The 141,106-nt window shown below is 43.2% G+C and overlaps 1 protein-coding gene across 1 annotated transcript; it reads left to right on the forward strand.

The window, feature by feature from the left end:
* The first annotated feature begins 25,519 nt into the window (after positions 1 to 25,519).
* Positions 25,520 to 113,968, forward strand: LOC140202072 (scavenger receptor cysteine-rich type 1 protein M130-like). Its single transcript, XM_072266932.1, has 15 exons — positions 25,520 to 25,631; positions 42,392 to 42,424; positions 43,047 to 43,346; positions 81,486 to 81,800; positions 83,097 to 83,411; positions 98,383 to 98,700; positions 100,303 to 100,620; positions 100,708 to 100,773; positions 100,870 to 101,181; positions 101,310 to 101,345; positions 105,081 to 105,170; positions 105,590 to 105,697; positions 112,369 to 112,476; positions 112,909 to 113,040; positions 113,621 to 113,968. Exons 1-14 carry the CDS (start codon positions 25,520 to 25,522, stop codon positions 113,037 to 113,039), a joined length of 2,562 nt encoding a protein of 853 aa, XP_072123033.1. The 3' UTR covers position 113,040; positions 113,621 to 113,968.
* Positions 113,969 to 141,106: the final 27,138 nt, after the last annotated feature.

Consider the following 141,106-nt stretch of genomic DNA (forward strand, 5'->3'; position numbering starts at 1 on the left):
ATCCCATTCCCATTCTTACATGTCTATCCACGGCCTCCTCTAGTGTAAAGATGAAGCCACACTCAGGTTGGAGGAACAACACCTTATATTCCGTCTGGGTAGCCTCCAACCCGATGGCATGAACATCGACTTCTCTAACTTCCGCTAATGCCCCACCTCCCCCTCGTACCCCATCTGTTACTTACTTTTATACACACATTCTTTCTCTCACTCTCCTTTTTCTCCCTCTGTCTCTCTGAATATACTCCTTGCCCATCCTCTGGGTCCCCCCCACCCCGTCTTTCTTCCCGGACCTCCTGTCCCATTATCCTCTCTTATCCCTTTTGCCTATCACCCGTCCAGCTCTTGGCTCCATCCCTCCTCCTCCTGTCTTCTCCTGTCATTTTGGATCTCCCCCTCCCCCTCCAACTTTCAAATCCCTTACTTACTCTTCCTTCAGTTAGTCCTGACGAAGGGTCTCGGCCTGAAACGTCGACTGCACCTCTTCCTAGAGATGCTACCTGGCCTTCTGCGTTCACCAGCAACTTTTATGCGTGCAGCTCTCACTCAAGGTAGCGGCAAACGGTCGGACCTACCCAGAGGAGGCGAGGGCACAAAGAGACTGTTCCCAACACAAGGTAGCAGCAAACAGCCAGGCCTACCTAGCGAAGGCGTGGACACAGTGACAGTTCCCAACTCAAGGTAGCTGCGAACGGTAGAACACGCAGGCGTGGACACAAGCGAGGGAGCAGGCGAGGCTTCAGGCGAAGGTAGCAGGCGACGGCCACAGAAGGAAGAGGAACGGAAGGGAACAGTCCAGCAAGCGAAGCTGAACCTAGGAACGGTTTATGTAGCCAGCTCAAAATGGGAATCATGTGCCTCAATTAAGGCACACAACAGGACAAGGGAAAACTGGAAAACCTGGAATAAGGAACAGTGGACCGGACCATGAACCGGAATGTGGACTTCACGGACCGGACCATGACACACGGTTACCAGTGCTTATTTGTGAAATAACTGAAACGAGGAGCTTAGCACACAACTTTCCATCCTGCAAGTATTTGTTGCTACATTAAAACCAGGATGTCTATTTCCGAAGGTGCAGAGGAAGCTATGTTCAAAGCAGGATCTCTATTTCCAAAGGTACCTTATCATGGATTTGAGGTCATGTAACCTTCATTGTTTTTCACATCCTGTATCTCTGATGCATATTGATCTTCAGCATATGCACAACATATTTTCTTTCTGTTACATTCTCGTATTCTCCTTCTTAGCTTCCTCTTAACACTTGCCTTACAATCTACAGTTCATGTAAAATATTTATGGATCGGCATTCTTGCCACATATCCATTGAAACATAGAGTGAAATTCATTGTTTTACGCCAATTGGCCCACTCCGTTCACAGATCGCACTGGGTGCAGTCTGCAAATCTCACCACTCTTCTGGTGCCAACATAACACGCTCACACACTAGCTGTAGAGTACATGTTGGGAATGTGGGAGGAAACTGGATCTCCTGAAGTACATCAGCATAGACCCGTGGAGATTGTGCGAACTCCTTACAGACAGTGATGAAAAACAGACCCCAATTAGTAATCTGTGGCCCTGTAAAGAGAACGCACGAACCAATACGCGATCGTGCAGTGTGAGATTTGAATAGTGTATTGTGCAATTTGGTTAAACTTCCTGTAGTCCTAACTTCCAGATCAGAATATGACAATAGTTGTGAAGTAAGTCAAAACTGGAGCCAAGATATAGCATTTATCAACTTATTGCACTGGAACAATTCATACTTTTAACAATTCAGTTGTTATACGTGCGTGGCGGTGAACTAACCCAAGTGCAGAACACCGGAGTCGGGGCAGAGTCGGGAGGAGTTTTGCCGTAGCGAGCGTGGAATCGGCTTCCAGGAGAGTTTTTATCCGAAGTCTTGTGTTTGGAGAGAATCCAGCAGCGATGTTAGACTCAGAACTGACAGTCCTAAGAACCATGAAACGAGGTTACTAACACCGGAGTCGATCAACGAACTGGCAGCACGTTGTTGTGATTACAGGGTCTTTATCCCGCATTTTCTGATGGAAAACAGGTGTGCGTACTTAGTGAAACCTGGGAATGATTAGAAATTAAACGAGGGGATTGAGACCCGATTCCTGAGGTAAATAATAAGGTGGGCGATTGCCAGAAGGGACCTTGACAGGATCGCATCCTTAACGGAATCCTCTAGGCGATCCTCCAGGCCTGTCTGGATGGACCCGATGAAAAACTGGGATGAGGAAAGGGTCTAGAATGAAGGAATGGGGCACCCAGGAACGCTTTTCTGGACCGTACCTTTCCCAGTCCATCAGGTATTGGAAACCTCTGCCCCGACAGAGCACATACAGTAGTCGTCGGATAGTGTATGCATGATGGTTGTTGATGATACGGGCAGGTCGGAGAGTCTCAGACGGGGGACACAAGGGGCTGATGGAAACTGGCTTTAAATGGGAAATAGGAAAAGTCAGGTGGATGCGCAAATACCTTGGCAGTTTTAGGGAGACCGCTGCGGGATTGATAACACTTTCGACCTTAAGCGGTCTCAGGAAACAAGGGGCGAGTTTCCTCTGCTCGTTCTTGAGCGGGATGTCCTTGGATGAAAGCCACACCATCTGCCCAGGCACCGGAGCTCGGTGTTGGTCGGCCGTCTTTTTACTGCAATTTGCTGATCTTAGTAGGGCCGTGCGTGTCTCCTCCCAAACCTTAAGGCACCGATCGATATGGTTCTGAAGCGATGGTACCGCAGTCTTCTCTTATTGCGCGTGGAACAGCGGAGGTTGGTATCCGAGGGAGCACTCGAATGGAGACTTTCCAATGGCAGAGCTCACCAGAGAGTTGTGGGCGTACTCAGCCCACGGGAGGTGGTCGCTGCAGGTCGATGGGTTGTTTGCCGTTACACAACGTAGCGTCGCCTTCAGGTCTTGGTTGACCCATTCCGTCTGTCCGTTCGTCTGGGGGTGGCTGACCGATGCACCTAAGTCTTGATAGAATGCATTCCATACCTGCGAGAGGAACTGGGGACCTCTATCGGAGACGATACCAGCGGGGATTCCGTGGAGGCGGAAGACGTGGCGGACGAGAAGTTCTGCGGTTTCTTGAGAGGAAGGGAGTTTTGGGAGGGCTACGAAATGCCCCGCCTTGGAGAACCGGTCTACCACGGTGAGTACGGTGGTGTTTCCATGTGAAGGGGGTAAACCGGTGACGAAGTCCAGGGCGATGTGCGACCATGGACAACCAGAGACAGGTAGAGGGCGAAGTAAACCTGCAGGTGGCCGATGAGAGACTTTTCCCCGGCGCTCAGATGGAACTGCGAGACATAGGAACGGGTATCCGCCTCCATGGATGGCCACCACAAGTGTATTTTAGGAGCGCTAGGGTCCGATCACGCCCGGGGTGGCAGGTGAACCAAGATGTGTGTCTCCATTGGAGAACCTGAGACCTGACGAAAACGGGCATATACAGGCGATCTCCGGGTCCATTGCCCGGGTCGGAGTCGTCCCGTCAGGCTTCCATTACTTTGGACTCGATCTCCCAAGTGAGAGTGGTAACCACGCAGGATGGTAGGAGGATAGTCTCTGGGCTGGAGGTGTCCTCCTTGGAGTCGTACTGGCGGGAAAGCGCGTCCGGCTTCCCCTTCTAGGACCACGGATGTTATGTGAGGGAAAACTTGAACCGTCCAAAAAATAATGCCCAACAGGCCTGACGGGAGTTCCAGCGTTTGGAGGTCTGAATATACACCAGGTTTTTATGATCAGTCCACACCACAAACGGCTGTTATGCCCCCTCTAGCCAGTGACTCCATTCTTCCAATGTTTGTTTGACCGCCAGGAGTTCCCGAATCCCTACATCGTAAATCCGCTCGGCGGGGGACAGTCGGGGAGAATAGAAGGCGCAGGGGTGAAACTTTTCGTCCGAACTTGATCGTTCGGACAGGATTACTCCTATCTCGGAGTCAGAGGCGTCCACCTCAACAATGAATTAACGGGATGAGTCCGGATGGACCAAGATGGGAGGAGCGGTGGTGAAACGCCTCTTCATGTCTGTGAACGCTGAGTCAGGTTCGGAGTCCCAATAGAAGAGGGTAGTAGGCGAGGTAAGCCGGGTAAGGTGGGCCGCTACACGACTGTAGTCTCCGATGAATCGGCGGTAGATGTTTGCACAGCCCAGGAATCGTTGAATTTGTTTGCAGGTCGTGGGCCTTGGCCATTCTTCCACCGTCCAGATATTTTCGGGATTTGCTCTCACCTGCCCGCTCTCAATAATATAACCCAAGAAGCTGACCGAAGGAACGTGGAACTCACATTTCTCCACCATCACAAATAACTAGTTTTCCCACAGTCCCTGGAGGACTTGACGGACTTGGTGAACGTGTTCTTGGGGGGTGCTAGAAAATATCAAGATAAACGAATACGTACCGATTAATAAAATCCCTCAGTACGTCATTGAGTAGGGCTTGAAAAACGGAGGGAGCATTGGTGAGGCCAAACGGCATGACCGAATATTCCAAGTGGCCCAAAGGTGTATCAAAGCCCGTCTTCCACTCGTCCCCCTCCCTTATCCCTTATCCCTTATCCTAGGCTTTACGAAGGTCCGTCTTTGACAAGATGTTGGCTCCATGCAGTGGTTCAAAAGCCGACCTAATGTCGGGTAGAGGGTATTTATTCTTAACTGTTATACTGTTTTGGCCTCTGTAATCAATACAGGGCAATAGCAACCCGTCCTTCTTTTCTACAAGAAGAAACCGGCGTCTATAAGTGAGCATGAAGGTCTGATAATGCCCGCCGCGAAGGACTGGCTAATGTATTTCTCCATGGCCTCTCTCTCCAGTCGGGCTAGGTTAAAAAGGTGACTGGTGTGCAGTGAGGCCCCGGGGAGAAGGTCGATGGCACAATCATATGGGCGGTGCGGAGGCAGGGAAAGGGCCCGTTGTTTACTGAATACCTCTCTCAGGTCATGGTATTCTGTGGGGGCTCTGGACAAATCGAGGCGTTCCAGGACTGGTGGGGTCGCTGTAGCTTCCCTGGGAGATAGGGCTGACCGCAGATAGTTGGCGTGGCAAGTATGGCTCCATTTGGCTGTCCATCGATGTGGGGATTGTGTTGGGTCAGCCATGGATACCCTAGAACTACCAGGGCTTGAGGTGAATCACTGAGACTGAATCGTACCTCCTCCCGATGGTTGCCGGATAGGATCAAGGTCAGGGGTGGCGTACAGTGGGTCACCAGAGGCAGCAGTTTTCCGTCCAGGGCCCAGGCCTCCAGGGGAATAGTTAGCGGCTAGCGAGGTATTCCAGCCTGGGAGGCTATGTCTTCGTCTTGCAGGTTGCCCTCGGTGATTGTTGGTAATTCACGGCAGCATGGATCTGAATCCGAGTCTACAGGGCTGAAGGGAGTATCGTCCAACTCATCAGGGCCCCGCTTTTCACTGGTGAGCCTTCCCTTTTGGCCGCTGAGGGCATGTATCCAGGAAATGTTCTGGCTGGCCACAATAGTAACAATCTCCAGCTCCTCACCTCCGAAGTCGTTCGACGGAGGAGAGAAGGTTTCGTTCCAGCTGCACCGGTTCATCCCCCAGGGTGGTGGGGACGGTCGGAGCCGGAGCTGCACTTGGAGCGGCTGGGGAAAGAAGACTGTCTGAGACTAATAAGGTGGACAGTGGGCTTCCCCGAGGAGAGGGGTAACTGGTTCTTTCTCTCAGCCGCTCTTGCAGTCGATTATCTAATCTAGTGGCTAGCGAGTTCAGAGAGTCCAGACAGGCCGGGTCGTGCTTCGCTTCTAATTCATCCTTTATCTTGTCCGAGAGACCCTGTCGAAACACCTCTCATAGGGCCTCGTCATTCCACCCTGAGTCTGCTGCGAAGGTTCCGAACTCGATGCAATACCTTGCTAAGCTTCGCGAAACGTGACGAAGAGTCAGCAACCGTTTAGCGGCGTTCTTACCACGAATCGGTTGTTTCAAGTTCTTCCTCATTTCAGCGACAAAGGAGGAGAAGGAGGAACAAACCTCTGGTCGATTATCCCATATCGCGGTTGCCCAAGCCAATGCAACCCTCGTAACAGCCCCATGATGTTCGCAATCTTGGATCTATCTGAAGTGTAGGTACGTGGCTGTAGCTCAAAGACCAGAGAGCATTGTAACAGGAAGTCCCGGCACATCCCTAGGTCCCCAGCGTAGGGTTCGGGCGCGGGTACATATGGCTCTCGAGTGGACAGTGTTGCTCATCTCAGGGGCGACGCCATCCTGAAAGGGTGCGGTTTGGGTAGTGGGGGTTCTTGGAAGGGACGGAGAACGGGAAGTGGAAACTCGGTCCACCTGCTCACAGACCTTCCATACATTCGTGGATAGCATCCAAAGGTATTCGGTGACCTCCCTAAATAGTTGGTCGTGGGCGCCCAGTAGGTAGCCCTGGCTGGCCAGGGCCTTTTGGACGGGATCCGTGTCCACTGGGTTCATTATGGACAGTTTGATCTTTTACACGAGAGTGGCGGGTGGACGAACCCGAGTGCAGAACACGGGAGCGGGGGCAGAGTCCGGAGCTGTTATTGCGGTAGTGAGCGTGCAATTCGTTCCCAGGAGAGTCTTTACCCGAAGTCTTGGGTTTGGAGAGAATCCAGGAGCGATGCTAGACTTAGAACTGACAGTCCCAAGAACCATGAAACGAGGTTACTCACTCACCGGAGTCGACCAACGAACTGGCAACTCCTTGTTGTGATCACTGGGTCTTAATCCTGCATTTTCTGATGGAAAGCAGGCGTGTGTAGTTAGTGGAACCTGGGAATGCTCCGAAATTAAACAAAAGGATTGAGGCCCAATTCCTGAGGTAAATAGCAAGGTGAGGGATTGCCAGAAGGGACCATGACATATACAAACTACTTTAGTGAGTTAGTCTCTGTGTAAAGGCATAATTGGGAGAAATGTTGCATTAAATTACTTCACGTTGCGTGTGCAACACACCAGACATCTGAATGCCATTTCCCTCCTTAAAATTTAGTCATTAACAGAATTTTAGCTTGTTACTCTCTGGAGAACCACATCTAGAATGACATTCTAATAATGTGGCTAAGTACAATTCTCCACAAACTTGGTTCAGCTTACCACGACTATTCCATGAAAGCAAGCGCATTAATCTAGATCGTTTAGATTAGAATATTGCTAATCTCTTGTTTACTTGGCTAATTTTCTCAGTTACTGCAAAGCTAACTTGCGACTCTAACTCAACAGAGAGTGGTTTTGCAATTTGTCAACCATTAGGCGGCCACTCCATGCTCTTTCACTTTTGTCATTTCCATTCGAGCTTTTGACAAGATCTTTGTATTTTCGATTAGATTTGTGTTCGTTTTATTGTGGAAAAATATAATCAAAAACTCACAGAACTTTTAATTCACTAAAGCTGTTAACAAATGCAGTATTTGTATTGCTCTCTTTATGGTGACCTTCTGAAACAGGTTGCGATCAGATTACTCAGCCATTTGTAGTGATGAAAATATAATTCCTGGAGAACAACCAAGATATGACACCTTGTTAAGTGGTTACACACCAGTATTCTCTCACTCGCTGTCAATACTAATTGTTGACTTTGGAAAGTGGAACATTGTTCAACATATGCAAGTTTACATTTTTGGATCTGTGGAGAAGGGATCAACAACTTTACAGTTCTCTGTGTTAACATATGGGATGACCTGTTTTGGGTGCAGCACATAGATGCAATTGCAAGGAAGGTGCAGGAGCATCTCTGCTCTCTTTGGAAACAAGAGAAGATCTTCAGATGCAGGAAATCCAAGCAACACAGAAAAAATGCATGAGAAACTGAACTGGAGGATGTGTCCTGTCCTGCTGAGTTCCTCTTGCATGTTGTGTGTGTATCTACTTCATTTGAATGTTAGCAGGGTTCAACCTCACGTCTAGAACAGCAAGTCAAATCTGCTGGAACGCAGCAATGACATATACCGAATCACCAATGGTTGTATGTTCTTTAGGTGCTGATTCACGAAAGCAACATATATCATCAAAGAGCCCCACCGTCAGGCATGAAGCACAGAGGCCTGAAGTCCCACCGTCTGTATTAAATATACAGTTACTTCCCTTCGGACATCCGGTTCTTGAACCAATCTAGTAACCACCTGAATTGAATTGAATTGCTTGAATTTTCAGCATCTGCAGAATTCCTTGTGTTTACGTTAATAACCACCTCAGTTTTGCAATCCTGTGACCACTTTGCACTACAGTTTGCATTTTTCTTCTTATTTTGTTCCTTCCTGTACAATATATTTTCTTGATAATGTTTTGTATGTGATTCTATGTGTATATGATACTGCTGCAAGTAAGTTTCTCATTGGCCTTGTGTATACATATATTTGTATATATGACAACAAATTCACGTTTGAAGTGAAATTTAAAACTTAAGTATTGAAATTATCTTAAGAGCAAATCATATAATCAACAAGAAGGAAAATATACAATTTTAAAACATTCGTTCTTTCTAAAATTTCTGTAAATCCGAACCTCTGGTGCTCTCTGTGTGTACAGTAGCTTGCAAGCTTTCAGTGTAAATTTGTAAGTTTTGACTGGGCGCTCTGGACTCCTCCCATACAATGTTGTGGTTAGTTTCCGATTCTGCGAAAGTTAAGCACACTATGGAGCTACTCCAGATGACCAATAAATGTGTTGCCACGGTCACGATCGTTAATTCCCTATCTTGCTCCTAATTTCCTTTGACTGTGCTACGGTTCCGACCGTTAAATTCCCAATTGCTTCAAATTCTCTTTGATGAATGCACACCTGGTTTCCATCAAGACCTGCAGCATAAGAACCCCGGCGATACAACCACTAGTCGCCAGATCATTGTTTTTTTTTTTTTTTTCCCCTGTGTGATAATTAAGGTTTCCCGGCCGCTTAGGATCCTGTGTTCTAGGTTTTGCTCCAGTTTCAGGGTTCCCCTATGAAACTGCTTCTCTCTGTGTCAATGCTCCGTGTCAAGGCTCCGTGTAAAGGCTCCGTATCAAGATCCCTCCTGTTTGCTGTTCAACATTTACGCCCACACTCAATCTTCGTGCCTGTCTCCTGCACTTGGGTTCGCCTCATTCGCTCATTGCAACAAAGGCAACATCTGAACGAACAAATTATTGAAGATGAATGGGTCATATGTAATTAAAACACGCCACTTCACCTACTTTGTATATCAAATATGTCTGGGTTTGTTGGTTAATCGCGCGCTTCAATTTGTTCCAAATGATTGATTGAAAATGAATGACGGAAGTAAAATACAGGATTGGTGTGAACCCCTGTGCTGGTTGGCTTGCACGGATTTTATGGGCCAAAGTGCTTATTTCATTAACAAATGAATCCACAACTCTGCATGCCTTGGTCGTGCAGAAGGTGCACCAACAATTTCAGAGGAAATTGACTGACTAATTGCAATAATACTTCAGTGTTGTTAACTTCACCCCAAATCAGTAAATTACCACGCCACATACTTTACTGTCTTCCACCAAACTCTACTTGGATATGACGTGTCTGAGATAATCTTTTAAGTTCATAACAACAGCTTCCAAGATTAATACTACTTTTTAAAATTTAGTGACAAAGCACACATGGAGTCTAAAGTCTTAGACTGCTTGGACGATGGCCTCCGTCATCCATTATTGTTTTCTCTTGCTTATCAATCCCATCCGCCGATTGGTCCCATGTCAGATCTCTATTATGCTGCCGTGATCCTCCTATTCTATTTGGTCATTGGAACTCTGTGAAATCTCCTCCTCTCAATCTTCTGATGCCCAGATTGGTCAATGGCCACAGTTCAGTTACGCTGTTGTGATCCGCTGCTCTCTTTGTATGTTCGGCAGTGGACCTGCGCGAAATACCTTCCTCCTCAGTCTTCTGTTTTCCTGATTTTAGATCCAAATAAATTCCTGCATTCCGTCAGAGCATTTTCCTGCTTAGTTAGTGGACTGTTAAATTCAAGGGATAGGTAATTGGTACAAGATATTGACATTACATGTAAAAAGCAGTTGTGAATATATTAAATATAACGGGTACCATTTTATTTCCATGTTATGATGGAAGGGCCCTTGGAAAGAATGCCTAGGACATTCAACACATGAATGACCCAGAGACAAGACAGGTTGTTCTCGTAAGAGTACAGGAAGCAAAAGGAAAATTAACTTTTCTATTTCATGGGAGAAGTAAAGACAAATATCCTGACTGCAACAGGAACAGTGATTAATGAATAGAAGCGGTAAATCAATAGCAATCAGAAATGTGTTGGTTTCAAGTCTTCCGGTAATTGGGCGTGTTAGTTATAAACTATAATCCAGTCATATTATCCAAGTATTTTCAGCTCCACGAAAAATAATTAATTCTTCTGTCTGCGAAAAGAATTCTGAATCTCTCTTAGTATAACACTCATGAGCAACTGATGGCAAATTATTTTCTCTCACTCTACAGCTCACAAAACATTCCGCATGACAAATTGAGGCATCTCAGGTGGGTTTATGGAGTACCACTTATTATAATTTTCATTTCTGTATGGATTTAGAGTTTCTACAAAATCATTCTCTAAATTTGTTCATTTGGGAAATTGCTCTTAAAATCCTGTGGCTGGGAAAGGCCTTCGGAAATACAACTGTTATTTCAATGCTGACCACTGGAGCGCAGAGGCGGGGCATGTATCCAGGCGTCAAAATGCGCTGCTATCATGATCTGAAACAAAGGTTTATTTTTCTTGAAGAAGTTATATTCAATCATAATATAAGTTTTGCGATGGCACTGCCTTCCCAAGCCCCACTGACAGCTGATTAATTACATGCCCTCTAGGTTATTAAATTATTCCTCAATACAAGTAAAAACCACATACTCATCACTTTTATTCATCCACTGACTGGTTGCAGACACGCAACCGAATCTGCATAAACTCTGGTTGCCATGGAAAGAAGTTCTGATCTAAGACACTCATAAGTCAATACAATTCTATCATGTTCCCTCTGACTCAGCTGTACATCAAGGAAAGGAAATGCCGCCTGTACACACCTCCTACAACAGAAAGATTATAACCCATGCAACATCATGGTGAGTCTCATCTTTTATCGTCTCCAGAGCCATCATTTTCTTCCCAATGTTTGGTATCAGACTGTAAACAAATTTACAGCTCTGCTACCAAAATTCAGGACCTTGGATTTTCAATAACATAATCTCTTTGTTCCTCCACATTTTCCAGTGTATAGAACATAGAACATAGAACATAAAATAGTACAGCACGGTACAGGTCCTTCCGCCCACAATGTTGTGCCGACCCTCAAACCCTGCCCCCAATATAAACCGCCATCTTAGATTCCTCCATATACCTGTCTAGTAGTCTCTTAAACTCCACTAGTGTATCTGCCTCCACCACTGACTCAGGCAGTGCATTCACACGCACCAACCACTCTCTGAGTGAAAAACCTTCCTCTAATATCCCGCTTGAACTTCCCACCCCTTACCTTAAAGCCATGTCCTCTTGTATTGAGCAGTGGTGCCCTGGGGAAGAGGCGCTGGCTATCCACTCTATCTATTCCTCTCATTATCTTGTACACCTCTATCATGTCTCCTCTCATCCTCCTTCTCTCCAAAGAGTAAAGCCCGAGCTTCCTTAATCTCTGATCATAATGCATACTTTCTAAACCAGGCAGCATCCTGGTAAATCTCCTCTGTACCCTTTCCAATGCTTCCACATCCTTCCTATAGTGGGGCGACCAGAACTGGACACAGTACTCAAAGTGTGGCCTAACCAGAGTTTTACAGAGCTGCATCATTACATCGCGACTCTTAAACTCTATCCATCGACTTATGAAAGCTAACACCCCATAAGCTTTCTTAACTACCCTATCCAACTGTGAGGCAACTTTCAGGGATGTGTGGATATGTACCCCGAGATCCCTCTGCTCCACCACACTACCAAGTATCCTGGAAATTAATGTGTTGCCTGAAAACTATGCTGTTTGGACCTCCCAAAATGTATCAATTATTCTTATCAGGACTGAAATTAGGTTGCAATTGTCATGCCAATCTTATGATGCGATCAATATCTTTCTGTAAGCAAATATATGCTCCTCAGTTTCAACAATAACAAGAATTTCAGCAAAAAATGTATGAACATCTATATGTTGTATATGTTGCATGCACATGTTTAAGATTAGGATGAGTAAAAATGGAGACAGGTGTTGAACAAGGAATTAACATTTTCCTGTATATCTGTTAAATACTGTTGTGGCAGAATGCTGACAACTCTTACAAAGTTAAAACACGTTGACATTGGTGACAAAAAGGCTTGCTCCCAGATGAACTCAATATATCTTCTATGCTTACGCTAACGATCAAAAAATGGAGGCACTTTTACGAACACCATTAGCCCTTGATAAGCCTGTGAACTAAGGCTGATGTGAGAGGAGGGTATGCCTAAGGAAAGCACTTGGCCCAAATAGGTTAGTTAGCCGACTACTAAGAGCTGGACTGATCAACTGACTGGACTTCTGACAGTCTTTATCTTCTTGCTTTGACAGACTGAGGTACTTATCCCTTTGGCAGACTGAGGTACTCACCCACTTCATGTCGTCTGTAATTACATCGTTGCCTAAGAAGAACGTGCTAAGCTAGCTCAGTGACTATCGTCCAGTGCTCTGGGAGGCTGGTCATGAAACAGACAGTATTAACTCCTGCATGAGAAGAGACATGGATCCAGGCTAATTTGCCTATTATCAGAATAGATCAGCGGCTGATGCCATTTCATTGGCTGTTCATACAATCCTGGAACATCTGGACAGCGAAGATACATGCATCAGGATTTTCTTCACTAACTGCAGCTCAATATTGAACACAATGATCCCCAATTGGTAGGTTTCAAGTTCTCGGATTCAATATCTCCTTGTGCAATTGGATCCACGGTTTCCTCACTTACAGTCCCCAGACGGTTCAAATTGAAAACCATTCTTCCACAATCTCCCTCTGCTACAGGTGCACTACAAGACTATGGGCTTAGACCCATGTTCTATCAGTTTTATATTCTTGACTATGAGGCTAAGCATAGGCCAGAAGCCATAGATAATTTGCCAGTGAGTCTACTCTAGCTCACTCAAAGGTGGAGACAAATCAGCATATAGGAGGAAAATTGAAACTCCCGCTGAGAGGTCAACACAACAGCAACCGCTTACTCGGTGTCAACAAGTCTAATGTGCAATGTTAGATTCCTCGTTACTATATTTTCAGAGGATCTGCCCCGGGTCCAGCACGAATATGCCATTATGAAGGAAGCACAGCAGTGTCTCTACTTTCTTAGAACTTTGTGAAACTCTGGCATGTCAATAAAAATTTCGACAACCTTATATAAATGTGTGGTTGACAGTATATTCACTAGTCATATCTCGGTCTGGTATGGAAACACCGATACTTGCATAGAAAAAAAAAACAAAAGTAATAGATACCACCCAGAACATCAGAGATAAAATCTTCCCCACCATTGAGCACATCTATATGCAGCGCCGTTACAGGAAAACAGCATCCGTTATCAAGGACCATACCATTCAGGCGATGTTCGGTTTTCAGTTCGGCCATCAGGAAGAAGGTACAGAAGCCTCAGGACTTGCACTACCAAGTTCATGAAAAGTTATCATCCCGAATCCATTGTGCTCTTGAAATAGAGGTGAGAATGTCATAGTTTAAGATGGTAAATCCTGAGAAAGGGGAAGAGCCAAACACAATGATTTCTCAATTGCTCGGGATTTACTCACTATTCTAGTGGTGCTTAGTATTGTGGCTTTCTGGGGAGTTACAATAACACTGCTGTGTGGGCCTGATTGTTTAAGGCTGTTGTGTGGTGACTTTGAGATGATACCAGTTGAAGATAATAGTCATGGGTCGTGTATATCTGTTCATGTTCCGTAGCCTGATAATTCCCTCTATTAATTCAGCATTTTCTGTTGATTATTTATACTTATTGATTTCTGTATAATGTTTGTGTTTGAAATTGATACATCCATTATATATTTGCTTGTTTGTTGTGTGATGTTATATGCGGGCGATTATTGTTATCTGCAAGAATGGATCGTACATAATATAATCTGTAGGTCTCTGATTCTAAAACTTGATCATGTTTGTATTTATCAGAAGGTTGGTTGTCCTTTAAGAGTTTCTATTTTCAGGTCAGATTTCGGTGAATGATACTTGCCATTTGATTTTGCCTGTCTACGTAATCACAATGAGTGAAAATGCTGCAAGAGCTTGTAATGTAATAGGTTTGTTCTTTGCTCCTCTTGGCATTTTCTGCTTTTATCACGTTGAGTTTATTGGTCTTTCATTATGCATTTCTATGAAAATGTGTTGTGTTCTCAACCTAGTCCTGTATTGCCATAAGGATCCATTCTATTTCAGGGAGAGAATTCTTCAACTCTTAGCCAGTTGTTTAATGCTTTCTTGTCGGCATCCATTTTTATTGACATCTACTATTATTATTATTATTATTTTGAAAACTTTTTTTTTATCAGCTCAAGCTGGTAACCCCTGAGATGGGGACATAGCGAAACAGGTCCATTTCTAAATTGCGAGATACTTTCAGAGTATTTTCGTGGTGTTTAGAATTGTGGCTTTCTGAATGTTTGCATAGATATCTCTGTGTAGCCATAATTGTCTAAAGCTATCGCATAGCCTCTTCAGGATGATAACAGTTGTATATGTCGCCATTGGTACAATGTATACCCTGTCCATGGTCTAAAGTTTTTCAATTTCAGCTCTTAAGTCAGCATATTCCACGTGTTTTACAGTTATTGATTTCTGTAGGTTAGGCATGTCTAGAAGTGTTATTTCTATTTAGTAAGTTGTTCTTGCTTGTTTGTTCTGCGTTATTATTTCCAGACTGTTAATATGGGTGGCCCAATGTGCAATCGCTCATAATATAATATAACTTGTGGCATTCTAACTCCAACACTGGATCAGACTTGTATTTATAGAAAAGTGTGATTTGATTCATGAGTATGCAAGTTAAGGTAAGATTTTGGTGAGTGATGTTGGACAGTTAATTTTGTCCATGTGTCACAATCGGGAGTGCTGGCAAAGAACCCAAATGGAAGACACAGACACTGAAGTACAAGGAACAGGACTTGTCTAAAGTAAGGACGTGACAGGATACAGGCAAGGAGCAGGGACAAGAACGCAGACTAAGGCTAGGGAAAGCGGGACCAGGACTAGGAACCATAGACTAGGAGACAAGGCTTGGACTCCGAGCCCGAGACTGGGCAAGGACCCAGAACCTGGGTCTTGCCTTGGGCTCGGATTCCGGAACCAGGCAAGGACATGACATGGCTGGGGTCTAGCGGCCTGAGCTAGGAACCATAGACTAGGAGACAAGGCTTGGACTCCGAGCCCGAGACTGGGCAAGGACCCAGAACCTGGGTCTTGCTTTGGGTTCGGATTCCGGAGCCAGGCAAGGACATGACATAGCTTTAGGACAGGACGTGGCTGGGGTCTAGCGGCCTAAGCTAGGAGACAAGACAAGGCTCGGACTCCAAGCCCGAGACTGGACAAGGACCCAGATCCTGGGTCTTGCCTCGGGCTCGGACTCCAGACCAGACAAGGACATGACATGGCTTAAGGCTGGGGTCTTGGGTTTTGTGCTTGACTTGAGATCATCGAGGCTTGGGATCTTGGATCTTGAGCTTGGCTTGGATCCTCGAGGCTTGGGGTCTTGGGTCTTGAGCTTGGCTTGGGATCCTCGAGGCTTGGGGGTCTTGGGTCTTGAGCTTGGCTGCAGGCTGGTATGTTGGGTCTTGAGCTCGGCTTGTTATCCGCAAGGCTTGGTTTTTTGGAGCTTAGCTTGGAATCCTCGAGGCTTGGGGTCTTGGCTCTTGAGCTTGGCTTGGGAGCTTCGAGGCTTGTGTTCTTGGAGCTTGGCTGCGGGATCCTCGAGGCTGATAACTCGGAGACTGGAGCTGAGAGACAGACTAGGAACTGAACATCAACAAAGAGCCGGGACTTATCCTTCAACAAGCCAGGGCTCATCTCTAACACAACACAAACATCAGACAGGACAGAACTTAGACATAGAGCCGGGACTTATCCTACGACAAGCCGGGACTCAAGTTCATCTCCACACCAAGTTGGGACAGGTCCACCTGTTGGGTAACGGCAGGACAGCCAGACTTACCCAACAGAGGCAAAGACTAGACATCCCCCACCCCCCACCCCGCGCAGGGCAACGGCAAGACGGCCTGGCTTACCCCACGGAGGCGAAGACAAGACAAGCCATGACGCCCCGCGGGACAACGACAGGACGGCCTGACTTACCCCACGGAGGCGAGGACAAGAAGCAACAAACACCAACGAACAACAGATAGTTCCATCTCTGCTCCAGAGTATCTCCCAGACGCAGTTCAGCGAGCAACCTCAGCTGGCTACAGAAACTGCCAGATCCCTACCTAGCTGGCAGTGGCTGACAGCCACTCAGCTGGCCCGGGAAAGAGCCGAATCCATACCGCAGAGACTACTCCAACAAGTCGCAACAAGGTCCATGAAGCAGTGGTCCTCCAACCAGGCCTAGAGATCACAAATGGTTTAATCAGCAGGTCGCTCCAAGGGGGACTGACAAGACAAACCAACAGCCCACACTCAAACACAAGGCTACTTATATTGAGAGCCCAAGGATGGGAATCAGGTGCCTTTGATTTAGTCAAACAAGGGACAACTGGAAGACCCGGAGTCCGGAGTCCATGGACCGGACCGTGAACCGGAATGTGGACTTCACGTACCGGACCATAACACCATGTACGTAAACAAATTGATATAAACTGCTGGAGGATCCTTTAATATGTTGGATTGTTCCTTGTTTCGCTTGGCAATCTATACATTTATCGCCTTGAATGTGTTATTCTTTTATTATGTATTTTTAGATATTTTGATTTACCCACTGTGTTTTGTTAAAGGATAGTTTCTTGGGCGTTCTGATATTCCAGAGGTCCAGCTCAGCTCGGCGAAGCTTATATAAAAGACTAGCTTCGCGGGCGTACGGACACTCCAGAGGTCCGATCAGCTACGAGAGCAGAGCTCCCATAATTATATCAAAGTACAGAAGGACCAAGCGAGGCGGCCGTTGTTGGGAATAGGCCTGCGGTGAGAGTAGGAGTGTCAGAATTTGTCTGAAAAGGCTTCGAAGAGAAGAGGCTGCGTCCAAAGATACAGCTTATAACATTTGGTCTTGGGTGCAGATTGCACAGTGCAGGCAGGATGCCAGATATGACAGTGGAATGCTCTTCTGGTAGGATGTGGGAATTCATGGAACCTGATAGTCTGCCAGATGACTAAACCTGCGGGAATGCAACCAACTCCAGCTCATGAAATGTGCCATTAAGGAGCTAGAGCAGGAGTTGGATTAATTTAGGATTATTGGAAGACAGAACTATTGATAGGTACAATTTTTGAGCAGGTGGTTATATCAAGAGTGCCGAATTCGGGGAGCAGATGGGTGAACACCGAGAGAGGTAAAAGGAGAAGGTAGTCAGTGCAGGGTCACCATGTGACTATTCCCCTCAGCAACCGTTATACCCGTTTGGATACTGCCAGGGGTATGACCTATCGGGGAAAGGCAGCAGAAGCCAGTCCAATAGCACAGTAGTCGGTTCTGAGCCTCAGAAGTGTAGGGTGAAGTCAGGCGGAACAATAGTGATAGGGGAATTGATAGTTAGGGGATGGATAGGAGATTTCGCGGCAGCAACAGAGACGCCAAGATAGTGTGTTCCCACACATGTACTAAGGTCCAGGATATGTCTGAGCAGTTGTAGAATATTCTGGAGTGCGTGCAACGGAAGGTCAGGGACATATTGGTACCAATGTTATAGGCAGCAGAGGGGTACAGGTCCTGGGCAGTATGTTTACGGGTTAAGGAAAGAGGCTGAAAAGGAAGCCCTCCAATCCCCAATGTCACGAGTTAGGGATAGTCAGACAGGAAGATAGCGCAGATAAATGAGTGGCTGAGGAGATGGTGCCGGGGGGGCAGAGTTTCAAGTGCTTGGATCATTGGAACTTTTTCTGGGGAACGGGTGATTAATATAAGTGGGGTGGGTTGCATCTGAACCGGAAGGAAACCAATATCCTGGGAGGGAGGATTACTAATGCTGTTGGGAAGGGTTTAAACGAGATTTAGGGGTGGGTGGGAACACAAGTGAAGAGGCAGAGTTCGGGACGGTTGGCGCACATGTAGGGTGTTGATGAGGAAGGTTGGGTAGATGTCAGAGCTAAGAAGCACTCAGCCAGATGTTTTGAGATGTGTCTATTTTAATGCAAGTAGTATCATCGGAAAGGCAGATGAACTTGGAGCGTGGATCAATATGTGGAGCCATGATGTTGTTGGCACCGCAGAGGCTTGGATAACTAGTCATCCGGCAGATCTCTCGATTGGAGAGTATTTTGGATGTAGTTATGACAACACAATCTCCTTTACAGGGCGCTGGAGTCGGATAGGAGCAGACAATTTGGGGAAAAAAAAAACATTTTATTGGTGTAGAGGGCAATATGATACTATTAGGCAGGAACTTCAGAACATAAATTGGGATTAGGCGTTCTCAGGGAAATGCACGGCAGGAATGTGGCAATTGTTCACCATTGAAGCACGAAAGCATGGTACGATAAAATAACCACGGTGTACAAAATGTACAAAACGACGATGTAGAAAATCTAGTTAAAAAGAAAAGAACAGCTTACGAAATGTACAAGAAACTAGATACTGTTAGAGCTCTGGAATATTACAAGGATGCCAGGAATGAAATTAGTAGAGCTATAAGGGGCCATGAAAATGCCTTGGTGAGCAGGGTTCAGGAAACCCTAAAGCATTCTACAGGTATCTGACGAGGAAGAGGACGAGCCCTGTGAGAATTGGATTAATCAGGACTGAGATGGAAACATGTGCATGGAACCGGAGGTGGTAGGGGAGGTATTTACTGAATACTTTGCTTGACTAAGGAATTTGGAATTCGTGGGGATGACTTCCAGTAGCTTGAAACGCCTAAGTGTATAAACATTAGGAAAGTTATTTTGCTGTAGCTTTGGAAAGGTATTAAGTTAGATAGGTCACGGGGACGGGACGATTCAAACCCCAGGCTGCTGTAGTACGCAAGGGAGGATATTACTGAGCCTCTGGCGACGATCTTTGCATCATCAATAGGGACGGGAGTGGTTCCAGAGGATTGGAAGGTTGCAAACGTTATTGCCTTGTTAATAAAAGGCTGTAGAGATAACCCAGGAAATTGTGGAGTGGACCAGTGAGTCTTACTTCAGTGGTGGGAAAGTTGTTGGAGACGATCCTGAGAGGCAGGATTTATGACCATTTGGAGAGGCATAACATGATTAGGCATAATCAGCATTGCTTTGCCAAGGGCATGTCATGCCTTCTGAACTTGATTGATTTATTGGAAGATGTAATAAAACACATTGGAAAAGGCAGAGTAGTCGATATACCGTAAATGGATTTCAGTAAGGCATTTGATAATGTTCCCCAAGCGAGGGTCATTCAGATGATATTGAGGATTGGGATAAACACATTATGTGGAGTTCAAACTCGATGAATGTGAAGTGGTTAATTTAGGTAGGTCAACTTTGGAGACAGAATATAATATTAATGATAAGAGTCTTGGCAGTGTGGAAGCTCTGCGAGGTAATGGGGTCCGTATCCACAGCACGTTCAAAGCTGCTGTGCACGTTGACAGTTTTGTGAATAAGCGGTAAGGTGTGTTGACCTTCATCAACCGTAATGTGGGATTTAATTCAAGAGCCGAAATAAATTTTCGGCTATATAAGACCGTTGTTAGAACCCACTTGGAGTACTGCGTTCAGTTCTGGTCACCTTACTACAGAAATGATGCGGATAATACAGAGAGAGGGCTGAGGAAATTCTCCAGGTTGTTGACTGGATTAGATTGGAGAGCATGCTTTATGAGAATAGCTTAAGTGAACTTGTCCTTTTCTAGTCGGAGCGATCGACGATAAAAGGTGACCTGAATGAGATGTATACTATGATGCGAGGAATTGATAGTGTGGATAACCGGAAGCTTTATCCCCCCAGGGATAAAATGGCTAACACGAGGAGTTATAGATTTAAGGTCCTTGGAATTCGATACAAGTGGGATGTCAGAGGTAATTTCTCACATATAGAGTAGCGTGTGCATAGATTGCACTATCAGAGATGACGGTAGAGTTGGGTACGATATGGTATTTTAGGAGAATCTTAGATAGGTACATGGAGCCCAGGAAAATGAAAGGGATGCGGTAAGGGCATTTTATGCAGTTTCTAATGTAGATTACATGGTTGCACAACATTGTAGGACAAAGGGCTTGTAATGTGCTGTAGATTTCTGTATTCTGTGCTCTATATTAAAGCCACCTTGTCCAGCATTGACACAAGAAACACTTCTGTTTCGGAGAACAGGTTTCGAAGTCTAAGCCAGACATTCACCGCTTCCTTGTCAACATCTATGGAGATTCTTCCATGCAGGGTCATGGTGTCCCATGAGTTAATAATATCTTCAATAGGGATAATTTCTTTTTTTTTTCCGGTTTGTGTTCTCATTTAATTTTAGTGGTGTATACTTCCGATCAGATTTGCATATGCTCACGTGGAGAGCTGAATCCTGTTTCCATTAGTGAAAATATAGCCTGAGAATTTTGAACGGACTCTTGTGTAGATTTATAATTTATATTTTTCCTCTTAACCCTTCTGTCCCAGGTAATGTTAGCTTAAATGCATTCCAGTGTACATAATGTTTTCTGAAATGTGTCATGTAAGTTCTTATTTTGCTTTGTAAAAATCAGTTTCAGGCCAATATAGTATGCCAAAAGATACATTAATATCAGTTAATCATTATTATTAGGATTATGGAAATACATGTTGTGTTGGCGCATGCCCAACTGGTTAAGTCGTTCGTCTAGTGATCTGAAGGTTGCTAGTTCGAGCCTTGGCTGAGGCAGCGTGTTATGTCCTTGAGCAAGGCAGTTAACCACACATTGCTCTGCGACGACACCGGTGCCAAGCTGTATGGGTTCTAATGCCCTTCCCTTGGACAACATCGGTGGCGTGGAGAGGGGAGACTTGCAGTATAGGCAAGTGCTGGTCTTCCATACAACTTTGGCCAGGCCTGCGCCGTGGAGACCTTCCAAGGCGCAAATCTAAGGTTTCAGGTGACTAACGGATGCCTATTATGATTATTATAGAAACATATTTCTTCTCAGCTCACCTTAGTGAAACATGAGATGCGGGCATAGCCGAGTAGGTTCATTTCTCAATTGCTGGGAACTTTCGGACTTTCAATTTCGTCTTAGAATTTCCGATTCTGTAGTTTTTCTCCCATTGATTTTGTAAGTTTTGGCTGTTTGGAATGACTATATCTATAAAGCAGCCATGCATTATAACGTGCACTTACTGAGGCAGTCAATTGTTTTAAAGCGACAGGAAGTATAGATTCCGCTGTTAAATTACCTTGATTAATATCATTCTGTCTTTAATTGACCGAGATTATCAAATTGCTTTCATTTGAGCATGGGAGGCTAAGAGGCCACCCGATATAACGGCATGAGAGACATAGACAGACTAGATGATCAAAAGGAAATATCTAGCACTGGAAGTCAAAGGTTTGTACAGCTTTATATTTGGCACCGATATGTGATATGTGAGGATATAATTGGCGGTAGGGTCTGTTCTTGTGATGTAATGTTCGATATGCTGATTATGACCAAATACAAACATATTTCCATGAATGTATAAGTAATAGAGACACGGGGTATCCATAGAAGGAGCCCAATGAGAAGTTGACATTTTACTCTTTGTTTTGCGGAAAAATTAGTATTGTTATGTCTGGCTTTCATTCCATTATATATAGAGAGACATTTGTATGCTTGTAAAAGAATAATTATTTTATCATAGCAATACGACTCATGCTGCAGGCCCTGAGATAATGAAGACACGTGTTCATGCAGAAACCTGCCCTGAGATTAGGAATGTGTTTAAGTATTTGCTGAAATCTTCATTCTTTGTATATTTCTATATTATTAATAAAGGGGAGCAAGTATTTCTGGCTCGGAACTCCAAAACGATACCACTGTGTCGTGTGGTTACAGGTCGGGATGTTGGAGTTCTACTTCAATCTTCGCGTCTCCGTTCGCCCCGTGGATGCAAGTGTTTTTCACGGTCCTCCGGGTTTCTCTCGAGGTTAGGTTAATTGGTCGTTATAAATTGCCCTGTGTTTCGGTTAGAATTAACTCGGGGTGGTCGCAGTTTGTAGATCAGTGTGGCTCGAAGGGCCAAAAGGGCGAATCTCACGCCCTATCGTTGAACAAAATTTAGAAAAAAATTCCACTAAAATGTCAGTTCATGATATGCAATTGAGATTCACTTAGATGCCAACGTTTTGAGTTGGCACACTGAACAACGTGCAAGACGTGGATCGCACTATATTTGTGGTGAATTGTGTGTACAATCCAAAGCTTAAAGACTGCTGCCTATTGTAGTTATAGGATACACATGGGGAGAGTAGAAGTGGACAATTCGTGGGAAAAGTGTGTGGAGGGTGGGCAGATTAAGGAAAAAAAAATCTTTGTGAGACGTGGACGTCAATGCACTAGCGGTGGTCAATGCACTAGCGGTGAATAGTGTGCACGGTCCAAAGCTTAAGGACTACTGCATCAGGAAGTTAGAGTGTACACATCAGAATAGGAGGAGTGGGCACCTCGTTGAAGGTGCGTGTGGCTGGCGGACATATGAGGGGAAGGATCTGTGGGATAACCGATTTGTGCTGTGTATACGAAATGAGAAGATGGGGAGGAAAGAAAACAGGAGCACATTACCTGGAACAGCAGGATTCACTTTCCATATCGTCTACTTGCAGAATACCTGGAACAACGTGGGACGCTGTTCTTTAGTTTGAATTTTGCGTCACCCTGACAATGGACGAGGCCGAGTGTATATTGGTCAATGTGGAAAATGGAACAGGAGGTGAAATGGCCTGAAACTGGGAGTTCCAAATTGTAAACAACAGGAATTCTGCAGATGCTGGAAATTCAAGCAACACACATCAAAGTTGTTGGTGAACGCAGCAGGTCAGGCAGCATCTGTAGGAAGAGGTGCAGTCGACGTTCAGGCCGAGACCCTTCGTCAGGACTAACTGAAGGAAGAATAAGTAAGGGATTTGAAAGTTGGAGGGGGAGGGGGAGATCCAAAATGATAGGAGAAGACAGGAGAGGGAGGGATGGAGCCAAGAGCTGGACAGGTGATTGGCAAAAGGGGATACGAGAGGATCATGGGACAGGAGGTCCGGGAAGAAAGACAAGGGGGGGGGGGGACCCAGAGGATGGGCAAGAGGTATATTCAGAGGGACAGAGGGAGAAAAAGGAGAGTGAGAGAAAGAATGTGTGCATAAAAATGAGTAACAGATGGGATACGAGGGGGAGGTGGGGCCTTAGCGGAAGTTAGAGATGTCGATGTTCATGCCATCAGATTGGAGGCTACCCAGACGGAATATAAGGTGTTGTTCCTCCAACCTGAGTGTGGCTTCATCTTTACAGTAGAGGAGACCGTGGATGGACATGTCAGAATGGGAATGGGATGTGGAATTGTGATGGCTATGAGAAAGTATCGGCTTAGTGCACTGTTTTAAGATCGCTCTCCATTGAGATCCTGGTTATGGGATAATAGTGCTCAATCAAATGCAGCTATGTTCCTTGGTGCGAAGTATCTCAAAATATTGAGAGATTTATAATTTAGTTTTATACCCTTATTGGTTATTGCACTGAAACTTGCATTCGACGGTGAGGAAGGAATTCTGACAAGAACAGGCCACATCCTGCATTTTGTGTATCGTGGAATCAGATGGTTTGGTGCACCAGGTTTGTAAATTCAAAATTCTTATTGCTGCATCAAAGGTTTCATTCCAAGTTCATATGGGTTCTTGAAATACAATAGACGAGCTGCAGAGTTAGGGTATGAAAGAATATTCAATATTCTACGCATGTAGTCTGCAGATGAACAATTAAACCAATTGAAGAATAAGGCTGCGAATGGCTTACCCTTTCAAGAATAGAAACATTTCTCACTCTGGACAATTCTTATATTCTATTAGGTCGCAATTCCAGCACAGAAGTTCTCTTCAGATTTCTTGAAAAAGTCTCATAAGAACACAAGAAGTATGAGCAGGTGTAGGCCATCCGGCTCATTGAGCCTGCCCCGCCATTCAATGAGATAATGCATGATCTGTCCATAAACTCAACTCTATTTACCTGCCTTTTTCCCATAGCCCTTCATTCCCTTACTATGTAAAAACGTATCCAACTGCATCTTAAATATATTTAGTAAAGAAGCCTGTACTGCTTCCCTGGGCAGAGAATTCTACAGTTTAACAACTCCCTGGGAAAACAGGTTTCCTAATCTCCGTCCTAAATCTTCTCCCCTGAATCTTGAGGCAAAGTCCCCTAGTCCCCTGGAATTACACCTTTCTAAATGTTTCGGTAGTTCTTCCTTAATGACAACTTCAAGCATTTTCATAATTACAGATATAAGCTAACGTGCCTATGGTTGCAAACAACAGGAATTCTGCAGATGCTGGAAATTCAAGCAACACACATTTATTTTAAAGTGGCGTCACATTTGCTGTCTTCCAATCCGCTGGGACCTGCCCAGAGAGTTTTGATAAATGATTAACAACGCGTCCGTTGTAAACTCCGCCATTCTTTCAGTACCCTGGGATGCATCCCATGAGGACCAGATGACTTATTACCCTCAGGCCTTCTAGTTTGCTCATCACTATCTCTTTAGTGATGATTTTATCTATGTCCTCACCTCCGATTTCCTCCATAACATCCTTTTTTGGCATATGAGATGTGCCCTCCACCGTGAAGACCCACGCAAAATATTCGTTCAATGCCTCAGCCATTTCCTTATCATCCAAACGTTCGAGGACGGCCGATCTGCGACAAATGAAGGAGTGACTGAGGGCATTGGCTGAGAAGGAGCGGTTGATTTAAAACTCGGTCGAGACGAGCCTGCAACACAAACGTTCGAGGTCAGCCGAGGTGCGACAAGTGAATCGAATTAGTCAAAATATCAGCCAATATAATCAAGGTTTGCTCTAGGGGAGCGGCCTGTCAAGGAGCGGCCTTGTCGAGGGAAGTGCCTTGTGAAGAAAGTGCGAGTCTTTGCCTCAAGAGTCTTTGGCGAGGAAGGTGAGGGAGGAGACTACGCTACAGTTGGACAGGGTGAGAATTGATGAAGAAATAACAGGTCAACTGATTCAGTGTGCTGCTTGCATGATGTGGGAGATCAGGGACGTTGCTGGTTCCTCTGGCTGCTACAAAGTGGAAAGTGTGTCCAGATTCAGCTCCTGAAGGACCGTGTTGAGGCTCTGGGGAGCAACTGGATGACCTCGGTTTCATCCGGGAAACAGAGATTTTTCTGGACAGGACCTGCAGCGAGATCGTTACACCGAAGATACCGGAAGAGAGAAGGGGGACGAAGATGAGGAACGGATGGATGCTTGGAGTACAGGAGACCCCAGGGAATATGCCTCTGGAAAACAAGTTCGCCCTCTTGGAAGCTGTCGGAACAGAAGACAGTGCCAGTCTGAGAGGTAGACGGTTCTGCGAGTCAAAAAATGGCGCTGAAACAAAGCCGAGGAGACAGACGTCTGGGAGAGCCGTGGGAGTAGGGGACTCCATAGTGAGAGGTAGAGATAGGGATTTCTGCGGCAACAGGCGGGATTTAAGGATGGTATGTTGCATCCCTTGTGCCAGGATCTAAGACATCACGGACAGATTGCAGGGCATCCTCAAGGGAGAAGGTGATCAGCCGGAGGCGGTGGTGCATGTCGGCAGAAATGACATCGGGAGGAAGAGGAGAGACATTTTGCAGCGTGACCTCAGAGAACTCGGAAGAAGGCTGAAAAGCAGGACCGTCAGGGTGGTTATCTCGGGTTTGCTTCCAGTTCCTTGTGCTGGAGAAGTCAGGAGCAGGGAGATGGCGGATCTGAATGTGTGACTGGGGAGCTCGTGCGGGAAGCAGAGATTTACATTCTTGGATCACTGGGATCTGTTTTGGGGTTAGGATGAATTGTACAGAAGGGACGGGTTATACCTTAACAGACGGGGGACCAGAGTTCTGGCAGGCAGGTTTGTCACTGCTACACGAGTGTGTTTAAACTAAGTAGTGGGGGGGGGGGAGGGGTAGAACTGGAAATATAAGAATGGAGTTAAAGGGAATGAGAGAATAAGAACAGTTAAGAAAGACAACAGAATTATAGGGGCAGAAAGCTTAGGAAGGGATCGGAGAGTATAACCAAGTGCAATAGGAATCGATGCGAACGGTGAGGAGAGTAAAAAGTATTACTTTAAAAGGATTAAACGTATTATATATTAATGCACGGTGTATAAGAAATAAAGTGGATGAGCTTGAGGCTCTTTTGGAAATTGGCAAGCATGATGTTGTGGGAATAACAGAGACTTGGCTGCAAGGAGACCAGGGCTGGGATATGAATATTCAGGGATATATATCCTATCGAAAGGGCAGACAGTTGGTAGAGGGGGTGGGGTGGCTCTGTTGGTGAGGGATGAAATTCAGTCACTTGCGAGGGGGGACGTTGGATCAGGAGATGCAGAGTCAGTATGGATAGAACTGAGAATCTCTAAGGGCAAAAAGACCCTGATGGGAGTTATCTACAGGCTCCCAAACAATAGCCTGGATATAGGGTGCAAGTTAAATCAAGAGTTAAAATTGGCATGTCGCAAAGGTAATTCTACGGTTCTGGGGGATTCCATCATGCAGCGAGACTGGGAAAATCCGTTTGGTACTGGACCCTAACAAAGGGAGTGTTTGGATTGCCTCAGGGATGGATTCTTAGAGCAGCTTGTATTAGAGCCGACTAGGGAGAAGACAATTCTGGATTTGGTATTGTGAAATGAGCCAGATTTGATAAGGGAACTCGAGGTAAAGGAGCTATTAGGAGGTAGAGACCATAATATGATAAGTTTTAATCTACAATTTTAGAGGGAGAAGGGAAGATCGGAAGTGTCGGTACTACAGTTCAACAAAGGGGACTATGGATCCTTGATGGAGGAGCTGGCCAAAGTTGACTGGAAAGATACCCTAGCAGGGATGACAGTGGAACAACAATGGCAGGTATTTCTGGGAGTAATAGAGAAGGTGCACGATCAGTTCATTCCAAAGAGAAAGAAAGATTCTAGGAGGAGTAAGGGGCGACCGTGGATAACAAGGGAAGTCAAGGACAGTATAAAAATAAAAGAGAGAAAGTATAACGTAGCAAGGATGAGTGCCAATCCAGAGGATTGGTAGACGTTTAAGGAGCAACAGAAAATAACTAAAAGAACAATACGGGGGCAAAGATGAGGTACGAAGGTAAGCTAGCCAAAAATATAAAGCAGGATAGTAAAAACTTCTTTAGGTATGTGAAGAGGAAACGATTAGTTAAGACCAAAGTTGGGCCCTTGAAGACAGAAATGGGTGAAATTAGGAAACGGGGAGCAAGGAAATGGCAGACTAGCTGAACAGGTAGAATGGATCTGTCTTCAATAGCGAAGACACAAACAATCTCTCAGATGTAATAGAGGCTAGAGTACCTAGGGTAACAGAGAAACTGAAGGAAATTCGCATCAGGTGGAATATGGTGTTGGGTAAACTGATGGGACTGAAGGATGATAAATCACCAGGGCCGGATGGTCTGCATCTCAGGGTACTTAAGGAGGTGGCTCTAGAAATCGTGGACGCATTGGTAATCATTTTCCAATGTTCTATAGATTCAGGATCAGTTTCTGCGGATTGGAGGGTAGCTAATTTTATCCCACTTTTTAAGAAAGGAGGGAATGAGGAATTAGGCAATTATAGACCAGTTAGTCTGACGTCAGTGGTGGGGAAGATGCTGAAATCAATTATAAAAATGAAATAGTGGCACAATTGGATAGCAGTGGCAGGATAGGTCCGAGTCAGCGTGAATTTACGAAGGTGAAATCATGCCTGACTAATCTTCTGGAATTTTTTGAGAATGTAACTCTAAAAATAGACATGGGAAAGCCAGTGGATGTAGTGTACCTGGACATTCAGAGAGCTTTTGATAAGGTCGAAGATAGGAGATTTGTCTGCAAATTTAGAGCAAATGGTATTGGGGGTACGGTACTGACATGGATAGAAAAGTGGTTGGCAGACAGGAAACAAGGAATAGCGATTAATAGGTCCTTTTCAGAATGGCAGGCAGTGACTAGTGGGATACCGCAAGGCTCGGTGCTGGGGCCGCAGTTATTTACAATATACATTAATGATTTAGATGAGGGATTATAAGTAACAATAGCAAATTTGCAGATGACAGAAAGTTGGGTGGCAGTGTGAAATGTGAGGAGAATGCTATGAGAATGCAGGCTGACTTGGACAGGTTGGGTGAGAGGGCAGTTGCATTTTGATGTGGATAAATGTGAGGTTATCCACTTTGGTGGAAGAACAGGAAGGCAGATTACTATCTGAATGGTGTCAAGTTAGGAAAAGGGGAAGCACAATGAGATCTAGGTGTCCTTGTTCATCAGTCACTGAAAGTAAGCATGCAGGTACAGCAGGCAGTGAAGAAAGCTAATGGCATGTTAGCCTTCATAACGAGGGGAGTTGAGTATAGGAGCAAAGAGGTCCTTCTGCAGTTGTACAGGGCGCTGGTGAGACCACACCTGGATTATTGTGAACAGTTTTGGTCTCGAAATTTGAGGAAGGACATTCTAGCTATTGAGGGAGTGCAGCGGAGGTTCAAGAGGTTTATTCCCGGGATGGCGGAACTGTCTTATGTTGAAAGATTGGAACGACTGGCGTTGTATACACTGGAATTTAGAAGGATGAGAAGGGATCTGATTGAAACATATAAGATTAGGAAGGGATTGGACACACTGGAGGGAGGAAACATGTTCCCGATGTTGTGGGAGTCCAGGACAAAAGGCCACAGTTTAAGAATAAGGGGTAAACAATTTAGAACGGAGTTGAGGAAACACTTTTTCACACAGAGGGTTGTGGTTCTGTGGAATGCTCTGCTTCAGAAGGTAGTGGAAGCCAATTTTCTGGATTCTTTCAAGAAAGAGTTGGATAGAGCTCTTAAAGATTGTGGAGTGTAGGGATATGGGGAGAAGGCAGGAAAAGGGTACTGGTTGTGGATGATCAGCCATTATCACAGTGAATGGCGGTGCTGGCTCGAATGGCTGAATAACCTACTCCTACACCTATTGTTTATTGCCTATACTATCACTTTCCCCTTCTCGCCTTCCAAGGGACCTACGTTGACTTTAGCCACCCTTTCCGCTTTACATATTTATAAAAACTCTTGCTATCTGTTTTTATATATTGTGAGAATTTACTTTCATACTCCATCTCCCTTTTTCTTATTTCTTGTTTAGTTGTTCTCTGTTGCTTTTTAAAGTTTTCCCAATCCTCCCGTCTCCCACGGCTTTTTGTGACTTTGTACACATCAGCTTTTAAGTTGATACTATGTTATATTTCCTTAGTTATCCAAGTCTGGCTTTCCCCACGCTTGCTCTCCTTACTTTTGACCGGAATATACTTCTGTTGAGCACTGTGAAAAACCTCTTTGAAAGTATTCCACCTTTCCTCAACTGTCCTACCAAATAGCCTGTGCACTCAATCCATTTATGCCAACTCCTACCTCATCCCGTTGTACTGTCCCTTGTTCAAACATAGTACACGAGTTTTAGATCTAACGATTTCATCCTCCATCTGAATGAGAACTTCAATCCTACTATGATCACTCTTTCAAGAAGATCCCTGACTACAAGATCACTAATCTTACCTATCCTTTAGCACAGGACTAGATATAAGATCGTATTTTCCCTTGCAGGTTCACTAACATGCTGCTAAAGAAAGCCATCACATTTCAATATGATTTTATTATATTAATCGTGCAAAATTGTTACACGGGGCTTTAAGGTGTGGAATAAAATGCAAGACACAGACCGTGAAATATAAGGAACTGGACTAAGATTATCAAGAATTCAGGGGACGTCAGGAAACAAGGATTGATCAGAGGGTAATTCAGGAGAAAGCAAAGTGGAAGTAGAAAGAGGCAAGGCTGAATATCGACACAGGCCCTGGACTACACTAGAACTCAGAGCCTAGGCTAGGACTTGGACTAGGAGCACTGGATCCGTACGTCGAACTTGGAGCAATGAGCCTGGACGACGAACTCGGAACAAGAGTCTGGACAGCGACCCGGAACCTGGGTCTTGACTGGGACTCCGAACCTGGGTCTTGACTGGTACTCCGAACCTGGGTCTTGACTGGGGCTCAGAACCAGGGTCCTGACGCAGACGCGGAACCCGGGTCTAGGCTAGGACACGGGACTAGGATCTTCGCTAGGACTCGGGACTAGGGTTTGGATCTGACTTGAAACTCGACTGTGACTTGGATTGGAATTGACATTCGACTGGGACCGGGAACATGAGGCTTTGACCTGGACTGGACTGGAACACGAAGCCTCAACCTGGACTGCACAGGAACACGAAGTCTTGACTTGGGCCAGACTGGAAATCGAAACATAGAGCCGGAAACCGTCCTTGGATACAGGACATGGGGCCGGGAATCTTCTTACACAGAATACAGAGCCAGAACCCCTCCTTGGGTACAGAACATAGGTCCGGGACTCTTAGACACGGAACACTGAACAGGAAGAAACAGATCTCCACACAAGGTAGCGGCAAAAGGTCGGACTTACCTAGCGAAGACGAGGACACAAACAGGCAAGACCACACAACGATAGACTGTTCCTTATCTTGACGCGACAAGGCTCCAATCTCACTCCGGCAGGTTAACTTAACGGGGATTCTGACGAAGTCGCAGGCGACGTTGCAGACGAGGGCACTGAAGAAGGTTACCGACGAAGTTTCAGACCAGGTTTGAGATGAGGTATCTCTTGGGATTCTGACGGGAACGGTCCAGCAACTACACTGGACCCCAGAGCTATTTATGGTGCCAGCCCGAGACGAGAATCAGGTGCCTCAATTATGGCCCCCAATGGAACAAGGGAATAACGGAATAACCGGAGCATGGGATCCACGGACCGGACAGTGAACCGGAATGCGGATTTCACGGACCAGACGGGAAGAGAAATTCGGTCTGGACAGATGAGTATATATCCTGCTCAGAAATAATACTGGGAGGGTGGTGGTGCAGGTGTTTCATCAATATTAAGGATGGTGTGATCTATCTTTTCAGTTACCATTTGAACTTTATCTCTCCTTAGATTCCAACATTATTTTCACACCAACTTAACATTCCAACATTGTTTCTTTTGGATTTAGCATATGAAATAGAAATTTACTCATAAACCTCTGAGTCAGTGCATAGTCAGCTGCAAAGTACAGAGCTGGCATATCAATAATTCACAGGAAATGATAAATAAATGATATTTTCAGTATACGCCATGATAGCAGGTGCTTCCTGCCTGCTCAACATACAAACAGGTTTTGCCGAGGCCTTCTTGTATCGATGCAGACTGTGGCAAGAACTTCATATATACAAGCAATAAAATATTAAACATCGTTTTATATTCATTGTTTCAAAATCTCCTTTATTATTGTTTGATAGAAAATCAACATGCAGCTCACGGAGGTGGAAAAGCTGTAATACATGAGGTGATTTTTTGTATTTCCTAAAATCCCTGGCAAGATGCCATGAGTCCTCAAGAAGACCATTTTTACCTTGTTTTTAGAAGCATAGAAAGCCTACAGCACAATACAGGCCCCTCGGCCAACGATGCCGTGCCGAACATATCCTTACTATAGAAATTACCTAGGGTTACCCATAGCCCTCTATTTTACTAAGCTCCGTGTACCTCCATATATTCAGGAGTCTCTTAAAATACCCTATCGTATGCGCCTCCACTACAATCGCCGGGAGACCATTCCACGCACTCACCATGCTCTGCGTAAAAAAAAAAGACTTTCACCTGACATCTACTTCTACCTACTTTCAAGCACCTTAAAACTGTGCCCTCTCGTGATAGCCATTTCAGACCTGGGGACAAGTCTCTGAATAGCCACACGGCAATGCCTCTAATCATCTTGTACACATCTATCAAGTCACCTCTCATCCTTCGCACTCCAAGGTGAGAAGGACAAGTTCACTCAACCTATTCTCATTGAGCATGCTCCCCAATCCAGGAAACATCCCTGTAAATCTCCTCTGCACCGTTCTATCATTTAGCAGAAGCATTATCAAGTGATTCTGGGGTAGACCATCCAGAGGTTATTGCCATAATTGGATGTAAGTGAAATTTCCATTCAGGGCAAGCTACCACTTCATTTTACCCTGCATATTACACTCAATATTTCCTAAAAGGATAATACTGCACATCAGGATATTTAATTTGCCTACACCTTTCCATCACTCCTATATGCTCCTTACACTGAAAGGATCCGTGGAAGGACGAGCATCAGCAAATCATCTATGTAAATCAATATTTTGTTTTTTTTTTAAAGATCAGATGGTAAATTCTGGTCAATCTTTCAATCAGAGATGATGGTATTAATTTCATATCTTCAGTTCTGTCTTTCTTTTCCACATCTCTGAACTTATGTTCACTCTTCCTGATTCAGTTTTCCATTTAGTTTATGCTAGTCCTTATTTGGAACTGTTTTTCATATTGATCACTTTTTATGTTGTAAAAAGAAAGTCGCAGGGCAAATTAACGTTGTTTTGTGTCATCAAGTACTATCTGGCCTATTGGGTGCATCTGGCAGCTCTCGGATGATTTTCTCCCTTTTACGTTGCAACGAATTTCAGTTAGGCTCTACAGATCCCTCTTTTGAATTATTCACTTGAGACTACTGCTGGCAGTGTGCCTATACATTACCGATTCTCAATTTCTAGAGGAATAGAGATGCTCTACCACCCTCCAGAGAGGAATCCCCAGCAGTGTTTGCAAATTTCTGGCATGCCTACCCAAGATATCACGAGCAAAATTATATCAGCGACATGTAGTGCTGCACCTCCATTTTTTAACCCCCAACCTGTACGAAAAAGGTTTTAATACGTTATCTTTATGGCTAAATAAAGCAGTAAATAAGCAAAGGCATCACCTGAGAGCACTGTGATGTTTCAACATGAGGTGTCTCACGATGCAGTGGCACCAGATTGATGTTTCCGAGAACATGTGATGTTGGATGATACTTTTGAAATCCTCGCAGGGCTGGTTTGCACATCAGTTTATGGATATTAAACGGCTGCAATGACAATACGATTTAAAATTGTTTGTATTCTCCAGTTTCTTCTCAAAAATTAATATTATTAAGTTAGGAAGAAGTTTTCTAAAATGATTAATTTATTTCACTCTATCTAAGTTATTATTTCATTTGTAGTAAAACGTCGAACGCACGCATTTAAGCAACATGACCTATTTTTTTAACTAAAGTTCGTAATTATTGTTATTATTTCATTAGGCAATGAAAATCACTACTATAAAATGCCTTGAGAAAGAATTCTCGTCAATACGGACACGCACTCTCATAAAGTTTCAGCACCCCTGCATTATACTGTGGAGAACCCTGAAACCTACCACGAGTGGCAGGCACAGTTAAAGAGAAAGTAATCAGTCTTGGAACTTTGGCCTGTTACCATGTCCGATAACAGCAACAACACAATGATTACGACGTAGAAGGTACAGAAGACATAGGAAATGAAAAGAGCGACTGCATTAGCCACAGAGAATAGACTACGAAACAGTACAGGTCCAGGCGCCTGTTTTCACGATGTCTGTGTGAACACAACACCAAATTAAACTAATCCTTTCAGCCAGTACGTTTCAACATACCTCCGAACTCTGCATGTATATCTGCCCATCTCAAAGTCCACTGAACTCGGCTATATTATATACTTCCACTTGCAAACGTGTGAGCGCGTTCCAGGCATCCACTGCTCTCTGGAAACAAACTGTCCGATACATTCCCATTATACCGTCGCTATCCTCACCTTCAAGCTGCTGTACATTTTCTAAAAGTTGATATTAATGCCATAGAATACATATTCTGGCTGCCACTTATAATTGTATGTATTCTGATCAGGTCTCCCCATAGCCTCTGACACTTAAGACAATTAATTCACATCTGTCCAAGCTCCCTTCACAGCTAATCCAATGTAACACAGGCAGTGTCCTGGTAAAATCCTTATTCACTCTGTTTAAAATCTCTGTATATTGTTAAAATAATCGAGTATAATGGAACTTAGTACTTCAAGTGCAGCCACAGAAAGCTCTTGTACAAGTGTGTTATGAATTCCTGACTCCTATACTGGATGCTTCCAGCATTAAAGACCGGGTTGCCATGTCCTTTCCTCTCCAGTATGTCTCCCTGATTTGACCTCCCAAGATGCAAACCCTACACTTGCAAGGATTAAATCTGATTTGCCATTTCTCCACTGAGAGGTGGAAATCATTCCCATCGTGTTTCATCGTTTGATAACTGTCTTCATTGTTCACACTTTATCGATATCAGTATCATGGATAAACTTACACGTCAACCCATCAATTATACCACGTTTAAACAGAGCTCCCAGCACCAGTCGGTGGCAGACGCCACATGGTACTCCCTTCCTGACAGATGATTATGTTTCAATCACAACCCAAGGTTCCTAATGGGCAAGTCAATTCTGAATCCAAATGATCCGTTAACTGCGTTCATTTCATCGTAATTTTTTTTCTGATAAACTCACCATAATGCTCTTTGAAACAGCTTATTAAAGCCCATGTAAACAGCATCCACTGGTCTACCGTCAGTAATATCCTTGGTCACTTTCTGAAAAGCTTTGTGCAGTTGGTAAGTAAATAACTTGCCTCAGAAAGCCATGTGCACTGCCACTCATGTCCTATTATTTTTAACACTGATATCCAATGGATTATATCCAGCAGAATCTTCCCAAAAGTTTAACGACCACAGCTGTGAGGCGCCCCTGCGCACAAATTCTTGGAAATCCCTCTTTTCATGCTTATACAAGAGAACAAAAAACATTTGCTGATGTCAAGTTTCCTCGGCAGCCTGTTTGGCGGTAGAGAAAACCCCCATCTAAGCCATAACCATCTTCCCTTTTGTTTTTCTCCCTAAACTGCGACGAATCACATCAGGTCCTGGGGATTTATTCATCTGAATGCCCTTCAGAATACTCTGCACTCTGCACCATCCATTTCTTGATCTCAACATGCCCTAGTTCATTATAGTAGTTACAAATGATCTCATACTCTTCATTAGTAAATAGAGATGCAAAGTATTCATTTAGTACTTTGGCAACGATCTCCATCTCCAAGCATGAATTGTCTCTCGTAATCACTCCCTGGTGCACTCTTAAATTGAAATTTTAATATAAAATCGTTCTTGGTTATTTTTAATCGAATTTGCCAAGTCTATTTCATGTCCAGGTTGTCCCACCCCTAATATAATGTCCAGTCTGGACTTTTTCCGATTGGATTATCAACATGTTGTTTCAAGCAACAGCATTGGAGCACATAATACATTCTGCTCTTGTTTGGCCTCTTCTACTGGTGCAGTGCCCATCAATATGGAATAATTTAAAGTCTTTTCATGCTGGGCCTCCAGGCCTGTTTTTCTGTTTCGTACTAGATTTTAGAATGGCAATAATATATTTCTATCAGAATGACTGCATCTTTCCAAGTTCTTAGTTCCTCAGTGAATCAGCCTTCCATTGATGTGCACTGCTAGGGCAGCTGCAGCATGCTCCCTCATCAGTAACGTAATGTCTTTTTCAGTAACCATTTTTTAAAAAAAAATCCCCTCTCTATCACTTGTGCAATCTTGAAGTCTTAGCAAGTTGAGCTGCCAGTCAAGTCGGTCTCACAACCATAATTCTCGCAGCAATGGACACAACATCATAGACAATACATACTCCATGCTCAATATTCAACCGTCTTAAAATTAGTACTCTTTCATTTGAAATGAACACATTTCAACCCATAGGTTCCACAATACTCCTTAACCTCTCCCTGCCTGTTCTTCCTTTCCGATTTAATTGCCAAATCCTTGAACAATCTCTGCAACTCCTGAATTGAAGGTTTAGATCCCAACTAATACCTCCCTGGTTTAAACCTTACCAAGTACAACAGATGAACTTTCATGCAATGCTTCTTGATAGCTCTCCGGTTTAGATGCAAATACTCTCTCCTGTACAGTTGCAGTGCCCCAGAAGAACGCCCAAATACACACATATTGGAAGTCATCCTACAAACCACATAACCCTGTATTAACTGCAATCTCTCTAAAACTTTTTCTACATTATTATAGAGTAGTAACCCTATGATGAGAACTCTGCTTAAAAGTTCGTGTCTAACACTCTAAATTCTGTTTGCAGAACTACAGCTGTCTTCCCGTCTTCGCTGCAAAATGAACCACGACTCCTTGCGCCTTATCGTTTCTATCAAAATGTCACAATATCTGCATGGATACTGTGAACCGAAGCACATAACTCCGCTGATTGGCAATATTTTCCATCCAACAAAAACAAAATCTAGTGAATTTAAGAAGAGCCAACTAATTACCTTGTGCTTATATTGCTCTTATTCGGTATGTTCACAGGAGCCTGGTAGTTTAAAGATACCATTATGCTGTACTTCCACTATGATGTCAGCACTATCAAAATGCCTGCTGCGTTACAGACCAGCTGATTTTATTTTTTTCTTTCGCTGCAGACAAGACTTACCGGCAAAAGAAAACCTTGCAAGTGGGCTTTTCTCCTTCATACTGGAGCACTTGCTCTGTCACTCATCGTTCTACACTCATCATCTGTCGACTTGCAGCTGCAGTTTTGTCCATGCAGAGAGGAACTTTCTTTTAAAAAAAAAGCTATATTGGTGTGGTAAAATTTCGCTACTCACTGAAAAAACAACACGATCGGAGATCTTGCTGAAGTGGGGCATATTAGAATCCTTTACCAAAGGTATGTGATAGAGTGACTGAGAGATCATGTCAGTGAAATAAACACATTACGCAGACTGGAAACAATGATCCCGACAGGTAAATGAAGAGATGCCGACAACTCACAATAACAGACTTAACGTGTATTGTTAAGTCCCGTAAAGTGCTGGATAATATTCTTCCCTTCTGGGAGATCGATGTGGCTTTTTTTTTCTTTCGGCATGTGGTAGGGAAATATCAGAATATTCGGTGTGATATCGAGAAACATGTATAGGTAAAGATAGATGAGAAGATGAAATATTTTTGTTGATTGTCCTCATGGCAGAAAAAGAATAATGCGGCAGTCAGCTCTGAGAGGTGTTTTCAAACGGCTGCTGATGAGACACAGTCTTTGTGATCGTCTTCTGGGGCGGCAAATTTATACGTACGAAGGATGTTAGAGTACAAGTATCGGGTTGATGACTTGTCATATTTTCTCAGTTCATTGGGTTCTAAAATTCCATTAAAGGGAACGTTGTTTCTCATTGGTGCGTTTCTGCACACTGCAGTTCATGCCTAAATTTAGTGAGAAGGTGCTGGTTGTTTAAAGAAAAACTGTCGATACTCTCAGAAAGCAGTGCCAAAGAGTTAGCTTTCAGATCGATTGGAGTGTTAGAAGGGTTTAAAAAGAGCATTCTATATCTGCAGTTCGTGATCGATTGAAGTTCAGGAATACATCGCTCCCTTTGACTCCCAGGAGAATGATGCGGCGTTTTTTGGGACTGATACTGTTGCACATCTGGAATTGTGAGTTTATTGAGAATATCGAAAGTATTCATTTATTATTAGACACGTCCGTTATTATTAAAGTCTACAGTATATTTGTTTATCTTTATCACTCTGTTACTATCGTTGAGGAATATGGATTTCATGAACAGCTTCATTTTTCTCTCAAGTTTAAAGTTGCAAGAAAATAACGTGGATAGCTAAAATTGTAGCAAGTATCTTTCTTCTGCGAATTTCTCACCTATAACAATCAAATGTCAAAATTCGAGACAAATAGCAAAATAGACTAGAAAAGGGGATGATGTACTTCTAATTTATAACGATAGCAACTAAGAAGTGAAATTTAGTATTACATTGGTAGTTAAATTCAATACTTATTTTTCAAAGCCTTTGTTTTCCCATATTGCCTTTTGTTAGCAACATTTCATATCTATTTGGCCCATTATAAGTTTTTCCAATAGATCGCATGGACTTCTAAGTTTGAATTTCCCATTGAGATTTATATCAAAAGCGAACAGTGAAATAGCACCTAAACAAACACTAACTTATTTACTTAAGCCCATCACACCTACTGGGGCATACGCTGCGGACAGCAGCTCGCCAGATTCCTGCAACCAGTATGAGGTTTTTTCACATCTTCTGTTGGTGTTTGTCTAGCACTGTGTTTCTAGGGGATTAAATTGCTAAACCCATGCCCAATACTTCACCTTTCACTACCTGGCATAGGACCGTCGGTGGTGGAGTTTCTCAAAAACATTCCATCAGTGGCACTTGTAAGATGACGTTCGTAATCGATTATTAATCTGAATTTATCAGACCTGGCGAGGAAATACTGTTGGGCTACAGTGCATCGGAGTCTTATGTTAATAACTAACTGAATTTGAACAACAGCCATCGCTGCAGCTGTTGCAGCCTGAACATCGCTGAAATCCCTATCACTGAATATTATCTCTTGCACAGTTCTCTACCACTTGTGACACCGTAAAGTGAAGGAGTTTAAAGAATGCATTTATGTTCGGTCTTTCGAAAGTCGATTCACACTGATAATCTTTAAAATCATTTTGGTACTGAGCGACAATTGTTAAGATTAACACAGTTGGTATTATTCTTCCAAGCAATATTTGAAAACTGCAAACACACACTTCCCTACAGTGATGGTATTTAATTAGGTAATACTGATCTTCAATTATGCGATATTATTTATCGCATTTTTATTTCTCACTGGCGTGCGCCCGGAGATATCAGAACTCTATTTCCCAGATGGGCTTTCCCGAGTTCCATTCTATTGATGTGAAGAATCACAAATGTTACGATGTTAATTTTTGCCGCATTCGTATTCCCTCCGTACCAGTAAAACTTTCTTTGTCGAATTCTGTGGGGGAGAAAAAAAAACGATTTTAATCTTTTTCTGCTTGCAGCCCCTTTATGTAAAATCTTTCCTGTTTTGCTCTCGTAATGCGGTCCTTCAGGCGAACAGCAACAGCAAAGGAATAATATTAACGCAGACATTGCTCTTCAGAACTTCCCTAAAGATTTCTGTTAAAAGTTCACCGTGAAGTAGCACCTAAAGAAAACAATGTATTTCTTAGTCTCATAACCAACCTCCCATCCCTTCTTCAAATAGAGGGAGAACTGAAGCAGTTGTCAAAACAAATTATTAACTGTAGCGTTTCAGAAATTGAGAGTGATTACTGTTAGGAAAAAGCACAGCGGGTACAGTTCCTGGAATGAATAAATGTGAACAGCACTTCCAAGCTGGAACTGCTCCGAGCTGAACGCGCCCACCTATTCCTATTACTGGTAATTATCACTTACAGCTCTTTCTACCATACATGTGTTTGAGCAATGTATTTAAATTCAGGTTTTGGACAGACTATTTTTCTTAATATACATCACTAATATCATTCTGTGATACAGAGAGCACTTAATATTATTTTTGTTATTATTCTTAAGTAACTCGAAGGATGGTAACACTGGAAAGTCCATACAGTGATGGATTTTAATTTGTGATCAGTTATGCTCAATTATGTCACATTATGTATCAATCTGATTTTGAAATATATATTTATCTGGTGCTATTGTTTTACATTTAACTCCTTTGCTGAGTACTTCTGTTGTTAGCCGCTTCTTTAAAAAAAATGTAAGACACATATCAGATTTTAATCGCCGAACCGTATCACAAATATTTCACTCTTTGGAACAAGGGCACCAACACATTATTTATAAGCTTGTTAACCATGAACAATTTCTCCTTGGACTTACAATATCTTATTAATTCCCTGTGTTAAAGGATAACCAATGCAACATTGAACAACAACATTATTATTTCATGCGCGAATCAGTAGTAGAAATTGGGCACTCCAATTTACGATGAAATTATTGTTCAGAGTTTCGCAATAAGTTGACAGCTCTGTCAAATCGGTATTAATGGATTTACAAATTTCTCTGCGTATAAATATACTCCCTCCTGCCACGTTAATTGGTGACATTTTATCCTGTTACATTTCCCGTTGCAAATAATGACGGCTTGATTCCACTGTCCGAAGACAATTATATCGTCATCGCAGCTTACAAAGATCCCGGTTCATTCACTGAGTGCGCGCAATCAGCAATAAAACATTTATACATTATTCCTGTTTGCTATTTCCTACTTTTTCAATCCGCACCCCTAGATTGTACCATTCACCCACATCAACGTGTTAATTTACAGTGGTCATTTAAATCAGACCGCTGGTCTCAGTGAAGTGGGCAAAGCTAAAATGTCACAATGATAATGTACATACGCAACACAGACCACACTAGAGGACATGATTGAACCCAGATCACTGGTTCCTCAATGCACTGCTGTCTGAGCTAAATATACCATAAAATATCCTTCAGGCTATTATGGTCTTGCAGCAGCAATCCGATTGTGATGATGCGGTTTAATTCCATCCCCCCTTCTGTCATAGAGTCGTAAACTACAGCACAGAAACAGACCTTTCGGCGTATCTAGTATGGAACTAAGTTGAGATAATGGAAAACATCACATACTAACTTTTACAGGAACTCACCAGGCCAGGCAGCATAATGGAAAAGTGTAAACTGGGCTGATAAATGGTCTCGGTCCTCAACTTCGACAGTTTACTCTCTTCCATACATCGCTGCCTGGCCTGTTGGGTTCCAATAGTATTTTGCGCTTGTTGCTTCATGTTCCAGCTTCTGCAATTTTCTTGTCTTTTAACGGAAAACATGCAATGTTCAGCGAGAGAATTTGGTATCATGTCAATTGTCATTTACTGAGTTGGAAATGATGGGAGAGGAAAGTTTTATGCAGTTCCAGCTGCGGGAATATCATCACGTCATTTCCAATAACTGAGTGACACAGGAGTTCTAGTGAACGGGATATTTAAATGAACGAATCTAGCAAAGGTATCATTTCGAATAATTTTGGCTTTTGAATATAAGTGCATCCTGAAATTCGGTGTTTGTGACGGAGGTATGATCTAAAACGAGAGGACAAAGGAATCAGGAAATACAGATCCACATTTGCCCGAAAGTGGCATCACAGGTAGCAATGATCTTAAAGAGATATTGCGGGATATTGGCCGCCACGATGCAAAGCATAGAGCACCGGAGTTGTGATGTCCTGTTGAAGTTGTGTAAGGTTTTGCTGAGTCCGAATTTGGATTGTTGATTGCAGTTCTGTTCAGCCTCCTACAGGAAAGATATTAATACGTTGAAAGAGTGCTAAGAAAACTTACAAGGATGTTACAGGGACTTGTGGATTTGAGATATAGGGAGAGGATTGTGGTTTATTCTGTGGGGCGCGTTTAGCGAGAGATGAAGATGTATGCAAAATTATGCAAGGCATAGATAACGTAAAGATATAGAATTTTTTTTTTCTCCTGAGGTAATATGAGTCTAGATATACAGATAATAGGTTCAGAATAAAGGATGATATATTTACAGGGAATCGGGGAAAATCTCTACACTGAGAAGATGGTACGCTAATGCGCTGAAGTGGTGGATGCGGTTTCATTTGAAACATTTAGAAAAAGTTTGAATTGGTACACGGATGGGAGGGTTATGAAGGGCTGTGATTCGGTTGCGGATAGATGGAACCAGGCAGACAGCTGGGTCGGTACGGACTGATAGGCTGAAGAGCCTGTCTCTCTGCTGCAGCGCTCCATGACGCATTGAATGTTCGTGGTAAAGTCAGTTAATCTGTTCAGATGTCACAAATACGATAGGACAGACGACGTGGTCCGACAAGCCTAATTGTCTTTGTTATCTTTACCGTACATTCGTAGAGGCGGAACAATCGTCCACGATGCAGAGATTTCAGACAGAAATAAACGGATGTTACCCCCAGTGTGAAAATGAGAGGTTGTGTCGAGATGTCAGCAGACTGAAAAAAATAATTTTCACTACCAGACCACCTAATATGAATTAACTCGTGACTATAACGTCACTTAAAACAAATAGATGCGAAAGTGAAACTACTTTTCTGTTACAGTTCGGTCTAATTCGCCTGACTTTATTGCTTGGAAACTCCCGGCTGATAGTTTCATAAATTTGATGTCCCGCCTCCCCGTATACCTCCGCTTCTACAACCCAACGTTACCGCTCCACACGCCGCACACAACTAACTGTAATCATATAATTCTTGTTTTAGGTCGTCCCGGGGAGTGCCAGCAAGACCCGTCAGGTAATCTTGCTTATTTTCATTGCGCGTTGGGCTGGGTCTCATTGTCTCTGAAAATCAGGCTGATAGGTGACTGCTCACTTCAGGCGGAGCGAAAAGCTGCAAGCTGGCTTCAGCGATTCAGCAGAGAAATTACCCCACTGGCATTGTCCCGAAGTTTCAACGCGCTCCCACTGCTTATTCCATCTCTGCGTGCTGAGGCTGATTTCGAGTCGTTCTCATTTGGCCTCCGGTTCCGGGAACGTCTCCTCACCTCCAAGCGACTTGGGTTCTGCTACTGTATTGATCAGGGCTGCGTGCAGCAGGTCACTGACCAGCCACTCTCAGAAAATTGAAAACGAACGAACAGCCTATCCGGTTTTCCTGGAAGCGGCCATATTCCCAGGAACGAGCGTGTGGCTTTCGGTTCTCCGAAAGATCTCCAGCTCACTGCCTTAATCTGGTCACATTTAACAGTCCAATCGTTATGTATAACAGGCCTGATTTTTATCTATTGATCGTCACGCCTATATGCGGAGTTTAAATGTTTAGGAGGAGGTGCGTAGGGGTAGCCGTTCGTTGAGCACCGGTTGACCGCCATCTGAAAACAGTGAAGTGTGATTTTTCATTTCATGATATTTTCCAGGAAACCTGAAGTGGAGGCTGGTGCATGGGGGCAATCGATGCGCTGGGAGATTGGAGGTTCATCACGATGGACACTGGAGAACTGCGTATGTTGCTCGTTGGCAAGAGCGGTTCGCGACTATCGTGTGCCAGGAGCTGGGCTGCGGCGACGCGAGGTCTGCCTCGCTGAGTAACCGTTTTGGGGAAGCTGACAGAGCCGATGTGCTCCTGTATTGCCTTGGAAGCGAGACCTCTCTGCGGGACTGTGAAATTTTCCCATACAATCCTTTTGACAACAAGGAAGTCGGTGTTATCTGCTCAGGTAAAAGTCCGAATTGTGACTTGTCGGTCCCGCCGGTTTGATGGCATTGTGATGTCCGATTGTGAAATAATCCGGACCGACAGTACCCTGCCGGTGATGCGAAACTAAATCCCTGTTGTGTCGACATTACTCAATTCGTGTTGTAATCGCAATTTCTTTCATCAAACACATAATCTACCATTAGCTAAACACGTACCTTCAGTGCGACCACACAATCATAACATTTAGGAGCAGAATCAGGCCGTTTTGAACATTGAGTGTGCTCCGTCATTTTATCATGGATGATCTTCCCCGCCATGTCATCCAAATTTCCTCTCAGCCTCAAAACACCTGCATTCTGCTCCTATCTCTTCATGCCCTCACCAATCAAGAATTTATCAAACTCTTCCAAAAATGCAATTGAAAACTTGGCCTCTACAGCCGCCTGTAGCAAAGTACTCCACAGGTACACCACTCTCGGGCTAAAGAAACTCTCTGGTAATTACCTTTTTAAAAGATGCCACCTCTATTCTGAGGTTGTGTCCTCTGGTCTTGGACTCCCTAACCATTGAGACTACCTACTACACAGTCACTCCATTAAGGTATTTTACCACTCGATAAGTTTCAATGACCTTAGCCGTCATTCTGACCGTATTCCCTGACCCATCATGCCACCTTTATAATGCAAGGCATTCAATTCTGGAATGGTTTTCGTGAATCTCCTTTGAACCCTGTCCAGTGTCAGCACATCATGTTTAAGATAAGGTGCTCAAACCTGCTTCCAACACTCCAGGTATGGCCTCAACAACGTTTCAACATCACGCCCTTGCTTTTATATTCCAGTCCTTTTGAATTAAATGCTAACACCGCCTTTACCTTTCTCACCACAGACTAAACCTGCTGCTTAAACTTTAAGGAATCCCGTAAAAGGACTCCTATGTTCCTCTGCACCTCTTTTTTTTCAGCCATTCAATCATGGGTTGATCCAGTTCTTCCAGTCATCCCCACTCCCCTGCTTTAATCCCATAACTTTTGATGCTCTTGCTAATCAAAGACCTATCCATCTCTGCCTTAAATACACCCAATGACTTGGCCTCCACAGCCGATCGTGGCTGCAATTTCCATAGATTTCTCCGCATCTCAGCTCTAAAAGGACATCCTTCAATCTTGAAGTCGTGCCCTCTTGTCCTAGAATCCCCTACCATGGGAACTATCTTTGCCATATTTAATCTTTTCACGCTTTTTATCATTCGTAATGTTTCTCTGAGTTCCCCCCTCATTCTCCTGAAGTCCATGGAATACAGCCCAAGATCTGCCAGACGTTCCTCATGCGGTAAACCTTTTAATTCTGGAATCATTCTCTTGAATCTGCTCTGAACCCTCTCCAATGTCAGTATATCCTTCCTAAAATAAGGAGCCCAAAACTGGACACAATACTCCAAGTATGGTCTCACGAGTATCTTATAGAGCCTCAAGAACACATATCCGCTCTTATATTCTATACCACTAGAAATGAATGCGAACATGCATTTGCCTTCTTCACAACCGACTCAACCTGGAGGTTAACCTTTAGGGTATCTTGAACAAGGACTCCCACGTCTGTTTGCATCTCTGCATTTTGAATTCTCTCCCCATCTAAATAATATTCTGCATGTTTATTTTTTCCACCAAAGTGCATGACCGTACACTGTCCAACACTATATTTCATTTGTCACTTCTTTGCCCATTCCCCTGAACTATCTAAGTGTCTGCAGATTCTCTGTTTCCTAAACACTACACTCTCCTCCACCTAAATTTGTATCATCGTCAAACATAGCCACAAATTCATTAACACCGTAGTCCAAAACATTGACAAACATTGTAAAAGCAGTGGTCCCAACACCGACCCCTGTACTAATCCACTGGTAAACGGCAGCCAGCCAGAATAGGATCATTTTATTCACACTTTCTGCTTTCTGCCGACCAGCCAGTGCTCTACCCATGCTAGCAACTTCCTTGTAATTTCATAGTCTATTTTCATGCTAAGCAGCCTCATGTGCTGCACCTTTGTTAATGGCCTTCTGAAAATCCAAGTACACCACGTCCACTGCATCTTATTTGACTACTCTGCTTCTAGTTTACTCATAAAATTTCAGTACGTTTATCAGGCAGGATTTTTTTTTCAGAAAACCATGCTGCCTTTGGCCTATCCTGACATGTACCTCCAGGTAGGTCATAATCTCATCCCAAACAATCGATTCCAACAACTTCCGAACCACTGTTGTCAGGCTAACAGGTACATAGTTTCCTTTCTGCTGCCTCCCACTCTTCCTAAATAGCGGAGTAACATTTGCAATTTTCCAGTCATCCGGTACAATGCCAGAATCTATCGATTCTTGAAAGAGCATCGTTAATGCCTCAACATTCTCTCCAGCTACTTCCATCAGAACCCAAGGGTGCATTCCATCAGGTCCAGGAGATGTATCCACCCGCAGACCATTAAGCTTCCTGAGTAATTTCTCGGTCGTAATTTTCACTGCACAAACTTCAATTCCTTGACACTCTTTAATGTCCAGTATCCTTCACACGTCTTCCACTGTGAAGTCTGATGCAAAATACGCATTCAGTTAGTCTGCCATCTCTGTACCTCTCATTACAATATCTCCAGCATCATTTTGTATTATTATTATATTTACTTCAACTCTCTCTTACTATTTGTATACTTAAAAAAAAGCTATTAGTATCTGCGTTGATATCAGTCGCCAGCTTCCTCTCATAATTCATCTCTTCTTTCCGAATAACCCTCTTAGCTTTTTCCTACAACTTTTTAAAAGCTCCCCAATCCTCTACCTTCCCACTAGCCCTGGTTTCCATGTATGTCATCTCCTTTGCTTTTACTTTGGCTATGATAATATGGTTAACTTCTAGCAAATTTGCAGATGACACCAAGATGGGTGTATAGTGTACAACGATAAAAGTTATCATAGCGTGCAGAGATATCCGCATCAGCTGAAAGAATAAACTGAAATTGGAAAATGGAACAATACAGGCAAGTGAGAGATTTTTCCCTTCGTTAAAACCAGCCAGGATATAACTTACACAGTAAACAGTAAGGCACTGAGGAGTATGGTAGAACAAAGTGATCTGAGAATACAGTTCAATAGTTTGCTGAATGGGTATCACATGGAGATGGTCCCAGGGCAGTTAGTTTTGAGTAGACAGTTTGCATCAGTTCCTCAGCCCTTCCAAATCATCCTATTCTTACCCTGACTCGTGCGACCCGCGGGCAATAATCCAGAGATCACTACCCTGGAGGTGCTGTTTTTGAGTTTCTAACTAACTCCACAAATTTTCTCATCCGGTCGTACACTCCTTAGCTACCTACTGTAATGCACTGCAGCCGATTAGTAGCAAGACATCTGCCTGTTCACTCTCCCTCTTTAGAATGCTATGTGCTCGATCCGAAACGTCCCTGACCCGAGACTGGGAAGCAACAAACGTTCCGGTGTCCTTATCGCGCACACAGAAAATCGTCTCTCTTCCTCAGGCTATGAAATATCCTATTCCAACTGCACTTCTACGCATCGCTCTTCTTTCTGAGCCACAGACTCTGGCTCAGTGCCAGAGGACCAGTGACTGCGGTATCCCTCTGGCAGGTCATCCACCTAAAAAGTATCTGAATCGGTATATTCATTATGGGAAGGAACGGCTGCAGGCGGACTCTGCACCGGCTGTGCATTTCGCGCCCTTCTCCTAATGTCACCAAGATACCTCGTTCCTAAAACCTCGAGGTGATTACGCACCTGCAACTGCTTTCTATCACCTCCTTACTTTCCATATGAGACAAAGGTAATCGAGCTGAAGCTCCAGTTCCTTAATAAGTGATCTGAGGAGCTGTAGATCGATACAGCATTTGTTGCTTTGTTTGTTCGTGAGACTGGAGGTCTCCCATATTCCCGCATCTCACACGCAGTACAAAACATTGTCCCGGGAGCCATTCTCACTCACTACTATGCCGAAGCACAGGTGTAATAAAGAGTTAATAACAGAAAGCGAAACGTACCAGATACTCTGCATCACCCAATCCTGATAAGCCAAAGCCACTCTGGACACTGAGAACAATGGCCAATGACAGCAGTCCTCTTGTCCCAATTCATCTAGGCCGACCATGATGAAAATGTCAGTGAATTCGATTTGTTTACATTTGCTCTCGAATACCTATGAAGATACTCTTTTTTCATAAACACTGTCCAAAAACTTTGAAATGTTATTCAGTGACCTGCCTAAAACACTTACTGCGGCAGGTCACCCATACACGTGCCGTCAAAGGTCCCACTGGTGTCGCTTCGAATTTTTTCCACTTCTTACTTTGAATGCCTGCTCTTAGCTTTTGTTGCTTTTCTTTTGGATAACAGCTGTATGTATTCTCGTGATTCACACACCTCTATATATATATATATGTCCTCCTATCTCCATTTTGCAGTACAGCCGGCTAGACCGCATAGGGGAATCGGGAATTACAATTTTCCAAAATCAAAGGCTGAAAATATAAAATAATGTCAATGAATATTCAAATTAACGCTTAACTTGAACCGTAACTGTACAGCGAGAAGTAGAATTCACACCTTTTTTGATCATACTTCTTTATACATTACTTTTCTTCTGTTTTTCAACGTACTTTCTGCTGCAAAATGGGGTCTCGTATAAAAATAAATAAACAAATGCAACCTATTTATGCATCCTGGCCTGAGATGTATTTCCAGAGATTTGGGTTTAGATCAGATTTTCAGTTTTATTGAATACATTGACGTGATATTGGGTGGATGTCATGAATATTGACATGACGCCGTGTGAATGTCAGGGTGGCAACAGTCTTAAAAGCGAATCTGCGGGTGCAGTGAATCAATTCCCTGGTGATAATTTTCTTTCTTTGAGGTCAGTGAGAGTGTCTTCAACAACCGTGAGATAATGTTGCAGCTATATGGGATTCTCGCCAGACTCCACTTGGTCGCCTCACGATAGGAAGGACGTGGAAACCATAGAAACGGTGCACAGAAGATTTATAAGGATGTTGCCTGGATTGGGCAGCATACCTTATGAGAATAGGTTGAGTCAACTCGGCTTTTCTCCTTGGAGCGACGGAGGATGAGAGGTGAGGTGACAGACGTATACAAGATAATGAAAGGCATTGTATGGCGTGGATAGTTAGAGGCTCTTCTCCAGGGCTGATATGGCTGGCACGAGAAGGCATAGTTTTAAGGTGCTTGGAAGTAGGTACAGAGGAGATGTCAGGAGTAAGTTTTTTTTTTTACGTACAGAGTGGTGAGTGTGTGGAATGGGCTGCCGGCGGCGATGGTGGAGGCGGAAATGATAGAGTATTTTAAGAGAGTCCTGGATGGCCACAAGGCGCTTAGTAAAATAGAGGGCTATGGGTAAAGCCTAGGCAGTTCTAAGGTACGGACATGTTCGGCACAGCTTTGTGGACCGAAGGGCCTGTACTGTGCTGCATGTTTTCTCTGTTTCTGTGTTTCTAACATGTAGAGCATGTGCAATGCAATTGACCCAAGGTAGCATACTGTTATGTTTCAGTGATGGAGAAAATGTGTGCCTGGCGTGGTAGAAGGGATGTGGGAAATGAACTCAGATAAGCATGTAGCCCTGAATGATGTCAGACTTCTTGATTATTATGGGAGCTGATACAGCTAAGCATTGCCAGATCTTCCTCAGTTTTGAATTATCGAAGATAACATGACGTTTGGGATAATCAAATGAGACTGCTGATGAATGGTAATTAATGTCTGTAGAAGTGTTGTTGCGGTATCATTTATGTGTCTCATCTAGCCTACGTTCAGGTCATGTTTGACTTCTGTGTTATGGATGCCGTGATGTAAAGGCCAGGAATGTCGAGGCGAGTTTTACTGGTACGTGCAGTCTGAACGCTGCGCACAAGTTATGAGCTCATGCCTGATTAATATTTCCGCCTTGTAATTCCTGCTCTGAAAGTGAGGATGAATGTTTTATTGTAGAATGTTTCATGCGCGAAGCTGATTTCCTTGCGTGAGAGCGAGAGAAAAAAAAAAAAGGAACAGTTCCGTAGTCTAATGCTGGACGAGCTATTCTGTAATCTTTCAGTCAAGGCCGAAAGCTAATCTGCATATATCCACGGTTTTCAAATTTACGGTCATGGCCGTCTTCCAAACGACATTATATTCCACATACAAACCAACAGAAGATGCACATATGATCTCAGACCAAATTTATTCCTTTTTATCTGAGCAATTTTTTTTTTTTCTTCTTCTCGGTTCTAAGAAGAACATCGGACCTGAGAAGTTACGTTTTCTCTCTGTCTCTCTCCACAAAACATCCAAACCTTTTTTTTTTTTTGTCTTCTAGCAACCTGTTTGGTTCAAATCACTGTAATTTTCATGGCTTTATTTGGCTGACGCATCCGATCAAATGTCCTTGTTATCTATTTCCCAAAATCTTAGAAATGAAAAAGGCAGGGAAAATCAAAAAGAGTGAATACAGGATGAAAGGTGGTATGTTTGAAATTACTCCATACACCGAATAAAGCAAATGTTGTATCACTGTTACTGGTTAGTATGTATGACGCTGTAGGCATTACTGAATCAGGGCTGAAAGATTATAGATGGAAACTTAACACCCAAAGATTGTACACTGTATTGAAAGGACAGACGGGTAGGCGGAGTGGGTGACATGGCACTGGTGTGGCACTGTTCGTAAAACGTGCAATTAAGCTATTAGAAAGAGGTGCCAAAGCACTGGAAGGCTATTGTTGAATTGTTGTGTGAAGAGCTAAAGAACTGCAAGGGTAAAGTGGGATTAGATGCAGAAAGGATGCTGTGTAAAAATTGCAACAGGTGATAGAAAGTGCATGTCAAAAGGGCAAAGTGGATGATTTCAATGCGCATGTAGACTGGGGGAAAAACATGTTCGCACTTGATCCAATGAAAAGTGTGTGGCAGGGTGCCTACACGTTGAGCTCTATTTTAAAGCAGCTCATAGTTCAATCGACTGTGTATCGGATTTTCTCGATTGTGTGCTCTGCATTGAGCTGTAATTCATTCGAGAGATTAAGGTCAAGATAAAGGGATCCTTCGCGGCCAGGAATCAAACTATCATTTAATTAGCATTGCAATGTGAGCAGGAGAAGCTAAACACGGATCTCTCAGTATTCCAGTGCAGTAAATGGAATTATTGACGTATGAGTGAGGAGCTCGACAAAATTAATTTGAAATGAGCAGTAGTGTGGATATCGACAGAGCAGCAATAACAAAACGTTCAGGGAGCAATGCCGAAGGTGCAGGTTATATACATCCCAAAAAGGAAGGATTGCAAAGGCAGGATTACACAACCGTGGCTGACAAGGGAACAAAAATGAGTGGGAAGTTAGATGACTGGGAAGCTTTTAGAAACCACCAAAAGACAACTAAATGAAACGTCTTTAAGTAGATAATAGATGGAATACGAAGTAGAGCGAGCTAATAGTATTAAAGAAGAGAGAACATTTTTCTTCAGGTATATATAGTGTACAGTAGACGCGAGAGTACATATCAGACTACTAGAAAATGATGGTGGAGAGGTAATAATGGTGGACAACGAAGTAACGGACGAACTACGTACATATCTGGCATCAGTCTTCACTATGGACGACACCAACAGTGCGATGAATGTTCGAGGTTGTGAACGGGTAGAAACATGTGAAATTGCCATTACTATGAAACTACATTTGGTAAACCGAAAGGTCTGAAGATAAATTATTTTCCTGGAACAGATAATGTACACCCCAGAGTTCTGAGAGAGGTGTTGAATAGATTGAGAAGGAATTTATAATGATCTTTCAAAAATCAATTAATCCTGGGAAGCTCCCGAGGGATGAAAAATTGCAAATGACTCCCCATCTTTTAGGAGGTAAAACGGCAGAAGAAAGGAATTTATACGTCACTTAGTTTGACCTAACTGGCTGGGAATAATTTGTAATCCATTGTTAAGGATGATGTTACGGGATTGCTGGAGGCACATGATTAAACAGACCGTAGTCTGTATGTTTCCCCCCCCCCCCCCCAGAAAATGCCTTGAAGAGATAGGAAGCAGCATAGACAAATGAGGATTGGTGGATATTATGCATTTGGATATTCGGAAGGTCATTGCCAGGTGCCACACATAAGACTCTGTCAAGTTGTGATCCATACTGTTACAGTAAAGAAGCCAGCATGGATAGAGTATTGGCCGATTGGCATGAGGCAAACAGTGGGAATAAAGGGACTGTTGTCTAGTTGTCTGCGGATGACTAGTCGTGTTCCTAGGGTCGGTGTTGGAATCAATTTGACTTTCCTTATATTTCAATAATTTGGACGATGGAAGTTTTTTTTTGGCCACATTTACAGACGATATGAAAAGAGTGTAAACGGCATTCATAGCAAGAGGATTCGAGTACAGGAGCAGGGAGGTACTACTGCAGTTGTACAAGGCCTTGGTGAGACCGCACCTGGAGTACTGTGTGCAGTTTTGGTCCTTTAATCTGAGGAAAGACATCCTTGCCAGAGAGAAGGATCACCAGATTGATTCCTGGGATGGCAGGACTTTCATATGATGAAAGATTGGATCGACTAGACTTAAACTCGTTGGAATTTAGAAGATTGAGGGGGGGATCTTATTGAAACATATAAAATACTAAAGGGATTGGATAGGCTAGATGCAGGACGATTGATCCCGATGTTGGGGAAGTCCAGAACGAGGGGTCACAGTTTGAGGATAAAGGGGAACCCGTTTAGGACCGAGATTAGGAAAGACTTCTTCACACAGAGAGTGATGAATCTGTGGAATTCTCTGCCACAGGAAACAGTTGAGGCCAGTTCATTGGCTGTATTTAAGACGGAGTTAGATATGGCCCTTGTAGCTAAACGGATCAGAGGGTATGGGGGGAAGGCTGGTACAGGGTTCTGAGTTGGATGATCAGCCATGATCATACTGAATAGCGGTGCAGGCTCGAAGGGCCGAACAGCCTACTCCTGCACCTATTTTTGTGTTTCTACGTTTCTATGTTTCTAGTTGAGGGGCTATAAATTTTGAGGAAATAGATAAGCTACAGTTTGATGCAGACAGATTACGAGAGTGTGATGTCAGCATTCATTTCGAAAGAACTGGCATTAAAAGCAATAATGCCGTATTGAAGCCTCGTAAACCACTGGCGAGTCCGCGCTTAGAGTATTATGGGTAGTTCGGGTCCTTATCTAAGAAAGGATGTTCTGACATTGGAGACAGTTCACAGGAGGTTCACGAAAATTATCTGGGGTTTGAAAAGCTTGTTATATGACGAGCGTGTGAACTACTCGTTTGAATTCAGAAGACTGAAGAGTGACCTCATTAGAAACTGGAATGTTGAAAGATTTCGAGAGGGTGGATGTGAAGAGGGCGTTTCCTATGGTGGAGTACTCTTAAGAACAGGGGACTCAACCTCAGAATGGAGGGGCGTCCCTTTACTATGGAGAGGAGGAGGGATTTATTTAGGCAGAAAGTGGAGAATCTGTGGCATTCGTTGCCACGGGAGGCAGTAGAGGCTGAATCATTGTGTACATTTAATGCAGTAGCTCCGAGATTACCCGCTTTGGGGAAGCTGACAGATCAGTTGTGTACTTGCATTGCTTTGGAAGCGAGACCTCTCTGCGGGAATGTGCGAATGCACGATCCTATTCTTATGACTACCAGGAAGTTGGTTTTATCTGTTCGGATAAAAGTCCGAATTTTGACTCGTCGGTCCCGCCCGTTTGATGACATTGTGATGTCCGATTGTGAGATAATCCAGACCGAAAGTATCCTGCCGGTGATGTAAATGTTGTGTCGATATTACTCAATTCGTGTTCTAATTGCAGCTTGTTTCAGCAAAAACAAATCTACCATTAGTTAAACACGTACCTTTAGTAAGCCCATACAATCATAACATTTAGGAACAGAATCAGGCCTTTTTGCTCATTGCGTGTGCTCCGCCATTTTATCATGTTTGATCTTCCTAGCCATTTTATCCAACTTCCCTCTCAGCCCACAAACACCTGAATTCTCCTCGTATCACATCATGCCCTGACCAACCAAGAATTTATCAAACTCTTCCCAAATTACATTTGAAGACTTGGCTTCTACAGCCGCATGTAGCACAGAACTCCGCAGGAACACCACTCTCGGGCGAAAGAAACTCTCTGGTAATCTCTTCTTTTTAAAAAAGATACCACCTCTATTCTGAGGTTGTGTCCTCTGGTCTTGGACTCCCTAACCATAGGGAATATCTACTACACAGTCACTCGAAAAAGGCCTTTCACCACTCAGGAAGTTTCAATGAATTCAGCCGTCATTCATCTGAAATCCCAGACCCATCATGCGATCTTCATAATGCAAGGCATACAATCCCGGAATTATTTTCGCGAAACTCCTTTGAACCCTCTCCAGTGTCAGCACATCATTTTTAAGATAAGGGGCTCAATCCTTCCAACACTCCAGGTATGGCCTCACCAACGTTTCAACATCAAGCCCTTGCTTTTATATTCTGATCTTTTTGAAATAAATGCTAACAGCGCCTTTGTCTTTCTCACCACAGAACATAAAGGAAAGCCGTACAGGACTCCTAAGTTCCTTTGCACCTCTTTTTTTTCAGCCATTCAGTCATGGGCTGAACCAATTCTTACAGTCATGCCGACTCCCCTGCTGTCTCCCAATGTTATTTGATGCTCTCGCTAATCAAGAACCTATCCATCTCTGCCTTGAATACACCCAATGACTTGGCCTCCACAGCCGGTCGTGGTATGAAATTCCACAGATTTACCACCCTCTGACAGATGCAATTTCTCCGCATCTCAGTTCTAAAAGGACGTCTTTCAATCCTGTAGTCGTGCCCTATTATCCTAGCATCCCCAACCATGGGAAATAACTTCACCATATCTAATCTTATCAGGTCTTTTAACATTCGGAGCGCTTCTATGAGATCCCTCGCCACCCTTCACCTGAATTCTAGAGAATACAGCCCAACAGCTTCCAGACATTCCTCATATGGTAACACTTTCATTTCTAGCATCATTCTGGTGAATCTTATCTGAACCCTCTCCAATGTCACTATATCCTTTCTAAAATAAGGATCCCAAAACTGCACACACTACTCCAAGTGTGTTCTCACGAGTATCTTATAGATCCTCAACAACACAACCCTGCTATTATATTCTATACGTCTTGAAATGAATTCCAACATGCATTTGCCTTCTTAACAGCTGAATCAACCTCGAAGTTAACCTTTAGAGTATCTTGCACAAGGACTGTCAAGTCTCTTTGTATCTCTGTATTTTGAATTATCTCCGCATCTAAATAATAGTCTGCCTGTTTATTTTTCCACCACAGTGCATGAATATACACATTCCGACATTGTATTTCATTTTTCACTTCTTTGCCCATTCCCCTATACTATCTAAATGTCTCTGCAGGCTCCCTGTTTCCTCAACAGTACCCGCTCCTCCACTTAACGTTGTACCATCGGCACATTTATCCACAAATCTTTTCATACCGTAGTTCAAATCATTGACACACATCGTAAAAAGCAGTGGTCCCAACACCGATCCCTGTGGAACTGCATTGGTAACCGGCAGGCAGCCAGAATTGCATCCCTTTTTTTCCCCACTCTCTGTTTTCTGCCGACCAGCCAGTGCTCCACCCATGCTACTAACTTCTCTGTAATTCCATAGCGGCTATTATCATGCTAAGCAGCCTCATGTGCTGCACCACGTCAAAGGCCTTCTGAAAATCCAAGAACACCACTTCCACTGGATCTGCTTTGGCTACCCTGCTTGGAATTTACTTATAAAATTGCAGTAGGTTTGTCAGGCAGGATTTTCCTTTCAGGAAACTAAGTTGGTTTTCGCATACTTTGTCATGTACCTCGGTGTACTTCATAATCTCATCCCTAACAATCGATTCCAACAATCTCACAAACACTGATGTCAGGCTACCAGGTCTATAGTTTTCTTTCTGCTGCCTTCCACCCTTCTTAAATAGCGGAGTAACATTTGCAATTTTCCAGTCATCCCGTACAATCTCAGAATCTATCGATTCTTGAAAGATCATCGTTAATGCCTCCGAAGTCTCTCAAGCTACTTCCTTCAGAACCCAAGGGTGCATTCCGTCTGGTCAAGAAGCTACATCTACCCTCAGACCATTAAGCTTCCTGAGCTCTTTGTCGGTCTTAGTTTTCACGATACAAACTTCACTTCCTTGATGCTCTTGAATGCCCGGTATACTGCAGACATCCTCCACTGTGAAGTCTCATGCAAAATACGCATTCAGTTCCTCTGCCATCTCTGCATCACTCACTACAATATCTCCAGCGCTATTTTGTATTGATCTTATATTTACCCTCACTCTCTTTTATACTTCGTATACTTAAACAAGCTTTTCGTATCGCCTTTGATATTAGTCGCCAGCTTCCCTACGTAATTCACCTTTTCCTTCCGAATGACCGTCTTAGTTTCCTTCTGCAACTTTTTAAAAGCTCCCCAATCCTCTATCTTCCCACTAGCCCTGGCTTCCTTGTATGCCCTTTCTTTTGCTTTTACTTTGGCTATTATAATATGGTTAACTTTCAAAAAATTTGCAAATGTCACCAAGATTGGTGGTGTAGTGTACAACGAGGAAAGTTATCATGGCGTGCAGAAAGATCTGCATCAGCTGAAAGTATGAGCTGAAGTCGGTAAATGGCACAATGCATGCAAGTGCGAGATTTTCCCTTCGTTAAAACCAGCTAGGATAAACGTTTGTCATGGTCAGGTCCGTGAAGTCCGCGCTCCGGTTCACAGACCGGTCCGTGGACTCCAGACAACAGGTCTTCCGGCTGTAGGTTGTTTCAGTTGGGCTTAATCATACGCACCTGGTGCTGATCTTGGGGCTGGGAATATAAGTGGCACTGGGTTAGAGTGTGGGTGCTGGTTGGTCACGTCAGTATCCCGGCCTCGCCTCCGTGGGGTAAGTCAGGCCGTCTTTGCCGTTACCCTGAGGTTGGACTGTTCCCTTCACCTCCCCTTCCTTCTGTAGCCTTGCCTGAAGCCTTGCCTGTTTCGCCGTCAATTTCTACCGACGGAGCAAGACCGGAGCCTTGCTGTGTCTAAATAAGGAACTGTCTATCGTTTTTTGGAATTGTTTCTTTTGTGTCCACTTCTTCGCTAGGTAGGTCCGGCCGCTTGTCGCTACCTTGTGTTGGAAACCGTCTCTTTGTCCGATCGCCTCAGCTGGGTAGGTCCGGCCGTTAACCGCTACCTTTGGTGGAGATCGGTCTCTATGTGCTCTGCTTACGAATCCTGGCCCTACGTCCTGCTCCCTAGGAGGGGTCCTGACTCTGTGTAGAGCCCCAGTCCCAAGTCCTGTTCTCAAGGAGGTGTCCCGGCTCTGTGTTCCATGTCCCTGTGTTCCTGTCTCTCCCAAAACCAAATGTCTGTGATCCTGCAGCACACATGAAAGGTGCTGGTGAACGCAGAAGGTTAGGCAGCATCTCTAGGAAGAGGTACAGTCGACGTTTCGGGCCGAGACCTTCGTCAGGACTAACTGAAAGATGAGATAGTAAGAGATTTGAAAGTGGGAGGGGGAGGGGATTATATATATAGATGATCTCTCTCTCCTTTTTCACGCTCTGTCGCTTTCACTATACTCCTTGCCAATCCTCTGTGCTTCCCTCTCCCCTTTCTTTCTCCCTATGCCTCCCGCCCCATGATCTTCTCATATCCCTTTGGCCAATCAACTTTCCAGCTCTTGGCTCCATCCCTCCCTCTCCTGTCTTCTCCTATCATTTCGGCTCTCCCTCTCCCCCACCCCTCCCACATTCAAATCTCTTACTATCTCTTCTTTCAGTTAGTCCTGACGAAGGGTCTCAGCCCGAAACGCCGACTGTACCTTTTCCCAGAGATGCTGCCTGGCCTGCTGCGTTCACCAGCAACTTTTATGTGTGTTGTTTGAAATTCCAGCATCTGCAGATTTCCTCGTCTCTGTCTTCCTGTTCCCCCAAGACTAAAGCTACGTGTTTCTTGTTCTCCCAAGACCAAGTCAAGGCTTCCGATTCTGGTCCTGTACATGTGTCTCGTCCTGTCCTCCTGCCTCGCCCAGCCCAACAGAACCTCGTCCTGCCCAGGAAAAGTTCGAAGAAACCAAGCTTCGTCATATCCTCGACTAGTTCTGGGGACCGAGCCCGAGACAAGACCCAAGTTCTGGGTCCTTGTCCAGTCTCTACCTCGGAGACCAAGCCCATGCGCCTAGTTCCCAGTTCCTTGTCCTGGTCCCGCTTTCCTAGCCGATGTCCTTGGTCATGTATGTATTCCTGTCCTAGCTCCTAGTCTGTGTCCTGTCCCGTCCCTAAGCCGAGTCCACTCCAGTTCCTACTACTTCAGTGTCTATGTCTTGCATTTGGGTCCGCTCCCAACGCCCACCTTCGGACAACCTTACACTGTAAACTGGAAGGTACTGAGGAGTATGGTAGAACAAAGTGATCTAGGAATTCAGTTCAATTGTTTGCTGAATGTGGCATCACAGGGAGATGGTCCCAGTGCAATTAGTTTTGAGTAGACAGTTTGCATCAGTTCCTCAGCACTGTCAAATCATTCTCTTCTGACCCTCGCTCGTGCGACCCACAGTCAATAATCCAGAGGGCACTACCCTGGAGGTGCTGTTTCTGGCTTTCTAACTAGGTCCACAAAGATTCTCATCCGGATGTACACTTCTTTCCTTCCTACTGTGAGTCCCTGGTGCCAATATGTAACAAGACTTCTGTTTGCTCACTCTCCCTCTTTAGAATGAAATGTGCGCGATTGGAAATGTCCCTGATCCAAGACTTAGATTGAAAATACCATCCGGGTGTCCCTGTCGCGCACTCATAAACTCGTTAGCCTAACGTCGGTGGTGGGGAAACTGCTGGAGTCAGTTATCAAAGATGTGATAACAGCACATTTGGAAAGTGGTGAAATCATCGGACAAAGTCAGCATGGATTTGTGAAAGGAAAATCATGTCTGACGAATCTCATAGAATTTTTTGAGGATGTAACTAGTAGAGTGGATAGGGGAGAACCAGTGGATATGGTATATTTGGATTTTCAAAAGGCTTTTGGCAAGGTCCCACACAGGAGATTAGTGTGCAAACTTAAAGCACACGGTATTGGGGGTAAGGTATTGATGTGGATAGAGAATTGGTTAGCAGACAGGAAGCAAAGAGAGGGAATAAACGGGACCTTTTCAGAATGGCAGGCGGTGACTAGTGGGGTACCGCAAGGTTCAGTGCTGGGACCCCAGTTGTTTACAATATATATCAATGACTTGGATGAGGAAATTAAATGCAGCATCTCCAAGTTTGCGGATGACACGAAGCTGGGTGGCAGTGTTAGCGGTGAGGAGGATGCTAAGAGGATGCAGAGTGACTTGGATAGGTTGGGTAGTGGGCAAATTCATGGCAGATGCAATTTAATGTGGATAAATGTGAAGTTATTCACTTTGTGGCAAAAATAGGAAAACAGATTAGTATCTGAATGGTGGCCGATTAGGAAAAGGGGAGGTGCAACGAGACCTGGGTGTCATTATACACCAGTCATTGAAAAAGGGCATGCAGGTACAGCAGGCGGTGAAAAAGGCGAATGGTTTGCTGGCACTTATAGCAAGAGGATTCGAGTACAGGAGCAGGGAGGTACTACTGCAGTTGTACAAGGCCTTGGTGAGACCACACCTGGAGTATTGTGTGCAGTTTTGGTCCCCTAATCTGAGGAAAGACATCCTTGCCATAGAGGAAGTACAAAGAAGGTTCACCAGATTGATTCCTGGGATGGCAGGACTCTCATATGAGGAAAGACTGGATGAACTCGTTGGAATTTAGAAGATTGATGGGGGATCTGGTTGAAACGTATAAAATCCTAAAGGGATTGGACAGGCTAGATGCAGGAAGATTGTTCCCGATGTTGGGGAAGTCCAGAACAAGGGGTTACAGTTTGAGGATAAAGGGGAAGTCTTTTAGGACCGAGATTAGGAAAAACTTCTTCACACAGAGAGTGGTGAATCTGTGGAATTCTCTGCCACAGGAAACAGTTGAGGCCAGTTCATTGGCTGTATTTAAGAGGGAGTTAGATACGGCCCTTGTGGTTACGGGGATTAGGGAATATGGAGGGAAGGCTGGGGCGGGGTTCTGAGTTGGATGAGCAGCCATGATCATAATAAATGGCGGTGCAGGCTCGAAGGACCGAATGACCTACTCCTGCACCTATTTTCTATATTTTCTATGTTTCTATGTCTCCTTTCCTCGAGCTATGGAATATCCTATCACAACTGCATTTACTTGCATCTCTATTCTCTTCTGAGCCACAGACACTGGGCACAGTGCCAGAGCACCAGTCCCTGCAGTATCCCTCTGGCAGGTCATCCACCTCCACAGTATCTGAATTCATATATTCATTATAGAGAAGAACGGCTACAGGCGGACTCTGCACCAACTGTGGATTTCCCGACCTTCTCCTGATAGTCACCAAGATACCTCCGTCCTGAAACCTAGGGGTGATTACGTACCTGTAACTGGTTTATTTCACTTTCTTACATTTCCCTATGAGCCAAAGGGAATTGGGCTGAATCTCCAGTTCCTTAATAAGTGTTCTGAGGAGCTGCAGCTCGGTACAGCCTTTGCAGTTTTGTTTGTTCATGAGACTGGAGGTCTCCCAGAATTCCCACATCTCACACGCAGTACAACACAATGTCCCTGGGGCCATTCTCACTGCACTACTATGCACAGACTTAGGTGTAATAAAGAGGTAAAAACAGAAAGCGAAATGTACCAGATACTGCATATCACCCAAACCTGATGAGCCAAAGCCACTGTCGACAATAAGAACAATGGTCAACGGCAGCGGTCCTCGTGTCCCAATTCATCCAGGACGACCCTGATAAAAATGACTGTTAATTCCATTTGTTTACATTTGGTCCCAGATGCCTATAAGCATACTCTTTTCATAAACACCGTCTATAGAACTTTCGAATGCTATTCATTGACCTGCCTGAAACACTTCCTGCGGCAGATCACTCATACACGTCCTGTCAAAGAGCCCATTGGTGTCGATAGGAAGAATGTTCACTTCTTATTGTGAACCCTGTTCTTCGTTTTTGTTGTTATTTTTTTTTTCTTTTGGGAAATAGCTGTGTGTATTCTCGTGATTCACACACCCCTATAAATATGTATGTTCTCCTATCTCCAAATTGTAGTACAGCCGGCTAGACCGCATATGGAAATCGGGGCTTACAGTTTCCCAAAATCAGATGCTGAAAATATGAAATAATGTCAATAATCAATAAAATTTAGTGGTCGGCACGTGGCCAAGTGGTTTATGCGTTCGTCTAGTTATCTCAAGGCTGCTAGTTCGAGCCTCAGCTGTGGCAGCCTGTTTGTGCCCTTGAGCAAGACACTTAATCACACATTGCTCTAGTCTGTATGAGCAGTGGCGCCCCAACATAGACTTCCAATCTGCGCCTTGTAATGCATCAAAATTCCCGACGCAGGCCTCTCATGGTCTGAGTCGACATTCCCTCCCCAATACGTAACTTGAACAATAACTGTATAACGATAAGCAGAATTAGCGCCTTCTTTGCTACACTTCTTTAAAAGTTACTTATTGTCTGTTTTTCCACACACTATCTGCTGCAAAATGGGGTCTCGTATAAAGGTAAATAAACAAATGCAACCCATTATGCACCTGACCTGAGATGTATTTCCAAAGATTCGGGTTTAGATCAGATTTCCATTTTTATTGAATACATTGACATAATATTGGGTGGATGTCATGAATATTGACATGGCACTCTGTGAATTCCAGCATCGGTCTTAAAGGCGAATCTGCGTGTGCAGTGAATCAATTCCCTCGTGGTAATTTTCTTTCTGTGAGGTCAATAGCTGTGTCTTCAATAACCGTGAGGTAATGTTGCAGCTATGTAGGACCCTGGCCAGATCCCACTTGGTCGACTCACGATGAGATGGACGTGTAAACCATACAAAGACTGCAGAGAAGGTGTACAAGGCTGTTGCCTGGATTGGGGAGAATGCCTTACGAGAATAGATTGAATTCGACCTTTTCTCCTTGGAGCGACGGTGGATGAGACGTGACCTGACAGAGGTGTCCAAACTAATGATAGATATTGATCGTGTGGATAGTCAGAGGCTTTGCCCCAGGGTTGAAATGGCTAGTATAAGAGCGCATATTTTTTAAAGTGTTTGGAAGTACGTACGGAGGAGATGTCAGGGGCAAGTTTTTTTTTTAATGAAGAGAGTGGTGAGTGGGTGAAATGAGCTGCCGGCGGCGGTGGTGAAGGCGGAAACGATAGGGTATTTTAAGAGACTCCTGGATGGCTACATGGAGCTAAGAAAAATAGATGGCTATGAGTAAAGCCTAGGAAATTCTAAGGTAGGGACATGTTCGGCACAGCTCTGTGGGCCGATGGGCCTCTATTGTGCTGGATGTTTACTATGTTTCTATATTTCTAACATGTAGAGTATGTGCAATGCAAATGGCCCAAGGTAGCATACTGTCATGTTTCAGTGATGGAGACAATGAGTTCATAGCTAAGTAGAAGGAACGAGGGAAATTGAGTCAGATAAGCTTGTTTACCCTGAATGATGTCAAGCTTCTTGATTATTATGGGAGCTCGTAAACGTAAACATTGTCAGATCTTCCTCAATTTTGTGTTATCGAGGATAACATGATATTTGGGAGAAACAAATGAGACTGCTGATGAATGGTAACTAAAGACTGTAGAAGTGTTGTAGTGGTATCATTTATGTGTCTCATCTAGTCCAAGTTCACGTCATGTGTGACTTCTATGTTACGGATGCCATGATATAAAGGCTCAGAATGTCGAGGCGAGATAACGTGAGTTTTACTGGTGCGTGTAGACTGAACGCAGCGCACCAGTTATGAGCTCATGCCTGATTAATATTTCCACCTTGCAATTCCTGCTCAGAAAATGAGGACGAATGTTTCATTGCTGAGTGTTTCATGCGTGAAGCTGATTTCCTTGCGTGAGAGCGAGAGAAAATAAAACGTCACGCCCACCGTATTCTAATACTGGACGACCTGTACTGTAATGTTTCGGTTAGGACCGAAAGCTAATTTGAATATACCCATGGTTTGCAGAGTTACGGTCATGCCCGTCTTCCCAACGACATTAGATTCCACATACAAACCAACAGAAGATGCACATCTGATCTCGAACCAACTTTATTCCTTCTTACCTCAGCAACATGTTGTTTTCTTCTCGGTTCCACTGAAGAACATTGGACTTGAGAAGTTACATTTTGTCTCTGTCTCCACGAAGCATCCTAACCTTCTTGTTGTTGGTCTTCTAGCGTATTTTTGTTTGGTTCAAATGACTATAATTTGCATGGTTTATTTTGGCTTTCATATCCGATCAAATGTGCTTGTTTTATGTTTCGAAAGTCTTAAAAACGAAGAAGGCAAGGAAATTTAAAAAAGGTGAATACGGGATTAAAGGTGGTATCTTTGAAATTGCGCCGTACACAGAATAATGCAGATGTTGTATCACTGTTACTGGTTAGCATGTATTTCGTCGTAGGCATCGCTGAATCGGAGCTGAAAGATTATAGATGGTAACTTAACGCCCAAAGATTGTACATTGTATCGAAAGGACGGACAGGTAGGCTGAGGGGGTAAGGTGGGACTAGTGTGGCTCTGTTCGTCAAAAGTGCAAGCAAGCTATTAGAGAGCGGTGCCAAAGAATAAGAAGTCCTTTGTTGAATTGTTGTAGGATGAGCTAAAGAACTGCAAGGGTAAAATATGTGATTAGATACAGTTCCCTAAACAGTGGTAGGGATGCTGTCTACAAATTGCAACGGGTGATAGAAAGTGCATGACAAAAGGGCAAAGTTACGAGAGTGGGTGATTTCAATATGAATGTAGGTTGGCGAAAAAACATGTTGGCGCATGATCCAATGAGGGGTGTGTGACAATGTGCAGATAAACACGGATGTCTCAGTATTGCAGTGGAGTAAATGGAATTATAGACGTATGAGAGAGGAGCTGGACAAAATTAATTAGAAATGAACGGTAGCAGGGATGTCGACGTTCAGGGAGTAATGCCGAAGTTGCAGGAAGTATTCTAAAGACAACATTACACAACCGTGGCTGACAAGGGAACAAAAATGAGTGGGAAGTTAGATGACTGGGAAGCTTTTAGAACTCATCAAAAGGCAGGTAAAAAGTCATTCAGCAGATAAAAAGATGGAATACGAAGTTGAGCTATCTAATAATATTAAAGAATACAGCAAATCTTTCTTCAGGTCCCTAAGGTGTATAGCAGAGGCGAAGGTACATATGGAACTATTAGCAATTGATGCTGGAGAGGTAATAATGCTGGACAAGAAAATAGTGGATGAGCTAAATAGGTATCTGGCATCAATCTTCACTGTGGAAGACACTAACAGTACGATAAATGTTCGAGAGTGGACGTATGTGAAATCGCCATTGTTATGGAAATACTTTTGGGAAACTGAAAGGTCTGAAAATAAATTATTCTCCTGGAACAGATATTATACACCGCAGAGTTTTGAGACAGGTGTTGAATACATTGAGAAGGAATTGGTAATGATCTTCACTTAATGCTGACATGGCTTTCGAGGAATGGTTAATTGTAAATGTCACCCCCATCTTTAAGAAGAGAAACTGGCGGAAGAAAGGAATTTATAGGCCAGTTAGTTTGACCTAACTAGCTGGGAAGAATTTGTAATCCATTGTTAAGGATGAGGTTACGGGTTTCTGGGAGGCAGATGATTAAATAGACGGTACTCAGCACGGTTTTCTTCAGAAAATTCCTTGAAGAAATAGGAAGCAGCATAGACAAATGAGGATCGGTAGATGTTATGCATCTGGATATACAGAAGGTCACTGCCAGTGTTCCTAACAAGTTATTATCCATACGGTTGCATTAAAGAAGCCAGCAGGGTAGCCTATTGGCCTATAGGCAGGAGGCAAACTGTAGGAAGAAAGTGACTGTTTTCCAGTTGGGTGCTGGTGAACTAGTCATGTTCCTAGGGGTGTGTGTTGTAATCAATTTGTTTTTCCTTATATTTAAATGATTTGGACGACAGAAGTCGTGGCTTTGTGACCACGTTTATAGAGAATATTAAAATAGTTGAGGGGAAAGTATTTTTTTAGGAAGTAGATAAACTACCGGTTGATCTAGATATATTAGGAGAGTGCGATGTCAGCATTCATTTCGAGAAAACTGAAGTACGAAAGCCACGATGCCATGTTGAGGCCTCGTACGCCACTGGCGAGTCGGGGCTTAGAGTATTGTGGGTAGTTCGGGTCCTAATCTAAGAAAGGATGTTCTGATTTTGGAGCCGGTTCGCAGGAGGTTCACAAAAAATATTTGGGTTTGAAAACTTTGTCATATGAGGAGCGTTTGATCTACTTGTTTGAATTCAGAAGAATGATGGGTGACCTCATTGGAAACTGAAATGTTGAAAGATCTCGGGAGGGTGGAAGTGAAGAGGGTGCTTCCTCTGGTGAAGGACTCAAAGAAGAGAGGGCTCAACCTCAGAATGGAGGGGCGTCCCTTTAATACGGAGAGGAGGAGGGATTTCTTGAGGCAGAGAGTGGAGTATTTGTGACATTCGTTGCCACGGGCGGCAGTGCAGTCTGAGTCATTGAGTGCGTTTAATGCAGTAGCTCAGGGAGTTTTGATAAGTCAGAGCACGATGAGGTACACGAAAAAGGCGGAAAGTGTGGGCTGAGAAGGAAAATGGATCACAGATGACGACAAGGTGAAGCAGAGTCGATGGGTCAAATAAACGACTGTCCAACTGAAGAAGTTACCCCTCATGCTCCTCTTAAACTTTCCACATTTCAACTTTCATCCACAACCCATAACTTCCAGTCTTACCCAAACTCACTGGAAGAAGATTGTTTGCATTTATCTTGTCTATACACCTCATAATTTTGTATACCTCTATCAAATCTCCACTCAATCATCTACGTTTCATAGACTAGAATCGGAATTTATTCATACTTTCTTTATGACTCACATCCACTAGTCACGTCAACAATCTTCTATTTTTCCACACCCTTTCAAACTAATTACATCTTCCCTGTAGATCGGTGATCAAAACAGCACACAATACCGTAAATTAGACCTCACCAACATTTCATACAACATCAACATACCACCCGATCTCATTTATTCAGTCTGTGTATTATGAAGGCCATTGTACAAAAAGATTTCTTTACGTCTCCTCTACCCGTGACGCAGGGTTGAATGATTATGCAACTGTTTTCCCAGATTCGTTTTGCTCTACAGATCTCCACAGTGTGCTACCGTTCACTGTGTAAGAATTACCTGGTCGCATCTCGCACTTGTCTTTATTAAATGATGTCTGCCGTTTTCAGACAATTGTTTCTAGCTTTTCCACATCCCACTCTGAGTTCTGATCAACGTTATCGTTGTCCACTACAGCCCCAAACTTTGTGTCATCTGCAAGTGTGCTGGTCAAGTTAACCACAGTGTCATCCAGATAACCAACATGGATGACAAACAACAACCGACCTATCACTGATTCCTGAATCATTCCACTCGTCATAGATCTCCAATCAGAGAGGCAACCTACTTCCTTTCTCTGGCTTCACCAACATTGCTAATAACTGGTCGAATTTACTACCTCATCTCGAATGGTGAGCGAGTGAACGTCGATGACCAAACTGTCATGCGTGACCCTGACATATGTCTTGTTAAAGGCAACGTATACAACTTCCACAACCTTGACTTCATGGACATTCCTGTTGATTACTTCGTTAACAAACTCCATAACTTTGATTAGACAGGATTTACCACGCTGGAAGACTTGCCGACTCTCCCTAATCAGTTCAAGACTACCCAAACACTCATTTAACCAGTCCCGTAGAGTACGTTGAATAACTTACCCACTACTGACATCCGGCTCATTGTCCTATAATTTCCAGGATTATTTTTAGTGCCTATTATAAATGCCAGAACAACATTAGTGGTCCTCCAATCCTCCGGTACCTCACCTGCGGCTAAGGATATTTGAAATATCTCTAATAGAACCTTGCAACTTATTCACTTGCCGCACAGAGGGTCCGAGGAAACACCTTGTCAGAACCAAGATATCTGCGCAAATCAGCAAACACTTTATCTTCTGTAATCTCAATCGGTTTCATTAAGTCGAAGCTGATTTCCATCTCATCTGAGACTTTGTTTCCATCTTCTGAGGAAATAGGGATGCAAGCATCCGTTTAAGATCTCCCCCATCTCTTTTGGATCCACGCATCGGTTACCATTCCGAAAATCTACAGGTCCAATTTTGTCCTATGCAATCCATCTGCTCTGAACTTATCTGCAGATTGTCTTAGTACTCCCTTAACCTTGTCAGCCAGGGTAAAATAATGACTTCGTTCAGTCCTCTTAATTTCTTTCTTAAGTGTTGTCTTCACTCTCTTTAACACTATATCTACTTAATTTGTTCCTACCAGCCGGTTCCTGCTGTGCACCACTTTCTCTTTTTTTCTTATATAGAGACTCAGTATTACTTTAACATCACAGTTTTCTAAGACCCTTGCCAAAGAGTCTCGGCCCAAAACGTCGACTCTACTTTTTCCGTAGATGCTGCCTGGCCGGATAAGTTTCTCCAGCATTTTGTGTTTGCTGCTTATATTTCTAGCATCTTCACAGTTGATCTTTTCCCTAAACCTTTTATATTTACCTTTTAATTTGAACGGAACGTACAGGTTTTTAACTCTCAAAATTTCACCTTTGAAGGCCTACCACTTAAGTAGTACACCTTTTCCAGATACCTGCATGTCCCAATCTACACAAGCCTGGTCCTTCCTGATGACATGAAATGTGGCCTTTCTGTCAGTCAGCGGAAGTGCCATTTTATGTGTTCAACGTTAATTAGCCCATATTGATTGCCTTTCATGGTTCCAAAATATAAAACACGTTTTACTAATACGTTAACATAAATGGGTTTGGTGGGCAAGCATGCACTGGCTCCATTCCTGCAGATTGTCACAGTTTGCAAGAGGAGAAATTGGGGCAGACAACATTTGAATTCACCTAGAGAAAGAATATTTAGATAGACAGCTGCTGATTAGGGATTTCCAGCATTGCTTTGTGTCGGATAAGGGGTGTCACTACTTTTGGTATTTGAGGAGGTAGTGGTATATTGCTAAAGACAGAGTAGTAAGCCTCCATAATGTTTTTCACACGACTGTGCATTGGTACATTGGTTCCAAGGCGAGCTGGCTAATTGTATCTATAATATGCTGTGCTAGAGGAGACAGAGATTCACAGAAGATGGAATGTTTTTCAATAGAAAGATCTTGAGCTCCGCAGCATCATAATTCGATGAAATGGAACTGGAGGTTGAAGTGGGCTAGGAGAAGTCATATGGGGCAATTGCCATAATCAAAATAAAGCATAGAATAGTTGGCGAATTATGATAAAAATATAAGCAATGGTTAGGCCACAGTTGGAGCACAGACTGCAGTTCTACAGACATTTTGCTCTAGGAAGAGCAGAAGGGATGAGTAAGATTTTGTTTTCCTGTAATGTTGGATGTTTTTTATGGAGAGGGAATGGTAAATTGGAATTCGTTTATCCAAAGTATGCAAGGGATAACTCGAAACTGATAGAAATATGCAATATATACAACAGAATGAGAGTTAGATATCCTAAGTCTCTCAAGACCACGAAGACAGATATTAAAATTAAAATGGATTTCAGGATAAAATTGCCCTGATGGGAGTGGAGTACATCTACAACATGCTAGTAGAGACAAATCTTAGAATCCAACAGGTATTCCGCTCTACAGCATTAATTCCTCGCGACATTGCCAAAGAAAATATTTGCCCCCTACCCTAATATGATTGTTATTAAAACATGTTTTGTAAGTATCGAATTCTATCCCTGCCCGTTGTGGGTAACGCGAAGAATCTGCACATTCCTGAGTGGCTGAAGACATGGTGCAGGAGGGAGGAATTCAGATTTATAGATAATTGGACAGTTTTCCAGTGAAGGTAGGATCTGTTCTGGCTGGAAGGTTTACATCTGAACTGGAGGAGGACAAATATTGTTGTAGGTATGTTTGCTAGAGAGGATCCAGTGGATTTAAACTAGATACAAGGGGGGAGGGGAACCAGAGTGTAGGAACAGATGTAGGGGAGAAGGAAGAAAAAGCAAATAGTAAAGTTGTTTGCACAATTAGTGATAAACAGAGAGTAACAGAGGAAAGTTTCTGAAATGCAATTATTTTAACGCTTGGAGAATTATGATGAAGGTGGATGAGCTTAAAACATGAATTGATACCTGGAAGTATGATGTGGTAGTTATTAGTGAAACATTGTTACAGGAGGGGTGCGATTGTCAACTAATTATTCCTGGATTTTTTTGCTTCAAGTGTGATAGCATCAGAGGGACAAGAGGGGGAGGTGTTGCATTGCTTGTCAGAGAAAACATTACAGCTGTGCTCTGGCAGGATAGATTAAAGTGCTCGTCGAGGGAGGCTATTTGGGTGGAATTGAGGAATGGGAAAGGTGTAGTAACACTTATAAGGGTGTATTATAGACCACTTAATGGGGAGTGAAAATTGAAAGAGCAAATTTGTAAGGAGATAGAAGATATTTGTTGTAAGCACAAGGTTGTAATTGTGGGAGATTTTAATTTTCCACATATAAACTGGGAAGCCCATACTGTAAAAGAGATGGATGGTTTGGAGTTTGTAAAATGTGTGCAGGATAGTTTTTTTGCAGCATTTCATAGAGGTACCAACTAGAGAAGGGGCAGTATTGGATCTCCTGTTAGGGAATGAGATAGGTCAGGTGACGGAGGTATGTGTTGGAGAGCACTTCGGGTCTAGTGATCACAATGACATCAGTTTCAATATAATTATGGAGAAGGATTGGTCTGGACGTATGGTTGAGATTTTTGATTGGAGAAAGGCTAACACTGTGGAGATGCGAAATGATTTACAATGAGTTGATTGGGACAATTTGTTTTATGGGAAAGATGTAATAGAGAAATGGAGGTCATTTAAAGGTGAAATTTTGAGGGTACAGAATCTTTATGTTCGATTTAAGTTGAAAGGAAAGCTTAAAAGTTTGAGAGAGCCATGGTTTTCAAGGGTTATTGGACACTTGGTTCGGATAAAGGGAGATATCTACAATAAACATAGGCTGCATGGAGTAAATGAGGTACTCGAGGAATATGAAGAATGTAAAATTAATCTTAAGAAAGAAATTAGAAAAGCTAAAAGAAGATACGAGGTTGCTTTCGCAAGTGATGTGAAAATAAATCCAAAGGTTTCCACCGTTACAACAAATAGCAAAAAGATAGTGAGGGATAAAATTGGTCCCTTAGAAAATCAAAGTGGACAGCTATGTGTGGAACCAGAAGAGATGGGGGAGATTTTGAAAAAATTCTTTTCTTCGGTACTCAGTAAGGAGAAGGATATTGGATTGTGTAAGGTAAGGGAAGCAGGTAGGGAGGTTATGGAAACTAGGAAGGTTAAAGAAGAGGAAGTACTGGCGCTTTTAAGGAATATAAAGTGGATAAGTGTCCGGGTCATGACAGGATATTCCCTAGGACCTTGAGGGAGTTAGTGTAGAAATAGTCGGGGGTCTGACAGAAATATTTCAAATGTCATTAGAAACGGGGATGGTGCCGGAGGATTGGCGTATTGTTCATGTTGTTCCATTGTTTAAAAAAAGGTTCTAAGAGTAAACATAGCAATTATTGGCATGTAAGTTTGACATCATTTGTGGGTAAATTGATGGAAAGTATTCTTCGAAATGGTATGTGTAATTATCTGGATAGAGAGGGTCTAATTAGGAACAGTCAACATGGATTTGTGCGGGGAAGATCATGTTTGACAATTTTCATTGAATGTTTTTGAAGAGGTTACTTGGAGAGTTGACGAGGGTACAGCGGTGGATGTTGTCTATATGGACTTCAGTAAGGACTTTGACAAATTTCCACACGGAAGGTTAGTTAGGAAGGTTCAATCGTTAGGTATTAATTTTGAAGTAGTAAAATGGATTCAGCAGTGGCTGTATGGGAGATGCCAGACAGTAGTGGTGGATAACTGCTTGTCACATTGGAGGCAGGTGACTAGTGGTGTGCCTCATGGATCTGCACTGGTTCCAATGTTGTTTGTCATATGCATTAATGATGTGGATGATGGGGTGGTAAATTAGATTAGTAAGTATGCAGATGATACTGATATAGGTGGCGTTGTGGATAATGAATTAGGTTATCAAAGCTTGCAGAGAGATTAGAACCAGTTAGAAGAGTGGGCTGAAATATGGCAGATGGAGTTTAATGGTGATACATGTGAGGTGCTACATTTTGGAAGGACTAACTAAAATAGGATATGCATGATAAATGATAGCGCATTGAAGTATGTAGTAGAACAGAGGGATGTAGGAATAACGGTGCATAGTTGAAGAACATGGTGATGCAGAAAGCTTTTGGTATGTTGGCCTTTATACATCAGAGGATTGTGCACAGGGGTTGGGATGTAATGTTGCAATTGTACAAGGCATTCGTAAAGCCAAATGTGGAGTGTTGTGTATAATTCTGTTCACCGAAATATAGGAAAGATGTCAATAAAATAGAGAGAGTACAGAGAACATTTACAAGAATGCTACGTAAGTTACAGAGAACTTTTGAACAGGTTAGGACTCTTTTCTTTGGAGCGTAGAAGTTTGAGGGGGTACCCAAGAGAGGTATTTAGAATTATGAGGGCTATAGATAGATTTGACGTGGAAAGGCTTTTTCCATTGAGAGTAGGGGAGATTCAAACAAGAGGACATGAGTTGAGAGTTAGGGGGCAAAAATTTAGGGGTAACATGAGGAGGAACTTCTTTACTCAGAGAGTGGTAGTTGCGTGGAACGAGCTGCCAGCAGAAATGGTAGAGGCAGGTTCGATATTGTCATTTAAAGTAAAATTGGATAGGTATATGAACAGGAAAAGAATAAAGGGTTATGGGCTGAGTGCGGGTCGGTGGGACTACGGAAGAGTAAGCGTTCGGCACCGACTAGAAGTTCCGAGATAGCTTGTTTCCGTGCTATAATTGTTATATGGTTACATGGTTGGTATATGTGTGTACCTTCGTTTGTCTCTTCTGAGGAAGCAGAAGATCGCCGGGTGTCCAATAATATCTCCTTATTATAAAGGACTCGAGTATAAGTCAAGGAAATAAGTACTAATGATACTAATATCAGCGAGAGCACCGTTACTGTCATGGTCCGGGCCGTGAAGTCCGCATTCCAGTTCACAGACAGTTCCGTGGACTCAGGACTCCGGGTCTTCCAGCTGTCCCTTATTTTGGTTGAGTTAATCATAGGCGCCTGTTTCTCATCTTGGGCATGGAATATATCTTGTGGCTGAGGAGTTGATGCACGGAGCAGGGTTTCAGATTTTTGGATCAGTGGGATCTCTTCTGGGGAAGGTAGGACCTGTACAGATTGGATGGGTTGCACCTGAACTCGAGGGGGAGCAATATCTTTGCAGGTAGGTCTGCTAGCATGTTTCGGGAGTGTTTAAACTAATTTGCAAGGGGGATGGGACCCGGAGCGAAAGAGCAGTGAAAGAAGTGCATGGAGTAAAGCCTGATCTAACATATAGAGAGGCTTTGAGGAAAGAGAAGCAGAATAAACGGTGTAAAGGTAGTAAGGGAGAAGAGCTGAAGTGTGTGTACCTCAATGCAAGAAGCATCAGGAACAAAGGTGATGAACTGAGAGCTTGGATACACACATGGAATTATGATGTACTGGCCATTACAGAGACTTGGCTGGCACCAGGGCGGGAATAGATTCTCAACATTCCTGGATTTCAGTGCTATAAAAGGGATACGGTGGGGCGGGGGGTGGAGTGGAGGAGCGGTGGCATTACTGGTCAGCGATACTACTACATTACAGAAAGGGTGGGTAATGTTGCAGGATCCTCCTTTGAGTCAATATGGGTGGAAGTCAGGAACAGGAATGGAGCATTTGCTCTATTGGTAGTATTCTATAGACCCCTGGTAGCAGAGGAGCAGATTGGGAGGCAGATTTTGGAAAGGTGCAAAAATAACAGGGTTGTTATCATGGGTGACTTTAACTTTCCTAATATTGTTTGGCACCTGATTAGTTCCAAGGGTTCAGATGGGGCAGAGTTTGTTAAATGTGTCCAGGACGGATTCCTGTCATAATATGTGGACAGACCGACTAGGGGGAAGCCATACTAGATCTAGCACAAGGTAATGAACCGGGTCAGGTCACAGATCTCTCAGTGGGGGAGCATCTGGGGGACAGTGACAACTGCTCCCTGGCCTTTAGCATTATCATGGAAAAGGATAGAATCAGAGAGGACAGGAACATTTTTAATTGGAGAAGGGCAAATTATGAGGCTATAAGGCTAGAACTTGCGGGTATGAATTGGAATGATGTTTTTGCAAGGAAATGCACTATGGACATCTGGTCGTTGTTCAGAGATCTCTTCCAGGATGTTAGGGATAAATTTGTCCCGCTGAGGAAGATAAAAAAAACGGTAGGGTAAAGGAAACATCTGTGACAAGCGAGGTAGAAAATCTAGTCAGGTGGAAGAAGGCAACATACATGAGCTTTAGGAAACAAGGATCAGATGGGTCTATTGAGGAATATAGGGAGGCAAGGGAAGAGCTTAAGAAGGGGCTTAGAAAAGCAAGAAAGGGGCATGAGAAGGCCTTGGCGAGTAGGGTAAAGGAAAACCACAAGGCATTCTTCAATTATGTGAAGAACAAAAGGATGACAGGAGTGAAGGTAGGACCGATTAGAGATAAAAGTGAGAAGATGTGCCTGGGGGCTGTGGAAGTGAATGAGGTCCTCAATGAAACCTTCTCTTCGGTATTCACCAATGAGAGGGCACTTGCTGTTGGTGCGGACAATATGAGTGAACTTTGATCTTCTGGAGCATCTTGATATTAAGGGAGGGGAGGTGTTGCAGATGTTGAAATACATTATGACGGATAAGACCCCGGGGCCTGACGGAGTTTTCCTGAGGCCGCTCCACGAGGCGAGGGAAGACATCGCTGAGCCTCTGGCTAGGGTCCCTATGTCCTCGTTGTCCTCGGGAATGGTACCGGAGGATTGGAGGGAGGCGAATGTTGTCCCTGTCACAATGGGAACATTGGGAGCAAGAATGGGCGCAAATGCAAGACACATCTTGTGAGGTTACTTAGATTTAGTTTATTGTTCGATACCAGGAGAGCTAGGCAGGAGCAGGAGTAGCGAACTGAACGAGGACTTAGGACTACTACAAGGCTGGGACTAGGGGTCTGGGCTAGGACTCAGAATTGGATGCCAGAACTAGAGGAGACGTAAAGAGGCTAGGGTATGGACTCCGAGCAAGAGACTGGGCAAGGACCCAGTACCTGGGTCTTGCGTCTGTCTCGGACCCCAGAACCAGGCAAGGATATGACATGGGCTAGGGAGAGGAGGAACATGAGAACACAGAGCCTCGGTCTCGGGAGAGCAGGTACATGGAACCATGGACACATACACAGAACACAAAGCCGGGACCCCTTCCTGGGTTCAGGGCATAGGGCCGGGACTCACACAGAGAACAGAGCCGGGACCCCTCCTTGGGAGCAGGACATAGGGCCGGGACTCACACATAGAATAGAGAGCCGGGACCCATCCTTGGGTACAGGACATAGGGCCGGGGCTCACACACACAACGGAGAGCCGGGTCTCCTCCTTGGGTACAGGACATAGGGCCGGGACTCACACACAGAACAGAGAGCCGGAACCCCTCCGTGGGTACAGGACATAGGGCCGGGACTCATGACTCCCGCGGGGCAACGGCAAGACGGCCTGACCTACCCCACGGAGGCGAAGACAAGACAAGACAAGACATGAACCCCCGCGGAGCAACGGCAAGACAGCCTGACTTACCCCACGGAGCCGAGAACAAGGCAAGACATGACTCCCCGTGGAGCAACGGCAAAACGGCCTGACTGACCCCACGGAGGCAAGGACAAGACAGGACCAACACGAAAGAACACCAGACAGTACCTATCTAACTCCGGCGATAGAACTAGACCGAAGTGCAGGCGAGGGCTGCAGACGAGGGCTAGAGGCGAGAGGGGCAGAGAAGGGATTCAGACAGGGGGGATAGGATAGGAATCACAGACCGCCAGGGCCAGGACTCGACTCGGAACTTGGAAGCCGCTAGGGCCAGGACTCGACTCGGTACTTGACTGCCGCCAGGGCCAGGACTTGACTTGGAGCCTCAGGGTAGTGGCGAGATCTCGACTCGGCCCGGGAACAGTAGACAGCGGTTCTTGATTCCCTCCAGCGGTTTAACTGACGGACCCACCTCGGTGAGGAAACTTTGCAGGCTCGCTTTGGCTAAGTAAATTGACAGGGCTGCTGCGTTGAGGAAAGGCGAATTACCGGCTCTCGCTTCGGCCGGACACTAGGCTTCTTCCGGCCAGATGACACTGGCACGCCGTACCTTTGGTGACTTTCAAACGCTCTCGCGCTGAACGGCTGAAGCGGAGGGTATAAACTCCCGGTTCAGTGGAGAGTAAATTGCCTCCAATCATCAAAGCCGAGGGACACGGGAAAACAGGGAACCAAAGGAAAACCAGGAGTCAACGGTCCGGATCGTAACGTAAACAAACTAAATTTAAAGGGACCCCGATAGATAGGTACTGCCTAGTGTCCATTCGTGTTGGTCTTGTCTTGTCTTGTCCTCGCCTCCGTGGGGTAAGTCAGGCCGTCTTGCCGTTGCTACGCAGAGAGTCTTGTCTTGTCTTGTCTTTTCGCGTCTTGTCCTCGCCTCCGTGGGATAGGTCAGGCCGTTTTGCCGTTGCCCCGCGGGGTCATGAGTCCCGGCCCTATGTCCTGTACCCAAGGAGGGGTTCCGGCTCTCTGTTCTGTGTGTGAGCCCCGGCCCTATGTTCTGCTCCCAAGGAGGGGTCCCGGCTCTGTTCTCTGTGTGAGTCCCGGTCCTATGTCCTGAACGCAAGAGGGGTCCCGGCTTTGTGTTCTGTGTATGTGTCCATGGTCCCATGTACCTGCTCTCCCGAGACCGAGGCTCTGTGTTCCCATGTTCCTCCTCTCCCTAGCCCATGTCATGTCTTTGGCTGGTTCTGGGGTCCGATCCGGGCCATGACAGTCCCCCTTGTTCAAAAAAGGTACTAGGGATAGTCCGGGTAATTATAGAACAGTGAGCCTTACATCTGTGGTGCGAAAGCTGTTGGAAAAGTTTCTTAGAGATAGGATCTATGGGCATTTGGAGAATCATGGTCTGATCAGGGACAGACAGCATGACCTTGTGAAAGGCAGATCGTGTCTAACAAGCCTGTTAGAGTTCCTTAAGGTGGCGACCAGGCATATAGATGAGGGTAGAAGAGTGGATGTGATTTTATGGATTTATTAAGGCATTTGACAAGGTTCTACAGGGTAGGCTTATTCTGAAAGTCAGAAGGCATGGGATCCAGGGAAGTTTGGCCAGGTGGATTCAGAATTGGCTTGCTTGCAGAACGCAGAGGGTCGTGGTGGTGGGAGTACATTCAGATTGGAGGATTGTGACTAGTCGTATCCCACAAGGATCTGTTCTGGGACCTCTACTTTTCGTGATTTTTATTAACGACCTGGATGTGGGGCAACTCATTTTATCATGAGTTGATCCATTATCCCACTTAGTCCCACTCCCCCGCCTTCTTACCATAACCTTTCATGCCCTGGCTACTCCGATACCTATCAGTCGCTGCCTTAAATACACCCAATGACTTGGCCTCCACTGCCGCCCCTGGCAACAAATTCCATAGATTCACCACCCTTTGGCTAAAAACCAAAATCTTCGCATCTCTGTTCTGAATGGGCGCCCTTCAATCCTTAAGTCATGCCCTCTCGTACTAGACTCACACATCATGGGGAACAACTTTGACACATCCACTCTGTGTCAAAGCTGGCGGAAGTTCCAGAGAACTAAGTGCCGATTCCGAGGTTGTTGGGCTCGTAGATGAGGACAAGAGGAGCACTATCCCTGGACAGGTGGCCGAAGGATGGACTATGAGCATAGTTGAGTGAAATGGAAGAGACGCAGTTGAGGGCAGATCTGATGGCAGAGAAAGGGTAGCACCTTTCTTTGGAAAAGGAAGACATCTCCTTTATCCCAGAATGGAAAGCCTAACCCTGAGAGTAGATGCGGCGGAGTTGGAGGAATTGAGAGAAGGGGATGTTTTGTTTGAGAAGTAACAGGTTTGGAAGAGGTATTGCCCAGGTAGTTATGAATGACCGTGTGTTTATAATAGACATCGATATATTCGCTGTTTCCGGAGATACACTGAGATCGAAACAGGGCAGGATTTTTTTGGAAATGGTCCAGGTAATTTTGGGGGCAGGGTGGAAGTGCGAGGCATAGTTTATGAAGTTGACGAGCTCCGCATTTGTGAAGGGAGCAACACCAATGCAGTCATCGATGTTGCGTAGAGAAAGTGGGGGAAGGACCCACTTGGAGGCTTAGATTTTTCCATGTATCCGACAATAATGCAGACACAGCTGGAACCCATGCGATGGCCCATAGCTACACTCTTGCTTTGAAGGAAGTATGAGGAGGAAAATAAGCAATTATTAACTGTGAACACATGTTCCACTAGATGGAGGAGAGTGGTGGGGGAGTGTAACTGTTTGGGTTTGGTGTCCAGAAAGAAATGAATAACTTTTATGCCTTTCTGGAAGAGGATGGAGCTACTGGACATCCCCAGTGTGGAACAGGGAACTTGAAAGGATCCGGAACGTTTGAAGTGTCATAGATGTTGGTAGAAAGGGAATGAATTGTGGATATAAAACAGAGCCGCGATACGCACTTATGAGTTCAGTGTCTCCGGAAAAAGCTCTTTCAAAACTTTGGGATGTAGTGCATCTGGTGCAACTGAGGTATCTACCTTAAGACGATTCAGTTTGCCTAGCTTATTTTTCCTTTTAAGAAAAATGTACTCATTCTTGCTCCCTGTCATTCACGGACCACTGTCGCGCTGTTAAGATCTTCCACAGTGAAACCTGATGCAAAGAAATTATTAACAACATACTTAGTTTCTTTGCCCCCATTACTACCTCATCAGCATAACTTTCCAGTGTTCAGTGTTCCACTATCAACTCTTATCTCCCTTTTGCTGTGCATATAACTGAAAAAAAGCTTCCTATTTTATACTATTGTCCAGTTTGCCCTCCTATTTCAGATTTTCCCTTCTTATGGCTTTTTCGTTGCCTTTGTTGGATTTTAAAAACTTCCCAAGCATCCAACTTCCCACTCACTTTCGCTACATTAAATTACCCTTCCCTTGTTTTTTTTTTTTTTTTTTTTTTTTGGTGCAGTCCTTAACTCCTCTAGTCAGCCACGGTTTCATGCCACTACCATTTGAGAACTTCTTCCTCTGCAGGCCATATCCACTCTGCACCTTGTGGACTATTCTCAGAAATTTCAGACACTTCGACGCTGCCATCATTCCCGACAGTAATTTTCTCCAATCCATCTGGGTAAGCTCCTTTCTCATGTTTCTCTAATTTCCTTTATTTCATTGCGATACTAAAACGTGTGAGTTTTGCTTCTCGTACTCAACTTGCTGTATGAATTCAATCATATTATGACCATTGCGTTCTAATGATTTCTTTACCTGAAGTTCCGCAACAAAATCTAGATTATTGCATGACACCCTTTCTAAAATCGTTTTTCAATGAGGAGGCTCAAACACAGTCTGCTCTAAAAAAGCCACCTCTTAGGCATTTAACAAATTCCCTTTCTTGTGATCTGACACCAAGATAATTTTCCCAGTACCATTTCATATTGGATTTCACCATTACAATTGCAACATTGCACATACTGCATGCCCTTTCCTGCTCCCTTTGCAATTTCAACCCTGCATCTTGGCAACTAATATATGATTCCCATAATGTTTTTCTTTTACCTTTTCCGTTTCCGAACGACGCTCACAAAGATTTAACATTCTCTGACTATATGGCACATCATTTTGATGTTGTAATTGCATCTCTTTCCGACACTGCTTATGTATTCCTGCCTGTATTTTCGATATAAAGTATATCGTTGATATTATGCTTCCAACTATCACCTTCTTTCAGCTACGGCTCAGTAATGCCAGCAACGCAACACTAATAAATCACTAATTGTGCCACAAATTCACCCACCCAATTTCGAATACTTCATGTATTTAAATACAGTGCATTCAGTCCTGCCCTCTTCGCTCTTTTTGATTTTGGCCTTTCTGGTACAATTTATCTCTTTGACAGATAAAGAGATTAAAATCTTTGTGCGTATATCTACGACTGGGGAAGAGGGTTGTGGAGAATACCGTGAACAAAATACTAGGGATATTCGTAACGCCCACAGAAGGGCTTGCTAACATTTCAGAACCAACGAAACTCACGATCATATTAAAGCAATGTGCATCATGCAGATTTCCCACAAAGAAACAGAACGTGGAATATCCGATTCACTCTGAGATTGGCACAGTCATTCCTGAGAAGGAACTTCACAGACACTGTCAACAATCTTTGCTTCAAAGAGGGAACTAAAGCACGGGATTGATAGAATATACATGAACATTAAATTTCAAATTTAAAGTGGATTTGTTACCGAACTACATATATATCACAATTAATATATATGAATTTTCTACTTATGCTGCCGTTAATGATAAAAAAAAATCTACCCCTGCTACTACTACGTTAACAAAATAAACCGTGGCATTTTCCAAGGCAACTCTTGAAGTCCACAAAGGTTCTGTCTCGCTGCAAACTGTTTCTAATTTATTGAATCGGCCGAAAATTTGTTATCAAAACAGAAAAAATGAAACAAGCTTTACCTTAACACACTTTTTATACATGGATGAAATTAGAAATTCTTTCATCAGTTAAGCTAAAACAACTAACTGAAATCGTAGATGTATTTTGTAAAGATATAAACGATGAACTTTGGACTGGATAAATATTTAACATAAAGAAATGTGCACTGGAGTTTATGGAATACAAAGCAGAACAACACAACACGATACAACTGATGGGTGATTATGAAACATGTAAGTATCTGGGATATCAACAAGGAAAGAAAATAGATCATAATATGGTAAAGGCAAAATAATAATACAGAATTTACTTCAAGGCTTCAGAAAATCTGCCAAATTGAGATTAAGAGAAAAATTATAACAAAGACAATAAACACATTCGCAATACCAATATTAATGTATTTATTTTTGCGTGATTTTTTTTTCCAACACCGATCTGGAATATTTACAAAGAAATTAATAACTGAGATGACAAATTCATGTTCATCCGAATGATCTTAGATTATATCTACCTGTGGCAGAAGGGGAAAGCAGAAAAACAGGCATTTCAAAGCTACAAAATAGTCAGATGAAACTTCGGGGATATAATTTCATCAACGAAAACGGTAATCAGTACTCCACGCAAGCATATTCCATTCTGATAAGAAGTATACACTACTACACGTTATTAAGACCATAGGTAAGGAAAGGTACCTGGCATCCAGCATATCTCCCGTTAGCGGACGACTTCCTCCCACGCTGCTCTGACGTAGTGGGAAATCGCGTACGAGACATTTTACAGCAGTCGTTTGCCATTGCCTTCTGCTAGGTGAGTTGTTTTTTTTCTTCAAAGAGATCTTAACGCAGCACTGAAGAAAAGCGTGCAGGGGAGCTGGCTGGATTCGAACTCGTGACCTCCAGCCCCACAGTCCAGCGCTGATAAATAAGACCATAGCCAGAAAAATAGAGACATTTCAACTATTTAAGAAAACGATAGCCAATGGGACAGCATTAGGAAGAAATCGATAGAAGACATCCGCACGAACTGACCAAATTGGACGTCGAACAACTGGCTCAGAGTTTGAGACCTCTTCCCAGAAACAGAAGCGTTTCTTGTGGCAAGACAGGATCCGGAGCTTAACAAAAAAAAAATCAAAGATATATAATAATAGATCAACAGTTACAAGATGGCAAATGTAGAAAACACAGACATAATGCAACATATAACAGGATCATGTAGCTGTATAACACAAACTGTTTACTTATACTGGCACAATCAAGTGGCAAATGTCAAACATCAAAATCTTGATTTAATATGCAAATTTAAAAATAAAATCACACCTTAGTACATATCCCAGCCTGGTCCAGTTTTAAGTCAGAATCCACAAACTACGTTCAATAGAAAAGTATATACGAGGGTTGATTGATAAGTTCGTAGCCTAAGGTAGAAGGAGTCAATTTTAGTAAACATGGCACCTTTATTTTTCAACATAGTCCCCTCATACATTTACATGCTTAGTTCACCGGTCGTGGAGCATACTGATCCCCTCTTTGTAGAAGTTGGCGTCTAGGAACTCCAGAGGTGGTCTACAGCAGGGGTGATTGATAAGGTCTTGCCCTAAGGTAGAAGGAGATGAGTTCTTAACTTCAAACTTTCTGCCTAATCACTCAAAGAGTTGACTTGCACGAACATGTAACGAGAACTCATCTCCTGATGTCGATCACTCCTGATGGTCAAAGACGCCGACTTCAACAAAGAAGGGATCCGTATGTCCACGACAGCTGGACTAGGTGTGGAAATGTAGGAGGGGAATATGTTGAACAGTAAACGTGCTAGGTTTTCCAAAATTGACTCCTTCTACCTAAGACTACAGACTTATCAATCACCCTTCGTACATACATATCGAGGATCGTAAAATTAGGGACCATCAATTAAAGGAAGTGTGCGACATAAAATACATGTAAGGACCCGTTCTTGTCACGGATATAACCTAATGTTCGCAGCAATGGTCGTTATGTGTTAAGGCGTTCAAAAGGAACACATTCCAGCCAGAACACCAGCAGATTTTCAGAACAATCAATGTTCAATTATTGGAAATAAATGATCCAGAGCTAACGAGGTGAAAAACAAGGTTGCATGAACGTCCGTTCACTTATACTGCACAGCCACGTTTAGAAGGGTGTTCATTCATGAATAAGGTGAAACAGGAAGCACCTTCTCCGTTGTATTAGTGTACTCTGCTGTGCTATTGGGTGAAATTAACTGTCTTCAAATATTTCCCCACAGGGATGGGTGAACTACGACTGGTTGGCGGGGAGAACAGATGCGCTGGCCGTGTGGAAGTCCAGCATGGAGGCCAGTGGGGAACACTTTGTGATGAATACTTCAGCCTGGAAGATGCAAGCGTGGTCTGCGAACAGTTACAGTGCGGTGCAGTAAAACCAAATCGCAAAGATGCTTATTTTGGCGAAGGCAAAGGTCCGTTGTGGAAGGATAACTACCGCTGTCTGGGAAACGAGTCACGATTAGCTGATTGTCCAGTCTCAACTTGGGGTCAGATTAGCTGTTCACATGCGAATGATGCCAGTCTCATCTGCACCAGTGAGTCACAGAAAATATATGACTGAAATAAAATGCCTTTTGGTCGAAGATATATTCAAAACAGTAACCTTTTAATCAATTGAATGTCTCTGCCTTTTAGTGGCGATTATGTTGAATTGTGATTTGAAGCAGATAGTTGGCGTGCCTTTGTTTTCCATCGATAGTCCAGCAGGCCATTTCCGTTATCTCACAAATATACCATACTTGAGTACAGAGTAAACGTGTTCTGATGTTTAGAGAATAATTGCACAAAAGGAAGAAGGGTGATGACAATTGATATAGCAGGATAGTAGCTTTGGCACGATGTAGATATCCCCACATACAGAAATGTAATATTTGCGTAGATACTACTGAAGTCATAGATTTTATTGAAGATCTGATAGGAGGCAATATGAAAGGAAGGGCCGCATTTAAGCTGGCTGAGTAAGAAGAAAATCTGATATTGTTACCTAAAACATAGAAAACTGCGGCCCGGCACTCTCCCTTCCCACAATATTTCCCCGACCTTTTTAACCTACTCTAAAATAAGTCTAATCTTTCCTTGCTGCACAAACGTCCGTTTTGTTTCTGTCGTCCATGTGCCTATTTAAGGGTTTCTTAAACGTCCCTAATATATCGGCCTCTATCAACACCACTAACAGGACGATCCAAGCACACGCCAACCTCTGCGTGAAGGATTTAACTCTGAAATCCCAGCGATGCGTTATTCAAACCACTTTAAAATTAAACTTGCTTGTACTTGCCATTTTTCCCTTGTGGGAAGTCCCTATGTATCGACTTTATAAAATGCCATTACTATCCTGTACACCTCTATCGATTAACACCTTATTCTACTTCGCTTCAAAGAGAAACTCCGTGGCATATTTATTTCTCGGTGTGATTTTTTTTTTCCGTAACACCCCAAACCGAAAGCAGGGAGAAGCAGCAAATCCCTCAAATCCCGTCTGCGGTACTTGGCTTTGCTGTCAGGTAACAAAGTAAAGAAACTTGCGAAAGACCCCGCTTGCGTCAACGGAGAATTGTCGGTAGGTATTAGAATACGAAGTGCATTCAGCATTTATCAGTACATTCAAAGTTTAACCAGTCTTTCACACGTTTTCAGTCCAATTTCCTGCGATAAACTACAGAAGTTATTCTTATAGATTTATTATAGACTGATGAACTTTATTGATGCTGCTCGCATTCGAAGTAACATGTGGAATATTCATGTGTAAAACATACTTTACAGGTAATAGTTGGTAATGTGCAGAATGGCTTGAAATAATATCTTTTTACCCCATTTTTTCGATATCGTAGATGAAACTTGGTCCTTGAGACTGAACGATGGGGGCAGCCGCTGCGATGGCCGAGTGGAGATGTATGATAAAGGTACTTGGCGTAGAGTGCAAGACAAATTTTGGACCATCAATGAAGCAAGAGTTGTCTGCAGACAACTGCGTTGCGGCTCGGCGATAGCTGCCTACAACTGCTCAAAGTACAGAGAGAATAAACGGCCCGTGTTGTTGACCGAACTTCAATGTGAAGGAGACGAGTCGCACCTCCGAAACTGCAAGAGCTCCATGTGGAAGCGGTCTTCCTCTGACATCACGGGTGTTGGTGTCCTGTGTTCAGGTGAATATCGTTAAAAGGTGTGCAATGGAAATTTCTAAACTGGTGTCGCCATTAATAATAAGTTGAGATATGCAGAGCCATTGAGTCATATAGATATGTATTGGGCTAGCTGGTCATGAGGGCACTGACAATCAACTCACCTTTTGTAGGATTTCGATCTTATACCACACACTTCAACCTGCTACAAAAATTCGTCACCCCACTGCTTCGCAGACTCTAAAATTTATTTGGATATCAGAGGGAATTTACAATGTACAACTTTGGGAGGTGAATCAAAACCTAAGTACAGATGAAAGTCACATCTTTAGGGCCAAAATATGTAAAATTCGCACAATCTGGCATTGAATCTGCTTCACTGGATCTGTGATGCAACCGCTTCAGATGCTGCGTACACGATAGCGCTCTTTCATTCACCATTGGGTTGTGCGGCAGCAGTGCGACAGAATGAGCGATTTGATTTACCTCCTACCTTAGGTGTAATCAATCATCGCTACGAGATTTATATTAACTCTTGCAGAGCTTTCAAGCAAAGTCTTATTACGCAATGTCGAAATGACAGGATATGCACGTTGAAATTGAAAGCGGAAATCAAGCATTTTAGCGAAAAGGAGGACTTCAGATATGCGAGTTTGCAAAGTGGTGATTGGAACGGGAAGAGATTGTGAGTCTCAGAGAACTGTTGATTATTCACTGTTATGACAGCTGAAATATCAGAGTCAGGAGAATACATGCTGGAGTTTGCTGGAATATGTCAAAATGTGACATTTTTTAAAAGTACTGAAGCACGGTAAATCTCTGCTGAGTTGCCAAAACTAGGGAGTCAGACAGATTTCAGACTGATGCAAGGGGAATTTATTTTTCAATTATTTTATTGATTTATAAGAATAAGGATAAATACAAACCAGAGGAGAGGTGGTCTCAAATACATATTTCAATAATAGTAGAAACAAAGAAAGGGATATACACTGTCAAAATCATATATATTATTAAGCTAATATAAAGAATGAAAAGAACCACTTCTCCTCTTAACAGCTCATAGCAAAAAAACATACTCAAGGTTTCTAGTTATTGATTAAAAAAAACACTAAACTAAACCTGAAACAAAAGAAGTGTGTGTGTGTGGGGGGGGGGGGGGTGGCGGGGTAGTGGTTGTGGGACTGGTCAGTCCGTATTGAGGATACAATTAAAAAAAAGGGAATAAATTCTTCTGGTCAAATCTAAAACTTCGCGGAGAAGAAAAAGAAAATAACTGAAAAAGTAAGAAGAATTAGATCGTATGAAAATATTGAATAAAAGGTCGCCACTTTTGTTCAAATTTAAAAGTTGTATCAAGCGTCCGACTCCATGTTTTCTCCAAACTTAAACAAGGCATTATGGAGGAGAGCCAAAAAGCGAAAAATTAGTCGGTGGATTGGGATCCTTCCAGTACAATAGAATACCTTTCCTAGGCAATAAAGTTGAGAAAGCTATCATGCATTGAGCGGAAGCAGGAAGTTTTCCAGATTATGTTGGAATAATCCCAAAGATTGCCGTAAATTAATTAGGTTGTACGTCCAAACCTATGACTTTTGATAACGTTCTAAAAACATCTCTCCAAAAATTATTTAACTTTATGCAGGACCAAAGCATATGAGTTAAGGTAGCCACCTCATTGTTGCATCTGTCACATGCAGGATTTACATTAGAAACAATATGCGCTAGTTTATCTTTGGACGTATACTCAATCAAGGAGGGACGAGCACAGATAGATGAATTATTAACTAAATGACAAATTTTATTCCACTGATTATTTGAAAGTGACTCTTGAAGTTCCAATTCCCAAGCACGTTTAACTTTACCATTAGACATCATTCGTAAATTCAATAGTCGTTTATATAAAGTGGCTATCAGTCCTTTTTGAAATGGTTTAAACTGAAAGATAACATCTATCATAGTTGGTAAATGAGCAACTGGGTAATTCAGTAACAAATCGCTTAAAAGAAAAAAAAAACTCCTGACTTGTAAATGTCTAAGAAATTGTGCTTTAGCTAAACCATATTTGTCCACTTGCTGGGAAAAAAAGACATTAAACAATCTTCTAAAAACAAATCGAGAAAAGTTTTCTTTCCTCTTAGTTTCCCATGGTAAAAAGGCCTTATCTAAAATTGATGGTTTAAAAAAATAGTTAAAATGGATATTACTAGAAAGAACAAAGTTTCTTAAGACAAAAAATCTGCGAAACTGAAACAAAATTTTTAATGTATGTCTAACAATGGGACTAAGATCTTGTCTACCAATCTTAGAAAATAAACAGGGAAGAGGAGCTCCCAGTAAAGAAGCTAAAGAAATCCCCTTTCCGGAGTTCTCCTCCAAATTTAACCATGAAGGACGGGCCTGGTTGAGTAGTGGACAGCTCTTTCTATGGGGCAGGTTTTGTCTACACAAACTTACAGAGTTTTTTTTTTTCCCTAGAGGTGACCAGAACGTTGATGAATGGTAGATAGTGAATGTATGCTAGATGGACTTTAGCAAGGCGATTGATAAAGTTCGCATGGGAGCTCATCAAGATAGTTGAATCTCTTGACATTTGGGGTGAGGAAGTAATTTGGATGTGACATTGGATTCGCGAGAAAAGCCAGAAAGTAACAGTTGCCACTCCGACTGAAGGCCCGTAGTTAGTGTTGAGCCGCAGAAATCATTACTTAATGCATTGTTATTTGTTGTATATGTATGTTCTATGTATATAAATCAATGGCCTGCAGGATAATGTAGTAACTGGATCTACAAGTTTCCAGATTGAGGATCAGTGGACAGCGTGGGAGGCTATCAAATCTTGCAGAGAAATATAGAGCAGCTGGGAAAAAAAATGGGCTGACAATGTCATGAAATTTGTTGCAGGATTGTTTGAAGTGTTGCACTTTTGGAAGAAAATCAAGGAAGGACTAACATAGTGAGCAACAGGTAATGGGGTGTGCTGTAGAACGAGTGATCTGGGAATACAGATCTGTAATTCCTTGAAAGTGGTGTCACAGTTATTTAGGGTCATAAAGTGAGATTTGGGCACTTTGGGTTCATAAATCAAAGAATTAAGCACAGCAGTTGTGATGTTACATTGAAGTCGGATAAAAGTTATTTTATATGGCAAAGTTATTTCCCACGGTAGGGGATTCTAGGACATGAGGGCACAAATTCAGGATTAAAGGACGGCCTTTTTGATGCGGAAAATTACTTCAGAGGGTGGTACATCTGTGGAATATATTCCCACGAGCAGCCGTGGAGATCATTGGGTGTATATAAGGAAGAGCTAGATTGGTTACGGATTAGCCAGGGCATCAAAGAGTAAGGGGTGAAGGTACATTAGTGAGGATGTCTGGAAGAATTGGATCAGCACATGATGGAATGGGGTAGCAGAGTCGATGGGCCGAATGACCTACTTCTACTCCTATATCTTATGGTCTTATGGTCTTATAAAGTTTGAAAATAGATTTATTATCAAAACCTGTATCGAGAATACCGTTCCCCGATTCGTCCAATCACAGGCAGTTACGAAATTTTAATACAGAATAATATCCTTGGAGGCTTCCTGCAATATGGATTACAGATTATTTTTGGATAAACCAGCCTGAGTTTCATACATCCTCATCGTCTTCATCTGAATTACATGCCTCCGCACAATCTGAAACTCAGGCAGGGGAGGGGTAGAGGTCCTGTTCAGTACGTTTAGGGAGTGAGGAAGGAGGATGATGAGCAGGACCTCGAAAGTGGTAATCTCCGGATTAATCCCAGTTCCACGAGCTATTGAAGGTCATCCAGCACAGGAAGATAGCGCAGATGAATGAGTGGCTGAGGAGATGGTGCAGGGGTCAGGGTTTCCATTTCTTGGATTATGAGAATCTATTCCGGGCGAGGGAAGATGTGTACAAGTGGACAGGATTGCACCTGAACTTGAGGGGAACCAAAACTCTGGGAGGCAGATTTGCTAATACTACTGGAGAGGGTTTGAACTAGGTTTGCAGGGTGGGGGGGGGGCGGGAACCGCAGTGCAGAGGCAGAGGTTGAGGTGGATGGTGCACAAGTAATGAGGAAGGACAGGTAGTTGATGGACAAAGAAGCACTCATCCAGGTAGTTTGAGTTGAGTCGATCTTAATGCAAGGTGTATAATACGCAAGGCGGACCAATTTAGAAAATGGATCAATACGTGAATACGTGGAACTATTACAGCAATATGGGTGTCTCAGTGGCAGGAATGGCTACCGAGTGTGCTGAGCTTCAGATGTTTGGAAAAATGACAGGGAGGGAGGCAAAAGAGGCAGTGGTGTGTCACGACTAATCAAGGATTGTATCATGGCTACAGAAAAGGAGGAAGTCATGGAGGAATTGCCTACTGAGTCATTATTGGTGGAAGACAGTAACAGGTAGGGGTAAAGACACCACTGGGTGTTTCTTTATAGACCACCCCAATAGTAACAAAGACATCGAAGAGCAGATATGATGGTCATTTCTGGAATGGTGTAATAATAATAGGGTTGTTGTGATAGATGACTTGAACTTTGCTAATATTGACTGGCATCTCTTTAAAGCAGGGGGTTTAGATCGGGTGAAGTTTGTTAAGTGTATTCAGGAAGTGTTCCCGACAAAATATGTAGATACTCCAACTAGAGGAGATGCTGTATCTGATCTAGTTTTGGGAAATGAACCTGACCCGGTGTCAGATCTACTGGTCGGAGAGCTTTCTGGAGGCAGTGATCACAACTCTATATCTTTTACAATGGCACTGAAGAAGGATAGGAATCGAGAATTTGAAAAAAAAAACACTTAATTGGTGCAGGGGGAAGTACGATTCTATTAGGCAGAAACTTGGTACCATAAATTGGGAGCAGATGTTCTCAGGGAAATCCACTGCAGAAATGTAGCAAATTTTCAGGGAACATTTGCATGCGTTCTGCATTGGCATGTTCAAATAAGGCACAGAAAGGATGATAGGGTAAAACAACCATGGAGTACAAATGAAGTAGAAAATCTAGTTAAGAAGAAAAGAAAAGCTTACGAGAGTTTCAAGAAACTGGGTACTATTTGAGCTGTAGAAGCTTACGGAGGTGTCAGTAAGGGGCTCAAGAATGAAATTAGGAGCTAGAAGGGGCCATGAGAAGGCCTTGGCGAGCAGGATTAAGGAAAAACCCAAGGAATTCTACAAGTATGTGAAGAAAAAGAGAATGAGCCGTGAGAAAATAAGGCCAATCAGAAATGAGAGGGAAACGTGTGCACAGTGCTGAGGAGGTAACCGCGGAACTTAATGAATACTTTGCTTCAGTTTTCACAAGTGAAAAGGAAGTTGGCAATTGTGGAAATGACTCACAGCAGAGTTAAACTTTTAATTGTAGAAATACTTCTCAGCAGGGCTTTGTCAAGTGCATGTTATGCCTTACGAGCCTGATGAATTTTTGAGACTCATGCAGAAAGTACTGAGGCATGGGATCTAAGGAGACATTGCTTTCTGGATCCAGAAATGGCTTGCCCACAGAAGGGAAAGTGAGGTTGTAGACGGTTCGCTTTCTGCATGGAGGACGGTGCCATTGCTGTTTCACATTGGATCTGTTCTAAGATCCCACCACTTTCTGAGTTTTATAATTGATCTGGATGAGGAGCTAGAATGGTACGTTAGTAAGTTTGCTGATGACACAAAAATAATGGGGGAGTTGTGGGTATTCTGAAGGGTTGTCAGAGGTTACAGGGCGACACCGATAGGATGCAGAACTGAGCTGAAAAATGGCAGATGGGGTTAAACCCAGGTAAATGTGAAGTGGTTCGTTTTAGGAGGTCAAATTTGAAGACAGAGTATAATGTTAAAGGTAATTCTCTTGGCAGTGTGGAGGGTGAGCGAAATCTTTGCTCCATGTCCATAGGACACTCAAGATTGCTGCGCAGATGGGCAGTACTATTCAGAGAGTATGATGTGCTGCCTTCATCAACGGTGGGATTGAATTCAAAAGCCGTGAGGTAACGTTGCAGACATATAAAAGCGTTGTTAGATCCCACTCCGAGTACTGTGTTTTGTTCTCGGCATCTCACTACAGGAAAGATGTGAATACTATAGAGACAGTGCAACGGAGATTTACAAGAATGTTATCTGGAATGCAGAGATTTCCCTTGGAGAATAAGTTGAGTGAAGGAGACGTTTCCCCTTGTAGGGACGGAAAATGGGAGGTGAACTGATAGAGGTGTATAAGATGATGATGGGACAATTCATCGTGCTGATAGCCAGAGGCTTTATCCCAGCGCTAGAATGGCTAACATTAGGGACCATAGTTTTATGGAGCTTGAAAGTAAGTACAAGGGGGATGGCACAAGTAAGTTTTTCAAACAGAGAGTGATGGGTACGTGGAATACACTGCCAGCGATGGTGGCAGAAACGGAAACAATAGCGTTTTTTTTAAAGAAACTCTTCGATAGGTACGTGAATCTTAGAAAAGGGGATGCGGTAGGGAAATCCAGCCAGTTTCTAGAGTGGATCACACAGTCGGCACAACATTGTGGTCCGAAGAGCTTGTGATGTGCTGTACATTTCTTTGCTTCCATGTTTCTATTAAACTCCTTCTTTGAAGTCTTAACAACTAGCTGTTCAAAGTCCGGCCTTGACCAGGTTTCTGTCGCCATTATTGCCGTTGGACTCGGTCTGAATCCCCGGCCGCCGTTCCTCTGCCATCTCCTCCTTTTCCGACAGTCAGATGGCGAACTGGGTCAGATCAGCAGGTCAGTGCCCGAGCACCTCCTCGCCGAAGGCTGTAAGAGGTCGATGAGGACGGGTAGGATCTCATAATTCAACCTAGCTCATTACCAGCGACTGATTAATCGGCGTGTTCTGGCAGACAGGTGGTCAGAACGTTGATGAGATAAGACATTGATGAGAATTGATTTCCTGTATGAAGTCCATTTCTGGCCACCCGCTGACAGGAAATATGTTAACAAGACTGGAAAAGTGCAGCGAAAATCTACAATAATGTTGTCAAGATTGAGGCGTTTTAGGGAAACGTTAAGTATGTCAGAACTTCAGGACCTGGACCGCTGGGGAATGGCAAGAGACTGTATAAAGCCAAACGAAATTATGAGGATTATAGATAGCCTAAATGCAAGCAGTAGGTTGTCACTGACATTTGGTGAGACTAAAACAATACGCCAGAGATTAACGGCAAATGATGAAATAGTTAAGCGGACTCGGAGGTGTGGCTTCTACACTCAGAAGGTGCTGACACTGTGGGAAAACTGTCTATGGTAGACACGGGTTCGATTTTAGCATTTAAAAGAAATTTGAATACATATCCGGAAAAAGCGGGTATGGAGGGCAAATCCCGAATGCAATTCCATATGAATTAGCATAATAATAGTTAGGCTACTAGTTGATGGGCTGAAGAGCCTCTTTCTATGCTATAGATCTCCAGGAATATTTGACTCTGTAATAGATCGGGCAGAGTAGGCAAACCACGTTTGAACTGAGGACGTAGACATGATTGTTCACTGGGGAACAACGAGAAGCCCTACAAAAAATGTTTCCCATTTGTGTGATGTTCACTCTGTAATATTCTCTTATCTGAACTGATGACTATAAAGGCGACGGTATAAAATTTATACTTCAACACCTTCTTCACAACAATTGAATAAATCTCTACAACATCTCTTCTCAGGAGAAGTCCAGTAACATTCTGTACTAACTGGCTGCACAGATTGAGATTTTCTTGGAGATGTAAAATGCCGTGATTATTCAAACATACAACATCCTGTGAGAACCAACCACAGTCACTGCAGTTTCCTTTTCACTAATAAGAATCAAGCATCAATGGACATGGCTGAAAGACATGGAACAGTGAACTATTGCTGGGATCAAATAAGTTCTTCGAAATTAAGGCATCGATCTCACTGATACATAGGGTGAAGGAGTTTATGTGATTAAATATATTTAATGTGGAAGTACATAAGTGTTTTATCTGGAGGTAATTATATATTTGATTTGAGGGTTAAAGGGAACAGGAACAGGTGAAATAAAGTCCATCATATAATTCTCCGTAACATCCGCCACCTCCAACGGGATCCCACCACTAAGCACATCTTTCACTCCACCGCTCTCTCTGCTTTCCGCATGGATCGCTTCCTACGGGACTCCCTTGTCCATTCATTCTCCCCCCCCCCCAACAATCTCTCCCCACCGATCTCCCTCCTGGCACTTATCCTTGTAAGCGGAACAGGTGCTACACATGCCCTTACATTTCCTCCCTCACCACCATTCAGGGCCCCAGACAATCCTTCCAGCTGAGGTGACACTTCACCTGTGAGTCGGCTGGGGTGATATACTCCGTCCGGTGCTCCAGAGGTGGCCTTCTATAAGTTGACGAGACCTGACGCAGACTGGGAGATCATTTCGCTGAACACCTACGCTCTGACCGCCAGAGAAAGGAGGATCTCCCAGTGGCCACGCATTTTAATTTTACGTCCCATTCCCATTCTGATATGTCTATCCACAGTCTCCTCTACTGTAAAGATGAAGCCACACTCAGGTTGGAGGAAGAACACCTCATACTCCGTCTGGGTAGCCTCCAATTTGATGGCATCAACATTGACTTCTCAAACGTCCGCTAATGCCATACGTTATTTATTTATATACACACATTCTTTTTCTTTCTCTCCTTTTCTCCCTCTGTCCCTCTCACTGTACCCTTGCCCATCCTCTGGCTTCACCCACCCTCCCCTTTTCTTTCTCCCTAGGCCTCCCGTTCCATGATCCTCTCATATCCCTTTTGCCAATCAACTGTCGAGCTCTTGGTTCCATCCCTCCCCCTCCTGTCTTCTCCTATCATTTCGGATCTCCACCTCCCCCTCCCACTTTCAAATCTCTTACTCGTTCTTCTTTCAATTAGTCCTGACCTCGGCCCGAAACGTCGACTGTACCTCTTCCCAGAGATGCTGCCTGGCCTGCTGCTTTCACCAGCAGCTTTTATGTGTGTTGCAACAGATGAAATGTTGAGTCATGTATAGATTAGTCATCATCGTGTTTTGTAGAAGAACAGTCTTGAGGTGCAAGGTGACATAATTTCACGCCTTTTTAATTGTGCGTTATGTTCGTAACCGTCTTAATGTCAGAAAAGAGAAAAAGTGGGCATCCTAAATCACCGCATTCTACGTTTATTTTAAATAAATCTGAAGGACGATAGCAAGTAAAGTAAAAGCCAGAGTATTTGTTTGGTTGAAGTTGCTGCATCCATGAGGTCCTTCTAGGGCATAGTTCTTGCTTTTTGTGAGATACATATCAAGGGCATCCTGATCCACGATATATGCCACTAGTGCATAAGGGGAAGAGGCAAATAGAGCCCTAGTCAATTTCATGGAAGCAGGAGATGGAAAATGGAGTGAGAGTAGAGCGAGAACAGGTGGGTTCATTTCGGAGAGCACACATATGTCATGTTTAATTCCAATTTTGCCTGCTGTATCATCACAGTGTGCATCATCCCAGGATGAGAAACTGACAAACAAAAAAAAAATCCTTATACCTGTATGTTTCACGTTGATCTCGCAATTTCTGGTCCTCAGTGATAGTGATGTACCATGCTTTCTGTGCTAACGAAACATTCCCGTATTGTGGAACTGTAGCTCTGTTTTAGCGGATTCTTGCTGCAGCATTTAAACCAGAATCTTTGAAAATTTATTGTGTATGGCAGTGCAGTAATGATGCTGCGGTGTCAAGACATTGTATTAGTTTGGCTTTGAAACTGCAAGTTTTCAACTCTGTGCACATCACCGCAGTAAATAGATGAGTGCTTATCACCCCAGAAAATGGATGTCTGCTTGACTATAGCTGAAAAGTATGTGAAGAAAGGACATCCATTTGTCTATTCATTAAAGAAACACATTCAATGCCAGAGTACTTCTCTAGCAGGGTGGAACACTCCTGGTTTTGTTACCAGTTGGAACTTACAACATTCGCGCTCCAACTCTCATTTATACAGTATCGTATTTTTACTTCTTTGACAGTATCACGTTACTTTTTTCCTCATATTTCCCTGTTTATTTGACACACAGCTTCGGGGGACAGTACTGGTGTGTAAGTGTGTACGTGTTGGATAATGACGCTAGGGCATTGAAATGCAAGCTGAAATACGTAATGGGTTGAAGGTGAATAAAACTGATATGACTCTGAAATCTGACCATACACCATCGAAGAAGTGGAAGCAGGAGTTCCCCAGATAACAATGATTATTGGCAGAGGATGAGAGAGGGGATCCTGTAGGAGAAGTGGAGAAAGAGAGAATAGGAACGGTATGGTGTAGATATTGCCAGAAGGGAGATGTGCTTGTTCCAGATACTGCCATACGAAATTTTGATCGTGATAAAGTTAGTGATGAGTGCAGCTCATGAAGCAGTCAGGAATACGTTCAGATATTTACGTCTGGTATGGTAAATGCAGGATTGTCCATGTGATGAGAAATGAAAGAATAAATAGAAGCAGAGATATTGAGTTGTTGAGTTACGTTTATCAAAAATATTTATGGCTGGTTACTCAAGACATGGGTGAAATACGATAAAAAGTGGTTTCACTGCTTATCCAACAATTACTATCGGATGTACTAGCGAAATGCTCTGGGAGTGTGTGTTTTCTTTTTTTCTGGTTTGTCGTTGTGTGCACTAATGTTTGAACATGAAATAATTTCAAATAAAATTTGTTCATCAGAATGTATGTTAATTAATAATGGTGGAACGAGTTCAAATGTCTTAATTTATGCAGCATAAGTATTATTTTTACAATTGATTTTTTGTGCAGTCATACAATGGTGATAGGGAAGAATGAGCAACTTTGCCTGCTGGCAAATACAGGGTTTTTTTTTAATCAAGTGAAGGATGTTGTGTTCGTATATATCTTGTGCAGATATAAATCCTGTTAAAAGAATCTTAATTTGGAATCAATTATACTTCGCAGGAACAAAATAAAACAAGGAAAATGGAATTCTAAGTGGAACTTCCGTTTTCCCACGTTTCCACAAGCGCGATTTATTTTTTGCTCTGTAATAGATTGGGAGTGGGACATGGAGAAACATTAACCGGAAACCATAATAAGCAATGTGTTCATAATTCAGCGTCTAGCCCGGTATGTTGTTGAAGCCTGCTAGCTGACTGTCAGCATCTGATTTCTATATGCACTAATTCGTCCTCTTAAGCTCCATCAATCCTTCTGGAGCATAGGCCGCTGTTAGCAACACGCCAGTGTTCGCTATCCCAGATCAATCTGGTGTGGGTCTCATGATCGAAATTGGACCGTCCCTGTGGACTTCACCACATGACGTCCTATGTCTGAACATCCAAGGATACACGGTGAATCGGAAGGATAGGAAGGTAGGCAGAGGGAGAGGCGTGGCTTTATTGGTAAGAAATGATATTAAATCATTAGGAAAAGATGATATAGGATCGGAAGATGCAGAATCTATATGGGTTGAGCTAAGAAACCGAAGGGGTAAAAGGGCTCTGATGGCATTTACATATAGCCCTCCAGGCTGCAGTGATGTGGACTACAAATTACAACAGGAAATAGAAAAGGTTTGTCAGAAGGGCAGTGTTATGATAATTCTGGGGATTTTAACAAGCGAGTGGATTGGGAAAATCGGGTCGGCACTGGATCTCAAGAGAAAGAATTTGTAGAATGTCTGCGAGATGGCTTTTTAGAACAGCTTGTTGTTGTGCCAACTGAGAGATCGGCTGTATTGGATTGGGCATTGTGTAATGAACCGGAGGTGATAGAGAATTTGATGTGAAGGAACCCTTAGGAGCCAGTGATCATAACATGATTGAATTCACTGTGAAATTTGAAAAAGAGAAGTCGAAATCTGATGTGTCGGTATTTCAGTGGAGTAAAGGAAATTACAGTGGCATGAGAGAGGAATTGGCCACAGTTGACTGGAAAGGGACACAGGCGGAAAAGACGGCAGAGCAGCAGTGGCTGGAGTTTATGTGAGAAGTGAAGAAGGTGCAAGACAGGTATATTCCGAAATAGAATAATCTTTCGAATGGAAAAAGGAGGCAACCGTGGTTGACAAGAGAAGTCAAAGCCAAAATTAAAGCAAAAAAGAGGGCATACAAGGAAGCAAAAATAGTGCAAAGACAGATGATTGGGAAGTTTTTTAAGGAAACTAAGAAGGTCATTAAGAGGGGAAAGATTAACTATGAAAGGAAGCTAGCAATTAATATCAAAGAGGATACTAAAAGCTTTTTCAAGTATATAAAGTGTAAAAGACAGCTAACAGTAGATATAGAATCGATGGAAAATGATGCTGGAGGATATGTAATGGGAGATAGGGATATGGCGGAGGAACTGACGAGTATTTTGCATCAGTTTTCACTGAGGAAGACATCAGCAGTATATTGAACACTCAAGGGTGACAGGGAAGAGAAGTGTGTGTAGTCACAATTACGACAGAGAAACTACTCCGGAAGCTGAATAGTCTAAAAGTAGATTAATCTCCCGCACCAGATAGAATGCACCCTCGTGTTCTAAAGGAAGTAGCTGTGGAGATTGTGGAGGCATTAGCGATGATCCATTAGGAATGGATGGTTGCAAATGTCACTCCGCTATTTAAGAAGGGGGCAATGAAGCAAAACGGAAATTATAGACCTGTTAGCTTGACATCAGTGGTTGGGAAGTTTTTGGAGTCGATTGTCTAGGATGAGGTTACAGAGTACCTGGACGCATATCACAAGATAGGCAGAATTCAACATGGATTCCTTAAAGGAAAATCCTGCCTGACAAACCTATTACAATTTTTTTGAGGAAATTACAAGTAGGTTAGATAAAGGAGATGCAGTGGATGTTGTATATTTGGATTTTCAGAAGGCCTTTGACAAGTTGCCACACATGAGGCTACTTAACAAGATAAGGGCCCATGGAACTACGGGAAAGATACACATGAGGATAGAACGTTGGCTGATTGGCAGGAAACAGAGAGTGGGAATAAAGGGATCCTATTCTGGTTGGCTGCCGGTTACCAGTGGTGGGCCACCGGGGTCCGTGTTGGGACCGCTTTTTTTTTACATTGTACACAAACGATTTGGATTATGGAATAGATGGCTTTGTGGTTAAGTTTGCTGACGTTATGAAGATAGGTGGAGGCGCCAGTAGTGCTGAGGAAGCGGAGAGTCTGCAGAGAGACTTGGATAGATTGGAAGAATGGGCAAAGAAGTGGCAAACAAAATACAATGTTGGAACGTGTATGGTGATGCACTTTGGCAGAAGAAATAAACGCCAGACCATTATGTAAATGGGGAAAAAAATCGAAATTCTGAGATGCAACGGGGCTTGGGAGTCCTCGTAGATAAACCCTTCAGATTAACCTCCAGGTTGAGTCGGTGGTGAAGAAGGCGAATGCAATGTTGGCATTCATTTCTGGAGAAATAGAGTATAGGAGCAGGGATGTGATGTTGAGGCTCTATAAGGCACAGGTGAGACCTCACTTGGAGTACTGTGGGCAGTTTTAGTCTCTTTTTTTAAGAAAGGATGTGCTGACTTTAGAGGTGATGCAGAGAAGATTCACGAGAATCATTCCGGGAATGAGAGGGTTAACATATGAGGAACGTTTGTACGCTCTTGGACTGTATTCCTCGGAGATTAGAAGAATGAGGGGAGACCTCATAGAAACATTTCGAATGTTGAAAGGCATGGACAGAGTGGATGTGGCAAAGTTTTATTCCCACGATGGGGGATGCTAGTACGAGAGGCCATGTCTTAAGGATTGAAGGGCGCCCATTCAGAACAGAAATGCGAGGTTTTTTTTTAGTCAGAGGGTGATGAAACTATGGAATGTGGTGCCACAGGCAGCAGTGGATGCCAAGTCATTGAGTATATTTATGGCAGAGATTGATAGGTATCTGAGTAGCCAGGGTATCAAAGGTTATGGTGAGAGCGCGGGGGAGGGTACTAAATGGGAGAATGGATCAGCTCATGATTTAATGGTGGAGTGACCCAACGAGCCGAATGGCCCGTTCTGCTCCTTTGTCTTATTTTTTTATGATCTTATGGTCTTCGGTGCGAAGATGATTCCTCTCCTAGGGATGAGGTCTTCTCTTGGCTTTTCTGTAACAATGTGTTTTTAACTCCCCCGCGGGATGTTGTGGCTAACCCTCCCACCTCCGATCAACGATACACACACGTATCTTCACCGTTAGAGGATTGCAGACGGCAAAGATACATCGCCATCTACAAAATAATATCGTCCCATTTTAAATCAGGTGTGGACGAAACTCGTGTGACTGTGAGAATGATGTATTTAGTAAGGACACACCTGCATATACATCAGTTCCTTATCAGTTGCTGGCAAAATGGATAATTGGATCATCCCACAATCTCACGATGTCCCGAAAGCCATAATAATTGGATAGCCGGGGGTTTTCGAACTGGAGCGACAGTGTCAGATAATCACTTCCCTGCAATCTGATCCACTGATCTTCTCGCTGCCCTGGATGGGGACCACATTCGGCAAGCTGTACGGAAGCACTTGAGTGGGTGACTTGTGCTGCAGACAGTGAAAATATCAGGTTGGAAGATATGAAACCCCAGAACAGCATCGCAAATACTTGGCACCGTAATTAATGTATATTCCTGAAAACAGTGCCGTTGCTAAAGGAAATCGCACCTGGCAAGTTCAATGCCTGCCTTTTCCTGCTGGGTTCGAAGGTAGCGTGCGATAATCTGGTTTAAATATAAAGAAGTGTCAGCTCGTACACCTTAGTAGAAAATTCACAATCCCGCTCTGTTACATACTGGATTCTTCCAGCCTTTTTGTTGTTGTTTTGCCATATATTAAAGCAAACTGATACTTAAGCAGCGGCAGCATTAAATATTCGGTGATATTATTGTACAATTATTTTCAAAACATAGTTTCTGAAAACTATGCAGAAATGCGAACGAGGTGATTAGTTCAATTTGTTATCGAAATAATAATCTCATACATTTCTGTTCAACAGGCCACTTGCAATTAAGGTTGTCCGGAAGCGATGATGCATGTGCGGGAAGACTGGAAATTTATTACGACGGATCCTGGGGAACAGTTTGTGATGACTCCTGGGATCTGCTTGATGCTAATGTGGTCTGTAAGCAACTGGGTTGTGGATATGCTTTGAAGGAAAAAACAATTCATGGTCATTGTGGACGAGGCACTGGAGTAGTTTGGCTGGATGAAGTAAATTGTTCTGGTAATGAGTCGCATCTCTGGGAATGTCCTTCAGCTCCGTGGGGCCAACATGACTGCAGCCATAAAGAAGACGTGACAGTTCAGTGTTCCGGTAAGGCTACTTCCATTGTGCTGATTTTCTGCTGTGCGTTTTGATAGTCATCATTTTAAAGATGTGAGGAACATTTTATGGCATATAGATGGAGTATTGGCAAACGATTGTCTGTGTAACATTTCCCTCCACATTTAGGAAATTAAACAATTAACTTTTTGCCTCCGAGTACCTTCACCAGGGCCTCAAAAACGAAAAAGACGTACAATTTTGAGCAGCAAAGAAGATAAAGGGGTTGATGTGTAAAACAATGGCAGCCCGCTGATAGCATGAAGACGTATAAATTAATATATCAGTTCGAATAACCAGATCGGATTATGGCATGTTGTTTGCCTGATCTGTTCCTTATGATGAGGTCGTGAGCTATACACACTCGGCTAGTATATTTTATTTGTATTTATTTTTATTCAGAGAAAGAGTTCTGTATCATACCTTTCCGGCCCAACGAATTAAGTGACCACTTCAGCTACAAACTATGTCCTGGAATGTGGAAGGAGACTGGGGCAGCCGGATCAAACCAGGTGGTCATGGGGAAAACGTACAAAATCCTCACAGACATCCGCGGTATCACGGCTTGCTGGTTCTGAAACAGCATTACGCAAATAGCTATGGTACTGAAAGAAAAACAATGAAGAAAATCGATAAACATAAGGGATCAATTCTTTTACAGCTAGACGCGAACATTTAAATACCTAACTCTGGACAATACGATACTGCTTTTTGAAGAATAAGTGACATTTCGAAGAAGATTAAGGAGTTATTTTTTTTTCCGCTTCTCTTGCACTTGATCGTTCAACTGAAGGAACACACGGGGTCGAAAAATAATTTCAGGGCCAGATTGGCGATGTTAATAACGAACAAAAAGCGCACCTGACAGACAATTTTGCGAACTGAACGCAGGAGCTGTTCAGAGCGATTAACCTGCTGAGTAGAGATCAAATCGTGAACATAGACGATAATATCTGCAAGATATATAGAATTATAGAAGTGCAGGAGAATATTGGCTTAAAATTTGAAGACTGTTTGAGTCCTGGAAGGAAGGAAGATCATAGTCACATCGAATAACCTTGCATCAAAAAGTGATCTGGAAATTAATAGACTGGGTCTGATGAACGGGAAGAGGGTACACCGTGAGAGCGATTCGTACGAAAATCGTACGATTCGTCATTATTCATAAACTTTTCAATGGACCTTTATTGTTTTCTTTTTCCGTCCATTTATTTCCAGCTCCTTCTGCACTCTCATCATGTTCGGACAAAAATAATATAAAACTTCTTCCTCATATTTCATCAAAACAAGACCCAGATACAGTGCAAAATCCTTCGTAAATCCCGGGAAATCCAACACAATTTCACCAAAAAAACACTTCCCCTTCTCCACATTCCGCAATTCCTTGGAATATTTCTCTATCTTATTTCTTATTCGATCATCCTTCCATACCTTACACTATCTTATCAGTGTTTCGCGGGATTTATATTCGTTTATGTATTTCTGATATATATATATATATCGCATGTAATTTTCTATTTTACAAATAGAATTTCAGTGTTTTACTGTATGGAAACATTGTGACGAGCTTTGCATTAACTGCTTTGTTCTCAGAACACAAAAAAATGCGCCTGATGAGCAGAGATCGGCGATGTGAAGGGAGAGTGGAAGTGCTCTACAATGGGACATGGGGAACAGTTTGTTCCGAGAAGCTGGATGAAAACGCTGCAAACGTGATCTGTAGACAAATGAAATGCGGACCCCTAATATCTATTGAATATTACTTCTATAGATATGGAAAAGGATCTGGTCCAATATGGCTGGATGAGATAAAATGTTATTCGTACGAGTCGACCCTTTGGCAGTGTCATGCTGACCCGTGGGGCAAACACAACTGTGACCACAAGGAGGATGCAGGAGTTGAATGTGAAGGTGACAAAAAAATGTATTACCTGATGATTTGCATTTTAAGCAAACATGTTAAAGTTATATAGTCAACATGTTTTCTCCTATCTTCAGAACCCATAATACGGGAGAATTACAGCGCAGAGGCCTGCGATTCACGAAATTTATTTGGTTCTCAAGGTTAGCAGCTGTTCCATGCTACAAGTTGAATATCAGTTTCAAGTTAGTTTCGAAGTTGTGATTGATAGAATATAATGGTTTTCTTGTTTCACTAAGAATTGCAGTTGCGTCTTTCTGGCGGCAACACCAATTGTTCAGGACGGTTGGAGATCTGGTACAATAACACCTGGGGCACCGTATGTGATGATTCCTGGGATATGGCCGATGCCAATGTTGTCTGCAGACAATTGGGCTGCGGCTCTGCCCTTCGGACACCAGTGCCGGATAAAAATATTCAGAGCGCTGACGACATGTGGCTGGATGAATTGAAGTGCAAAGGAAGTGAATCCCTTCTGTCCAATTGTCCTTCTTCTCCAATCGGTCAGCATGACTGTGATCACAAGGAAGATGTCTTTGTCGTTTGTTCTAGTATGTATCTTTGCACAAATTTGATGTTATCTTCAACTGATTTTTTGAATTTGGAATTAAGAACCTCTGAAAAGTAAAATCCTAAAAAGATGAAGTTGCTGAAATTTGTCCAATAATTGTCTTCACAGCAATGCTCAGACGTCCCGACAGTTCTGCCGTTTCAGGTATTTGATATGAACGTTTTTTTTTATTATTACTCGTGTTTCAGTCTAGAATGATAGCTGTGATATCCCTTTGCTACTTTTTGTCAAATACAAAGGTAGCCCTGAGTGCTTAACATACTGTCTGCAATTATTATTTTTTTCATCAGGTATTTGAACCAGGACGTTGCAAAATTCTTTAAAATAATATATCCAACTCCAGTCAAAAGTTTCGACGAGATTAAGGGATCTGGTCACTGGGGTCATTGTCTCATTATTGACCACCCAGAAAGGGCTGTGAAAAGATGTTCTTGCTGAAACTTTGAAGAATTTTGATGAAAGGTTGCTGATCTTTGACCGAGTAATAGTAATTAATTCAGGTCTTGTGCTGGAACCAATATTATCAATGATTTGAAGAAAAAGTGCAAGATGTTAGTTCATTGATATGTTAATACTGAACCATTTGCTGATTTGGAAGTTAGTATCGAAGTCATATTAATGAGTCCAATTTAGCTTATTTTGTGCATCAGTATTGTACTTCAAAGCAAACCCTTCACGATATGCCGGACCCCATGGGATAATGCTCTGCCGCTACACCTGTCACCTGTCGATCAATGTATCGCAACTTAACCACCGACACCCCACAAGATTGGGTCCTCTGTCCCTATCTGGTTACATGAGCATTCAAGGTCTGTGTGACCATATTCCCTTCTCTCTCCATCCACAATTCTGTAGGTGATATCACTTTAGTTAGCCATATCACGAGAACTCAGGGAGATTTAAAAAAGATCCCCAGTACAACACAATGTTCTCTTGACCCGACATGTTACTTCGTTATGATCTTGCCCTCTTTTGTTTATTTATCTGTTTTCTATCTGTAGCTGTTATAGTTTCTTCTGCATTCTATATTGTGTTAGCTTGTTCATCCTCACAATTTAATGACATGAGCTGTATGCACAATATGCAAAACACATATTTCAACATACTGTATGGTTCCAAAATGTTTACTGTTGTGCCAGTGTGCACCAGTGCAGGAACAATTGAATATTTGGTTTATGTCTTTCCACATCCCAACAGTTACTCTGATTTAATATTCATAGCAACTATGGTGTGCGTCTGACTCTGTTGCAAGCATATTACCCATAAGTGCAGTTTTGTGCTGCTTTTGGTCGGGTGTCATTGGTGGTGAAACTGCAGATAGTTTCTGCTTTCACCCCATTCCACATAACACGGTGAAGAGTGCCATGGTTTTCACAATGTACCTTTAGCACGTAATTGCACCGCTGTACTTATAGGGCAATGGAGAACATTGGAACATAAGAAATAGGGACAGGAGAAGGTCATTTGGCCCGTCGAGCCGGCTCCATCATTTAATAAGATCCTGGTTGATCTGGCCATGCACTCATCTCCACCTACCTGAATTTTACCTAAAACCTTTAACTCCCGTACTACCTAAACTCCTACCCAACCTTGTCATGACGCCTGCACTGTTTCATTCGGCAGAGAATTCCACAGATTCACCACTCTCTGGGAAAAGAAGTTCCTCTTCATCTCCATCTTAAATCTGCTCTCCCGAATCTTGAGGCTATGTCCCCTAGATCTAATCTCAACTACCAAAGGAAACAACGTTCCTTCCACTATCTTATCTAGCCCTTTCATAGTTTTATATATTTCTCCAAGACCTCCTTTCATTCTTCTGAATTCTGGTGTGTACAGTCCCAGGCGACTCAACGTTTCCTCGTAGTCTAACACCCTCCCCCAACTCTGGAATTAACCTGCTGAACCTCCTCTGCACCTCCCCCAAAGCCAGTATCCCCTTCCTCGAGACCAGAGCTGCACGCGGTACTCCAGGTGCGCGCTCGACAGCTCCGCATACAGTTGCAGCATAACCTCTCTGTTTTTAAATTCAATCCCACTAGCAATGAAGGCTAACATTTCTTTTGCCTTCTTGATAGCCTGCTGCAATTGCAAACCACCGTTTTGTGATTCATGCACAAGCATTTCCAATTCACTCCGCATGCTGATTTTTTTTTTTTTTTTACAATTTAAATAATAATCTGCTCTTTCATTTTTCCTTCTAAAGTGCATTTACCAACATTGTATTCCATCTGCCGGAACCTTGCACTCTCGTGTAACTTATCTATATCTTTCTGCAGTCTCTTCATATCTTCTACACAATTTGATTTTCCACTCAATTTACTATCAACAGCAAACGTAGATACACTGCAGTCGGTCCCCTCTTCCAGATCATTAATGTATATCATGAACATTTGCGGGCCCAGCATTAACCCCTGCGGCACACCACTCACCACTGATTACCAGTCAGATTAACACCCAACTCTCTGCATGCTATTGGTTAACTAATCAATTATCTATGCTAATACATCACCCCTAAATCAATGTATCTTTATCTTATGGATGTCTTTTATGTGTCGCCTTATCGAACAACTTTTGGAAATCCAAGTAGATAACGCCTATCGTGTTCCCTCCATCCACTGCTCTTTATATCCTCATAATCTCCAGTAAGTTTGTCAAACAGGACCTTCATTTGTTGAATCCACGTTGTACCTGTCTGATGGACCATTTTTTCCTGATACTTCGCTACTTCTTCGTCAATGATTACTTCAAGCATTTTCCCAACTACAGATGTTAAACTAATTTGCCTAAAGTTGCTTGCATTTTGCCTAATTGCTTTATTGAACACTGGCATGATATTTGACATCTTCCAATCCACCCGGACCTACCCAGAGTCCAGAGAATGTTGGTAAATTATTAGCGAAGTATCTAGTATAACTTCTGCCATTTCTTTCAGTACCCTAGAATGCATTCGATCAGGACCAAGAGACTTAACTATCTTTGGGCCCATAAGTTTGCTCAGCACTACCTCTTTAGTGATAGCTATTGTATCGAGGTCCTCACCTCCACTAGCATCCATAACATCTCTCTTTGCCATGTTAGATGTGTCCTCCACCGTGAGGACCGACACAAGTTAGTCATTCAAAGCCTCTGGTATTACCTCATTACCAAATACCAATTCCCCCTCCTCGTCCTCCAAGCCATACGTTCCCTTTCGTCACACTTTTCCGCTTTATATGATTCTGAAAACTTTTGTTATCCATTTATAGATTCTGTGCTAGTTTATTTTCATAATCTAGCCCCTACTTTCTTTATTGGTCGCTTACTAGTTCTTCGTTGCTTGAAGTTTTCCCAATATTCTGGTTTCACACTATTGACTTTATATTCACAAGCTTTTAGTTTGACACCTTCTTTTATTTTCTTAGTTGTCGGAGGCAGGCATTCCCCACCGTTATTGTCCTTGTTTTAATTGGAATATACTGATGCCTTCTTTTATTTTATTTGTTATCGAAGGCGGGCTCTCCCCATCGTCATTGTCCTTGTTTTAATTGGAATATACTGATGCCTTCTTTTATTTTATTAGTTATCGAAGGTGAGCTCTCCCCACCGTTATTGTCCTTGTTTTAATTGGAATATACTTTTGATGAGTACCGTGAAAAAATCTCTTTGAATGTATTTCACTGTTCCTCAACTGTCCCACCCTATAGCGTAGGTTCCCATAGTATTCACCACTGGTGCTTTCGACGTGACATTTCTCATCTTTCTACATTTCCTGTTCTACGGGTAATTCGGTATTATGGAGACTTTCCTTCGGACTAAAATTTTACTATTTGTCTTTCTAAATGTCAGGACCTAAAAATTGTCGCGCCAGTTTTAAATGTGTCTAATAAATTTGCATTTCAGTGGTCGTTGTTGTCTGCATTACCCTTGGCATCGTCCTCGTGGCTGAGTTATTTGCACTGACGGCGATAAGGATACGTCCAGCAAGAGGAGGTAAGATTCAACACTTATGCTTTATTATTTTTCAGAATATTATGTCATATCTTGGAAGAGCAACAACTGTTATTTTCCCCAGAAGTTCGCATTATTATCGGTTACAATGCGGATGATATTCACACCTATCTAATAATGATAACCCATCATTGTTTCTAATGTAATCAATCCAATGCAGTAGAACGACAATCAGCAATTATTTCTATATATGCAGATGTACCTTGTATATAAACTGTCTGATTTTGCAGTAATTTGCCCATGCCTGCAGATATGAACTATGCTGGGGGGATCTTCCAAGCTCTTGTTCACCAACAGTAGCATATAATTTATTACCCATTGTTAATTTCAATGGCAAAGGGGTTATTCTTCAATTAGAAACTCGTGAATGAACTTGATATTCCCAACTTCTACTTCAACAGGCGCATTGTTAAGAGGTGGAGACTCACCTGGTATCTTTTCCCAAGCAATTTACGAAGAGATTGAGAATATCCCTCGGATCACAAAGTTGGATAATAAAGAAGATTCAGGTGTGTTTTAGAAACATTGACTTCTCAAACGATATACAGTACACTTTTTCCATCTATAAGGTATTAGAGATCAGTAAATACCATGAAAAGGAAACAAAGCAAACGTCCAGGTTGAAATTAAAATTTGGAGATAGTTACTTATAGAATGCCCAATGATAACATCTGTAAGTGTGAACAGAGTGAGAGGTTAATCCTTAGCTCATAAAGTTTTCTGCGAAGAGCTTTGGAGGATGTACGTAGATTTTTTCTGTTGTTTAAACTTTCTGCTTTTCTTTATTATTGCACATTTAAAGTAGTGATTAAGCCAGGCAGGATAGCGCAAGGCTGCTGTTGCGGGATGGGAGATTTCAGAGAGTTATCCATTGTACCTGATGACTACACTTGTAAGAGGTACAGCTTACTTCAGAACGTGTTAAAGAATTAGAGCTCGAACTGGATGGTTATTCGGAAGGCTGAAGGGTTTATCGACAGCACTCTCATGGAGGTACTTGCACACCAGGCACAGGACGCAATCTACTGACTTCGGAATGGGGATTTGTTGGGGCGGCGAGCAGTGCAGAGTACGGCTGTAGCTGTTCCCATTAACGACAGGTGTACGGCGTGGGATACTGTTGGGGGATGTCCTTGCAGCAAAAACCCAGAATAGTTAGGTCTGTTTCACTGAGACCGTCTTGTGACTCAGAAAAGATAAGGAAAAGAAGAGGCGAGCAGTAGTGATAGGCGACCCATTGGTTAGGGGAACGGACAGGACGGTGCGTCTATGAGAATGGAATTCAGCGATAGTATGTTGCCTCACCGTTGCCAAGGTGAAGAACATGATGTCCAAAGCACTCTTAATTGGGAGGGAGAGCAGCCAGTTATTATGTTACACGTCAGCAGCAATGATATAGGTAGGACGCGCAATGAGCTTCAAAAAAGTGAGCTTAGAGAATTATATGTTAGGTTGAAGGATGCGGTCTCCATGATGGTAATCGCAGCATTGCTATCCGAGGCTCGTTCATGGATCGGTTCCTTTTGCTGCTCGGTGGGGCGGGGACAGCTGTTGGTGGTTGTGGTTTAAACTATAGTTGCAGGGAGATGGGAACAAGCGAACAAATGTAGATTTTGGAGTGGTTGTGGGGGAGCAGTTGTGAACCCAACAAGCAAAGTCAACAAATCGAAAGCTTGAGCATGGTGCAGCAAATATTCTGAGTTGCATATACTGAAATGCAAAACTCTTTTTAGGAAAGATGTATGAGCTTCGGTCATGGATGAGCACACAGGATGGTGGCATTGTAGCCATCAGTGAGACGTGGTTGCAGCAGTCATCGTCATAGAAATGTACAGCACAGAATCGGCCGATCGGCCCATTGAGTTAATGCCCAACCGTTTAAACTGGCTTTTACAAGCAACCTGCACCAAACCATAACTCACTATACCCCTACCATCCACGTACATATCCAATCTTCTGTTAAACATTGAAATCGAGCATGAGTGCATCACTTGCCCTGACAAATCATTTCACGCATTCAGGATCCTCTGAGTGAAGACGGTTCCCTTCATATTCCCCTTATATGTTTTCCCTTTCAAACTGAACTCATGACCTCTATTTGAAGTCCACATATCCTATGTGGAAGCGCTTGCTTACATTTACCCTTTCTATATCCTAATAATACTGTATGTCTATCAAATCTCCACTGGATATTCTATATTCCAAGGAATAACGTCCGAATCTATCCAATCTTTCCTTACAACTCAGGGCTTCCGGTCCCGCCAATATTGTTGTAAATATTCTCTGTACTCATTCAATCTAATTTACATTTTTCTGTAGGTTAGTGACCACAATTGCACACAATACTTCAATTTAGGCCTAATCGATGCCTTTTGCACCTTCTATATATCATCCCATGTACTATACACAATAATGTTATATATGAGGCCCAATGCGCGAAAAGCTGTCTTTAAGAGCGCATCCAACCGTGACGCCATTTTCAATTAATTTTGTATCTGTGTTTTCCAATATCTTTGTTCTACAGCACTCCTTAATGTTCTGCCGTTCACTGTTTAAGACATGCCCTGGGTGTTCCTCCCACAGTTCAACACCTCGAACGGCTACACAGAATACCATCTGCCATTTTGTAGCCCATTTTCCGAGCTGGGCCGGATCCCGGTGCAATTTATGACAGCGTTCCTTGCTGCTGCTACACCCCAAACTTGCTGTCATCCGCTAATTTGCTGAAGCAGATAACCACATTTTCATCCAGGTCATTGATAAAGATGACAAACAAGAACAGGCACAGCACTGATCCCTGAGGCACTCTACTCGTCACAGGAGTCCAGTCAGACAGCCAGCGATCTTTGGCCGCTCTCTGGCTTCTTCTACAAAGAAGCCTAATCCAGTTTACTACCTTATCTTGAATGCCGTGAGGCTGATCCAACTTGACCAGTCTTCCGTGCGGGACCTTGCCAGATGTATTTCTAATTCAGTCATTGATTTCAGTGATTTTCCTAGTAACGTCTACGATATTCTATTTAAGGTAGATTGCAGTTGTCTTACCATGCGCAAAATCATGCAGACTATCCCTATTCTGCTGATGTCTATACAAATACTCATATACCGGGTCGCTTATAATACCTTCCAATAACTATCCCACGACTGATGGCAGGTTCACTGGCCTATAATTTTGTAGTTTATCCTTAGAGCCCTTCTTAAGCAGGAATAAGAGTAGCTATCTTCCAAGCCGGTACCTCATCTGCCTATTTGAATATCTCTTCTCGGGCTCCGAACTTGCCACCCCCGTATGATCTGAAGGAACACTTTGTCAGGCTCTCAGGTGCATCCACCTTAATTTGTCTCAAGAGAGCAGACGACCCCTCCTCTGTGATCTGTGATTCCACGAAATCAACGCTGCTTTTCCTCATTCCTATAGACTCTGTTTTCGTCTCCTCTGTAAATGCGGGTGATAAAACTCAGTTTACATCTGTACGATCTCTTTTTGCACTACGCACGGATTGCTAATCTGACCTTCAAGAAGGTCGATTTTGTCCCTTGCAATTTTTGTTTTTCTTTACATATCCGTTAAATCTCTTCAGGTGCCCCTTCACCTTGTCTGCTTGGGCAATTTCATGCCTTCTTTTAGCACTTCATTTTCATTGTTCAGTGTTCTCTTCGATTCCTTACACGCCATAAGTACTTAGTTTATTCGTAACTCCCTTTACTTGCGAAAAACCTCTTTTTTTCTTAACTAGGGCTGAATATCCCTTGAAAGGTTAGGTTCCCTAGTTCTTTTATTCTGCATGCACACACAAACGTTGTATTCTTAAAATTTGACTCTTGAAGGCTTTCTAGCGACCAAGTACATCTATGCCAGAAAACAGCCTTTCCCAATCCATACTGCTCAGGTCCTTTCTGATATACAAACTTCTGTCAGTTGCCCTGTCTCTTCCGCTAATAAAACATCATGTATCGCACGCTCTATCACTGGCACTTCTAGGTACTGATGAAGGAAACTTTCCTGAATACAATTGTCAATCTCTATATTTTGTTGTTCTTTTGGAGTATCAGAATCCTGGTCAGTCTGTTGGGAGTTAAAATCACCCACTGCAACGACCTACTGTTTCTGGCGGCAGTCTTTAATGTCTGTACAATTTTGTTCTTCTAAGTCCAGCGGACTGCCGGGTAGTCTGTAACATAGTCCCAATAACGAGGTCAAACTTTTCCCGTTTCTCAGTTCCATTAATAATGCCTCAGGAGATTCTCCAATCTGTCATGACAGCACGAAGTGACATTTTGTCTGACTTGTAAAGCCAGCTTTCCTCTTTAATCGCTCCCGCTCTGACCTATTTGAAGCTATGTAACCACAGTCCTGCGCCCTTCAACTAAGTCTTACGAATGCCTACAATGGTATAGTACGAGGTGCTAATCCATGTTGTGAGCTAATTTACCTTCCCTATGATACTTCTTGTCTTGAAATATGCGCAATTCAGAGCATTAATTATACTATGCTCAAGGTTTTGTTTCCTGACTTTGTCAAAGGTTTTACCACATCTGACATACATTAATTTTGTCTGCCAATTAATCCAAACTGCTGATTATCCACTATTCTACATGCTAAGCAGCACGAGTCGCTGCCTGAGGCCAACTTGAGTGAACTTTGTCTTCTCAAGATTCCGCTCTGCAATTTGACATTGTTCTAAGGAAGAAAGTAGGGCAGGACTGGCAGCTTAATTCCAGGGTTCCGTTGTCTTAGACGTGAATGAGCATGAGGAATTATATTCAGAGACAAAGCTCGGACTGCAGAGGATATCTACTGAGGCGTTGTGGGTGGAAATGTGGAATAAGAAAGGAATGAAGACTTTAAGGAGAATTTTCAGACTACCCCACAGTCCGCAGGATTTAGAGGGCCACATTTTTGAAAAAGGAACACAGACTCTTTCATGAAACATAAGTTGTGAATCTTACTTTCCATCTATTGACTGAGATTCCCATACTTCAACGTTTGGGACAGAGTTTATCAGAAGTGTTTATGAGAGTTTTCCTAATCAGTACATTGAATGCCCAGCGAGAAAGAGCATGATACTAAATCTCCTATTAGGGAATGAAACAGGGCGAGCGGCAGAAGTTTTTGTAAGGGAAACTTTGCAGTTTTTCATCTAGTGCATGTTATGCCACTAGTTTCAAGATCATTGTGGAGAAGGATATATCTGGTCCTCCGATTAACATTCTTAATTGGAGAAAGGACACATTCGACAGTATCAGAAAGGATCGGGCAAGTGTGGACTGGAACAAGCTGTTTTCTGGCAAAGGTGAACTTGGTAAGTAAAAAGCATTCAAAAGTGAAATGCTGAGCAGCATAAAATTTGCATGTTGCTGTCAGAATAAAAAGCGGGAATAACATTGTTAGGAAACTTTGCTTTCGAAAGTAATTGAGACCCTGTTTAAAAAGAGAGAGATGCATAAAAGGAATAATCAGGATGGAGCAAGTGAGGTGAGGTGTACTGGAGATGTATAGGACATACGAGAAAGCACACAAAAAGGAAATGAAGAGGGCTAAAAGAAGGCACGAGGTTGCTCAGGTAGAAAAGTTGAAGGCGATCCCAACACTGTTACAGGTATGCTAAGAGCAAAGGTATAGGAATGCACACTTTATTTTCTTGAAGATCAGAGTGTTCGCATGGAGCTGAGAGGGATGATGGAGGTCTTTAATGATTTTTTGCATCAGTGTGCACTCCGGACATGGAAGGATTTTTTAGATGTTCAGCAAAGCAGACTTCAAGTCTACATTACATAGGAGCACGCGATGCTGCCCTGAGTCAATAAATTTCCAAGGCCTGACAGGGTCTTCCTTGAGACATCCGGGCATTCGAAATAAGGTGGTAATTTTGAATAGACATTGGCTTCACGGGGGAAGCCATAAACTGGTCCGAGATTATTACTTTTCTGATTGTAGGCCTATCCATCATGGTGCCACAGATGTCGTTTCTGGATGTCTTCGTGTTTGTCATTATTACTGACGATCTCGACGATAGTTTGGTCAAATGGAATTTGGAAATCTGAGCGTTAGAGCAAGATTGGGGTGTCGTGAACAGCGAGGAACACTGTCAGAACTTGCAGGAATTCCTGGCCCAGATGGAAAAGTTGGCTGTAAATGATACATGGAATTTAATACAGACAAATGTAAAGTGTTACAGTTTGGTAGAACTTACACCTTGAGCGGTGGATCATCGAGCAGTGCAGTAGGGCAGAGTGATCCCGGAAAACAGATGCATTATACTTTGGAAGGGGTGTCACAGGTAGAATAGGTCATAAAGGAAGCTTGTGACACATTGGACTTCATAAGTCAAAGTACTAATTAGCGGAGATGGGATGATGCGTTCAAGTTCTGTAAGACGTTATTGAAACCTAATTTAAAGTATTATCAGCAGCTATCTTCACCTATCCTCACGAAAGATGTCAAGGAGAATGAAAGAGTGCAGATGCAAAATACAAGGATACTGCAGGACTTGAGAAATAGGAAAAGGTTAAATAAATTACCTCTTCTTGACATAAAGTATTTAAGAATGAGGGAGATTTGTCAGCGACATGAAATGGTGGAAATATTTATCTAACAAAGAAAGGCAGACAATCCCTGAAGAGTATTGATAATGGCTCGGGTGAACCTTCTTATTAAGACACAGTGCAGAAAAAGGCAAAGGCAAACAACATCCGAAGAAAAAAAAATGCCGAGAACAATCGTGGTGATGGATAAAGACCATGATTGCACATGTCATACGGCAGAGCACAAAATGACAATAATGAGGAGGAGGATTTTAAATTAAGACCAGTGTGTAGCGTAATGCAGTCAGATTGTTTCCATTGAGGTTGGTTGAGACGAGAACTACAGTTAATGTGCTAAGTGTGAATGGTCAAATGTTCAAGGACAACACAAAAGATTTTTTTTTTCACTCAGAAGTTGTCGAAGTTGTGGAATGAAAGCTAAAGTGGTGGAATATGAACTGAGCAAAGAAATTACTGTAATGGAGAGAAAACAGATGTTTGTTTTGCTACAATAGAGAATGGAGGCTGTGCCCGCATCCGGTTTTAAACATCCACCATACTCTGGTATGGTCACTGAGATGACGAACAGTTTATGACTTCTGTGCCAAAGTTAAAATAAGTCTTTCCATCACCTATCTTTTTCACTGTCTCCCAGACTCTGGTTCCATTGATTCCTTCAATCAAATCGACTATTACACCAGTGACCCATTGAATGTCACCTTTCATGGACTAGAATATAATGAAGAAAACCACTGTGTTCCCGGTTGGTGCATGTTTTGTTTCTGCTTTTGTTTTCTACCTCTACCTCATGCTGGCCGCGAATAGAAACTGACAAAGGAAGTTGTACAGGCATGCACAATATAAACTGATCTGAGATCTAACACTTTTGTGATAGATTTGGGTTATTTAATGTGCGTGACAAAAGAGAAATCCTCTGTGGCTAAGCGAGTAATTGACCGAAAAGTTATTTCATTGTTCATTGCGTTTTACTCATTTCCGTGTGGAGGCTTTGAGGAATAATTCGTGGCTGGAGTTCGTGTGCAATACGTTGTTAATAGCCAGAGCATAGATAAATGTCCGTCCTTCATCGAAATGCCCATCGCACAAAGAACAAAAAGGATATCTCTCATTCAGCAGATTCCGCTGTACAACATGTGGTTTTGGGAATATCAGTTTCATTTATTCTTCCTTCTAGATCTGCTTCCGAGAAAATATGGCGGCCCGGAAAGTAAAACTGTTGATTCTCCTGATGATCTGGTCCTGATGGCCGACAAAGCCGGCGATCTGCTGATGCTTTCAGTTGCCCAAGATGGTCACGTAAATTAAGGTAAATGCAGTCTCTTTCACATGCGCAGTAGCTGAAACTCTGGGTAACTAATTAGTGACCGGCTTATGATTTCGATAAATGCAATCTTTATTGGAATTTCTTAAAAATACGTGTCCTGGGAAAGTGATTCACAAGTAGTTCTGTTCTCACGCAGACAAAATTGTCATCCCGGAGGCTTATCCGAAACACGTGACCCTACGATTGTGCATACCCCACGCCGATTTCTCTTTCTACACTGTATTTCCAGGGACTGAACTTATTTCCGACCTTATCTCCCCAGCAGCTGGTCCTCCTACACAGATGAGATGCACTAAATCCGTGCTGCTGATTAAATCGTTTCCGGTGATCTTCCATAATTTATGTTTGCCGTGCCAATTTCTCACTCGCATATTGAATTTGGTGTTTTTGTATTAAATGTCACATAATAAAGACTACTTAATTTGAAAACACGAATACTTTCACTGAGAATAGACAATACCTTACAATTCCATCAGTGCAATAAAAAAAACGAGCAATATTTCAAGTGTTATTTATTTCCAGTCTACTCTTAGCCGGCATAATATGTGAACTTTGTTTTCAGTCTCAGGTAGATTAGCAGCCACTCCACGATCCCATATTCCAATGCCAGTCTTGAAGAGAATGGAAATGCTCTGACTTCGATCGAGAAGCTATCCTTTCATCTATCAAGGAAAATGAGCATGCAGATCCACATCTTTTTGACTTCTATTGCAAAATTACCTGTGAGAGAAACATTGACTTATGTGGAGTATACTTCTGTCGACTCTTGTCCTGTTAGTTGCAAGAAATAAAAAAAAAAATTTGTTTATTTGTATGCAAATGTCCGGAGATATATAAAAAAAAGAATATATTTCGAAAAGAAAGATCATACCATTTTTGTCGATTGATTATTAAATGTAATTTGCCTCTATTAGCCTTTCCAATATCCTATGAAGTCGATTAAAGATAAATGGATTTACGGCTTTATCACGCTTTATTTTGTTATCGATGTTGGCAGTTGGAGATTCATTTTTGCATTGTTCTGCAAAGTTTCAGGCAAATTAAATAAATATATCATCGTATTAATGTGTTCACATTTTTCTCAAAACGCAAGCCAGATCAGGGGCACAGAAAGACCGCCACACTGTTTCCACATGAATTCCTGTATGCACCAGAGATACGTACCATGAGCATTAGGTTGTTCCTCCAACCTGAGTGTTTGAGGTGTGGGCGAAGGGGGACAAAGGTGAGGCCCTTACTGAAGACAGAGCGTTCTGCCTCAGACAGTTGAAGGTTGGAGGGGATGGTAAAGACACGGCATGGATGAGAGCTGGGATCAAAGGTGGGAGGGGGGAGGCTGAGGGTGTCAGTGGAGAGGGGAGGGTTGGGGTGAGCGGAAGATGGAGCCTCTGAGTACCCAGGAACTGATGGGATGTGAGGGAGACGGGATTGCAGAGAATTGGTGGGGGAAAGGGGGACGGGAGTCACAATAGCAGCACATAAAGACCAGGCCTGGACTTGTTCCGGTCGAATGGATCAGGTTGTTCCTCCAACCTGACCCACTCAAGCTGGAAGAACAGCAACTTGTATTCCGTCTGGGTAGCCTCCAACCTGATGGCATGAACATCGACTTCTCTAACTTCCGCTAATGCCCCACCTCCCCCTCGTACCCCATCCGTTATTTATTTATATACACCCATTCTTTCTCTTTCTCTTTCTCTCCTTTTTCTCCCTCTGTTCCTCTGACTATACCCCTTGACCATCCTCTGGGTTCCCCCCCTCCCCACGCCGCCTCGTCTTTTTCCCCGGACCTCCTGTCCCATGATCCTCTCATATCCCCTTTGTCAATCACCTGTCCAGCTCTTGGCTCCATCCCTCCCACTCCTGTCTTCTCCTATAATTTTGGATCTCCCCCTCCCCCTCCCACTTTCAAATCTCTTACTAACTCTTCCTTCAGTTAGTCCTGACGAAGGGTCTCGGCCTGAAACGTCGACTGTACCTCTTCCTAGAGATACTGCCTGGCCTGCTGCGTACACCAGCAACTTTGATGTGTGTTGGTTGAATGTCTTCTATTTCGTCAGTGTGCTTCATCTACGGACATTCGATTAAAGATTACTTCCACAACCAGTCACTTAATTCCACTCTGATGTACTCCAAAATTGAGGATTTGTTTGGATGAAATTTAAGTGGAGTTGTTATAAGCGTAAATTTTGAAGTGCATTAGTTACTGCATTCTCAGAATACTGTCCAGCTTCAGCAGGACGTGGAGATCGTTGTTGCTTTGTGACGAGTTTAGCAGCAAAATCACGGAATGAGAATCGAAGGACAGAATATATAATTCACTATTGCTGCTGCAGTACTGCATTTATTTAATAAACTTGTAAGCGGAACTCCAGTCGATAACACCATTCGTCTCCTGTCCTATAAATTCACATTGTTGCGTCTTAAACTTTAGTGGAGAAGTCTCATCAGCTGAGAACTGATGTCGCTTCAGGTCTATCATTTTGATAAATTTCTTGTAGGCTAACGCCTTATACCTTAATTGTTCATATAAGTCTGAACGGTTTACACAATTCAAGGGTATTCGTAGGTCAGTAATATACGTGCGTCCGGACAATGACATCGAGATTTTATGAAATTATGAAAGAAATAAAAATGGAAGAAGATAAATGTCAGTGTCACTCATGTTATGAGTAGAAATTATATGATGCAGTTGAAAAGGGTTTTCTGTGATTTTTCTTGTGCGGGAAGTTTTTTCGATCTTTGAATATCAGAATAATTTCATCTTTTAGCTGTTGATTGATTGAAGAGGTAATTTATCCAAAATTGGTGTTCTATATTCCAAAGCCTTTCTATTCCTTTAGACAGAACATTTTTAATGCAATGAAGCTTCAGGCAATGAAGTGCAGATCAGAACATTAGCTACTAGTGCAGAAAGAAATCGTCCCTCTTTCTGGTTCTTTCTGTATAATGTCAGAAGTCCATAATATATGGCAGAATTTGGCAATTTGATCCACACAGTCTCTCTGCCATTTAATAATGTAAGATCTGTTTCCATCTCAGCCCCAATCTGCTGCCTTCACTGCATTTCCCTTTATTCTCTGACTAATAAAGACTCTATAACATACACCTTAAATATACCGAAGGACTTCGCCTCCACGGCCGCCTGTAGAAAGTAATTACAGTGACTCACCACTCTCCGACTAAGGAAATTCCTCCTCACCGACATTCTAAGTGAACATCCATTTTTTGAGGTTGTGTTCTCTAGTCTTCGACTCCTGCAGCATATGAAACGTCATGCTGAACCATCTAATCCTTCTTGCAAATGACATATAATGTAAAAAGGTAACGGTCACAAACAGACCACTGTGGAACGCCTGAAGTGACTGGTAGCAAATCAGAAAATGCTCTCTTCATTCTAACACTTTATCAATCAGCCAATGCTCTGTCCATGTTCGTATATTTCCTGAAATACCATTGTCACTTAACGTTGAAACGTGCCTTGTGTGTGGCACCTTGTAAATGGGCTTCTGAAAATCCAAGTACACAAAACGCAAGAATTATATTCCGATTATCCTGCTTATTATTTCTTCAAAGAATTCCAACAGGTCTATGAGACATTGGTTTCTTTTAAAGAAGCCACGCTGACTTTGGCCTACTTTACCCTGTGCTTCTAATTACCCGGAGCCATATTATTATCAATGTATAGGTCAGACTAACTGGCCTATATTTTCCTCTGTTCTGCATCTCTTCCTCTCTGGAGAGTGGAGTGGATTTTTCAATTTGCCAGTCCTCAGGATTCATGGTAGAATCCACTGATTCTTGGAAGATCATTACTAATGCCTCCGCAATCACCTGAACCACCACCTTCCGAATCCTGGCGTTACAGCATCTTGTACAGGTGACTTATCTACCTTCAGACCTTTCAGCCGATCACAAAAACTCCTCCCTGGTAATGGCAAAGTCACTCACTTCTGCCCCCTCAAACTTTTGAAATGTTGGCTTACTGCTAATGGCTTCCACATTAAGGACTGATGGAAAGTACTTACTCAGTTCGTCAGCCATTTTATTGTTTCCCCATTATTATCTCTCCGGCATTATTTCATAACGTTCTGTATCTACTCGCGCTTCTCATTTGTATATTTCTGAAGAAATGTTTGGTATCAACTTTAGTATAATAGGCAAACTAACATTCGTACCGCATATGTTCCTTTGTGACTTTTTATTGCTCTTGTTGGTGTTTCAGAGCTTCCCAATTTTCCAACTGTAAACTAATTTTTGCTCAATAATATGCCCTCCCCTTGGCTTTTATGTTGACTTTGACTCTCTTTTCAGTTATGTTTGTGTCATCCTGCATGTAGGATGTATATATCCTGCACCTTCCCTATTGCTGCCAGAAATTCCAGTAGTTGCTGTTATGCCACCCGTGTCAGTGTTCCCTTCTAATCAATTTTGGCTGGCTCCTAACTCATACCTCTGTAATTCCATTAATTCCACTGTAATACTGATTCATCTGAACTTAACATGTACATTTCAAACGGTATTCATATATATTCTATCATATGTGACTACTGTCTCATTGCTGTTGTTGTACCTATTGCTCTCGAATCGTCGCCGATTGCTTGCACAGCATTCAATCCAAAATAGGTGATCCCCAGTGGGCTCATTCACGGGCTGTTATAAAACCATCGATGAGACATTCTACATTTTTTTTTCTCTCAGGATTTTGCCAAACTAGCTGCGTATTGAAATCCCCTATTACAGTCATAACATTGCGTGTTTGATACGCTTTCCATCCCCCATTGTAATTCTATACCACACCTTTGCTACCTTTCGGAGGTTTTTTTACATTTTGCATCAGCGTATTTTATCACTGGCAGTTTTTTTTTTTTAGCTCAATCCACAACGACTCCATAGATTCGGATTCTCTGCCAACTCTTTCCAATGATTTGATTGCACTTTTTTTTTCACCAGTGGAGCTACCCGAACCCTTCGGTCTACTTGTCTGTCCTTTCACACTGTCCTTGAAAGTTAAGCTCTCCCCAGCAGTATTCTTCTTTTAGTCACGACTGTGATGCCCATAGCGTCATATATTCCAAACTGTAACTTTACTATAATTGATTTATCTTATTTATTAGCATTATGTCCAGTCGAATAGTACACATTCAGTCCTGTATTCGTTGGCCTTTTTCCTTTGGCCTCTATCCATATTACAACTCTACTAGTTGACTGCTGTTTGGCCCTATCATCAGCCTCGCGTTGCTAGTTGTCTCACTACATTCTGCTTTGGTTTGAAAAACAATGACTCAGTCCTTAGCCCTATCATTCAGGTCATCATTCACCCAACAGGTTGTTTCTTATCCTCCGGATCAGCTCTAGGAAACCAGTCTACAACGTTATGTTTAAACGCGCAAACACGATGAAATCTGTAGATGCTGGCATTTCAAGCAACACGCATAAAAGTTGCTGGTGACCGCAGCAGGCCGTGTACGATTTCTAGGAAGAGGTACCGTCGACGTTTCAGGCCGAGACCCTTCGTCAGGACTAACTGAAAGAAGAGCTAGTGAAAGATCTGAAAGTGGGAGTGGGAGGGGGAGATCCGAAATGATACAAAGGCGTAGGGGGGGGGGGGGTTGGAGGATGGAGCCAAGAGCTGGATAGTTGATTGGCAAAAGGGATATGAGAGGATCATGGGACAGGAGGCCTAGGGAGAAAGAAAAGTGGCGGGGTGGGGGGAGAGCAGAGGATCGGCAAGGGGTGTAGTGAGAGGGACAGAGGGAAAACAAGGAGACAGAGAGAAATAGAATGTGTGCATATAAATAAATAACGGATGGGTTACGAGGGGGAGGTGGGGCATTTGCGGAAGTTTGAGAAGTCAATATCCATGCCATCCGGTTAGAGGGTACCCAGACGGAATGTAAGGTGTTGTTGCTCCAACCTGAGTAAAGATGTAGCTTCATCTTTACAGTAGAGGAGGCCGCGGATAGACATATCAAAATGGGAATAGGACGTTGGATGAAAATGTGTGGCCACTGGGAGATCCTGCTTTCTCTGGTGGACAGTGCGTAGGTGTTCAGCGAAACGATCTCCTAGTCTGCGTCGAGTCTCGCCAATATATAGAAGGCGGCTTCGGGAGCACCGGACGCAGTATATCACCCCAGTCGACTCACAGGTGAAGTATCACAACACCTCGAAGGACTGTCTGGGGCCCTGAATGGCCGTGAGGGACGAAGTGTATGGGCATGTGTAGCACTTGTTCCGCTTAAGGATAAGTGCCAGGAGGGAGATCGGTGGGGAGAGATGGAGGGGGGCGAATGGACAAGGGAGTCGCGTAGGAAGCGATCCCTGCCGAAAGCGGGGGGGGGGGCGGGGGATGGTTTTGGGAAAGATGTGCTTCGTGGTTGTATTTAACAAGGGGGATAAAACAGTGTCGAGCTATGCAGAAATGAGTTGGGTGGGGTAGGAGCAAGCTGAGAAAATACGTCTACCAGGACAGGTAAGTTTGTGGATCTTGGGTAGGAGGTAGAAACAGAAAGTGCGGGGTGGGGGAACTATAAGGTTGGTAGCAGTGGATGGGAGATGCCTGAGGGGATAAAGTCGGTGATGGTGTGAGAGACAATGGCCAGGTGCTCCTTAGTGGGGTCGCGATCTAGGGGTAAATAAGAGGAGGTATCCGCGAGTTGTCGCTGTGTCTCGGCAAGGTAGAGGTCAGTACGCCAGACTACAACAGCACCCCCCTTATCGGCGGGTTTTATAGTAAGATTAGGAATAGTCCGGAGGGAGTTGAGAGCAGAGCGTTCGGAAGGAGTGAGGTTGGAATCGGAACAAGGTGCGGTGAATTAGAGTCGGTTGATGTCCCGTCGGCAGTTAGCAATAAAGAGATCCAGAGCAGGCAGAAGACCAGAGCGGGGTGTCCATGAAGAGCAGGAGGGTTGAAGACGGGAGAAGGGGTCATCGGTGGGGGTGAGAGAGTCCTTGCCGAAGAAGTAGGCTCGGAGACGGAGCCAGCGGAACTCGCTGAGGTGTGGGCGAAGGGGTACAAAGGTAAAGACCTTACTGAAGACAGAGTATTCTGCCTCAGACAGTGGAAGGCCAGAGGGGATGGTAAAGATCCAGCACGGATGAGAACTTGGATCAGAGGGGGGAGGGGGGAGGGAGGCTGGTGCTAATGCCAGTACCCCATCTGTGATTTATTTATATACACACATTCTTTTTCTCTCTCTCCTTTTTTCTCCGTCTGTCCCTCTCACTGTATCCCTTGTCCATCCTCTGGGATTTCTACCTCTCCCCCTTTTCTTTCTCCCTCGGCCTCCTGTCCCATGATCTTCTCATATCCCTTTTGCCAATCAACTATCCAGCTCTTAGCTCCATCCCTCCACCTCCTGTCTTCTTCTATCATTTCGGATCTCCCCCTCCCCCTCCCACTTTCAAATCTCTTACTATCTCTTCTTTCAGTTAGTCCTGCCGAATGGTCTCGGCCTGAAACGACGACCTGTATGTGGCGAGCCGTTTTCAAAAATTATTATACATTGTGTAGTCCCATTGCCAAAAACCAAAACTGCACATCAATTTTGCTGACCATTATATGCACAGAGTCTACGTTTCCAGATGCGGCAATGCCACTCGGGAATATAACAGCTAAAACTATAATAAGGGCTCTGATAAAATTATTTCATTTTTTGGGTTGCCGAAGTAAATACAATCTGATCATGTGTTTTACATTCAATCATTCCTCAAATAATGTATGCTACCTGTGCAATGTTTCTGATGTTTTTGCAGATGACCAGCCGAGCGCTGCTGCGGGTACTGAATAAAATTGGAGAATCCACCAATTCTGAAAAAAAACCCTGAACATAACAAATCTACTGTAAGTCTGGATCTTCCTGCGTTACTGATGTCCGAAGCTCCCTCAGCCAGTGAGGCCCATTCACTTTCTTCTAGGGGTGGTGGGATTTGTGGAAAATGTACATTTGCAGCTGAACTAGTGTGAGACCAATAACGTTACAGGAGGTTTTGCTTGTGATGCCCCGGGAGATTCAAACTAGAATTACAGTGTGTTGGGAGAGACAGCGCTGGGACAGTTGGTGCTGTTGTGGTGGGGAAAGTAGGTGTTAGGACTGGACAGCAACTGAATAGTTGAGCACTTTGGGCCTAATTTTCGACGCTGCTTCCATTTCTGTGCAAGAGGTATTTTAACTAACGCAGATGACCAGGCTGAGATCATAACTTGCAATTATGACATTGTGGCATATTACTGAAACTTGGATACAGGCAGGACAAGCCTAACAGCTCAGTATTCCGGGGCTCCGTTGTTTTTGGTATGACGAAATGTGCGGTATTAAAGGAAGAATTTCAGCGTCATTCGTCTGGAAAAGATACCAGACAGCATTGCCGGGATGGCTCATCAACGAAAGGCACATGTGTACAACTGAGAAATGAAAAAAAAGGTATGACTACGTTAGTGTGATTATTTTCTCGATTTTCCAGATGTGAATGAGATTTAGAGCGGCGGATTGGTAGAGAAATAGCAGAAAGTTGCAAGAAAAACAAGGTGGTGATACTACGTAATTGTATCTTCTTCGTATTATCTGAGACAAGCAGACTGTGAAATGCCTGGATGGGATAAATCTGTCACAAGTGTTGAGGAGTCTTTCCGAACTCAACATAAAAAAGATTCAATAAAAGAGTGCGCACGAGATCTCCTGTTAGAAACAAGAAACGGCAAAGGACAGATCTACGAGAATGGGAAAATATTGGACGATCACAAATACATTAATTTTGAAGTAATGAATCAAACATATAGAAGTGGTTCTCTCTTGGAGATACTTAGTTTGACAAAGACATTTTTACATCATCAGAAAGGATCGTACAAATGTGGATAGGCAATGGATGTTTATTAGCAAAGTGATGCTTGGTAGGCAATTGCAAAGGCTCTGCAGCTGTCTTCAAAGCATAAATAGTCAGGAAATAATAGGCCGGTGAGCCCGAAGCCAGTAATGCGTAAATTATTGGAAGGCATTCCAAGAGATCGAATATTTAACAATCCTGATAGACAGGGTCTGGTTAGGGATAGTTTACATGTCTTTGTTTTTGGTAGGTCGTATCTAACCAGTCCTGTCGAGATTTCCGAGGAGGTTAGCAGGGAAGTTGATGAAGCAAAGAAAGTGGACGCTTTCCACTTGGAGCCTTCCAAGAACTTTGACAAAGTCCATCATCGGAGACTAATCCAGAAGCTTCAGTCGTTTGGATTTCAGACAGAATGAATAAATTGGGTTAAGCCCTGGCCTCGCCAGCGAAGTATGTTTTCTTATTGAATGCCTGTTCGTTGTGGTGTGCCAAAAAAAAAAACGATTGTGGGTCCGTTGTTGATTGTGAACAACAGTAGGATTTGAATAACAATGTAATAAATTTGCTTAGCAAATTTGAGAATGCGGCTATGTAGTAGTTATCGAGGAATGTGATCAAAACTTCAAGCGTTGACGTGGCCCCTAGCAAAATTCGACTGAAATATGGCAGATGGAATTCCATGCGGACGTGTGTGCTGTTGCAGTCTGACCATGAGACCATGAAATATAGGAACAGAGGTCGACCATTCAGACCATCGAGTATGCTCCGTCATTCAATCATGGGCTGATCCAATTCTTCCAGTCATCCCCACTCCCCTGTTTTCAGCCCATACCCTTTGATGCCCTGGCTAATCGAGAACCTATATATCTCTGCCTGAACTGCACCCAATGATGTGGTCTCTACAGCCGCTTGTGGCAACAAATTCCAAATATTTACCACTCTCTGACGAAAGTAATTTCTCCGTATCTCAGTTCTAAAAGGACGTCCGTCAATCCTGAACGTGACTTCTTGCCCGAAAACCCTGACCATGGGAAATAATTTTTCCATATCTAATTTATTCAGGCCTTTTAAATTTCTGAGTATTTCGAGGAGATCATCCCCCCACCCCCTTCATTCTCCTAAACTGCAGAGAATACAGCCCAAGAGCTGACAAACGATCCTAATATAGTAACATTTCATTCCTGGAATCATTCTGGTGAATATCTTCTGAACCGTCTGCAATGTCAGTATACCCTTTGTAAAATAACAAGCCCAAAAATGCACTCAATACTCGAAGTGTGGTCTCACAGGTGTCTTATAGAGTCTCAACATCACGGCCCTGCTCTTATTGTTTATACCTCCGAAGATGAATGCCAGCAGTGTATTCGCCTTCTTCACAACCGACTCAGCCTGGAGGTTAACCTTCAGGGTATATCGCACAAGGGCTCCCAAGTCCCTTTGTATCTCTACATTTTGAAGTATCTCTCCATCTAAATATAGTCTGCTCGTTTATTTCTTCCACCAAAGTGCATGACCATACACTTTCCAATATTCTTTTTCAATTGCCGTGTCTTTGCCTATTCCCCTAAACTATCTAAGTCTCTCTGCAGGCTGTCTGTTTCTTTGACAGTGCCCGCTCCTCCACCAGTCTTTGTATCATCGGCAAATTTAGACACATATCCACTAACACCGTAGTCCAAATCATTGGCATACTCGTGAAAAGCAGTGGTCCCAACATAGACCCCTGTGGAATTCCACTGGTGACCAGCAGCCATCCAGAATAGGATCCCCTTATTCCCACTTGCTGTTTTCTACTGACCAGCCAATGCACCGCCCACGCTAATAACTTCCATGGGCTCTTATATTGCTAACCAGCGTCTTGTGCAGCGCCCTGTCAAAGACCTTCTTAAAATCCAAGTACACCACGTCTGCTGCATCTCTTTTGTCTACCCTGAATGTAATTTCCTCACAGAATTGCATTAGACTTGTCAGGAGGAATTTTCCTTTCAGGAAACCATGCTGGCTTTGGCCCACCTTGCCATGTGCCTCCGGTTACTCCGCAAACTCATTCCTAAAAATCGATTCCAACAACTTCCCAACCACTGATGTCAGGCTAACAGGTCCATGGTTTCCTTTCTGCTGCCTCCCACTCTTCTTAAATAGCGGAGTAAAATTTGCAATTGTCCAGTCATCCGATACGATGCCAGAATCTGTCGATTCTTGAAAGATCACCGTTAATGTCTCCGCTATTTCTCCAGCTACTTCCTTCAGAGCCCGACGGTGCATTTCATCAGATCCGGGAAATTTATCCACGCTCAGACCATTAAGCTTACTGACCATATTCTCAGTCGTAATTCTCACTGCATAAACCTCACTTGCCTGACACTCTTAAATGTCGGTTATACTGCAGACGTCTTCCACTATGATGCAAGAATTCGCATTCAGTTCCTCCTCCGCCAGCACTGCATCTCTCATTATAATATCTCCGACGTCATTTTGCATTGTTCCTATATCCACCCTTGACCCTCTTTTACCCTTCATGTACTTAAAACAGTTTCGTCTCATAATTCTTTTTTTCCCCTTCCGAATGAACGACCTCCTTAGTTTCCTTCTGCTAATTTTCAAAATCTCCCCAATCCTCTATTTTCCCACTAGTTCTGGCTTCCTTCTATGCCGTCTCTTTCACTTTTACTTTGGCTCTGATGTCACTTGTCAGCCACAACAATGTTCTTCTACCCTTTGAAAATGTATTCTTATTTGGAATATATCTGTCTTGTATATCCCTCATTTTCGCAGAAATTCCAGCTGCTCTGCTGTCTTTCCTGCATATGGCCCTTTCCAGTCAACTTCGGCCAGTTCCCCTGTCATGTCATTGTAATTTCTTTTATTCCACTGAAAAACCGACAGGTTGGATTTTATTTTTTCCCCTCTCAAATTTCAGTGTGAACCCGATCATATTGTGATCGCTATTTCCTAAGGTTTCGTTAACCTTAAGGTCATTTATCACCTCCGGTTATTGCACAAACCTCAATCCAGCACAGCCGATGCCCTAGTGGGCTCAAAAACAAGCCGTTCTAAAAAAAACATTCCTTAGACATGTTACTAAATCTCTCTCTTGATGTCCAGTAATGACCTGGTTTACCCAGTCCACTTTCAATGTTAAAATCCCCAGCGATTATCATGATATTGCTTTTCTGACACGCCTTTGCTATCTCCTGCTGTAATTTGTAATCCACATTCCAACTTCTGTTTAGATTCCTGCAGGCAACTGTTATTAGGCTCCTTTAACCCTTGCCATTTCTTAACTCAACTAATTTAGACTCTACATCTTCCAGTCCTATGTCATCTCTTTCCACTGATTTAATATTATTTCTTATACACAAAGCCACAGCACCTACTATGCCTAGTAACCTGCCTTTACCCTATGCCTAATATCCTTGGAAGCTGAGCTCCCAATGGCACTCATCCTTTTGCCAAGTTTCAGAGATGGCCACAATGTCATATTTGCCAATCTGTAGCTGAATTTCAAGATCGTCCATTTTATTCCTTGTGCTGCGTTCATTCAAATACAACACTCTCAGTCCAGTGTTTGTTGCTTTCTGTTTTAACTGCACCACGCCTCTACTGCGCTGTAACTCATGCCACTGGCTTTGACTATGCCTCAGCTCCTGCCTTTTTTTTTTGTAATCTCTGTTGCACGCTATTTTTGCTTTCCCCTTCCTCAGTCCTATCACTCCGGTTCCCATCACCCTGCAAAGTTAGTTTAAATCCTCCCTAACAGCTCTCTTAAATGTGCCCGCTAGTATATTGGACCCCTTTGGGTTCAGGTGTAATCCATTCCTTCTTGTACAGGTCGTACCTCCCCCAAAAGAGGACCCAATGATCCAGGAATCTGAATTCCTTCTCCCTACACCTGTCTCTCAGCCACACATTAATACGCCTGATCATGTTAATCTTTAATTCGATAGCACGTGGCACAGGCAACAATCCTGAGATTACTACCCTAGAAGTTCTGCCTTTCAGTTTCCTAGCTAAATCCCTGACTTCTCTCTTCAGGACCTCTCCCCTTTTCTACCTACATAGTTTGTACCAACGTGTACCAAGACTTTTGGCTGGTCATACTCTCCTTTCAGAATATTGTGCACCCGCTCCGAGACATCCCGTACCCTGGCAGCTGGGAGGCAACACACCATGCGGGTATCTCTATCAGGCTGATAGAGCCTCCTGTCTGTACCCCTCACGATGGCATACCCTGTGTTTACAGCATTTCTCATCTTCCTTTTTCCATTCTTCACCACGGAATCAGGCTCAGGGCCAGAGACCCGATCGCCGTGGCGTCCTCTGTCAGGTTACCACCCTCAACCGCATCCAAAACGAGATAACTATTACTGAGGGGATGGCCACTGGGTGTTCTCTGCTATCTGAGCTCCTTCCATCCCTTCCCTGATCGTCACCCACTTATCAGTCTCACGGTGACTAACAGCCTGTGGCTCCTCTCCATCTTCTGTTCACTCGCCCTAATAAGTTGTAAGTCATCGAGCAGTAGCTCCAGTTCCCTAACACGGTTTCTCAGGAGCTGCATCTCGGTGCACTTGGCGCAGATGTGACCATCTGGGAGACGGGAAGATTCCCAGGATTCCCACATTCGACACCAAGAGAGGAATACTAACCCGACCGACATACTCGCTATTCCTCAAAAAAAAAGCAAAGGAAAACCAAACACAAATTCCACATACCCACTTACCCCACTGAAGCCCGCTTTCGCCGAAGCCTGAATGAGAAAAACCCGTCGATTCTAGTCTCGCCACTGGCCTACTCCCGACAATAGCTGCTCCGCTTATCCCTTCCTTACATTTATTTAGTTCGTCGAGATCAGTTGCCGTCGCGGACAGGCCCCGCACAATGCACTAATGCCCGCGAAGCTCTCGTCTTAAATCACTGACTTTGACCTGCGAGAAGTATTCCTCTGTCGAGCTCAGCTGCCGCCGCTAAAAGGCCTGTAGCAGTTTAACACAATGTGATTACCTGTACGTACACAGACACCATCAAGTGGCAAACATCATTCAACAAAACCTTGTTTTAAAATACAAGTTCATAAATGGAACCACACCTTACTCGAAATACAAAGGATAACCAAGCATGGACAATTCATTTAATAGATATCACCTTTCCAAACACACACAACTTACACAAATCAACAAATGAGAACACAGCTGAAATATGCTGATTGAAAACAGGAAAATGATACACTTTGTAACATGAACAATGTATATATTGTCTATATAGTAATAACTACAGATGTTGTCATCCCAAAGGCACTACACAACAGCATTAAATAATTTTGGCTGTAAACGAATATCTTTGTAAATCTACATAAAGCCACAATGCTAAACACGACTGGAATAGTCCGAAAATTCCTAGCAATTGACAAATGTGTCTGCTTGGTTATGCATTTATCTCAGGTTTTATCAGCTTAAGCGGAGGAAAAAAAATAAAGTTAACCAAAAGAAACGAGTATGCCCTCCATGAAAGATATCCCCACAATCTGAACAGACTGGATATTGACATGGAAGTGTTGTTCACCTGGGTAGGAGTTGGAGACTTCTTCCCAAAGACAGAAGGGTTCCTTGTGGCAATACAGGACCAGGAGGTTAACACAAAAATAACAAAAATCATAAATAAAGTCCAACAAATTCAAGATGATAAATATAGAAAATGTCAAGGGAAATGATAAACAATCCAACATATTGTAGTTACTGCATAGTGCGATTGCAGTTTAACACAATCTGGTTACTTACATGGCAAACATTATTCACCAAAATCTTGCTTCAAAGTACAAACTCATAAAATAAATCATCTGATCCTAGAAATACAAGTCTGATCCAGTTTTAGAGTCAGAACACCAAAGATTATTTTTCCTCAAATCCAATATAACAGATAGCACAAAATAAAACAAACATCCGGAGATAATAACATGGGATACGCAAACAAGAAAAACTTACTTAATGGATTTAGCCATTCCAAACACATAAATTACAAACTCAATAAGTAAAAAAACACCACCAATATGCTGAATTAAAAAAAAAACAAAACAAATTGAAAGGCTTTGGAACATGAACAGGCTATACATTTTCCCGAAAGTAATATACACAACTGGTCACATTTCAAGTCACGGCATTAAACATTAAGTTACACAACAATGTCTATGAACTTATTTAAGAAAACTGCAATAATAATCACCATTACAATAGTCTGAAGATTTCCAGAAGCTGGGAAATGTTTGGCGATGCACATACTTCAGGTTTCACAAGCTTGGGCTGAGAACAAAACTAAATTGCAATAATAGTAAAGTAACTATGGAAAAATACTGAGAACATGAGATAAAGTGTTCTTGAAACCCTTCTGCTCCAATATGAAGACATGGAAAATACTGCAGAGAAGATTCAGCAGAACGGCATGAACAAGAGAAAACCCGCAGAGGCTGGAAATCCAAGCAACACACACAAAATGCTGGAGGAACTCAGCAGGCCAGGCAGCATCTATGGAAAAGTGTACAGTCGACGTTTTGGACCCTGACCGTTCAGCAGGATTGGAGAGAAAAGATGAGGGTTAGAAGGTGGGTAGAGGGGTGGAAGAAACAGAGGACGATTTGTGAATTCGGGAGGGGGGTAGAATCGTGAGTAATGAGTTGGGAATTTGTTTGATGAAAGAGCAAATGGCTGGAGAAGGAGGAATCTAATGTGAGAGGAAAGAAGGAAGAAAGAAAAGATGGAGGAGCACCAGAGGAGGCGCAGGCAAGGAGATCGGGTGGGAGAGGAAAAGGATCTGGGAAATTTGAAAGAGGGACACGCGCGGAAGTTCGAGAAACCAGTGTTCATGTTATCAGTTTGGAGGTTACCCAGACGGAATATAAATGTTGTACTTCCAACCTGAGTGTGACCTTATTGCAAAAGTGGAGGACCCCCTGGATAGATATGTCAGAATGGGAACTGTTCTGTTTTCAGCACCATAATCTAAGGTATAACTAACCCTGCAAGACCATTTCTGGAATAAAAATGGAACGTTATTGCCACTGCAGAAGATCATTTAGTGTCGGATGGAGACTAAAAATAATTGGCAGAAAAGCAATAAGGGGATGATATGTGTACACTTTGAAAGATGTGGTGATTTTACTGGTGTAGTACATACCGTGAACTGTTAAAATTTGGATTGACTGAAGCCTCCAGATCTGCTGGGTGACTTCAGCGTCTTGTGTGTTTCTTAGTGAACATGTCTTCTGTTTGTGAAGCAAGATGCTATTCATGTCCTATGTTATGCACATTAGGATTGCAGGGTGAAAGAAATCACTTGCCCCTCACAATTCACAAATATGCAGAATTACTTGAAATCGTAAATCCAGGCATTTGTACTTAATATAAATAATTCAACTCATGTTTCATTTTGCTATTCGGCGGTCCTGGACAGTTTCCTTATCCAAATTACGTAGTCTGGTACGTAGACGGTAATCAGTGTTAAACCCCAGCAGTTGATCTTGACCCACAAGAACACAAATGCCATTTAATTGTGGGCAAGATGAGGATAGATGTGGACTTTCAACACAGACCTCAACAGGCTGTTGTTGATTATGTTTGGAAAAATATGGATATTAGTGAAAATAAGTTATTCTGCTCCATAATCTTGAACTCAGTGAAGGTGGCAGTAGTGAATCTCCTTGTAAAATTGAATAATTATGAATATATAAGCTTTTATATGTTCAGATGGCGCTTCCGAAGATGGGCGACAGCAGGCCGGTAAAACATAAAACAAGAGATTCGACTTAAACATTACTAAAATCATCATTCCTGAAGCAAATTTTGGTGAACTATCGTCGCAAGTGGCGAGTTGGCAGGTTCGGGCGATGAGCTGTGCTGGGGAATTGCGAGTTCGAGCAACGTTTCCGAGCCGCCGGGGGTGGCAGACGCAGATCGTATCGCGCCGGAGGTGGAGTGAGCGATTTGTAAAGGAGTCGATCCGGGAGAGTTTCGATATCCGGACATCGAAACCGGGTGGGTGGTTGGATCGCTCCAAGAGCAGAGCCGATCCGGTGAGATGCAGAACGTCTCCCGGCTGCGCTTGCCTGAAAGGTACCGGGAAGCCGGATCCATGTCCTCCAACATGGCACTACTCGGAGTTTGGACAATTGAAATGCGCACAACACGCTAGAGGAAATCAGCAATTCGGGCAGCATCCGTGGAAACGAACAGTCAACGTTTTGCGCCGAGACCCTTCGTCGGGACTGAAGAGGGAGGGTCCAAACTCAGGTTGGAGGAGCAACACCTCATATACCGTCTGGGTACTCTCCAGCCCCTTGGTATGAACATTGAATTCTCCAGCTTCCCGTAATTCACTCCCGCTCCCTTTCTCCATCCCAGTTTCACTCTGCCCCCTCCTCCAGTAGCCTATCAGCTCCTTCATGGTTCCGCCTCCTTCTACTACCCATTGTGTCTTCCCCTATTCCTTCTTCACCTTTTCTGCCTATTCCTTCCCTGCTTCCCCTTCCCCACACGCTGATCTTCCCCCTTACTGGTTTTTCACCTGGTACCTACCAGCCTTCACCTTCCCACCCTCCCCCCACCTTCTTTATAGGGCCCCTTCCCTCTTCCTCTTCAGTCCTGACGAAGGGTCTCGGCCCGAAACGTTGACTGTTCGTTTTCACTGATGCTGCCCGAGCTGCCGTGTTCCTCCAGCGTGTTGTGCGTGTTGCTTTGACCCCAGCATCTGCAGATTATTTTGTGGGGACAATTGAAACAACAGCCTAGATGGACTGAAAGCCCAACGGTCAAGTACGCAGTCGAGGGTAGGAAAGATTTCGCTCGCTTTCCAGCGCGTTTTTGGCCCGCTTTCCCGATGATAGGGGATAGAGGCTTCTGCCTGCTCCGGGAGCGGATCCGGGTCTCAATCCGGTGTTCGCTTGCTTCTATTATCTGCATGATGCATGTTCCCCACACCACCTGCCGCCCCCAATCTCTTTCTCTCTTTTTCTGCAGTGTTGTTTGGTCTTTTTTTTAAAAAAAAATTGGTTATTCCGGTTTTCTACTTTGTAGATAACTGTAACCAGAGAGATTTCAAAGTATATAATTTACACATTCTTTGATTATGAATGTGATTTGAATATAAAGGCAAAATAGGAAATTCTGCTGAACTTCCAGTTTCCCCATTTTACGGAAAGCAACAGAAGATATCGCAATAATAGTCTGGCCCATTTGGTATCTAATTATTTAACTTCAAAGAGTCATGAGACAGTGTAAACTTTGCTCAATGACTTTCAAGGACTATTGAGGATAGTCTTCTGTGACATGACAGATCAGTTTAATATAATTTGTTCGAGTCTTGCTGAAAAAGAACAGTACCAGGTTTGTATTTATAGTAAGGTACGACTTCTGTTTAGCGTTTGCATATTAAAGCAATATTTCGGTGAACATTGTTTGCCACCTGTTTGTGCCTGTGCAACGAATAAGAATGAACTAAATTGTTGTAGAATCCTGTAATGTGCTGCATTTTTTCCGGATTCTTTTGACATTTTTTGTATTTTTGATTTCTTGTTTTGCGTGTTAATCTCCTGGTCCTGTATCACCACAAGGAATCATTCCTTTTTGGATGAGGGATCCAAATTTAAGTCAAACATTCTAAAGCCATGTATCATCTGGTCTGCACAGATCTTGGGGTTGTCCATGAAAGATCATTCTCTTTCACTGGTTAACTCCGTCTTCAGTTTTCCGAGTTATGCTTTCAGTTAAGTTTAGTGGTGTTTAATTCTTATCAGATTTGCATATGCTTGAGTGGAGTCCCTAATGCTGTTTTCGTTAATGAAAATACGTCCACAGAAAATTTATGTGACTATTATATATTTTGATATCTGCTATTCCTCTTCTTCATTCTTCTCCAAGTAGTCTTAATCTAAGTGTGTTCAAATGCAGATAGTATTTTCTGAAAATTTGACATTTCAATTCTTATTTTTCTTTGTAAAATATCCGGATTGGTTTCTGAATAAGATATTATGGCAAAATAAAACAATGTAAGTACAGTGAAAGTGTTACTATCTTTGTAATATTTTTACTATTGATATCTCTTGGGCAGATTTTCTTAAGTCTTGAAGTACATTCTGTCAAAAGTTTTCCTTTAATTGCATTATGATGTATTTACTTTGCTTGTTGTTATCACAGGTAGTTATATGCTTCATGATCATCTTTCGGTTATATTGTATCCTACTACTCTATTGTGCATTCTATTAAATTTAGTGCATGTGTCTTTATGTTTAATATTCTGCACTTATCTAGTCCAAACATTGTGCTTATATCTTTCAAAAAAAGTTCTACAGCCAGACTATAGGCTTGAGGCAGCAGATGTGTGGCCAGCAGGGGAGGTAAGTGGTTAAGACAGTCATTGCAATGCGTTGGGTTGTTTCTGGTTTTTCTCGTCATTCTTTCTCAGCTCAAGCTGGTAAAACCTGAGTGAGGATTATAGCCAAGCACGCTCATTTGTCAATTGCTAGGAACTTTTGACTATTCAATTAGTGTTTGGTATTGTAGCTTTCAGAGCATTGACACGGATATCACTATGTTGCCCTAATTATTTAATGCAGTTGTGGAGAGCCTTTGGTGTGACACCAGTGGCAGATATTACTATCGGGCCAACGTATATCTTGTTCATGTTCCAAAGTATATTAATTTCCTCTTTTAATTCAGTACATTTCTCGTGCTTTTCATTGATTTATATCTCGGTTATGTGCGTTTGGAATGGTTATATCTATTAACTAAGATGTTCTCGCTTGTTTATCCGGTATTATTATATTCCGTCGGTCATTAAGGATCGTCCTATCCGTAATAACTGAACAGTCATAATATAATATGCGATATTCTGACTCTAAAACTGTATCTGGATTGTATTTGTAGTAAGCTGTGATTTCATTCATAAATTTGTATTTTAAAGCAAGATTTAACGAATAATATTTGACACTTCATTGCGCCCGTGTAAATATCCTGACATGAGTTGGTTTGTTTATGTGTTTTTTCGGCAATTTCTTCTCCTTCAGACATGGTGGCGGCGCAACTCGTCGCAGCGGCTTCTACGGGGTCAAAATAAGTGCTGCGGTAGTACTTAAAAAATACGTGTAACCATCGCAAGATCCTGCTGTACATGAAGAACACAAAGGACTGCAGGTCTCCACCATCAGCGAGTTGTTCGCTGCCGGAGATAATGAAGGGGCTGCGCAACGTGCTGCCGCCTCAGTCGATGGAGGCTCACTGTCAAACAGCGAGTGGCCGACTCGTTCGCTTTTCTTGTGATCGCAAGAACCATTTGAACATTGTTCATCTGGTCCGCCGCAAGTTCGATTCGCTGATGTATTGGATGCGATCAGGGGCGGATGGAGGGGCCTTGTCCTCGGTCGAGGTGAGGATTAGGCCTGAAACCACGGTGTCGCCTGTTTACAGCCACCGGGAGTGAGGGGTGAAGCCGTTGCGGTCCTCGGGTTTCGTTTGGCAGAAGGCAATCTCTGTTGTGGCCGACTGCAGACATTTTAGAGACATTCAATCGACACGGGCCTCAAGCTGTGATGTCGCTTGCTTTCAGCTACCGAAGGTGAGGCGTCAAGGAGCGGTGGGGCGCTGTTGAAGCGACTGAAGGTTTAAAATGGACTTAAGGGACTGGACTGTTGTCTGGTTGTGTTTTTACTAAAATTCTATATGTGCTTGTGTATGCGAGGACTGGGCCTCAAAGCCACGTATTCATCTGGCGGGAGTCGGGCGTCGTGGCGTGGACTGGGCCTCAAAGCCGCGGTGTCGCCTAGAGATCGTAAACACAAAATAATCTGCAGATGCTGGGGTCAAAGCAACACTCACAACACGCTGGAGGAACTCAGCAGGTCCGGCAGCATCCGTGGAAACGATCAGTCGACGTTTCGGGCCGAGACCCTTCGTCAGGTCTGTAGAGGGAAGCGGCAGAGGCCCTATAAAGAAGGTGGGGGGAGGGTGGGAAGGAGAAGGCTGGTAGGTTCCAGGTGAAAAACCAGCAATGGGAAAGATAAAGGGGTGGGGAAGGGGAAGCAAGGAGGGGATAGGCAGGAAAGGTGAAGAAGGCATAGTGGAAAACACAATGGGTAGTAGAAGGAGGTGGAAGCATGAGGGAGCTGATAGGCAGCTGGGGGAGGGGGTAGAGTGAAATAGGGATAGAGGAAGAGAGGGGGAGGGAATTACCGAAGTTGGAGAAATCTATGTTCATACCAAGCGGCTGGAGGCTACCCAGATGGTGTATGAGGTGTTGCTCCTCCAACCTGAGATTAGCCTCATCATGGCAGTAGTGGAGGCCATGTATGGACATATCTGAATGGAAATGGGAAGCAGAGTTGAAGTGGGTGGCTATGGGGAGATCCTGTCTGTTGTGGCAGAAGGAGTGGAGGTGCTCGACAAAGCGGTCCCACAATCTGCGTCGAGTTTCACTGATGTAGAGGAGGCCGCAACTGGAGCACCGGATGCAATAGATGACCCCAACAGTCTCACAAGTAAAGTGTTGCCTCACCTGGAAGGACTTTTTGGGGCCCTGAATAGTGGCAAGAGAGGAGCTGTAAGGACAGGTGCAGCACTTACGCTGACAGGGCTAAGTGCCGGGTTGGAGATCCGTGGGGAGGGACGTGTGGATCAGGGAGTGGCGGAGGGACCGATCCCTGCGGAAAGCGGAGAGGGGTGGAGAGGGAAAGGTGTGCTTGGTGGAGGGGTCCTGTTGAAGGTGGCAGAAGTTGCGGAGGATAATGTGCCGGATCCGGAGGCTGGTGGGGTCGTAGGTCAGGGCAAGGGGAACTCTGCCTCTGTTGTGGTGGTGGGAGAATGGGGTGAGGGCTGAAGTGCGGGAAATGGAGGAGATGCGGGTGAGGGCATCACTGATGACGGCAGAAGGGAAACCATGATCCTTAAAGAAAGAGGACATTTGAGATGTTCTGGAAGGGAAAGCCTCATCCTGGGAGCAGATGTGGCGGAGATGGAGGAACTGGGAATAGAGAATGGCATTTTTGCATGTAGCGGGGTGGGAAGGGGTATAGTTGAGGTAGTTATGAGAGTCAGTGGGCTCGTAGGAGATGTCAGTGGACAGTCTTGTCTCCAGCGATGGAGACCGAGAAATCGAGAAAGGGGAGAGAAGTGTCCGAGATAGACCAAGTGAATTTGAGGGCTGGGTGGAAGTTTGAAGTAAAGTCGATGAAATTGACGAGCTCAGCATGGGTGAAGGAAGCAGCACCAATGTAGTTGTCGATGTACCAAAGGAAAAGTTGGGGAGCAGTACCAGAATAGGTTTGGAGCACAGACAGTTCCACATAACCAATGAAGAGGCAGGCATAGCTGGGGCACATGCGAGTTGCCATAGCTTCGCCCTTAGTCTGAAAAAAAGTGGGAAGAGCCAAACGAGAAGTTATTAAGTGTGAGAACCAGTTCTGTCAACTGGAGGAGCGTAGTGGTGGTGGGGAACTGGTGAAGTCTATTAACCAGAAAGTAGCGCAGGGCTTTGAGGCCTTCTTGATGGGGAATGGATATAAGGCTTGGACATCCACAGTGAAAATGAAGTGGTCGGGACCGGGGAACTGGAAGTTATTGAAGAGGTGGAGGGCATGGGATATATCCCGGATGTAGGTGGGGAGGGATTGAACTGGGTGACAAAATGGAGTCCAGGTAGGCAGATACCAGTTCGGTGGGACAGGAGCAGGCAGAAACTATGGGTCTACCGGGACAGTCAGGTTTGTGGATCTTGGGAAGGAGGTAAAACCGAGTGGTATAGGGCTTGGGAATTATGAGCTTAGCGGCTGAGGATGGAAGGTCTCCAGAGTGATAAAGGCGGTGATGGTACTGGAGACAATGGTTTGATGTTTTTTTTGGTGGGGTCCTGTTCCAGGGGTAAGTAAGAGGAGCTGTCAGAGAGCTGCCATTTGGCCTCAGTGAGGTAGAGGTGCGTCCGCCAGAGAACTACGGTACCACCTTTGTCAGCGGGTTTGATGGTGAGGTTGGGATTAGTGCAGAGAGAGTAGAGGACAGTGCGTTCAGAGGGAGTGAGGTTGGAACAGAAGAGAGGAGTGGTGAAGTTGAGACGCTTGATGTCTCGACAACAGATGGAGATAAAAAGATCGAGTGCAGGTAGAAGGCCTGGGCGGAGTGTCAGGAGGAGGAGCCACCTACTTCAACTCTGCTTCCCATTCCCGTTCAGATATGTCCATACATGGCCTTCTCTACTGCCATGATGAGGCTAAACTCAGGTTGGAGGAGTAACACCTCAAATACCGTCCAGGAAATCTCCAGCCCTTTGGTATGAACATAAAATTCTCCAACTTCCGGTAATTCCCTCCCCCTCCATTCCTCTATCCTTATTTCACTCTGCCCCCTTCCCCAGCTGCCTATCACCTCCCTCATGGTTCCGCCTCCTTCTACTCCCCATTGCGTTTTCTCGTATTCCTTCTTCACCTTTCCTGCCGATCACCTCCCTGCTTCCCCTCCCCCACCCCTTTATCTTTCCTCTTACTGGTTTTTCACCTGGAACCTACCAACCTTCTCCTTCCTACCCTTCCCCCACCTTATTTATAGGGCCTCTGCCCCTTCCCACTACGTTCCTGGCGAAGGGTTCTGGCCGTCAAAGCCACGGTGTTGCCTAGAGGGCGTCGGAGGCTAGTCGACAGGCGATATCAGTGGGCTGGGCTCTGGAGTTTATATATACATGCATATGTTTTTTGTCGTTTTTATTGATATCTTATATGGGCTAGTTAACTTGAATACATCGAGCCGGGGTGGGGCGGGGGAGTGCCGAGGGGGGCTTCGGGACTCTCTTTACGTGATTGTGATCTGAAGTGCGTGACTGTGGGTAATGTGTTTTTGCATCTTGACCCCGGAGTAACGTTGTCTCTTTTGGCTGTATTCGTATGAGTTTAAATGACAATTAAATGAATTAAATTGAATTTTGCATTTTGACTTTGTTAGTCTTTTATGGTATTTAGATTTTTTTTGTGTTGTTCACCTGGCCCTGGATTACCACAGGAAACCTTATGATTCTACGGGGAGGTTTGACAACTCTGTACCAGGTCTTTGATGCTTTCTTGTCGACATCCAGTTTGTATAGATAATGGGGATGTCTTCCATGGAGGGTCGTGCTTTTCTATTGGTTAACTTTTACTTCAATAATGATAATGTCTTCGTTTTTCTGGGTTGTGCTCTCATTTAATGGTGTTTAGTTCTTATTAGAATTGCATGTGCTTGTGTGGAGTGCTAATTCTTGTCTTTATTGATGAAAATATGTCCTCAGAAGTTTTAGCTGACTGCTGTGTGGACTTCTAGTATCTGTGTTTCCTCTTTCCTCTCTTGTGTCCCAGGAGGTGGTTCTCTAAGTGCATTTGAATGTGCATAATGTTTTCTGAAATTTGTCATTTTATTTCTTATTTTTCTTATAAATTTTCCTGATTGGTTTCGGATGAGGATATTATGCGAAATGATTACATTAATCGTCATCGTCGTGGTTATCCCTTGAAGTTGAGGATGATGGTTTTCGTTCTGAAGAAGTGGCCCACAGAGTAAAGACTCTTGTGCATGTATTTGTTTAATGTGTTCTTGATGTTGCACTCCAAGAAGCATGCGATACTTCACAAATCAACCGATTCCAGTGGCATGGAAACCACGACGATTGGAGCTGATGGATTTGTTGCAGCCTTCATCTGCCTTCAAAGCCATTGACTTCGAAGTAACTTTGTCTGCCTATTCCACCGTTAAAGTCTTGGTTGGATTGTTCTTTGTCGGGGACCTCACCCTGGAGCTTACCGCCATGGGTGACCCTACCAGGAGCATAGCTCCAGAGGGATTGCTCTCGGGATCACAGGACCACACAGGCTTCTCCACCATGACAAGGTGACAATCCACGGAGAAGATACATTCATATAATTACAGTGAAAGTGTTTATTGCCTTTGCTATAATTTTATTGTTGAGCTCTGCTTGGCAGATTTTCTTACCTTGAAGTGAATTCTGTGAAAAGATTTTCCTTTATCACGCTATGCTATGATCTAATTTCTTCTTGATATCCCAGATACTTATGTTCATTTTCATCCATCAGTTATTGTATTGTGCTGTCCTGTTTTACTTTAATTCTATTAGCTTTATTGCACCTTTCTTTATGTTGAATGTTCTGCATTTATCCTGTCCAAAGTTAATCTATCTCTTTCGAAAGTAGTTCTAGTATTTGAATTAATTGCTTTAGCTTAACTGATAGAGCATATCAATTCAAATCATCCAAATTGGATCAGCAAATTTGCTGATGATACAAAGATTGTAGGTGTAGTAGACAGTGAGAAAGGTTTTCAAAGCTTGCAGACGGATTTGGACCAGTTGGGAAAATGGGCTGAAAAATGGCAGATGGAATTTAATACAGACAATTGTGAGGTATTGCACTTTAGAAGGACAAACCAAATTAGAACACAGAAGGTAAATGTTAGGGCACTGAGGAGTGCATTAGAACAGAGGGATCTTAGAATACAGATATAAAATTCCCTGAAAGTTGCGTCACATGTTGATAGGGTCGTAAAGAGAGCTTTTGGTAAATTGGCTTTCATAAATCGAAGTATAAGAGTTGGAATGTTATGATGAGGTTGTATAAGACATTGGTGAGACCAAATGGTCAATAGTTTACAGGAAGGATTTAATAAGTTTTAAAAAATGCAGAGAAGGTTTACAACGATGTTGCCTGGACTTGAGAAACTGCGTTACAGAGAAAGGTTGCATAGGTTAGGACCTTATTCGCTGGAGCATAGAACAATGAGGGGAGATTTGACAGAGGTATATATAATTATGATGGGTATAAAGAGGGTGAATGTGAGCAGGCTTTTTCCACTGAGGCTGTGGGAGAAAAAAAAAACAGAGGACTGGGTTAAGGATGAAGGGGGAAAAGTTTATAGGGAATGTTAGGTGGGGGCTTCTTCACACAGAGAGAAGTGGGAGTGTGGAGTGGGCTGCCAAAAGAAGAGGTGAATGCGTGCTCACTTTTAGCATTTAAGAAAAGCTTAGACAGGTGCACCAATTGAATTTAAGGACAGGATTGAAGTTGGAGGCAAAATTGATCAAATTGACAAGCTCAGCATGGGTGCATGAGGCTATGTGAATGCAGTCATCAATGTAGAACATGATATAATGAGATAAACAGCCTTAAAGTGAGATCTTTGGTTGTAGGGACATTGCAGTGATGGGGCAAGTGAATGTAGTTGCCCCCTTTCTTTTAAGAGCCTGATAGTTGAGGTGTAGAAATGGTTGTTGAAACTGAGGTAGGTACCCCTTCTACCTGATTGCAGCAGTGACAATAGACCATGATATGAGTTCTGGGGATCTCGGATGATAGATGCTGCATTCTTCTGACAGCATTATGTGTACATGTGCAAATGGATGGATGATTTTTACCCATGATGTACTGGGCTGAATCCATTACCTTTTGTGGTGTTTTACTTTCAAAGGCAATGGTGTTTCCATACCAGGCAAAGGTACCATCCAGACAATAATCTCTCCACGACAATACACTACTTTCAAAAGGGTTCTAAGAGTAAACCAAGCAATTATCGGCCGGGGAGTTTGATGTCAGTGGTGAGTAAAGTGATGGAAAGTATTCTTAGAGATGGGAAGAATCTAATTATCTGGTTAGACAGGGTGTGATTTGGACAGTCAACATGAATTTGCGCCTGGAAGGTCATGTTTGACATTGAATTTTTTGATGACGTTACTAGGAAAGTTGACAAGGGTAAAGCAGTGGATGTTGTCTATATGGACTTCAGTAAGGCCTTTGACAAGGTTCGACATGGACAGTTAGTTTGGAAAGTTGAATTGTTAGGTATTAATATCGAAGTAGTAAAATGGATTCAGCAGTGGCTGGATGGGAGATGCCAGAGAGTACTGGTGGATAACTGTGTGTCAGATTAGAGGACAGTGTGTAGCGGTGTTCCTCAGGGATCTGTACTGGGTCCAATGTTGTTTGTCATATATTATAATGATCTAGATGATGGTCTGGTAAATGGGATTAATAAGTATGCAGATGGTACTAAGATAGGTGGAGTTGTGGATAATGAAGCAGTTTTTAAAAGCTTACAGAGATTTAGACCACTGAGAAGAGTGGGCTGAAAGATAGCAGAGGAAGTTTAATGCTGATAAATGTGAAGTGCTACATTTTGGTAGGACTAATCAAAATAGGACATACGTGGTAAATGGTAGGGCATTGAAGAATGCAGTAGAACAGCGGGATCTTGGAATAATGGTGCATAGTTCGCTGAAGGTGGAACCTCATGTGGATAGGGTGGTGAAGAAAGCTTTTGGTATGCTGGCATTTATAAATCAGAGCACTGATTTCGGAGTTGGGATGTAATGCTGAAATTGTATAAGGCATTGGTAATGCCACATTTGGAGTATTGTGTACTGTTCTGGTCACGGAATTATAGGAAAGATGTCAATAAAATTGAGAGAGTACAGAGGAGATTTACGAGAATGTCACCTGGGTTTGATCTCCTAAGTTACCGAGAAAGGTTGAACAAGTGGGGTCTTTATTCTTTGGAGCATAGAAGGTTGAGGGGGGACTTGACAGAGGTATTTAAAATTATGAGGGGTGTAGATAGAGTTGACATGGCTGGGCTTTTTCCATTGAGAGTGGGGGGGAGATTCAAACAAGAGGACGTGATTTGAGAGTTAAAGGGCATAAGTTTAGGGGTAACATGAGGGGGAACTTCTTTCGTCAGAGAGTGGTAGCTGTGTGGAACGAGCTTCCAGCAGAAGCAGTTGAGGCAGGTTGGATGTTGTCATTTGAAGTTAAATTGGATAGATATATGGACAGGAAAGGAAGGGAGGGTTATGGGCTGAGTGCAGGTCAGTGGGACTAGGTGAGAGTAAGAGTTCCGCCTGGACTGGAAGGGCCGAGATGGCCTGTATCTATGCTGTAATTGTTACATGGTTATATGGTTACACATCTATAAAAGTTTATCGAAGTTTTAGATGTCATGCCAAATCTTCAGAGACACCCAAGGTAGTAGAAGTGCTCCTGTGCTTTCTTTGCAATTGTACGTATGTGCTGGGTCTAGGAAAAGTCCTCTGAAATAGTAACACCCGGGATCTGAAAAGTTGCTGACCCTCTCCACCTCTGAACCACCGGTAAGGACAGGCTCATGGACCTCTGGCTTCCATCTTTGAAGTCTGCAATCAGTTTCTTGGTCTTGCGGATATT

This window comes from Mobula birostris, chromosome 8 (genome assembly GCF_030028105.1).
Source record: "Mobula birostris isolate sMobBir1 chromosome 8, sMobBir1.hap1, whole genome shotgun sequence".
NCBI lineage: Eukaryota > Metazoa > Chordata > Chondrichthyes > Myliobatiformes > Myliobatidae > Mobula > Mobula birostris.

What these genes read in the sequence shown, in the direction of transcription:
- LOC140202072 (XM_072266932.1), top strand. Translation starts at nt 25,520, where the DNA reads ATGAGGAACGGATGGATGCTTGGAGTACAGGAGACCCCAGGGAATATG. An exon ending in TGTTGGTGTCCTGTGTTCAG is followed by an intron (nt 83,412 to 98,382) that starts GTGAATATCGTT and finishes TCTGTTCAACAG; the next exon opens with GCCACTTGCAATTAAGGTTG. An exon ending in AGAAAACCACTGTGTTCCCG is followed by an intron (nt 112,477 to 112,908) that starts GTTGGTGCATGT and finishes TCTTCCTTCTAG; the next exon opens with ATCTGCTTCCGAGAAAATAT.